This window comes from Ranitomeya variabilis, chromosome 1, assembly GCF_051348905.1.
Source record: "Ranitomeya variabilis isolate aRanVar5 chromosome 1, aRanVar5.hap1, whole genome shotgun sequence".
NCBI lineage: Eukaryota > Metazoa > Chordata > Amphibia > Anura > Dendrobatidae > Ranitomeya > Ranitomeya variabilis.
This window is the reverse complement of record NC_135232.1, coordinates 549,671,956-549,816,134: the sequence shown is the minus strand read 5'-3', so window position 1 is coordinate 549,816,134 and position 144,179 is coordinate 549,671,956. Positions and strand designations below refer to the sequence as shown.

The 144,179-nt window shown below is 47.6% G+C and overlaps 1 protein-coding gene across 5 annotated transcripts; it reads right to left on the bottom strand.

Annotated features, from left to right (window-relative positions):
* Nucleotides 1–44,378: 44,378 nt before the first annotated feature.
* LOC143767310 (unconventional myosin-Ie-like) lies at nt 44,379–133,865 on the bottom strand. 5 transcript variants are annotated; one of them, XM_077255553.1, is made up of 28 exons: nt 133,615–133,865; nt 87,973–88,110; nt 71,727–71,816; nt 70,774–70,868; nt 69,950–70,037; nt 69,780–69,869; nt 68,996–69,127; nt 68,782–68,916; nt 68,570–68,702; nt 68,285–68,481; nt 67,609–67,689; nt 67,366–67,452; nt 67,210–67,296; nt 66,927–67,094; nt 66,646–66,731; nt 66,477–66,558; nt 51,005–51,111; nt 50,831–50,929; nt 50,606–50,750; nt 50,416–50,530; nt 50,169–50,338; nt 49,943–50,088; nt 49,714–49,860; nt 49,459–49,616; nt 49,328–49,393; nt 49,059–49,248; nt 48,574–48,755; nt 44,379–44,601 (listed from the first exon to the last, which is right to left on the bottom strand). In XM_077255553.1, exons 1-28 carry the CDS (start codon nt 133,615–133,617, stop codon nt 44,525–44,527), a joined length of 3,294 nt encoding a protein of 1,097 aa, XP_077111668.1. In that variant the 5' UTR covers nt 133,618–133,865; the 3' UTR covers nt 44,379–44,524. The 5 variants fall into 5 exon arrangements, with proteins under 5 accessions (XP_077111668.1, XP_077111675.1, XP_077111682.1 ...); XM_077255560.1 differs by having other exon boundaries at nt 68,570–68,648; nt 133,615–133,752; XM_077255567.1 differs by lacking the exon at nt 133,615–133,865 and adding an exon at nt 94,269–94,303.
* Nucleotides 133,866–144,179: the final 10,314 nt, after the last annotated feature.

The following is a 144,179-nucleotide window of genomic DNA, read 5'->3' as shown; positions in this document are numbered from 1 at the left end:
TGCCCGGGCTAAGCCTTGCTGTTCCCGCGCTAGTGGGTTGCTTTTGCCTTTGCCTGTCCCTGAGAGGCCCTGGACGCATATTTCCATGGATTTTATTTCGGATCTTCCTGTGTCCCAGAGGATGTCTGTTATCTGGGTTGTTTGTGACCAGTTCTCTAAAATGGTCCATTTGGTACCTTTGCCTAAATTGCCTTCCTCCTCTGATTTGGTTCCATTGTTTTTTCAGCATGTGGTTCATTTGCATGGCATTCCGGAAAATATTGTGTCTGACAGAGGTTCCCAGTTTGTTTCCAGGTTTTGGCGGGCCTTTTGTGCTAGGATGGGCATTAATTTGTCTTTTTCTTCGGCGTTCCATCCTCAGACAAATGGCCAAACTGAGCGAACTAATCAAACCTTGGAAACCTATTTGAGATGCTTTGTGTCTGCTGATCAGGATGATTGGGTGGCTTTCTTGCCGTTGGCCGAGTTTGCCCTTAATAATCGGGTCAGTTCGGCTACTTTGGTTTCGCCTTTTTTTTGTAATTTTGGTTTCCATCCTCGTTTTTCTTCAGGGCAGGTTGAGCCTTCTGATTGTCCTGGTGTAGATTCTGTGATGGACAGGTTGCAGCAGATTTGGACTCATGTGGTAGACAATTTGACGTTGTCTCAGGAAAAGGCTCAGCATTTTGCTAACCGCCGTCGGTGTGTTGGTCCTCGGCTTCATGTGGGGGATTTAGTCTGGTTATCTTCTCGTCATGTTCCTATGAAGGTTTCTTCCCCTAAGTTCAAGCCTCGGTTTATTGGTCCTTATAAGATTTCTGAGATTATCAATCCAGTGTCTTTTCGTTTGGCCCTTCCAGCCTCTTTTGCCATCCACAATGTTTTCCATAGATCTTTGTTGCGGAGATATGTGGTACCCGTTGTTCCCTCTGTTGATCCTCCTGCCCCGGTGTTGGTTGAGGGGGAGTTGGAATATGTGGTTGAGAAAATTTTGGATTCTCGTTTTTCGAGGCGGAGGCTTCAGTATCTTGTTAAGTGGAAAGGTTATGGCCAGGAGGATAATTCTTGGGTGGTTGCCTCCGATGTCCATGCTGCCGATTTGGTTCGTGCTTTTCACTTGGCTCGTCCTGATCGGCCTGGGGGCTCTGGTGAGGGTTCGGTGACCCCTCCTCAAGGGGGGGGGGGGGGTACTGTTGTGAATTCCGCTCTTGGGCTCCCTCCGGTGGTTGTAAGTAGCACTTTTGTGAATTCTGCTCTTGGGCTCCCTCCTGTGGTTTTGAGTGGTATAGCTGCTTCTTGGATTTAGCATCAGCAGCTGCTTCCACTGATTGTCTTTCTGGCTCGGCTATTTTAGTCTGGCCTTATCCCTCAATCAATGCCAGTTGTCAATTGTTCCTGCTTGGAGCCACTGCTCTTTTGGATTTCCCTGACACTCTGTCCAGTTCAGCAAAGATAAGTCCTTGCTTGTCCTTTTGCAGTCCACTTGTTGTGGACTTTATTGTTCAGCACATTCTATGTTTTGCTCATTTGTCCAGCTTATCAGTATGGATCTATTCAGCTAAGCTGGAAGCTCTGGGCTGCAGATTTTGCCCTCCACACCTTTAGTCAGGTGTGGAGATTTTTGCATATCTCTGCGGTGGACTCTTTCTAGTTTTTTATTACTGACCGCACAGTGTTCTTTCCTGTACTATCTATCTAGCTAGAAGTGGCCTCCTTTGCTAAATCTTGTTTCATACTACGTATGTCATTTCCTTCTCCTCTCACAGTCAATATTTGTGGGGGGCTGTCCTATCCTTTGGGGATCTTCTCTGAGGCAAGATAGCTTTCCTATTTCTACCTTTAGGGGTAGCTAGTTCTCTGGCTGTGACGAGGTGTCCAGGGAGTGACAGGAACATCCCACGGCTACTGCTAGTGTTGTGTTAAGATCAGGAACTGCGGTCTGTATAGTTACCACCTGCTCAGAGCTAGTCGCATGTCGCTCCTAAATTACCAGTCCATAACAGAGTACCTCTTTCAGTACCACCCCGTGTTTCGGGAGGTCCACTTTGTATTGGCTGGAGTCTGAATGAAGGACGCTGGCTGGAATTCCTTGATAACATGTGAGCATATAAAAGCTGACTGCTTCTCCACGTATTTCCAGTCTCACAACACTTTATTCACAGACCACAGAATATATGTAACAACAGATACAGAGGGCAGGTCCATTCAAAAGCGGCAGGCCAGACATACATTACAATAGCCGCAGGGGGCCGGAGCCTGCTGATATTTACTGTGGGAATTACAAAGGTGGGGGAGGTCAGAAGGGGGATATCTTGTCTCCTCTGCCCAGGGGCGCAGCCTGTATCTCACATGGAACCTATTATATATACAAATAACTGCATAACATATTCTGGGTGCGGGGGGGTTCTGTAACACCCCGGAATAATCTCTTCAGGGGCTACCAGTTCGTGTCAGATGAGGGTTCGTTCAGCCCCGGTGTCCTTGAGGCCTTGTGCGACATGGCCCCCTAAGGTGACGTGCTGCACGTTGTCACAGCCCCTCCCAACTGTCCGACCCACCAAAAGAACTGCTGCATTAGGCCCTGGGGCCTTGGCTGGGGGCTTCCTCTGCTTCTCTGGACAGTGGGCACTGATATGACCAGTCCGTTTGCAGGAAAAACAGTGGTGAAGGTCGGAGGTAGATCTGGTGCTGTTGACAACGGGGACAGGGCCTCTGGTGAGTTGGCTGGCAGGAGTACTGGTGTTGGTTGCAGGCTTACCCCCTCTCCAGCTGGCGGTGACTGGCTTCCGCACTTCCGCTTTATGGTTAGCCTCATAGGCGTCAGCAATCTGTGATGCTTCAGCCTCATTTTTGGGCTCTCTGTCCATCACGAACTGTCACACCTCAGCTGAGGAAAGATGTAAGAACTGGTCTTTGACCATCAGGTCCCACAGCTGTGCAAAGGTGGTCACTGACAGTCCTTGGGTCCACTAGTCAAAGTGGATCCCGAGTCCATGCGCCACGATGCTGTAGCTGTCGTGTGGGCCACGTTGGAGGTTCTGGAACTTTGTACAGTAAACCTCAGGTGTAAGCTGGTACTTTGTTATCAGGGCCTGATTGATGGCCTCATAGTCTTCATCTTGGTCTGGCAGGAGAGAAGCAAATGCCTCTAGAGCTTTGCCTTTTAGCCCTGGGGTCAGGTATCAGGCCCATTGGTTCCCAGGCAGCCAGTGCTGTCTGCAGTCTTTCTCAAATGCCCGCAGAAAACTGTCCTCATCCTTTTCCATCAAAGGAAAGTGCTCTGGCCGGGGTTTAGGGAGTTGAGCGCTGTTGGGCTCGCCGCTGGACTGGGACAACCTCGGCCCCTGGAGTCGGACTAACTCCAGCTGGTACTGCCGCTCCACTTGCCGCTCGGCTCGCTCTTGGTATTGCTGGATCAGCTGCAGACGTCCATCACGGTCGTCGGTGGGGAGTTGTTCCAAGGCCGCATGCAGGTGGGGTACAATCCGCCCTGGTTGCTAGTAGGGCCGGCATTCAGTGGTTGGACCTCTGCCGCAGCCCCTTTTTCGCTTGGGCCGGCTTCTGCATCCGCTGGGCTCTGAGCGATTTCTCATTGTGCCAGAGTCGCGACCAGTTGGCTTTTGTTTTTGCCCGTGGGGTCAATCTGCATCAACCCGCAAAGGGCAATAAGAGTATCCTTGTTAGGGCTCATACTCACATGCGAGAAATTCGGATGAGTCTCGATCTAACGTTGCTACGCAGCCCCACGCTCCGATCCGAGTGCTGGGTGCAGTGCCGGGTATTGACGTGCAAGACTCATCCGAGTTTCTCACATGTGAGAATGAGCCCTAATGCTGCTTGTACCAGCCTTCTCCTTTTGCAGCCATCATTGCCAAATACAAGATAGGATAGACAAACAAAGAGAAAGGGAGGGGGTAATTGCAAGTACACACGGTATCGTCTCAGGATTAGTAAACACTGAGCTTTTTCTCCAAAACATTTTGCACCCTCAGGAACTGTGCAAGCTTTTTGTGAAAGGAATGATTGCTCAAACCCGATCATTAATGCTCTATTATCCCACTGCTGCTACCAATATGTCATGGTTCACGGGGAGGATACCCTTATCTACCCAACCACTCACACCAATTTGTCATGAACCTGGGTTATTTGGTTGCCCCTGGTTCCTTTCTGAAGAGGATTTATCCATATCCCACTTCCCAGTTCTGGTTTGGAACTTGCAGCTCTCTGGCACCCCCTTGCCCTCAGGTCAGACAGGGTGCTGCACCTAGGAAAATTAGGCGCCAGAAAGGCTGCCTTACTAAGTACTGGCTAATGGGCACACTGCAGCGAGCGCGATATAACTACTCCCACTCAGGCGTAACAATAATTATCCATCACTACAAAGCCTCCCAAACGCACAGGACAAATCTGCTGTCACCAGCTCCGATTTCTTAATTAATAACGGGTCTGGAGTCCACCCAAATTAGTAGCGTAATTCACTTCAGAGGATGTGACAGTACGTTATAGAGCAAGGAGAGACAAAGCTAGTAATTTTATATATTTTACTACAAAAAGGTAGGCAGTGCTTACAGAAGTATAAAAAGATATTATAAAAGTAGACAAGTATCGAATGTACAGTACAATTACAAATAAAATGGGATTAAAGTTGAGAAACACAGTGCCTTATGTAATTTCATCTCATGGCAGACCATGTGCTGTGGGAGATGGGCATACATCAGAATGCATCAGAGCTTCTGTATGCTCTCTTCCTGGGCAAAGACTGACTCACAACTCAGCAGGGTTAAGATATGCCCTCTGGTCATGACATCACTGAGTGGGCTGAGTTATGAAATGCACTCCTCTTTTGTCAGAGGGATTCAGAGTTATGGAACTTTCATATCCACTGTAGCTCCAGGATGCCACCTTGTATAGCGATGACGGAATTATCATTGATCTTGTTTTGCGACTAGCATTCTATTGAGACCAAACATGACCTGGCTAGGCACATCGAGTAAACAGTAATTCGTTTCTCGGATACCAAGGGTACAGGAAATTGGACCGCGTACTGGGTGATGGCCCGGCCGATGCACATACCAAATATATAATTTCCATATCTCTGTCACTAATTCGAGCCACGTGATGCCTTACTATTAAGGTTGTACATGAGCAAAAGAGCACACGTTTTTCAGACAAAGGATTTCTGCACACTCCTGCATTCGAGAGGGAGGGGGGACAGATTCCCACACTGGAGGTTCAAGTTACAGCTGTATTCAGTGGGGAGGGAGTGGCTTGCAGGCCAAGAGAGAAGAAGAGCTTCCTAGGCAGAGTGAAGAGGAGGGGTCAGAAAAGCCCACAGCATGTGTCTGTGTTCAGCTTTAAGGGATGTAGCAGAGCTCAGTGTGATCATAGACAATCAAATACCTCATGTTCCTGACATTGCATCTGTACAGAATTGTAGAAATATCGTGCCTGCACAGAAATGTAGAAATATCACGCCTCGACAGAAACGTAGAAATATCACGCTTGTGCTAAAATGTAGAAATATCGCACCTGCAGGCAAACATAGAAATAACGCACTTGTGCTGAAATGTAGAAACATCGCTCCTTTGCTGAAATGTAGAAATATCACGGCTGTGCTGAAATGTAGAAATATCGCGCGTGTGCTGAAATGTAGAAATATTGTGCCTGTGCTGAAATGTAGAAATATTGCGTGTGCAGAAATATCGTGCTTGCACAGAAATGTAGAAATATCGCGCTTGTGCTGAAATGTAGAAATATCGCGCCTGCAGACAAAGAGAGAAATATCGCGCTTGTGCTGAAATGTAGAAATATTGCGCCTGTGCTGAAATGTAGAAATATCGCGCCAGTGTTGAAATGTAGAAATATCGCGCTTGTGCTGAAATGTAGAAATATCGCGCTTGTGCTGAAATGTAGAAACATGGCGCCTGTGCAGAAATGTAGAAATGTCGCGCCTGTGCAGAAACGTAGAAATATCAAGACTGTGCTGAAATGTAGAAATATTGCGCATGTGCAGAAATATCGCGCATGTGCAGAAATATCGCGCCTGTGCAGAAATGTAGAAATATTACCCCTGTGTTGAACTGTAGAAATATCGCGCCTGCACAGAAACATAGAAATATCACGCCTCTGCAGAAATGTAGAAATATCACGCCTGCACAGAAACGTAGAAATATCCTGCCTTTGCTGAAATGTAGAAATATTGCGCCTGTGCTGAAATGTAGAAATATCACGCCTGTGCTGAAATGTAGAAATATCGCGCCTGCACAGAAACATAGAAATATCACGCCTCTGCAGAAGTATAGAAATATCACGCCTGCACAGAAACGTAGAAATATCGCGCCTGTTCTGAAATGTAGAAATATCGCGCATGTGCAGAAATATCGCGCCTGTGCAGAAATGTAGAAATATTACCCCTGTGTTGAACTGTAGAAATATCACGCCTGCACAGAAACGTAGAAATATCCTGCCTTTGCTGAAATGTAGAAATATCGTGCCTGTGCTGAAATGTAGAAATATCGCGCCTGTGCTGAAATGTAGAAATATCACGCCTGTGCTGAAATGTAGAAATATCGTGCCTGCACAGAAACATAGAAATATCACGCCTCTGCAGAAATATAGAAATATCACGCCTGCACAGAAACGTAGAAATATCGCGCCTGTTCTGAAATGTAGAAATATCGCGCATGTGCTGAAATATTGTGCCTGCACAGAAATATAGAAATATCACGCCTGTGCAGAAATGTAGAAATATCCCGCCTGTGCAGAAATATCACGCCTGTGAAGAAATGTAGAAATATCACGCCTGTACTGAAATGTAGAAATATAGCGCCTGCACAGAAATGTAGAAATATCACGGTTCACCGGGAGGATATCTTTGTCATCCCCACCACTCACACCAATTTGTCGTGAACCGGGGTTGTTTAGTTGCTCCTGGTTCTTTCTGAAGGGGATTTATCTATATCCCAATTCCCAGCTCCAGGTTGAAACTTGCAGCTCTCTGGCGCCCCCCTTACCCTCAGGTCAGACCGGGTACTGCACCTAGGATAATTAGTCGCCAGAAAGGCTGCCTTCTGTGCACTGGGTATTGGGCACGCTGCAGCGAGGGCGATATAATTACTCCCACTCAGGCGGGAACAATAATTATTAACGCCGCCAGTTGCTACAAAGACTCCCAACCACACAAGACAAATTCTTCTGCCACCACCTCCGATTTCTTAATTATTAACGGGTCCGGAGCCAACCCAGATTAGTAGTGTAATTCACCTCAGAGGACGTGACCATACATTATAGAGCAAAGAGAGACAAGCTATTAATTTTATATTTTACTCCTAAAAAGGTAGGCAGTGTTTACAGAGGTATAGAAAGATATTATAAAGAAGACAAATATCATATGTACAATACAATTACAAATAAAATGGATTAAGGTTGAAAAAACACTTACATTTCGTTATGTCATATCATCTGATGGCTGACCGTCTGCTGTGGAGGAGTGGTCACATCTAGATGCATAGCATGCATCTGTATAGCAGCTAGACCCCAGACAAAGACCCGTGAAGACTGCTGCTTCACTTACTTATTTCCTAGCCTAAAACCCAGGCACTCCCCCTGTGGTGACCTCACTTAGAAGCTGAAACCTCCCCTTTACTTAGTGTTATGGTAACTATTTTTATTCCTAGCTTGCTGTATGAATCTTGTATACGGAAGATACAATGATCAGGATGTGCCGCACATCAGGCCGATTCTTTTAAGTGTAAACACGATGTAATTACATGTCCCGCTTACGGAGAAACCCACCCTTTGCACTCGTTGGGTTTAGCTTCTAGCGATTTCAGGGTGTTAAAGATCCCTCGATGGATATCCGGAATATATAATTCTTATATCTCTAGCCCTGATCAGTGCCAATAGACATACCCTTAAAAGAACAATAGAATCTCATGCTTTCTGTACTAGTTCTATCAAGTACCAGTTGGGAAGGGGGTCAATGAGGCGTGTAGGGAGACCTGCTTGCAGCTCAAAGTCGTAAAAATTCTTCAGCGGAGTTGGCAGCTAGTCTCACATTACCACCATATAGCAGGGGGGGGAGGGAGAAAGAGTGGCTTAGAATTCCAGCCTTGTGCTGGCAGGCACAGGAAACTGCAGCTGAGAGCTCTGTATGTGTAATTGAGTAATCAGAACTTCTATTTCCTGACAATCGCGCCTGTGCAGAAATGTAGAAATATCACACCTGTGCTGCAATGTAGAAATAACGCGTCTGCACAGAAATGTAGAAATATTGCGTCAGCACAAAAATTTTGAAATATCGCTCCTGCACAGAAAGGTAGAAATATCACGCCTGCGCAGAAATATCGCGCCTCTGCAGAAATGTAGAAATATCGCGCCTGCCCAGAAATGTAGAGCGCAGAAATGTAGAAATATCGCGCTTGTGCAGAAATATTGCGTATGTGCAGAAATATTGCTCCTGTACAGAAATGTAGAAATATCACGCCTGTGCTGAAATGTAGAAATAATGCGCCTGCACAGAAATATAGAAATATCACGCCTATGCTGAGTTATAGAAATATCGTGCCTCAACAGAAACGTATGAAAAAAAAATCGCCCGAGCTGAAATGTAGAAATATCGCACCTGCGCAGCAATATCACACCTGCATAGAAATGTAGAAATATCGCGCCTGCACAGAAATGTAGGAATATTGCGCCTGTGGAGAAATGTAGAAATATTGTGCCTGCACAGTGTTACGCCCACAGGGCGTGGGGAAATATAGTGGGCTCACTAGACCACTGATGGAGCAGTGGTAGCTGTATACCTGGTACACAAGAGACAGGAGAATGTGCTTCAAAAAGCATAGGTACTTATTTAAATGAAGCTAAAACAAACAGAAAGAGGTGCCTGTGAGAAGAACCCTCTGGACCACAACACTGAACCATGTAGTGGAGCACCGGGCAAGGTGTACCCCTATACAGGGATTCCCCTGTCGCAACACCAGATGGCCTAAATGCCGCAGTACCCGGACCAGAGGGACAATCCGTACAGACCGTATAAACAAGATGGTGGAATTCAGGCTCTATCAGTGAAGAGAATCCTGGAAGCTCTGTGAAGTTTCGGAAAGGCTGATCCAGCCGGCAGCCATATCTGGGTGGTTCAGTGAGGAGCAGCTTAGCCAGCCTGGAGTGGAAACCGGAGAGTCCAGAAGGATCCAGAATAGAGAACTGCCAGCGGAGGATACTGAAGAGACAGAGGGATTAGCAAACCAAAAGTATTAAACTACACTTTGCAGAGCAGAGCACAGCACAGCAGCGTGTGGCCTGAGCAGAAGGCCACAAACGATGGAATGAACACATTGCCCAGGCACCTCCCTTAAGGGGAGGGTGCTTTTTATGCGCATAGCATCATAACACAGACAGCCCTAATAGCGAACAGGTGTCCTGCTGTTTCAAGTATGTGCAGGATGCGGGGCGTGGCTCTTAAGAGCATTTCCAGGAGACCTGCCAAGAGGATGCAGGTTCTTAGCAGAGAAAGAAGCCGCTGATCGTCTGGAGCCACGGACAAGGTGAGTAAGGCTGTGTGATAGGCGCCTGTCTCCCTGCACAGCGGAGACTGGACCTGCGGCTGAGGGCATGACAGTACCCCCCCTTACGCCCCCCCTTCTTCAAACCTGTCAGGAACCTTCTAAGAAGAACTGGGGCATTAATGTTCTCCTCAGGCTCCCAAGGATCTCTCTTCAGGGCCGTATCCCTTCCAGTCAACCAGAAAGAGTGACCTGCCCCCTCTTTTCTTCATGGCCAGGATGTCCTTCACTTCATAAACATCCTCGGAACTGACAGGAGAAGGAAAATTACCTGGATCCTGGGTGAAGCGGCTGAGAACAACTGGTTTCAGCAGGGATACATGGAAAGAGTTATGGGTCCGTAAGGAGGCAGGCAATTTCAAACGATAGCACACATCGTTGATTCGGTGGAGTATTTCAAAAGGACCGATGAAACGAGGAGCCAGCTTATAAGAAGGGACTTTAAGTCGGATGTGCCTGGAAGACAGCCATACCTTATCTCCGGGATGGAAATGTGGGGGATCCAGACGTCTCTTATCCGCATGTTCCTTGGTTCGAACCGATGCCTGCTCCAGCGAGGTCCTCGTCTCAGTCCAGACTTTTGTGAAGTCCTTGGCCAGGGACTCAGATGCAGGATTGCCGGAACCAAGAGGCAGTGGAATCGGGATCTTAGGATGCTGTCCATAAACAATAAAAAAAAGGGGAGTTAGAGGAGGACTCACCAACATGATTATTGTAGGAAAACTCAGCCCATGGCAGCAGGTCGACCCAGTCGCTGTGGTGACTATTCACGAAGTGTCGCAGATAGTTGGTGAGGACTTGATTCACTCTCTCCACTTGGCCATTAGATTGTGGGTGATAGGCCGAGGAGAAGTCCAGGGTGACATCCAACAGTTTACAGAGGGACAGCCAGAATCGGGAAATGAATTGGACTCCTCTGTCGGAAACAATGTGGAGTGGAAGTCCGTGAAGACGGAGGACATGCTGATTGAAGAACTCTGCGAGTTTAGGAGCGAAAGGAAAACCAGACAGTGGAGTGAAATGTCCCATCTTGGAGAACCGGTCTACAACAACCCAGATTACTGTACAACCAGATGATGCTGGTAGATCTGTGATGAAATCCATGGCAATTTGTTGCCAGGGAGCAGACGGAATCGGGAGTGGAAGGAGGTGACCGGCTGCCAGTTTCTTGGGTGTTTTATTATGAGCACAGGAGGGACAGGCTGCAACAAAGTTCAGAACATCTTGGTGCAAGGTGGGCCACCAGTAGTGTCGAGAAATTAGTTGTAAAGTCTTCTTTTGACCAGCGTGTCCGGCAAGCTTAGAAGAATGACCCCAGCGTAGAACTCGCTTCTTGTCTCTTTCAGTTACAAGGGTCTTACCGGGAGGGAGCTGCAACAGGCTGACTGGAGCCACCGTGATCATCTTGGACGGTTCAATGATATGCTGAAGCTCCTCTTCAAGGTCGTCTGACACGAAGGACCTGGAAAGCGCATCGGCTTTGATATTCTTCTCTGCAGGACGGAAATGGAGAGAGAAATTGAACCGAGCAAAGAATAATGACTAACAAGCCTGGCGAGGATTGAGCCTTTGAGCAGACTGAAGATAGGACAGATTCTTATGATCAGTGTAAATGATGACTGGATGAACTGCGTCTTCAAGCAGATATCGCCATTCCTCTAAGGCTAGCTTAATTGCCAGTAACTCTATCACCAATTGAGTAGTTACTTTCACAGGGTGAAAATGCCTTGGAGAAGAAACCACAGGTCACCATCTTACCGGTAGGCAGTTTTTGTGTGAGGACTGCTCCGGCTCCGGAAGACGAGGCGTCCACTTCAAGGAAAAACTGTTTGTTGATCATAGGCCGATGAAGAGCTGGTGCGGTTGAGAAGGCTTGTTTGAGGGAGGCGAAAGCTGATTCGGCCTCAGCTGTTATGATCTAGTGGTTTAGGAGCAACATGGGACATGCTCTGGAGGAGGTGGTACCTGTACTGACTGCAGTTCCTGAGCTAAACACAACACTAGAAGTAGCTGTGGGATGTTCGCAGAATGAAACCACGATGTAGCAAAGGAGGCCAGTCTAGCTAGATAAATAGAACAGGAAAGAATACTGTGTGGTCAGTATTAAAAACTAGAAAAATCCACCACAGAGTTTACAAAAATCTCCACACCTGACTTAAGGTGTGGAGGGTAAATCTGCTTCCCAGAGCTTCCAGCTTAACTGAATAAATCCATACTGACAAGCTGGACTAGAAAAAACATAGAAAGTGCAGAAAGATTAAGTCCACAACAAGTGGACTGCAAAAGAACAAAGCAAGAACTTATCTTTGCTGAACTGGTCAGAATATCAGGGAAATCCAAGCAGAGATGTGAATCCAACCAGGAACCATTGACAACTGGCACAGGCTGAAGGATAGAACCAGGCTAAATAGCCGAGCCAGAAAGACAATCAGTGGAAGCAGCTGCTGACTACTAAATCCAAGGAGCAGCAGTACCACTTAAAACCACCGGAGGGAGCCCAAGAGCAGAACTCGCAAAAGTGCCACTTACAACCACCGGAGGGAGCCCAAGAGCGGAATTCACAACAGTACCCCCCCCTTGAGGAGGGGTCACCGAACCCTCACCAGAGCCCCCAGGCCGAGCCAAGTGAAAAGCACGAACCAAATCGGCGGCATGGACATCGGAGGCAACAACCCAAGAATTATCCTCCTGGCCAAAACCCTTCCACTTGACAAGATACTGAAGCCTCCGCCTCGAAAAACGAGAATCCAAAATTTTCACCACATATTCCAACTCCCCATCAACCAACACCGGGGCAGGAGGATCAACAGAGGGAACAACGGGCACCACATATCTCCGCAACAAAGATCTATGGAAAACATTATGGATGGCAAAAGAGGCTGGAAGGGCAAAACGAAAAGATACCGGATTGATAATCTCAGAAATCTTATAAGGACCAATAAACCGAGGCTTGAACTTAGGGGAAGAAACCTTCATAGGAACATGACGAGAAGATAACCAGACTAAATCCCCCACCCGAAGCCGGGGACCAACACACCGACGGCGGTTAGCAAAACGTTGAGCCTTTTCCTGAGACAACGTCAAATTGTCTACCACATGAGTCCAAATCTGCTGTAACCTGTCCATAACAGAATCCACACCAGGACAATCAGACGGCTCAACCTGCCCCGAAGAAAAACGAGGATGAAACCCAAAATTACAAAAGAAAGGCAAAACCAAAGTAGCCGGACTAGCCCAATTATTAAGGGCAAACTCGGCCAACGGCAAGAAAGCCACCCAATCATCCTGGTCAGCAGACACAAAGCATCTCAAATAGGTTTCCAAGGTCTGATTAGTTCGCTCAGTTTGGCCATTTGTCTGAGGATGAAATGCCGAAGAAAAAGACAAATCAATGCCTATCCTAGCACAAAAGGCCTGCCAAAACCTAGAAACAAACTGGGACCCTCTGTCAGACAAAATATTCTTCGGAATGCCATGCAAATTAACCACATGCTAAAAAAACAATGGAACCAAGTCAGAGGAGGAAGGCAATTTAGGCAAAGGTACCAAATGGACCATTTTAGAGAACCGGTCACAAACCACCCAGATAACAGACATCTTCTGGGAAACAGGAAGATCCGAAATAAAATCCATGGAAATATGCGTCCAGGGCCTCTCAGGGACCGGCAAAGGCAAAAGCAACCCACTAGCGTGGGAACAGCAAGGCTTGGCCCGGGCACAAGTCCCACAGGACTGCACAAAAGAACGCACATCCCGCGACAAGGAAGGCCACCAAAAGGACCTAGCAACCAAATCTCTGGTACCAAAAATCCCAGGATGACCAGCCAACACCGAACAATGAACCTCAGAAATTACCTTACTTGTCCATCTATCAGGAACAAACAGCTTCCCCACAGGACAGCGGTCAGGTTTATCAGCCTGAAATTCCTGAAGCACCCGCCGTAAATCAGGGGAGATGGCAGAAAGAATCACCCCTTCCTTAAGAATGCCAACCGGCTCAAGGACTCCAGGAGAATCAGGCAAAAAACTCCTAGAGAGGGCATCAGCCTTAACATTCTTAGATCCCGGAAGATATGAGACCACAAAATCAAAACGGGAGAAAACAGGGACCATCGAGCCTGTCTAGGGTTCAGCAGCTTGGCCGACTCGAGGTAAATCAGATTCTTATGATCGGTCAAGACCACAACGCGGTGCTTGGCTCCCTCAAGCCAATGTCGCCACTCCTCAAATGCCAACTTCATGGCCAACAACTCCCGATTGCCGACATCATAATTGCGCTCCGCAGGCGAAAACTTTCTGGAAAAAAAGGCACACGGTTTCATCAAAGAACCATCAGAACTCCTCTGAGACAAAACGGCCCCTGCCCCAATCTCAGAAGCATCAACCTCAACCTGAAAAGGAAGAGAAACATCCGGCTGACGCAACACAGGGGCAGAAGTAAATCGGCGTTTAAGCTCCTGAAAGGCCTCAACAGCCGCAGAGGACCAATTCGTCACATCAGCGCCTTTCTTCGTCAAATCGGTCAGGGGCTTAACCACACTGGAAAAGTTGGCAATGAAACGGCGATAAAAATTAGCAAAGCCCAAAAATTTCTGAAGACTCTTCACAGATGTGGGTTGAATCCAGTCATGAATGGCTTGGACCTTAACAGGATCCATTTCTATAGATGAGGGAGAAAAAATAAAACCCAAAAAAGAGACCTTCTGAACTCCAAATAGGCACTTAGACCCCTTCACAAATAAAGCATTATCACGAAGGATCTGGAATACCATCCTGACCTGCTTCACATGAGACTCCCAATCATTGGAAAAAATCAAAATATCATCCAAATACACCAGCAAGAATTTATCAAGATAATTGCGGAAAATATCATGCATGAAGGACTGAAATACAGAAGGAGCATTAGAGAGCCCGAAAGACATCACAAGGTATTCAAAATGGCCTTCGGGCGTATTAAATGCAGTTTTCCATTCGTCACCCTGTTTAATACGAACAAGATTATATGCCCCTCGAAGGTCAATCTTAGTAAACCAACTAGCCCCCTTAATCCGAGCAAACAAATCAGAAAGCAAAGGTAAAGGGTATTGGAATTTGACCGTGATCTTATTAAGAAGGCGATAATCAATACAGGGTCTCAAGGAGCCATCCTTCTTGGCAACAAAAAAGAATCCCGCTCCCAATGGTGACGAAGACGGCCGAATATGCCCCTTCTCTAAAGACTCCTTAACATAACTCCGCATGGCGGCATGCTCTGGCACAGACAGATTGAAAAGTCGGCCCTTAGGGAACTTACAGCCAGGAATCAAGTTAATAGCACAATCACAGTCCCTATGTGGAGGAAGGGAACTGGACTTGGGCTCATCAAATATATCCTGGAAATCCGACAAAAACTCAGGAACTTCAGAAGAGGGGGAAGAGGAAATTGACATCAAAGGAACGTCACTATGTACCCCTTGACAACCCCAACTAGTCACAGACATAGATTTCCAATCCAGCACAGGATTATATCCCTGTAACCATGGAAAACCCAGTACAACAACATCATGCAAATTATGCAACACCAGAAAACGGCAATCTTCCTGATGTGCTGGAGCCATGCACATGGTCAGCTGTGTCCAATACTGAGGTTTATCCTTGGCCAACGGTGTAGCATTAATGCCCCTCAAAGGAATAAGGCTCTGCAAAGGCTGCAAGGAAAAACCACAGCGCCTGGCGAATTCCAAGTCCATCAAGTTCAGGGCAGCGCCTGAATCCACAAATGCCATGACAGAAAAGGACGATAATGAGCAAATCAAGGTCACAGATAAGAGAAATTTAGGCTGTACAGTACTGATGGTAACAGACCTAGCGACCCTCTTAGTACGCTTAGGGCAATCAGAAATAACATGAGCAGAATCACCACAGTAAAAACACAGCCTAATCTGGTGTCTGAATCCCTGCCGTTCTGCTCTAGTCAAAATCTGACAGGCGCCGATCAATCTGAATGGCTAGAGACATAGATTCGCTCAAACCAACAGGCGTGGGGAACCCCACCATAACATCTTCAAGGGCTTCAGAAAGACCCTTTCTGAAAATTGCTGCCAGAGCCTCCTCATTCCATTTAGTGAGCACAGACCATTTTCTAAATTTCTGGCAGTATACTTCTGCCGCTTCCTGACCCTGACACAGGGCCAACAAGGTCTTTTCTGCATGATCCACAGAATTAGGTTCGTCATACAATAATCCGAGCGCTTGAAAAAATGCGTCTACATTAAGCAATGCCGGATCCCCTGATTCAAGGGAGAATGCCCAGTCCTGAGGGTCACCACGCAGCAGAGAGATGACAATTTTAACCTGCTGAATGGAATCACCAGAGGAACGGGGTTTCAAGGCAAAAAACAATTTACAGTTATTTTTAAAGTTCAAAAACTTGGATCTGTCCCTAAAAAACAAATCAGGGGTTGGAATTCTAGGCTCTAAAGCCGGAGTCTGGACAACATAATCTTGGATACTCTGTACTCTTGCAGCAAGTTGATCCACACGAGAAAACAAACCCTGAACATCCATGCCAGCGCCAAAATCCTGAACCACCCAGAGATTGAGAGGAAAAAAAAGACAAAACAGACTGCAGAAAAAAAATGGCTCAGAACGTCCTTTTCCTTCTTTTGAGATGCATTTAATTCATTTTTGGCCAGTTGTACTGTTATGAACTGGTGGTTTAGGAGCAACATGGGACGTGCTCTGGAGGAGGTGGTACCTATACTGACCGCAGTTCCTGAGCTAAACACAACACTAGAAGTAGCCGTGGGATGTTCCTGTCACTCCCTAGACACCTCGTCACAGCCGGAGGACTAACTACCCCTAAAGATAGAAACAGGAAAGCTATCTTGCCTCAGAGAAAATCCCCAAAGGATAGGACAGCCCCCCACAAATATTGACTGTGAGTGGAGAGGGAAATGACATACGCAGAATGAAACCAGGATGTAGCAAAGGAGGCCAGTCTAGCTAGATAAATAGAACAGGAAAGAATACTGTGCGGTCAGTATTAAAAACTAGAAAAATCCACCACAGAGTTTACAAAAATCTCCACACCTGACTTAAGGTGTGGAGGGTAAATCTGCTTCCCAGAGCTTCCAGCTTAACTGAATAAATCCATACTGACAAGCTGGACTAGAAAAAACATAGAAAGTGCAGAAAGATTAAGTCTACAACAAGTGGACTGCAAAAGAACAAAGCAAGGACTTATCTTTGCTGAACTGGTCAGAATATCAGGGAAATTGTTGTGAATTCCGTTCTCGGACTCCCTCCTGTGGTCATGAATGGTACTTTGGTTAGTTCTGCTCTTGGACTCCCTCTGGTGGCTTCGAGCGGAACTGCTGGTCACTGAGGTTGGCTTTATCAGCTGCTCTCGTTTATTGCTATGCTTGCTTCCCTATTTAACTCCACTTAGATCGTTACTTCATGCCAGCTGTCGTTGTTTCAGTATTGGTTCAGATCTCTCTTGGACTTCTCTGAGGACCTGTCTACTCCAGCAAAAGCTAAGTCTTTGCTAGTTCATTTGTTGTTACTGCTTCCTGAATATATTTCTTAGTACTGCTAATTTCTTGTCCAGCTTGCTATCATGATATTCCTTTGCTAGCTGGAAGCTCCGGGGGTGCAGAGTGGCACCTCCACACCGTGAGTCGGTGTGGGGAGTCTTTTTGCTTACTCTGCGTGGTTTTTTGTAGTCTTTTGTGCTGACCGCATAAGTTCCCTTTTCTATCCTCTGACTATTTAGTGAAATCTGGCCTCCTTTGCTAAAACCTGTTTCATTCCTGTGTTTGTGACTTTCCTCTTAACTCACAGTCAATATATGTGGGGGTCTGCCTTTACCTTTGGGGAATTTCTCTGAGGCAAGGTAAGGCTTCTATTTCTATCTTTAGGTGTAGTTAGCTCTTAGGCTGTGAAGAGGCGTCTAGGGAGAGTTGGGTACGCTCCACGGCTATTTCTAGTGTGTGTGATAGGAGTAGGGTTTGCAGTCAGAGTTCGCATCTCGGCTTCACGAAAATGGCCGCCGCGATAGCCATCTGCGCACGCGCGGATGCCCGCGGCCATTTTCCTGAAGCCGCGGCCAGCAGAGCGCCGCTTCTGCGCACGCGCGGCCAAAGCAAGATGGCCGCGCCCACCGACCACCAATGAAATAACGGACATCGCTGCTATTTTCACACCCCTGTGCAGGATTCGGGACCTTGGACATGCGCACACCACTACGCCACCAACGTAATGATGAGCCTGATCTGGGGGAGAAACAGCGCTGTGACCACGCCCATCCGACCTGACCAACTTGAGTGACAGGACAAAACGGCCACTTCACAAAGGTATTTCGGCAGCCTAACGGGGGTGTAAAGGCACCAAAAAGGCACTAATGTAAAGCCCAGCTCTGCCCCTGTTTCACACTATTTTTATCTAATCTTTAAAAAACGGGGTGATAGGTTCCCTTTAATCCGAGCAAACAAGTCTGACAATAGTGGCAAAGGATACTGAAATTTGACCGTGATTTTATTCAGAAGCCGATAGTCTATACAAGGTCTCAAAGACCCGTCTTTCTTGGCTACAAAAAAGAATCCCGCACCAAGAGGGGAAGAGGATGGACGAATATGTCCCTTCTCCAAAGACTCCTTTATATAAGAACGCATTTCGGCATGCTCAGGTACAGATAAATTAAATAATCGTCCCTTAGGAAATTTACTACCAGGAATCAAATCTATAGCGCAGTCACAGTCCCTATGAGGAGGAAGGGCACTGGACCTGGACTCACTGAATACATCCTGATAGTCCAACAAATACTCCGGAGCTTCAGAAGGAGTAGAAGAAGCAATAGACACCGACGGGGAATCGCAATGAATTCCCTGACAACCCCAACTTGACACAGACATTGCCTTCCAATCCAAAACTGGATTATGGGTCTGTAACCATGGCAGACCTAAAACGACCAAATCATGCATTTTATGCAGAACAAGAAAATGAATCACCTCCCGATGTTCAGGAGTCATACACATGGTCACTTGTGTCCAATACTGCGGTTTATTCTCCGCCAATGGCGTAGCATCAATTCCTCTAAGAGGAATAGGATTTTTCAAAGGCTCCAGGACAAAACCACAGCGCTTGGCAAACGACAAGTCCATAAGACTCAGGGCAGCACCTGAATCCACAAATGCCATAACAGGGTAGGAAGACAATGAGCAAATTAGAGTTACAGACAAAATAAACTTAGGATGCAAATTACCAATGGCGACAGGACTAACCATCTTTGTTAGGCGTTTAGAGTATGCTGAGATAACATGTGTAGAATCACCACAGTAAAAACACAACCCATTCTGACGTCTATGATTTTGTCGTTCAGTTCTAGTCTGAATTCTATCACATAGCATTGAGTCAGGTGTCCATTCAGACAACACTGCCAGAGGATTAGCAGATTTACGCTCCCGCAAACGCCGATCTATCTGAATGGCCAGAGCCATAGAATCACTCAGACTTGTAGGAATGGGAAAACCCACCATCACATTCTTAATGGCTTCAGAAAGGCCATTTCTGAAATTTGCGGCCAGAGCACACTCATTCCATTGAGTAAGAACGGACCATTTCCGAAATTTTTGGCAATACACTTCAGCCTCATCTTGGCCCTGAGAGATAGCCAGCAATGCTTTTTCTGCCTGAATTTCAAGATTGGGCTCCTCATAAAGCAATCCGAGCGCCAGAAAAAACGCATCAATATTTGCCAATGCCGGATCTCCTGGCGCCAATGAAAAAGCCCAATCCTGAGGGTCGCCACGCAAGAAAGAGATAACAATTTTAACTTGCTGAGCTGAGTCTCCAGACGAACGAGGTCTCAAAGAAAGAAACAATTTACAATTATTCCTAAAATTCCTAAATTTAGATCGATCTCCAGAGAACAGCTCAGGAATAGGTATCTTAGGCTCTGACATAGGACTACTAATAACAAAATCCTGAATGCCCTGCACTCGTGCAGCAAGCTGATCCACACTAGTAATCAGAGTCTGAACAAAAGAAGAAAAAAAACAACAAAAAAAAAACTCAGAACTTCTTTTCTTTTAATCCCGCTTCTGCAATGCAATAAATATTCATTTTTGGCCTGGAATACTGTTATGATCCTAGTGGTAGAGGATCTCAGAAGTTCCAGCTAAGTCCGCAAACACAAAAAACCAGCTCATAGGGAGGTGGTAACTTGGCTGACCGTATATCTAATCCTAGCACAACAACTAGAAGTAGCCGGGGAACGTACCTACGTTGATTCTAGACGTCTCGCACCAGCCGGAGAACTAACTAACCCTTTCAGAGAAAGTAAGACCTCACTTGCCTCAAGAGAAAGGACCCCAAAGTTATAATACAAGCCCCCAACAAATAATAACGGTGAGGTAAGAAGAAAAGACAAACGTAAGAATGAACTAGATTTAGCAAAGAGAGGCCCACTAATTAATAGCAGAAAATAGGAAGGAGACTTATACGGTCGGCAAAAACCCTACAAAAATATCCACGCTGAATATCCAAGAACCCCCGCACCGACTAACGGTGTGGGGGGAGAATATCAGCCCCCTAGAGCTTCCAGCAAAAATCAGGAATCACATTATGAACAAGCTGGAACAAAATAGAAGCAAAGCGAATAAACAAAAATAAGAAAGCAGGACTTAGCTTATCATGCAAAGAACAGGAGACCAGGAGTCAGGAGCAAACAGACATAGACTGACTACATCGATTCCAGGAACTAGACTGAGTTTCCAGGAAGTCTAAATAGGAACACCCAAGGCCTAACGAACCAGGTGGGTACCAACCTGGAGAAAGATGATCCAAGTGTAATACCGCTAGTGACCACAAGAGGGAGCCAAGAAATATAGTTCACAACAGTGGCCATTATAAAGTATAGAGAATCATGTGTGGCCATTATACAGTATGGAGCACTGTGTGGCCATTATACAATATGGAGCATCATGTGTGGCCATTATAAAGTATGGAGCACTGTGTGGCCATAATACAGCATGGAGCACTGCCTGGCCATTATACAGTATGGAGCACTGTGTGGCCATTATACAGCATGGAGCACTGTGTGGCCATTATACAGTATGGAGCACTGTGTGGCCATAATACAGTATTGAGCATCATGTGTGGCTATTATACAGTACTCGACTGTGGCCCGATTCTAACGCATCGGGTATTCTAGAATATGCATGTCCCCGTAGTATATGGACAATGATGATTCCAGAATTCGCGGCAGACTGTGTCCGTCGCTGATTGGTCGAGGCAACCTTTATGACATCATCGTCGCCATGGCAACCACATCACCCACCAGGCGGACGCGCTTCCACACAACTCTACCAGAGCTGCCCTATGGGAACTCGGCTCTTTCTCCTCTCCTCTACCTCTTTGGCATAAGTGAGGTTTTGATAAAGACCCGCTGGGGTCGAAACGTTACCCGAATTGAATAGTCCGCCACCCATTTACCTCCCAAAAAAAGCACCTGGTGATGTTTATTGTATATGTTAATAAAGAAACTACACAGTTTGCTGAACTTTCAACCAATTGAGTGCGGCTGATTTTTCCTATACTTGGACTATTTTTGTTCATGCCTGCACCAACCCAGTGACAGTGTGCACATCTTTTTCCTGAATGGCAACCATTATGACATCTACGTCGATACTGTGCCCGTCGTTGATTGGTCGAGGTGAATTCGCGGCAGACTGTGCCCGTCGCTGAATGGTCGAGGCAACCTTTATGACATCATCGTCACCATGCTGTGCCCGTCGCTGATTTGTCGAGGCCTGGCGGCCTCGACCAATCAGAGACGCGGGATTTCCAGGACAAACAGACAGATGGAAAAACCCTTAGACAATTATATATATAGATGGAGCACTGTGTGGCCATTATACAGTATGGAGCATTATATGGGGACATTATACAGTATTGAGCATTGTGTGGCCATTATACAGTATGGAGCATCATATGGGGCCATTATATAGTATTGAGCATTGTGTGGCCATTATACAGTATCGAGCACTGTGTGGCCATTATACAGTATGGAGCATCTTGTGGGGCCATTATACAATATGGAGCACTGTGTGGACATACAGGACGGAGCATCATGTGTGGCCATTATACAATATGGAGCACTGTGTGGTCATCATACAGTACGAAGCATCATGTGTGGCCATTATACAGTATGGAGCATCATGTGTGGCCATTATACAGTATGGAGCACCGTGTGGTCATTATACAATATGGAGCATCATGTGGGGCCATTATACAGTATGGAGTACTGTGTGGCCAGTATACAGTATGGAGCACTGTGTGGCCATTATACAATATGGAGCACTGTGTGGCCATTATACAGTATGGAGCACTGTGTGGCCATTATACAGCAGGAGCACTGTGTGGCCATTATACAGTATGGAGCATCATATGGGGCCATTATATAGTATTGAGCATTGTGTGGCCATTATACAATATCGAGCACTGTGTGGCCATTATACAGTATGGAGCATCATGTGGGGCCATTATACAATATGGAGCACTGTGTGGCCATTATACAGTATGGAGCATCATGTGTGGCCATTATACAGTATGGAGCACTGTGTGGTCATTATACAGTATGAAGCATCATGTGGGGCCATTATACAGTATGGAGTACTGTGCGGCCATTATACAATATGGAGAACTGTGTGGCCATTATACAGTATGGAGCACTGTGTGGCCATTATACAGCATGGAGCACTGTGTGGCCATTATACAGTATGGAGCACTGTGTGGCCATTATACAGCATGGAGCACTGTGTGGCCATTATACAGTATGGAGCACTGTGTGGCCATTATACAGTATTGTGCATCATGTGTGGCCATTATACAGTATGGAGCACTGTGTGGCCATTATACAATAATGAGCATCATGTGTGGCCATTTTATGGTATTGAGCATCATGTGTGGCAATTATATAGTATGGAGCACTGTGTGGCCAATTATACAGTATTGAGCATCATGTGTGGCTATTATACAGTATGGAGCATCATATGGGGCCATTACAGTATTGAGCTTTGTGTGGCCATTATACAGTATGGAGCATCATGTGGGGCCATTATACAGTATGGAGCACTGTATGGCCATTATACAGTATGGAGCATCATGTGGGGCTATTATACAATATGGAGCACTGTGTGGTCATCATACAGTATGGAGCATCATGTGTGCCATTATATACTATTGAGCACTTTGTGGCCATTATACAATATGGAGCATCATGTGGGGTCATTATATAGTACTGAGCACTGTGTGGCCATTATACAGTATTGAGCATCATGTGTGGTCATTATACAGTATGGAGCACTGTGTGGTCATTATGCAGTATGGAGCATCATGTGGGGCCAGTATACAGTATGGAGCACTGTGTGGTCATTATGCAGTATGGAGCATCATGTGGGGCCAGTATACAGTATGGAGCACTGTGTGGCCATTATACAGTATGGAGCACTGTGTGGCCATTATACAGTATGGAGCAATCCAGTGCACCCTTTTAGTTATAGGCACAGTATATATGTGTATCCTTTATATACTACAGCAGTTATGGAGTGTAGCCAATAGATAGTGGTATTGTCTGAGGCGCATGCAGAGATCGCAGACCTGGGCTACATTGCAATGTGCAGGATCTGCGAGGCAGCAGTGTGGACAGCGACAGGTGATGAAATCTTTGCCTGCATTGTAAGCAGAGCTGCTGGGACACATCTACAGCCCTGACTGTACATTGGCATCATTATGTGAGCCATTATACAGTATGGAGCATTGTGTGGCCATTATACAGTATGGAGCATCATGTGTCAGTGGCCATTATACTGTACACAGCATCATATGGGGCCATTATACAGTATGGAGCACTGTGTGGCCATTATACTGTATGGAGCACTGTGTGGCCATTATACAGCATGGAGCACTGTGTGGCCATTATACAGTATGGAGCACTGTATGGCCATTATTCAGTATGGAGCATCATGTGTGGCCATTATACAGTATGGAGCACTGTGTGGCCAATATACAGTGTTGAGCATATGTGGCCATTATACAGTATTGAGCATCATGTGTGGCCATTATACAGTATGGAGCACTGTGTGGCCATTATACAGTATGGAGCTTTGTGTGACCATTATACAGTATTGAGCATCATGTGGGGCCATTATACAGTATGGAGCACTGTGACCATTATACAGTATTGAGCATCATTTACATTACAGTGTGGAGCACTGTATGGCCATATTTTTTTCTGTTTATACTTATTGTTTATGAAAAAGTGTGATCAGCAGTGCTTAATGGGTGTGGTTGGGGCGTGGATATGGGTGTGTCTACTTGTGAAATGGTTGTGGTCAGGGGCGTGGCCTAATTTTTTTCACGGCATGCACTGCGCTGCGCGCCACTACCCTTCTCCCTCTTTTCCTTCTTCAAAAGTAGGGAGGTATGGTTGTCCCTTGGCGATGGCCCGGGTGTTTATAGATTGGGGTGCTGGGAGCAGGGTGAAGGAAATGGGGTTGATCGAAAACTTGCCCACCAATGTTTTATTGGGAACTGATTTGGGGAGGATGGTTGCATATTATGTCCCTGACTCCCCTCCCCAATCTAATGCTGATGATAGCGATGGGAAATTGCATGTGTTACCCGACAATGCTTTACCGTTTAATGATTTACCTGATAACCATTTTTCTGAAAATGCCAAGGGTAATACTGATGATGCTGATGATGAAAATGTGCATGTTTTACCTGCTAACCATTTATTCCCTAACGATGTGTCTACAGGTGCAGGAGTGCTCAGCCACGTCACTCTACGACATGAAATGGATGAGAAATGGATGGTGCAAGCGATGGTGTTAAGGGAAATGGGGAGATGCATGGGAACTGTGAGGAAGGTGATGCTGTGCAACTGACCAGTGCCACAGAAGAAGGTAACTGCCCCATATGTAGCCTTGCTTCTAAGGTGATGGGGGTGGATGGGGGTAGTACCCATAGCAGTGCCGGCTGATGGGTCTGTGGAAATCCCCAGGGAGAGAGCCGTCAGAGTGCCCGGAACGCAGATAACATTCTGCCTTCTGGACTCTCCTCAGTGACAGGGTAACTGAACCAGAGATGGACCCAGAGGGTTCCCGTGGGGAAGGGACCCTGACGTTGCTTCTGGCTGCCAGGAGTTCCAAGCTGCTCTGCGCACCGATGCGAGCCTGGAGAATTTGAGACACTTCGCCAAGACGCCCACCTCCGTGACTGATAAAGAGAGGGTGTTCTGCTAATGAGGGAGGATATACCGGGAGACAGTTCCCAGTCAATTCCAAAAGGGGTGGTTGAGGGAAAGACAGCTTGTCGTCCCGTACCAATTCAGGGTTGAGATGTTGCGGATTGCCCATGAGATTCCACTCGCTGGACACTTGGGGATCAGCAAAACTAAGGCCCGGCTGTGTCAACACTTCTATTGGCCCAACATGGGGCAGATGTGACAAACTACTGCCGCTCCTGTATCACCTGCCAAAGAGTGGGGAAGGCAGGGCCTGCTCTTAAGGCTCCCCTGATCCCTTTGCCAGTGATAGAGGAGCCTTTCCAGAGGATCGTAGTGGACATTGTGGGCCCGCTGGCCATCCCCAGCAGCTCTGGAAAGCGATACGTCCTCACTGTGGTAGACTGCGCTACCCGGTACCCAGAGGCAGTTGCTCTGTCCTCAACTAGGGCGGATAAGGTGGTGGATGCACTGTTGGCCATCTTGTCACGGGTAGGATTTTCCAAGGAGATGCTTACTGATCAAGGGACCCAATTCATATCTCGCCTAATGGAGACTCTCTGTAAAATAATGCAGGTGAAGCATCTGGTATTGAGTGCGTATCACCCACAGGCCAATGGCTTGTGTGAGCGCTTCAAGAGTACCCTCAAACAGATGCTACGCATGCTGGTCGAGACCCAAGGATGCGACTGGGAGCGGTATCTCCCACACCTGCTATTCGCTTACAGAGAGGTTTCACAGGCCTCTATGGGGTTCTCCCCTTTCGAGCTCCTGTACGGCAGGCGAGTCCGGGGACCCCTTGGGTTGGTAAGGGAATCCTGGGAAGAGGAGCCGAACCCTTCTGAAGTGTCCATAGTGGAGTATGTCATGCACTTCCGTGACAAAATGCAGACATTAAAGCAGTTAGTGCATGACAACATGACGCAGGCTCAAGCTGACGAGAAGCACGAGAACGACCAGAACGCCCGGGAGATGACCTACCAGGTGGGTCAAAGGGTGTGGGTGCTGGTCCCCGTATCAAAGGATAAGCTTCAGGCAGCCTGGGAAGGCCCGTACGTCGTCCACCAACAGCTCAATCCAGTTACCTACGTGGTCACGCTTGACCACGCTCGGGGTAGGCAAAAGGCCTTTCATGTCAATATGATGAAGGCTCATCACGACCGTGAAGCCTATGTCCTACCAGTTTGCAGCCTGCCCGAAGACGGGGAGGAAGACCCCCTTCCTGGACATGCTGGCTCACGCCAAGGCCGGTGGATCCATCGAGGACCTGGAAGTAAGAACCTTGTTAACTGAACCCCAGCGGTCGCAGCTGCAAACCAGGCTGGAACCCTTCTGGGCCGTGTTCTCCAACCAACCTGGAAGGACTGAGTTAGCGGTCCACGAGGTGGACACTGGGAATCATGCCCCACTACTGCGAACACCCTATCGGATCTCCGACGAGGAGCAGCAGGTTATGCGCCAGGAGATCGATGAAATGCTACAACTGGGGGTGATTCAACGGTCCAAAAGCGCATGTGCCTCACCTGTAGTCCTCGTGCCAAAGAAGGATCGGACCACCCGATGCTGCATGGACTACAGGGGTTCAACCCCATCACAGCCTCTGACGCGCACCCAATGCCGCGCATCAAGGAGCTGCTTGAGCGGTTAGCTGGTGCCAAATAATCTGTCCATAATGGATTTGAGTCGGGGATACTGGCAGATTTCCCTGTGCTCTGAGGCGCAGAAGTCTGCCTTTATCACCCTCTTTGGACTGTATGAGTCCACGGTCATGCCCTTCAGCATGAAAAATGCCCCTGCCACTTTCCAGCACATGGTCAACCACCTGCTTCAGGGACTGGAGAAGTACGCGGTGGCGTACCTGGATGACATTGCCATCTTTAGTCTCTCCTGGGGGGAACACCTGCATCATCTCCTGGAGGTGCTCAGGCGAATTCACCAAGCAGGCCTGACCATCAAGCTGGTAAAGTGCCAGATGGGCATGAGAGGTCCACTACCTGAGGCACCAGGTAGGCAGGGGCTCCATGAGGTCAGAACCTGGAAAAGTGGATGTGATCGCGTCCTGGTCTACCCAGTGGCTTTCAGGGCTTTGAGAACAGCCCTGTGCAACCCTCCTGTGTTGAAAGCAGTCGACAGCAGTCGACCATTCCTGGTGCAGACCGACGCCAGCAAGTTTGACCTCGGTGCTGTGCTCAGCCAGGTCAACTCGGGGAACCAAGAGCACCCGTGTTGTACCTGAGCTGGAAGCTTCTGCTGAGCGAAGTGGCCTATTCTACCATCGAGAAGTAGTGCCTGGCCATGGTCTGGTCCCTGCAACGTTTGCAACCCTACCTGTATGGTCGCACCTTCACTGTGGCAACCGACCACAACCCTCTGCGATGGCTACAATCCGTGTCTGGGACCAGCGGAAGGTTGCTATGCTGGAGCCTTGCCTTCCAACAGTACGACTTTACCATGAAACACAAAAAGGGCAGCGAGCATGGCAATGTAGATGGGTTTTCCCTCCAGGGCGAAGCTGCTGAGGTGCGCATGGAGGAGTACCGAGAGGTCCTGCCTCTGTAGCTCAATCCAAAAGGGGAGGTGTCATAATAATGTAAAAATGCCATGTTCTGAGTAATTTTCTAGAAGGTTCCATGGTTCCAGACACGCTGCAGATTCTACCCTCTTTTTCCCCCCACAGCAGCACCTAACAGCTATGCCTCTCTGCTTGTCAGCATGGTGAAATTCTAAGCCAGTGTTCCCCCCTCCCTCAGGAATGTTTTTGTTTGCAGCCATGCATCTTCTAAGTTGTGTGAAAATTATTCATGATGAATAATTCGACCTCAGGTGGTGACAGAGATATGAAAGTTATATATTTGGGATGTGTGACAATAGGGCTACACGCCTATGCGTTTTCTAAGCGCAGCGCCTAGCAAGGACGAAGAGACAGATTGCTGCTTAATGAGGGCTCATAGCCAAGACGTGTTTGTACTTAAATTAACCCCCAGGTCTTGCTGAGCATAGTGATAACTTTATCTTTCTTCTACGAAGTTCATATGCCAAGATGTGTGTAGAAATGGCTTTTCCTAATTTTAAGAAAGGGGAGTATTCAGCCTCTGAGTGAGGTCACCACAGGGGGAGTGCTTTGGTTTTGGGCACAGGGATAAGTGAGTGAGACCTCTGTCTTCAGTAGTCTTTGTCCAAGGAACGAGCTGAGAGTCACAACTGTCAGGCACAGGGACATATGCCCTCCCCCACACCACATGGTCCGGTATGAAATGATATGAAAGAACTGTAAGTCAATTTTCTACTTTAATCCCTTTTTATATTTATCATTCTGTACATATGTAATTGTCTCATTTTATCTTTTTATACTGTTGTAAACTGCCTACCTTTTGAAGTAAAATATATAAAATTACTAGCTTCGTTTCTCCTTGCTGTATAACGTACTGTCACGTCCTCTGAAGTGAATTACGCTACTAATTGGGTTGGCTCTGGAGTCATTATTAACTAAGAAATTGGAGCAGGTGGCAGCGAATTTGTCCTGCGCCTTTGGGAAACCTGGTAGCGACGGACGGCATTGATAATCATTGTTCCCGCCTGAGTGGGAGTAGTTATATCGCCCTCGCTGCAGTGTGCCCATTAGCCAGTACATAGTAAGGCAGCCTTTCTAGCGACTAATTATCCTAGGTGTAGTACCCTGTCTTACCTGAGGGTAAGGGAGGCACCAGAGAGATACAAGTTCCAAAGCGGTCCTGGGAAGTGTGATATAGATAAATCCCCTTTAGAAAAGAACCGGGGCAACCAAACAACCCCGGTTCATGATATATTGGTGTCAGAGGTGGGGATGATAAAAATATCCTCCCTGTGATCCGTGACAACTGGTGTCAGGAAATATGACGTATTTGATTCTATATTATCATGCACACGAAGCTCTGCTACATCCATTAGGTCTGTGTAAGACACTTTTCAGCTGTGGTTCCCCCCACAGCCCCTCCTTGTCACTGCCTAGATAGCTCTCCTTCCCAGTCTGTGTAATTCTAAACCACTCATCCCCCCTCCCTCAAGAATGGGCTGGTTAGCAGAAAACCCGTTCTTTAATGCAGCCATGTCCTTCCATTTGTGTATGAGAGTTATTCAACAGGGAATAACTCAACCCCAATTAGTGAGAGATAGAAAAGTTTTCTGAACGTTCACAGATAGATCTATAACCCAATGAAATATCTAGGATCCAAACACAACGAAATCCAAGGAATGGATTTCTCCATAAGCAGGTCATGTATCCACTTCGTGTTTATACTTAAATGAACCCCTATGTCATGCTGAGCATGATAATTTTGTCTTTCTTCTTCGAGGTTCACCCTAAGAGATATGGGTAATAGAGTATTGCATAAAGGTACCTTCACACGAAACGACATCGCTAGCGATCCGTGACATTGCAGCGTCCTCGCTAGCGATATCGTTGTGTTTGACACGCAGCAGCGATCAGAATCCTGCTGTGATGTTGCTGGTCGCTGAATAAAGTCCAGAACTTTATTTGGTCGTCCGATCGCTGTGTATCGTTGTGTTTGAAAGCAAAAGCAACGATACCAGCGATGTTTTACACTGGTAACCAGGGTAAACATCGGGTTACCAAGCGCAGGGCCGCGCTTAGTAACCCGATGTTTACCCTGGTTACCAGCGTAAAAGTAAAAAAAACAAACAGTACATGCTCACCTGCGCGTCCCCCAGCGTCTGCTTCCTGACACTTACTGAGCGCCGGCCCAAAAGTGAAAGCACAGCGGTGACGTCACCGCTGTGCTGTTAGGGCCGGAGCTCAGTCAGTGTCAGGAAGCAGACGCTGGGGGACGCGCAGGTGAGCATGTACTGTTTGTTTTTTTTTACTTTTACGCTGGTAACCAGGGTAAACATCGGGTTACTAAGCGCGGCCCTGCGCTTAGCAACCCGATGTTTACCCTGGTTACCCGGGGACCTCGGCATCGTTGGTCGCTGGAGAGCGGTCTGTGTGACAGCTCTCCAGCGATCAAACAGCGACGCTGCAGCGATCGGCATCGTTGTCGCTATCGCTGCAGCGTCGCTTCGTGTGAAGGTACCTTAACAGTTAAGAAAGGGGAGTTCCCCAACCACCCAGTGAGGTCAGCACAGTGGAAGTGCCTTAAGTTTGAGCCCAGGTATAAAACTCGAGGTGGGATGAGACGGGAGGTCATTAGTCTGCCCAGGAAAAGAGCTAACAGCAGCTCTGCTAGCTGCTCTGATGCATTTTGATGTCACCCTTCCCCCAAGCCACATGGCCAGCTATGAGAGACCTGTAAGAACTTTTCCATCTTTATTCCATTTTATTTTGTAATCCTTCTGTACATACTATAATTGTCTCATCTTGAAATATCGTTTTTATACCTTTTGTAAACACATTTCTTTTTGGAGTAAAAGTTATATGTACTAGCTTCGGTTTTCCTTGCTCTAAAATGTACCTCCAACGTCCTCTGAAGTAAATTACACTGATTGGGTTGGCTCCTGACCCCCTATTAATCATAGGAATAAGAGCTGGTGGCAGCAGAGCATACTGAGCTTGCTGGGTATAGCTGGCAGTGACAGAAAAAGGCTTATAAGAGTATTGCCTGGCTGCAGCGGGGAATAGGTATATAGTCCTCACTGCAGCGTGCCCAATAGCCAGTACATAGCAGGCAGCCTTTCTGGCGACTAATTATCCTAGGTGCAGTTCCCTGACTGACCTGAGGGTAAGGAGGGTGCCAGAGAGCTGCAAGTTCCAAACTAGAACTGGGAAATAAATCCCTGAAGAAAGAACTGGGACAACCAAACACCCCCCGGTGTTAATCAAAAATATCCCCCCTGTGATTCCTGACATCTGGTTCAAGGTCGGACTGGCCTGGCGGGGTGCCGGGGAAATCCCTGGTGGGTCCTTGCAGAAGAGGGGAGGTAGGAAAAAAAGAGAAATGAAACAAAAAATAGGTCGCGGGCCCTTTACATGCGCGCGCGCGCGCACGCAGCTGGACAGCAGTGACACACAGAACAGTGACCAGGGAGCAGGAGAGTAGCCGGGGTCACACGCCTGGCAGAATCACAGCTACCAGACACGACCGCAGCAGCATCTGCTAAAAGTGAAATCACTCTCTGCGCCCTGCACTGCTGCTTCCGGGTATAGAAGAAGTACTTCAATAAAGCATGTACCGGACTAGAGACAAGCTAAGGTAGGGTACTAAAACCTCTAATGTTTGTGTATGTTTACATGAATTTTTACGCATTTGCCTGTATGTTTATGCCTGTATGTATGGCATATATGTGTATGTATATGCCTGTAAGTTTGCTTGGTATATGTATGTGCCCACCGGGAAGTATTGGATACGACCAGGGTGTAAGTGCCGCCTCCCCACAGGTAGAGCGGGATGTATAGGATACGACTAGAGTGCAAGGGATGTCTCCCCACAGGTGTAGCGGGATGTATAGTTGCCGCGGTATACAATACAACCAGGGTGTAAGGGACATCTCACAGGTGGAGAGGGATGTATAGTAGCAGCGGTGCATGATACAACCAGGATGTAAGAGACGTCTCCTCACAGGTGGAGTGGGATGTATAGTAGCGGCGGTGTATAACACAGCCAGGGTGTAAGGGATGTCTCCTAACTGGTGGAGCGGGATGTAGAGTAGCCGCAGTGTGTGATACAACCAGGTTGTAAGGGACGTCTCCTCACAGGAGGAGAAGGATGTATAGTTGTCGCGGTGTATGATACAACCAGAGTGTAAGCGACATCTCCCCACAAGTGGAGCGGGATTTATAGGATACTGTAAGCTAACATGAGAGCTGGGGGATACGGATATCCCCCCGCCGTCACCAATCTTACACAGTCACAGCTCTCTGGTGCCCCCTTTACCCTCAGGTCAGTCAGGGAATTACACCCAGGATATGTTGTCATCTGAGAGGCTGCCCTGTTACGTATTGGTTATCAGGGCACTCTGCAGTGAGTGCAGGATATATATATGTCCAGTCCCAGGCAGGGAATACATATATAAACCTCCGGTCCGTCACTGGCAGAATCCCCCAACACCAGTACTGTATGCTGCCACCAGTTCCTCGTTGGATATAAGCGCGATGCATTAACAAGCTTATATCGGGTCAGAAACAACCCCAGGCAGCATATAAGTAGTAGCCAGACTCACGGACGTGGGAAATCGGGTTTTGAGATAAAAGAGCAGCCCCAAATTAATTGATATTTTAATTGCCAAAATGCGCACTAGATAATACAAATATATACAAAGGAATATACAGATATTACAGCCAGATGTACAGTTAAAAGGTAAGGTACGGGTATGGGATTGCAGTTAGCTGTATGTTTAAAGTTATCGTTCCTCATAACATGTGAGCCCCAAGGAAGCGTTCGAGTCCACAGGTACTTTCTTAGGCCCCCTTCACACATCAATTTTTTTTACTATCAGTCATGATCCGACAAATTCTGAAAAAAACGGATCCGGCAACTGATGCCGCCGGATCCGTTTTTTTCTCATAGACTTGTATTAGCGACGGATGGCCTCACGTTTCATCCGTTGTTCGCTGAATCCGTCGAAAATTGTTTGTCCGGTGGCCGGAGACAACAGACAAAATAAAGTTTTTTGTGTACGTCAAAAAAACGGACAGCGACGATCCGGAGCCATCCGTTGTTTGCTCGAATGGAAGCCTATGGGCGCCGGATCCGTCAAATGACAGAATCCGGCGACGGATTCCGTTTCTTTTTAACGGAGCATGCTCAGATTTTTTTAGAATCCGAAAAAAAGGGAATACACTGGCGCTCGGAAAGTGGATAATAAGAAGGAGGAACGGGGAGTAAGGAATAGCTGCTGGTGATAAAACAGGGTCTGTGCGTACCCTGTAAGCTTAAAAACAAAAAGAAGACGATAGTATAACACCTGCGCTAGCGTATAGAAGCTAAATGATCCCCCAAGAATAATAATAGGCAAATAGAGGGCTTTCAATGATTGTAAATGAGTACTTACTAGATTACAAGGCAGTAACCGTAGCTGCAGATCTTGCATGTACTGGGAGTCCGATTTACCGCTGCAGGGTGGTGAAATCACTGACAGTCCGGTTCACCGCTGCGCGATGGCAAGAACAAGGAACTAGACTCACTCCACGTGAGTCTGGTAAGAGGACGCGGGAATCAGATGGAAGCTGCCAGCTCCTAGCGTGCCCCGGCCGGAAGCGACGCTGAAGCGGTGGCGGCGTTGAGAAGGGGCGTAGCAACAGTGTGACGTCACAGCTAGTGGGCGGGCGCGTATGTGGATAATCCACATACGCGCCCGCCCACTAGCTGTGACGTCACACTGTTGCTACGCCCCTTCTCAACGCCGCCACCGCTTCAGCGTCGCTTCCGGCCGGGGCACGCTAGGAGCTGGCAGCTTCCATCTGATTCCCGCGTCCTCTTACCAGACTCACGTGGAGTGAGTCTAGTTCCTTGTTCTTGCCATCGCGCAGCGGTGAACCGGACTGTCAGTGATTTCACCACCCTGCAGCGGTAAATCGGACTCCCAGTACATGCAAGATCTGCAGCTACGGTTACTGCCTTGTAATCTAGTAAGTACTCATTTACAATCATTGAAAGCCCTCTATTTGCCTATTATTATTCTTGGGGGATCATTTAGCTTCTATACGCTAGCGCAGGTGTTATACTATCGTCTTCTTTTTGTTTTTTTAGAATCCAATTAGCCAGCTCAGCTAGTCGGATCCGGCGAAACAAATGGATCAGTTGCATCAGTTTTTCACAATCTGCGACGGATCCGTTGAGCCAACAAATTGTGACTGATGGCAAAAAAATGATTGGTGAAAGGGGCCTTAGTTTCTGGTCCGTCTCCACGCATGACATGATGCGGCTTCCATGAATGATAAAGGTGTGTAGTTAGCTTTTAACCCCTAGCTCGCACAGTCCCATATTTCCCACCACCCCTCTGGGTTGGACTGAATTCTCCTCCCTTGACCTTTTAGCTGAAATAAATCCCCATACCTAGTGTAGAGATCAGATTGAAGAATCCATTTTGTCTTCCTCTACTCAGAGACGTATATGAAGAAACTTGAGCAAGGTAGACATATTTCCTTTTATGGACGCATTCCTTTGCCATATTGTAACCTGCATTCCAGTGAACGTTATCAGTAGAATACATACTCTTTGTTAGAGAATATGAGCCCTTGTACGCATGTCTGTAAATGCTTATCTCATTCCTATATAAACAGGAGGGGTGAGCCCAGTGAGTCAGAGGCGAGCTCCTGAGCGATCCCTGCATATGAATACACATCTCTTGTGCTGTGTGTTATTACTTGGATCTCTCTACATCAGAAAGCCGGGGACGGATGAGGACTCAACAATTCTGGCGCCTGAACAGGGACCTGAGATAAGAGTATTTGCTCGAGATTTACCTGCGGATACGGACAACGGAGATCTGGGATAATGGACGGCAAATGAACTGAAAAACCTGGCCAGGTAAGAGACATTATTAGTTCTCTTTTATCTGCCCTGTATTATCCGAAAGATCTCTATGAGCCGTGTCACGCTGGGTTAGTCTAGTAGTGAGTAGATACCTATAAAACTCGGGTTACCATATTGTATAGACTTATGAGTCCTGTCCCTGGCAGTGTGTGAACAGTGTGAAGGTTGTGGTATGTTGTGAAAGAAGAGCAAAAGTGCGTAGAAAAATAAGCCGAAATAGTTGGGGTATAAGCCTTATACACGGAAGTCAGCCTAACTGGGTCATGTGGTTGCGTTCTTCTTCTCCGCCCATGCTTGACTATTCATTAAGTGCTTAACCTCCTTCATTTCTGGATAAGGTTTGATAGAATGAGCCCAGGACGCGGGTCCATGAGCCTGGGACAAGTATGCTAACTGACACAGAAAGTTTTGTGATCTGTATGGTGTTGCTGGGTCTGTTTGTGTGCATAATAGCACTTAGGTACGTCCTGCATATTAGAAGAAACGGAGCAGACAAGCCCTTCAATATTTTAGCTCCCTAGGAGAGAAGGCAACGAGACATCACCATAGAGTAAGTGATTGTCCAAACGTCACCTAGGGTAGTCATAGCTAATATTGAAAAGAAAAATGGGAAATAAACAGACCAAAACTGTCTTAGGACAAGTGGAAGCAGCAGATATCATACAGGAAAGATGTGGAAAGATAGTCAGAAGACAGATTAGAAGGGTAAGAGGAAAATTGGGAATTTCAGAAGCACTTATGTTCAGTACAGAATGGGAAAGACTGAGTAAAGAACGAGGTGGAATTATCAAAGACAATGGGTGGGAAGAAATCATACATTGTATGATAGAGGTCTCAAAAACAGCTAAAGAGGAGAATTGGAAGTACGATCCAGATACTTCCAAATGGATCATGGGGAAGGGAAAAATGAAAATGTCCCCCGGACTTTTTCAGGAATTATTGACACACCTACAGCCCAATAGACCAGTGGCAGAAGGGGGTGCCTTACAGACAGAAGCATCAGGTACCCAGTTCACAGAGGCATTAATAATTTTCATGAGAGGAAAACAGAGGGAAAGGGGGTCTACAGGTGTGATTATGCAGAAATTTGGGCAAAGTATTGAAGAATATAGTCAAGAACTAGAAAATAGCTTTAGGGATGAAGGATTGGATTTGACTGATGCTTCAGTAAGGAGACTTTTTACAAAACAATTAATAGAGGGGCTAGATCCGAAAATCAGAGAAAAATTTAAATCCTCTACTCCAGATTGGAGAACAATTGAACAACCAAATATTGTGAAACAACGATGTTTAGGAATAGCCATGGATATGAGAGAGAATCATAAGCCTGTTAGAATAGCACAAGCTAATACAGGAGGAAGAGTGAGACACAATTTTCTTTGCCACTACTGTAAAAAGCCAGGTCATTTCCAAAGAGAGTGCAGGAAGAAGTTGGCAGATATAAAGTCAGGCAAATTTGTTCCCAGAAATAACCCTCCCCAAACGGACAACCAGCAGAAATCTACCATCATAGATGGTCCCATACCAGATTCAGATTGACTCGATGTGTTACAAACTTCCCTACCAGCTAGAAGACCTATGATACAGGTGAATGTGGGGGGGAGAGAGATTCCATTTTTGATAGATACAGGTGCAACTTCCTCAATTTTGAATCAAGATTTTCTTCCGAATCCGGAAGATATTTCAGAACAAACAACTTTTGCTGAGGGTTATGATGGGGTAATTCGAACACTGCCATATACTGTGCCCCTAGAGGTCTCATTAGGACCTAAATGTTTTGCATCCAGATTTTTGTATGCCAGAGGTGCCCCAACATGTCTGTTAGGAACTGATGTACTAAAGAAATTAGAAGCTAACATCAATTTTAGGGACGATGGCACAGTTATGTTGACTATCCCTGATGATGCAGAAACATTAGAACAATATGTCAGAATTCAGGCTTTTGAGGATTATACTGAAGAAAAAGAGTACAACACAGATCTAGACCTCTCAACGGTCCCAGAAACACTGTGGGCACAGGGTGACACTGATGTGGGATTATTGCATATCTCTCCTGTAAAACTATCTGTGCAACCAGGAACTGTTCTCCCACAGCTCAGACAATACCCTGTGAGTGCCCAGCAGGAATTAGCAATTATAAAACAGATAGAGGGATATAGAGAGAGAGGAGTTTTGGTAGAGATACAATCACCTGCTAACACTCCTCTGTATCCAGTCAAGAAGAGAACTCTTGATAAGGGTTCTATGCCCAAATATCGTATGGTACATGATCTAAGAGAAATAAACAAAGTTCTAGATCCAATCACCCCAGTTGTACCCAATCCTCATACGTTACTATCACAGATACCAGCCAGTTCTCAAGTGTTTACTGTAATAGATCTTTCAAATGCATTTTTCTCGGTTCCTTTACACCAAGATAGTTGGCATTTGTTTGCATTTACATTTAAGGGCAAACAGTTGGCGTGGACACGCCTTCCACAGGGAATGATACACTCCCCTACTCTTTATTCAAATGCCCTACAAACAGTTCTTCAAAGGTTTGAACCTGAATCACAGGTAGTAATTTTGCAGTATGTGGATGACCTACTACTTTGCTGCCCAGATCTAGAAACAGCAGAAAGGTCCACTGTGAGTTTACTATGTTTTCTAGAAAAAGAAGGGTGTAAAGTGAATAGACAAAAGCTACAAGTTTGTCAGATCAAAGTGGTCTTTCTAGGTCATTGCATTTCTCAAGGTAAAAAGCATCTTACACCTCAAAGAACTGAAGCAATAAGACAGATGAATGAGCCTAGAAATCATAAACAGCTACGAGCATTTTTAGGAATAGTGTCTCATTGTAGACAATGGATTATACATGCCAGTCAACTAATGCAACCACTGTATGACTGTGTAAAAAGTGAACCTTATTTGTTGACAAAAGAAGGTCAGATTTCGTTCCAACAATTAAAAGATGCCCTTGTTTCAGCTCCAGCGTTAGGGCTACCAGACTACACCAAACCATTTCAGCTTATGGCTGCAGAAGTTGATTCCCATGCTACAGGAGTTCTTACCCAGAAGCATGCAGGGAAACAAAGACCAATTGCATATCTTTCAGCAAGGTTAGATCCAGTAGCCAGGGCAGCGCCAACCTGTGTACGTGTGGTTGTTGCTGTCTCGCTATTGTTGGACAAAGCATCAGAAATTGTCCTAGAGCATCCACTCACAGTTCAAACTACGCATGATGTTTATGGGATATTAAACCAGGTCCAACCAAAACACATTTCCATGGCCAGACATTTGCGGCTACAGTGTTCTTTGCTGCTTCCCTCTACTATCACATTTGCAAGGCTTCAGACTCTCAATTTAGCTACATTGCTACCTCTCGAGTCTGAAGGGGGGAATAAGGACACTGATCCACACGCAAATTTTTTCCCTACAGACACACATGATTGTACAGAGCTCATTTTACAAGAGACGGTAGGCTTACCCAATGTATCCGAAACACCACTTCAAAATCCAGATTTAGAGCTGTTTATAGATGGTAGTAGGTTTGCAGATGACACAGGTAACTTCCATACAGGGTATGCAGTTGTGTCAGAATCTGAAACTCTCAAAGCAGAGCCACTTCCACCGAAACAGTCTGCACAAGAAGCAGAACTAACAGCATTGATTGAAGCGCTAAAAATAGCTGAGAATCAGACAGCTAATATATACACTGATTCTAGGTATGCATATGGTATTGTGTTTGATTTTGGAGTAATCTGGAGAGCTAGAGGTTATATGACAGCGTCAGGCCAACCTGTAAAACATGCTTCTTTGATCAAACAGATCTTAGAGGCTGCACAAGAAACAAAAGAAGTAGCAGTAATTAAGGTAGCTGCACATGTGAGACTCGACACTAGGGAATCTAGGGGAAATGATAGGGCTGATAAAGCAGCCAAGGCAGCAGCGGTCAAACCCTTACAGCAGGTTCATACTGTAAACCCCACAGAAAATACTGAAGATAGACTGAGACAAGCACAGGAAGATGCAGGAGAAGAGGAGAGGGACAGGTGGAAAAAGGAAGGGGCAGAAGAACAAGCAGGAATTTGGAAGAAAGATGGACTAATATGTCTACCTAGAGCCTGGTACCCGATTGTAGTTGGTGGACTGCACCACCCTACTCATGTGTCTGCAAATGCAATGACACTACTGGCAAAGCAAGTCTGGTTGGCTCCAGGTTTTGGCAACTACGCAAGAGACTATTGTGCAACATGCGCTATATGCCTGGCACATAATCCCGGACAGACAACAAAGACCCCTATGAAGCACCACGTCCGACCTCTCTATCCGTTTCAGCGATTACAAATAGACTTTATCCAGCTGCCAAAAAGTAATGGGTATGAGTATGTGTTGGTGTGTGTGGACATGTTCTCAGGGTGGCCAGAGGCCTATCCAGTTCGGAAGGCTTCAGCTAAAAACACTGCTGTAAAGCTAGTTGCCGAACTGATACCCCGTTACGGTCTCCCTGAAGTGATCGAGTCAGATAGGGGTACTCATTTCACTGGAGAAATATTTCAAAATGTACTGAAAATGTTGGGTGTTGAAAGTCAGTTACACACTCCGTATCATCCTCAAAGTTCTGGTAAGGTGGAACGCATGAATGGAACTTTAAAATTAAAAATACAGAAAGCCATGGCTGAAACAGGAAAGCCTTGGACAGAATGCCTTCCACTGGCCCTGTACTCAATACGCAATACCCCAAGGGGTAAGACTAAACTGTCTCCATATGAAATTTTGTTTGGTAGGACTGCCAATTTAGGATGTTATTTTCCACAACAACTTGTGTTAAATATTGAGTCATTGACTTCTTATGTGCAAAACCTCCAGAAACAATTAACTAAGGTGCATGCACAAGTTTTTGCTTCCCTTCCAGATCCTGACAACATTGAAGGAAGTCACAAGTTGGAACCAGGTGATCAAGTCTATGTAAAAAGACACACCAGAAAGGCTCTTGAACCAAGATTTGACGGACCCTTCCAAGTCCTGTTGACAACACCTACATCAGTCAAGCTTGAAGGAAAGGCATCATGGATACATGCAAGCCATTGCAAAAGAGCAGTATAAAACTCATAACATTGATGTTAATAGTATTAACCTCAACGGAGGCATGGGATAAACTGAATTCTCTAGCCCCTTTGAACAATAGATTCGTACAACATCATAGAAAATTAGTACATGACTTGTTAAATAATACACAACCCCTAGCAGATTGTTGGATCTGTACCCATTCACCAGTATCAGCCACAAGTATACCTTTTCTAGCAGTTCCCGTGTCAGTTGAAGAAATATTCGCTTGGCCTAATTGTTCAGACAACCTGGCCAACAACCAAATTGGTAATACTAGGCTGTGGAATACTACAATCGCCATACCAGTTGTGGGATGGGTAGAATTTCCTTGGTGGCAGGGTAATCTTACAGGAAGAATAGGCAACTTACAATATTTTGCATTCAGGGGAGGAAAATGGGTACCTAGAAATAAGACTGGATTAACTGATTTAGGACAGGTCCCCACTGAAAATCTACAGCTCAGTTTCAGTACAACCACCGACTCTTCTTATGCTTTCAAACCTACAATGTTGGAAAGGTACATACATAATAGAAAATGGGAACATTCTGCGTTGTTCCCCCAAGGTGATGCAAACAGTTGTACAAGCAAACCGGGGAACCTGGTTTGTAATGAATCCGATGAGTATATCAGAGGAATGCCTTTATGTGGGAATCCCGCAGCCGGGTACTGTAGCCCCTTGGGACAAAAACCCTCTTGGTGTATGCTTCAGAATGTATCTAGATTTGTGGATTTGGCTCACAGATTGGTATTGCAGCACTCAGCACTATGGGATCTGCCTGAAGGTACATTTTGGATATGCGGAGAAGGAGCATATAAATGGCTTCCCGTAGGTATAAGGGGTACTTGTACATTAGGACGCCTAACCCCGGCTACTTTCATAATTTCGAATAAACAAGTGAATATGCAAGCCGTGCCCAAGCACACACTGTATAAAAGAGCTGCAGATAACTCACCACGTCCCTCAGGGAGACCACACATAGTGCAAATGGGTATAGCCAATAAAATTGTCAGTTCTATTTTTATTTACCCTATGTTAACACAAATGTGGGATAAATTAGTTAGAGCCACGGATTATCTAGATGATCAGATCTGGGATATATTGGATATATTAAACACTAGTATAGCTGTACAGAATCAGCTCATAATAGTCGTCAACCAACATACTCTGGTATTGGATTACCTAACTGCCTCACAAGGAGGTATGTGTCAAATCATCGGACCCACCTGCTGTCATTATATAGACCCGAATAGTACTATGAGTATGACATTTAAATTAAAGGACGTACAACGACTCAGAGATCAGTATGACAAAGATAATGACCAGAATAAGGATAGCTGGTGGTCAGATACCTTTTCTTTTCTTAACCCAGCCAACTGGTTCAGAGGAATCGGTGGGTGGGTTGCTGGGATTATGTAGAGCATAATACATATAGTTATGATTATTGTAGTTATATACGTACTATTCCAGATTGTGCTCAAGAGTATCTCAGTATGCACAGATAAACTTTGTGTAATAGATGCAAGAGTATAAAGTTTTGTTTTTTTTTTTCTTTCTCCTTTATTCTTATGTTATCCTCTAGTGATTCTAATTAATATTACTGTACTAATTTTTGTTTTTATATTTTAGTATACTTATTGCAAAACAAAGAAAAGGTTGTGAGAGTTAAACGGAAGAATTGATAGTAGATTTGATTCTCTTATTAATAATATAAGTGTGTGTATGTGTAATACCAAAAATAAAGGCTTTGTCTTTGGCCCTGTGGTAATCTAAAATATGGATATGTTAAAGGGGGATTTGTGATAGATTATAAAAGAAATATGTCAAAGGGGGGAATTGTAGAGATCAGATTGAAGAATCCATTTTGTCTTCCTCTACTCAGAGACGTATATGAAGAAACTTGAGCAAGGTAGACATATTTCCTTTTATGGACGCATTCCTTTGCCATATTGTAACCTGCATTCCAGTGAACGTTATCAGTAGAATACATACTCTTTGTTAGAGAATATGAGCCCTTGTACGCATGTCTGTAAATGCTTATCTCATTCCTATATAAACAGGAGGGGTGAGCCCAGTGAGTCAGAGGCGAGCTCCTGAGCGATCCCTGCATATGAATACACATCTCTTGTGCTGTGTGTTATTACTTGGATCTCTCTACATCAGAAAGCCGGGGACGGATGAGGACTCAACACTAGGATGGGTCATAAGTTCCTAGTGGGAGGTCCAAACGGGAATACTGAAGTCTCAACGGGTTCGTTGGGGCTGGACCGGTATGGAGAGCCCAAACTTGGGTTGGCTAAGTGCTTCTGGAGAGCCAGTATCGATAACTCGGTATAAGGGACAGCTAGAGAAAGATGAGACACAGGTGAGTGTGCCGAGGGCTCCCAGGAATCTGGATGTACATTGGACTTAACCCTGAGATACATTGTACTCCCATAATTCATCTCTAGGTATTGGTGCCCAAGTGTCTACGCTTTCCCTTGATAGATGATTGATGTTGGCTGCCTTGCAGAGAAGAGAGCAGGGTTCCCAGCTCTGCTCCTTCATTAACACGTGGCCTCTAATTCTCTGGCCATATGGCAAAGTTCTGTTCTTTTGGGAACTTGTGAGATCTCTGGATAATCTATGGGGTCTGAATTAATAAATCCAAAATGGAGTCTATCTCATCCCTCACAGATACGACAAGAGTGTAACCGACGTCTCCCCGCAGGTGGAGCGAGATGTATAGGATATGACCAGTGTGTAAGGCTTCGCTGCGATGTATCGATGGATGTCTTAAAAATAGTGGAAGACGGATGAATTTGAAGAGAGAGGAGAGAGAAGAGAGAAGAGAGAAGAGAGAAGAGAGAAGAGAGAAGAGAGAAGAGAGAAGAGAGAAGAGAGAGAGAGAGAGAGAGAGAGAGAGAGAGAGAGAGAGAGAGAGAGAGAGAGACACATTTTCCCCTGACTAGAAAATTCCAGGCATGCTCGGAATTGAAAAATGAGATACGTCACTGGATTCCTGTTTTTGACGGTCAGCGACGGATCCTGCCTGCATAGGCTACCGTTATAGCAGACAACAGGCAGCGCAGGACCTGTCGCTGAGTGATTTTCCGACGTGCAGAAAAAACGTTCCTCTGAACATTTTCTTCGCCCGACGGGCAGCAATTTTCCGACGGATCCAGTGCACGACGGATGAAACGGATGGCCATCCGTCACAGTCCGTCGCTAATACAAGTCTATGGAAAAAAACAGGATCCTGTTTTTTCAAAAATCGACGGATTTCGACAGGAGCTAAAAGACAGAAGTGTGAAAGAGGCCTAAGCGAGGTCTCCTTGCAGGTGGAGCGGGATGTATAGGAAACGACCAGGGTGTAAGGGACGTCTACCCGCAGGTAGAGCGGGATGTATAGGAAACGACCACTGTGTAAGGGACGTCTACCCGCAGGTAGAGCGGGATGTATAGCATACGATCAGGGTGTAAGGGGTGTCTCCTCACAGGTGGAGCAGGATGCGGAGTAACCGCAGTGTATGATACAACCAGGGTGTAAGCGACGTCTCCCCATAGGTGGAGCGGCATGTATAGGATACGACCAGTGGGTAAGCGATGTATCCCCTAAGGTGGAGTGAGATGTATAGGATACTAAACAGGGTGTAAGCAACGTCTCCCCACAAGTAGTGCAGGACGTATAGGTAACGACTAGGGGGTAAGCGACGTCTCCCCACAGGTGGAGCGCGATGTATAGGATACGACCAGAGTGTAAGGGAAGTCTCCCCACAGGTGGAGCGGATTGTAAAGTAGCCGCGGTATATGATGCAATCAGGGGTGTAAGGGACGTCTCCTTACAGGTGGAGCAGGATGTATAGTAGCCGGAGTGTATGATACAACAGGGTGTAAAGGACGTCTCCCCACAGGTGGAGCGGGATGTATAGGATACGACCAGGGTTTAAGCAACATCTCCCCGCAGGTGGAGCGGGATGTATAGGATATGACCAGGGTTTAAGGGACGTCTCCCCACAGGTGGAGCAGGATGTATAGGATACGACCAGGGTGTAAGCGACGTCTCCCCGTAGGTGGAGCGAGATGTATAGGATACGACCAGAGTGTAAGTGACGTCTCCCCACAGGTGGAGCTGGATGAATAGGATGCGACCAGGGTGTAAGCAACGTCACCCCACAGGTCACACGTAGAGCAGGATGTATAGGATATGACCAGAGTGTAAGCGATGTCTCCTCACAGGTGGAGTGTTTGTATAGGATATGACCAGGTTGTAAGCGACGTCTCCTCACAGGTGGAGCGGGATGTATAGGACACGACCAGGGTGCAAAGGAGATTTCCCCACAGGTGGAGCTGGATGTATAGGAGCTGCGGTGTAGTGTATGATACAACCAAGGGGTAAGGGATGTCTCCTCACAGGTGGAGTGTTTGTATAGGATATGACCAGGTTGTAAGCGACGTCTCCTCACAGGTGGAGCGGGATGTATAGGACAGGACCAGGGTGCAAAGGACATTTCCCCACAGGTGGAGCTGGATGTATAGGAGCTGCGGTGTAGTGTATGATACAACCAAGGGGTAAGGGATGTCTCCTCACAGGTGGAGTGTTTGTATAGGATATGACCAGGTTGTAAGCGACGTCTCCTCACAGGTGGAGCGGGATGTATAGGACAGGACCAGTGTGCAAAGGACATTTCCCCACAGGTGGAGCTGGATGTATAGGAGCTGCGGTGTAGTGTATGATACAACCAAAGGGTAAGGGATGTCTCCTCACAGGTGGAGCTGGATGCATAGAAGCAGTGGTGCAGTGTATGATACAACCAGGGTGTAAGCGACGTCTCATCACAGGTGGAGCTGGATGTATACGAGCTGCGATGTATAATACAACCAGGGTGTAAGGGACATCTCCTCACCGGTGGAACGAGATGTATAGTAGCGGCGGTGTATAATACAACCAGAGTGTAAGCGACGTCTCCCTGCAGGTGGAGTGGGATGTATAGTAGCAGCGGTGTACTATATGATACAACCATACTGACTCTCGCGGCTGAGGGAACATTTATTGGCTATTCAATAAATAGGAGAACTCACCCCAGCACAAATATAAAAATCATTTATAAAAAGACAGTGGCGGCAGCCAGGACCAACTGGCAGATAAACGCTTTGTTCTACATGGCAGCACCGGGGTCAGATTTTGTCCACGTAATTTCCTGGAAACAGCCCTTCGCGGCCTCGTATTCTGCCCTGCCACCAGCCGGAGGGATCTGCAGCAGTGAAGAAAAAATCAGTGTAAGCAGGAGCCAAGTAGACAGGAAGCCGATGGTGGAGACTGAAGAGTCACATACTGCCCTGTACCTGCAGCTATGCTGCCTGTAGAGATGGGTACTGGACAGCGCACTGCCCCGCACTGAGCGGGTCCATTCCACTCTTCATGCATGTCCTACTTTCTGCAGATTGCACATGGACAGTCTACAGGAAGCCATCCAAGATGGAATACTTAGGTTTTACATTGTGATGTACCAATGGCGAAAAAGAAAGTTCTGACACTTTTACCTACCGCATATACTTGAGCCAGAGTATAAGCCAAGGCATCCAATTATGCCACGAAAAACTGGGTAAACTTATTGACTTGAGCATAAGCCGGGTATGCACGGCTCCCCGTCCCTGTATAAACGGCTCCTTATCCCCCATCCTTGTATGCATTGCTCCTTATCCTCTACCCTTGTATGCATAGCTCCTCATCCCCTATCCTTGTATGCATAGCTCCTTATCCCCTACCCTTGTATGCATAGCTCCTCATCCCCTATCCTTGTATCCATGGCTCCTTATCCCCTATCCTTGTATGCATAGCTCCTTATCCCCTATCCTTGTATGCATGGCTCCTTATCCCCGTCCTTGTATGCATGGCTCCTCATCCCCTATCCTTGTACGCATGGCTCCTCATCCCCTATCCTTGTACGCATGGCTCCTCATCCCCTATCCTTGTATGTATGGTTTCTATAAAAAACAAAACACATCCTACTTACCTTTCTGCGCGCCACCGCTGCATCTCGTTCCGGCGCCAGCAGCTCTTCCTGCCTAGCAATCACGTGGCCTCGCTCATTAAGGTAGCGAATATTCACTCCACTCCTATGGGAGTGGAGAGGTGTGAATATTCATTACCTTAACCCCTTCATGACCCAGCCTATTTTGACCTTAATGATCTGGACATTTTTTGCAATTCTGACCAGAGTCCCTTTATGAGGTAATAACTCAGGAACGCTTCAACAGATCCTAGCGATTCTGAGACTGTTTTTTCATGACATATTGGGCTTCATGATAGTGGTAAATTTAGGTCGATAATTTTTGCGTTTATTTGTGAGAAAAATCGGAAATTTGGCAAAAATTTAGAAAATTTCGCAATTTAAAATTTTTTAATTTTTAGTTTGTTAAACCAGAGAGTTATGTGACGCAAACAGTTAATAAATAACATTTCCCACATATCTACTTTACATCAGCACAATTTTGGGGAAAAACATTTTTTTTTAGGAAGTTATAAGGGTTCAAAATTTATCATCAATTTCTAATTTTTCCAGCAAAATTTACAAAACCATTTTTTTTAGTGACCACATCAAATTTGAAGTCCCTTTGAGGGGCCTATATGACAGAAAACACCCAAAAGTGACACCATTCAAAAAACTGCACCCCTCAAGCTACTCAAAACTACATTCAAGAAGATTATTAACCCTTCAAGTGCTTCACAGGAACTAAAGCAACGTTGAAGGAAAAAATGGACATTTTAATTTTTCCAACAAAAATGTTCTTTTAGCCTCAATTTTTTCATTTTCACATGGGCAACAGGATAAAATGGATCCTAAAATTTGTTGGGCTATTTCTCCTGAGTACACCAATATCTCATATGTGGTCATAAACCACTGTTTGGGCACACGGCAAGGCTCAGAAGGGAAGGAGCGCCATTTCACTTTTTGAATGGAAAATTAGCTCCAATTGTTAGCGGACACCATGTCGAGTATGGAGAGCCCCTGTGTGCCTAAACACTGAATCTCCCCCACAAGTGACCCCATTTTGGAAACTACACCCCCAAGGAAGTTATCTAGATGTGTGGTGAGAACTTTGAACCCACAGGTGTTTCAATAAAGTGACCCCATTTAGGAAACTAGATCCCCCCCAAGGAACTTATAAAGATGCATAGTGAGCACTCTGAACCCCCAGGTGCTTCACAAATTGATCCGTAAAAATGAAAAAGTACTTTTTGTGAAAAAAAAAAAAAAAAAATTTTTTAGCCTCAATTTTTTTATTTTCACATGGGCAACAGGATAAAATGGATCCTGAAATTTGTTGGGCAACTTCTCCTGAATACAGAGATACATCATATGTGGGGGTAAACCACTGTTTGGGTGCACAGCAGGGCTCGGAAGGGAAGGAGCGCCATTTGACTTTCTGAATGGAAAATTAGCTCCAATAGTTAGTGGACACCATGTCGCGTATGGAGAGCCCCTGTTTACCTAAACAGTGGAAACCCCCCACAAGTGACTCCATTTTGGAAACTACACCCCCAAGGAAGTTATCTAGATGTGTGGTGAGAACTTTGAACCCACAGGTGTTTCAATAAAGTTTATAGCGCCCAGGCGTGAAAATAAAAAAATCATATTTTTTCCCCAAAAATGAACTTTTAGTCCCCAATTTTTTTTCCAAGGGTAACAGGAGAAATTGGACCCCAAAAGTTGATGTCCAATTTTTCCTGAGTACGCTGATACCCCATATGTGGGAGAAAACTACTGTTTGGGCACACGTCAAGGCTTGGAAAGGAAGTAGTGACGTTTTGGAATGTAGACTTTGATGGAATGGTCTGCGGGCGTCATGTCGCGTTTGGAGAGCCCCTGATGTGCCTAAACAGTGGAAACCCCCAAATTATAACTCCAACCCTAACCCCAACACATCCCTAAGCCTAATTCCAACCCTAACCACAAACCTAACCCCAACACACCCCTAAGCCTAACCCCAACCCTAACTTTAGCCCCAACCCTAACTTTAGCCCCAACCCTAACTTTAGCCCAACCCTAACTTTAGCCCAACCCTAACTTTAGCCGAACCCGAACTTTAGCCCAACTCACTAAAGGTCGGGTGACATTTCAGTTAACCCATTCACCCGACCTGCAGGAACGCGATCCCCCCATGACGCCACATAGGCATCACAGGTCGAATTGGCACAGACTTTCACGACGCGTACGTGGCGTCACAGGTCGGGAAGGGGTTAATGAGCGGGGCCACGTGATCACTCAGCCAGAAGAACTGCTGGCGTTGGAACGAACGAGATGCAGCCAGGGCACGCAGGAAGGTAAATAGGATGTGTGCTGGAAGCCAGCGGCTGCGGCTGTAACTGAGCGCGCTATAAGAGAAATGAATATTCACTGCTAGCGCAGTGAATATTAATTTCTCTTTAGCAGTAGGCACAGTTACAGCCGCAGGCTTCTGCCTCCTGTCACCCGTTGCTCCGCCGCCTTTCTGGGACAATGTATCATGTATAAGCTGAGGGGGGCTTTTTCAGCACAAATAAATGTGCTGAAAAACTCGGCTTATACACGAGTATATACGGTATTTCATTTTTCCCAGACTAGTGAGGGAAAAAAAAAAATTATACAAAATAGATATAAAACATAGGGAAAGCGGATGTGTGGTGGTAAGTCCGTTTCCAAGAAACACCAGCCAGCGTGAGGACATGGTATAGCAGGGGTCTCCAACCTGTAGCTCGGGAGCCACATGTGGCTCGCGGTCCCATGAATTGTGGCTCATGGCTGCCAGCTTGGTGCATTAGCTCCAGGTTTAGCAAACAGGTCTGAAGAGCATATCTCAAAATGATGAAGATTGTGAGCAGCTCTGCACAGAAGAGCAGATTTGGATACACATATGTTTAGAGATAATTTAACTATGGTAATTTGGGGACGGGATGATACTACCTATCAGAAGAGACACTTGAAGCCGGATGCGACAATGTGTTGGGAGAATATTGAATGGGTGTATTGTGGGAACACCTGGATCTTGGTATACTGCTTCCGGGTGATTTATGTGGAAAAGCTTTCGTTATCATTATACCAGTAATGGGGTCTTTGGTTGCCATAACTGTGAGGTGAGTGGGAGCTGGATGTGGCTTGCAACCCTCTCTCAGAGCTAAATGTGGCTCTCAAGGTCAGAAAGGTTGGGGATCACTGTGGTATAGGATCTGCGGTGACAACTACCTTCTCGGACAATGTCCAAGACGTCGTTCGCATTGAAGCTCAGCTCATCCGTGTCCTGTGCGTCGTAGGCGTAGAGTGCGCGGCAGCGAGGAAGTTGAGGCTGGGGCTTAGGTTTAGGTGCTGGCTTGGCTCTTCCACCACCCGGCACCGGCTTCACTTCTTTGGAAAGCCGCCTGCAGACCCTAGGAGACAACACTTGGGTTATATCATATTTCTGGACCAGTGAATGGGATTTTCAGATTTAGAGAAGAGGAATAGTGCGACTTTTTCATGGCGGTGGGGTGCTGTTAAAGTGGAGAAAAAGGAACATCTTTCTTCCAAGTCCATGATGATCTAGAGGTATTCCTAGGGTCATCATGTGCACAACGTAGAGGTCTCCAGTGGTGTAAGTCTAGGTCTAGACAGCTGGAGCAGATCCTTTCAAACAGGGACCTCAGATCTGTTATCAGCATCATTACTCTTCTCACCCCTTCCCACATCCTCACCCTGCCACTCCCTCATCAGGGACATTCATGAAGCCCAAGTCAATGTTTGCGGGTGGAGCCTTGGCCCTCGGGCTAGCCCCCTGTCTGGGTAGACTTGGCTGATCCATACTGCTCTGTCGGGAGGTGAAGGACATTCGTTGTGTCAGCCGGGGACGGGACTTCTTGTTGCTTCCATTGGATGACGGAGCTTCTAGGAACCAAAACACCAGACAAGCTGACATTTCTGTAAAGAATAGAGGCCATTGGCCCCATCTAAAAGTCACACTCACCGCACCCTGTAGCTCTGCCCCGACCATCAAAATACTGGCTTTTTCGGTTGTCCTTCCGTGTCGGTCCTGCAAAGAAGAGGAGCAGTTATTCGTTGTGCCGTCCATAACCCATGAATCCAGCTCTTACTTACTAGAATTTGCAGGTAAACCAGGGCCGATGCTGACAACCATTGCCTTTCCTGATGCCTTTAGGACGGCCATGTCGCCCATTCCTGGCTGAAACTGCAGCTGTCGAGAGCCAGCAGCCCCCCAGGGAGTCCACCCTTCTTTCTTTACCTTAAACTCCAGCCTAGAAGGGAAAAACGTGTTTCTCCATCCTCAGGGACAAACACCTCTATATGGCAAGTCAGAGAGAATCGTCCTTACCGCCCTCCGCACCCACTTACTGATTGCTGAATCGCAGCTGCAGCTTCTTCTGCGTCCTCTCCTCGTACCTTTTATAGAGAAGGCTGAGAAACTCCGTCTTGAAGACGCTCTCCAGGACGCTGTCGTACTGTGCCTCGTGAATCACCAGGAAGTCATCCTGCAGCTGACTGTGGAGAGCGTGGATGATGATGGGGAGGATCAGAACCAGACCAGAGCCACCTTCTTCACACGCAGTTCAGCTTTCCTTACCTTAATGATACAGACAGGATATCCTTCAGCTCAATCTTCCGCTTCAGTACCTCTTTGATTTGCCCCTTCTCTGGTCCTTGCTTCACTTTCTCTCGACCAATCAGGTACAGGAATTTGGGGGTCAGCACCAGGTCTCGCTTCAGGGTCTACATCACATGTCTATGATTAGTGACAGGAGCACAAGCTTTGGCCGGGACACCCCGAGCCTACAGGAATGGTTCCTTACCTTAAAACGTCGATCAAACTTCACTACTGTGTCTGCAAAATCAATCCTCTCTCTGCGCCCCACAAACTGGCGCAGCTCCGGCAAGCCATCCATGCCAATGTAATCCCCCACAAAGTTCCTGTTGATGCTGTTCCTGCGCCGTTCCTTCTTGTTCAGGACGATGGAGGAAGCTGGTGACAGATAGGCTGTGGATATGACTGCCGGCAGGCAGATTGCCATCTCTTGGTCACATCACCCCACCACCTACCTTCCGCTCTCATACGGATGTATTTGCGCACAGCGGTATGCTTGCGCCAGGCTTTCTGAATAACGCGGGCAAAACTGTCGTACTTCCTCTCCCTCATTTCTTCCAACAAGAAGAGCTAAATCCACAAGAAAACTGTGATATAACTTTGTTACACACAGACTTATCAATATAATACCCTTCCTACACTTACAGATTCAGGAGCTTTGATGAACACTTTGCTTTTGCCCAGCTGGTACTGATCAGAGTCCATGTTGACCGACTGCAGCAAATGGAGGACCCCTTTCTTCTGGTCTCCTCTCCATTCTGGCCATGTCTCCCGTGTCAGTATGGCATAGCTACAGATACATTGGCCATTAGACCTCGGGGTCCAGAGAATGCACCCCAAAAAACATGCACACAATGTACTGCTATATACCGAGTAAGAAACTTCTGGAAGGCTCTACGATATGCATACCCTGCACGTCGCACACGGATGTTTTCCCGCAAGCCTAAATATTCCACCTGATGCTTCACCCTGGATGAGGAAACAGAATGAGTCAGATCTCTCTTCACCCATTGGGCTCAGGTTAACTCCCTCCTCCCCAGCTACCTGCTGTCCTCCCAGTCACGCGATTTCTTCGTCTCATTGGGCTTGATGCAGCGTATGTAGTGAGGGGTGCATTTCATCAACGCCTGCACCAAATCATTGGCTTGTTTCTTAGAGGAAATGAAATACCAAGTTCACGGTCAACAGAAAGACATAGCATAGAGTACCTCCACAGAGCAGAAACCTGGAGCTTAATATAGAGACCTCGACCAATAAATACGAAGCCTTACACACAGACCCCAATCAAAAATCATGGAGCTGTTCACAGAAACCCCAGCCAAGAATCACGGAGCCATTTACAGAAACCCCGACCAAGAAACAAGGAGCCTTAACAAGAGACCTTGACCACGAAACACAAAGCCTTACACAGAGACCCCAACCAAGAATTATGGAGCCGTTCACAGAAACCCCGGCAAAATATTACAGAGCTTTTAACAGAGACCCCAACCAAGAAACATGGCATCTCCTACCAAAAAACACATCCTTCCGCAGCGTCCCCAACGAAGAAACACTGAGCCTTACACAGAGACGTCGACCAAGAAACATGGAGCCTTACACAGTGAACCCAACAAAGAGATACTGAGCTGTACACAAAAACCTTGGCCAAAAATCACGGAACTTTTTACAGAGACCTTAACCAGGGAACCTCTACCAAAAAACACAGTGCATTTTCCCACGGTCCAGAGTTCAGAGCAGTTCAGGCTTTAAGTGTGCACAGCTTCAGTGACGTCACCGCTAGTCACTGAAGCTCCACTCTCAGCAGCTCATTCACCAGTGGTTTTTAGGCGGGACGGTTGCATCTTTGCACCGTCCAGGTTGAACACTGTATAACCCCCAGATATGAATTACTGCATGGAACACAACGACGGACAGGTATGGGTATATTGTTGGTTTATTATTTTACTTTTATTACAGGAGATCAAGGGCGTCGGGGAATTAGGTGTGGCAGTAAGTATGATTTACTTTAGAACATTAAAAGAGTATGTGTCTTTTTTTCAATTAAAGGATTTTTTACTGGGTGTCTGTGTTTTCTTAACTATTTGACTATGGAGTTAGTAATGGGGGGCATCTTATTGACCCTTCTGTATTACTAACCTCCGGGCTTGATGTCACAAAGGTGACATCAACCCCCACAACTATTACCCCACTTGCTACAGGGCTAGTGGGAAGAGCGAGGCTAAGTGCCAGAATTGGCGCATCTTAGAGATGCGCCTGAGTGCTGATGTTTTTAGCCAGGGGGGGGAAGCCAATACCCATGGCCCCTTCGTAGGCTGTTAATATCAGCCCGCAGCTGTCTGCATAGCCTTTGCTGGTTATTAATTCTAGGGGAACCCCACGTCATTTTTGGGGGGCCTCCCCTATTTTAGTAGCCAGTAAAGGCTAAGTATACAGCTGTGAGCTGATATTAATAGCTTTCCTTCCAGGAAATAAACATTTGCCCCCAGTCGCTGGCTTTCCCTCTACCGGTTGAGAAAATTGCTCGGGAGCCCATACCCTTTTTCCGTAAGTCATTTTCACACACACTCTAATTGTATTTGTAACTGACATCTATATATCTACCTATTCTATATGTATTTACTGTATGTAATGCTATCTCTTCTATCCTGTCGGCTCCTACAGTGATTTTACAGAAGCCGGCAGATTAATTACTGGCTTTTCTTCTATCGATCTTTCTGTGCAATATAATTACATATATATACTGTTTATGTGTGTGTTACTGCCATGTGCATTCATATGTATTCTATGTGTATATTTCTATTCTATTCTAACCGGTCACTCTGTGGTTATACTGTACGCAGCAGATCATTTGCCAGCTTTTAATCTATCTACTGCATCTGTCTAATATATGTGTGTGTTTTGAAGAATATTTTGTTTTAAAACAATGTGTAAATGACAGAGAACTGCTATATGTAAAAGCTCATGTTAAAATCGCATTGCATATGGATTTCATACGGATACATAGTTGCGAGGAAATCGCATCATCACATTGCAAACGGATTACACACAGATGACCATACGGAGAACACTCGTGCGACTCTCGGCCGAGAGAATCAGACCGATTTTTAATACGTTAAGTGTGACGCCGGCCTTACACAGAGATCCTAACCAAGAATCACAAAGCCTTACACAGAGACCCTAACCAAGAATCACAAAGCCTTACACAGAGACCCCAACCAAGAAACACTGAGCCTTAAGGTACCTTCACATTAAGCGACGCTGCAGCGATAGCGACAACGATGCCGATCGCTGCAGCGTCGCTGTTTGAACGCTGGAGAGCTGTCACACAGACCGCTCTCCAGCGACCAACGATGCCGAGGTCCCTGGGTAACCAGGGTAAACATCGGGTTACTAAGCGCAGGGCCACGCTTAGTAACCCGATGTTTACCCTGGTTACCAGCGTAAAATGTAAAAAAACCAAACAGTACATACTTACATTCGCGTCCCCCGGCGTCCGCTTCCTGCACTGACTGAGCGCCGGCCCTAACAGCAGAGTGGTGACATCACCGCTGTGCTGTACTTTCACTTTACGGCGCTCAGTCAGTGTGGGAAGCGGACGCCGGGGGACGCGAAGGTGAGTATGTACTGTTTGTTTTTTTTACATTTTACGCTGGTAACCAGGGTAAACATCGGGTTACTAAGCGCAGCCCTGCGCTTAGTAACCCGATGTTTACCCTGGTTACCAGTGTAAAACATCGCTGGTATCGTTGCTTTTGGTGTCAAACACGACGATACACGCCGGTCTGACGACCAAATAAAGTTCTGAACTTTGTTCAACGACCAGCGATATCACAGCGGGATCCTGATCGCTGCTGCGCATCAAACTAAACGATATCGCTATCCAGGACGCTGCAACGTCACGGATCGCTAGCGATATCGTTTAGTGTGAAGGTACCTTTACACAGAGACCCCAACCAAGAAACACTGAGCGCTACACAGAGACCCCAACCAAGAAACACTGAGCCTTTGCTTGGGAGATTTCAGCAGAAGATTGGGACGTGGAAGAAGCTGTTCCTGTTGGTTGCGGGTATAGTTAATTTGATTAAAATGATACTCATGCCTCAACTCCTCTACATGCTACGATATGGTTGGCATAAAATAAATTTTATAGAATTAACTCTCTTTTTAGGGATCTGATTTGGAAGAGTGGACGGGCACGCATTAAACTGGAACATCTGCAAAGACCGAAAGACGAGGGAGGCTTAGCAGTCCCTTATCCATGGATTTATTATGTAGCATCCCAATGCCAGCATATGGTGGGCTGGGGAGAATCTATACAAAATACATCAGCTGGGATACTCACTGAATATATGGTGGGGAAGGGTCCATTGTTAGCCAGTTTAGAGGCAGGTAGGTTTTAACTGAATCCGGCTTTGCTCAGTGGACAATTTCACAAACTCCCCTCTCCCGTTCTCGGACCACAACCTTCTTTCATTCTCTATCAAAGAACTGCCATCCTGCTCAGGTCACCCCCACTTTCCACATTTATAGAAACATCCAGGCCATTAACACCCAGAAACGTATGAAGAACTTGCAGTCCTCATTGGCCCCTATCTCCTCCATCTCATGTCCTGATTCTGCACTGAAGCATTACACTGAAACCCTGCAAAGTGTCCTCGATGAAATTGCACCTCCTATACATAGAACAACTCGGCACAGACGGCGACAACCGTGGCACACGCTGCAAACACGTTTCCTGCAGCGGTGCTCCAGGTGCGCCGAAAGTCTGTGGAGAAAATCTAATCGACCCAAAGATTTCATCCATTATAAGTTCATGCTTAAAACATACAACTCTGCCCTTCACCTCTCCAAACAAACCTATTTTAACACCATCATCACCTCACTGTCCAATAACCCTAAACGTCTCTGACACTTTTCATTCCCTACTCAACCCAAGAGTGCAGGCCCCAACCACGGATCTCCGCGCTGACGATCTGGCCAATTACTTCAAAGAAAAAATGTACCACATCCGACAGGAAATTATCTCCCAATCCCTTCATACCATGCACTGTCCTCCCTCCCCCACTGCATCTAGTTCACTCTCTGACTTTGAACCAGTTACAGAAGAAGAAGTAATCAGGCTCCTTCCATCTTCTCGCCTGACCACTTGCACCAGTGACCTCATTCCGTCATATCTCCTCCAGTCCCTTTCCCCGGCTGTTACCTCTCACCTAACAAAAATATTCAACCTTTCTCTCTCTTCCGGTATCTTTCCCTCCTCATTTAAGCATGCCATCATACATCCATTACTTAAAAAACCATCCCTCGATCAAAACTGTGCCGCTAATTATAGACCTGTCTCTAATCTTCCCTTCATCTCTAAACTCCTCGAATGCCTGGTCCACTCCCGTCTTATCCGCTATCTCTCAGATAACTCTCTTCGCGACCCTCTTCAATCTGGTTTCCGCTCTTTACACTCTACTGAAACTGCCCTCACTAAAGTCTCTAATAATCTACTAACGGCTAAATCTAATGGTCACTACTCCATGTTAATTCTCTTGGATCTCTCCACAGCATTCGATACTGTGGATCATCGGCTCCTCCTCACTATGCTACACTCCATCGGCCTCAAGGACACCGTTCTCTCCTGGTTTTCCTCCTATCTCTCTCAACACTCCTTCACTGTATCTTTTGCTGGTTCCTCCTCTCACCTTCCCCTTACTGTTGGGGTTCCTCAAGGATCAGTCCTAGGCCCCCTCCTCTTCTCTTTGCATACTGCCCCTATTGGACAAACAATCAGTAGATTTGGGTTCCAGTACCATCTGTAGGCTGATGACACCCAATTATACACTTCTCCTGATATCACTCCTGCCTTTTTAGAAAACACCAGTGATTGTCTTACCGCTGTCTCTAACATCATGTCCTCCCTCTATCTGAAAATGAACCTGTCAAAAACTGACCTCCTCGTGTTCTCTCCCTCTACTAACCTACCTTTGCCTGACATTGCCATCTCCGTGCATGGTTCCACCATTACTCCCAAGCAACATGCCCGCTGCCTTGGGGTCATACTTGATTCTGAGCTTTCATTCACCCCTCACATTCGATCACTGGCTCACTCTTCTTATCTGCATCTCAAAAACATTTCTAGAATTCGCCCTTTTCTTACTTTCGACTCTGCAAAAACTCTTACTGTTTCACTAATTCTTTCTCGTCTGGACTATTGTAACTCTCTACTAATCGGCCTCCCTCTTACCAAACTCTCCCAGCTCCAATCTGTCCTGAATGCTGCTGCCAGGATCATATTCCTCACCAACCGTTACACCGATGCCTCTACCTTGTGCCAGTCATTAGACTGGTTACCCATCCACTCCAGAATCCAGTAAACAACTATTACCCTCATCCACAAAGCACTCCATGGCTCAGCACCACCCTACATCTCCTCCCTGGTCTCAGTCTACCACCCTACCCGTGCTCTCCGTTCTGCTAATGACCTGAGGTTAGCATCCTCAATAATCAGAACCTCCCACTCCCATCTCCAAGACTTTTCATGTGCTTCGCCAATTCTTTAGAATGCACTACCCAGGTTAATACGATTAATCCCCAATCCCCACAGTTTTAAGCGTGCCCTAAAAACGCATTTGTTCACACTGGCCTACCGCCTCAATGCATTAACCTAACTCTCCCTGTGTGGCCCATTCAAAAAACTTATACCATAATCAGGTTCCTCGCATCATGTTCTCATACACTTTATGCAGTTAATAGCCCTCTGTGTCTGTACGGTTACATATTTAGGCTGGTAACTGGTTCATGCAGCTTTACATGAACACCCGATCCTTACACTATGGCTGGTCCGAACAATGAAAGCAATTGTTACCATCCACCTCTCATGTCTCCCCTTTATTCAGTCGCCATGACAGCACCGAGAGAGGGGATCCGCCCTTCGGGGACAGGAAACCTACAGATATAAAAGGGCGGTACCTTTCTCCTGCATCAGTTGGTTTCCTGTCTCTGACAGGGGATCCCTTCAGATAAACCTTATGAAGAAAGGTGAAGACTGAAGATTGACCCAGGCCCGGCAGGCCGGTTCAGGAGGCGGAGGTTACCTTCCTCGGTCTGTCCGGTGTGCTGGAGGTGCCACACCACAGAGGCCTGTGGGGGCAGGCAGCAGCAGGAGAAAGCAGCCTTCAGGGGGAGCGCTTGCTTTAGGTGATCCATTGCCATGTGTACGAGCCTATGGGGGAGGGGCCTCCCAGGGCCATGCGGAGTATGTACCGGGCAGATCACCAGGATTGGCCCTGCTGACCCTGTCCAGGGGAGGTACCTTGTGAGGAAGCCGGCTACATAAGGAATCTGTTTGGGCTGCCATGTTCTTCTCGGCCATCTTGTAATATGGAGTCTCATGAGCAAGAAGCGCTGCAGCACTCTCCAGAGCAGCAGTGTCAAGAGAAGCCCCAAGCAGCGGTTACCCAGCAGCGGTCTAGTGGCAGTAGTCGCCCTGGAGGAGATCGAACCAGTCAAAAGTCTAAGCCTGGCAAGTCCTCAAGCCGTAGGGATGAATCACCGGCTGAGAAGGATCCCCCACAGACTACGGTACCATTCATTACTATACCATGGGTAAGTGATCTTCGAGAAAGTTCACTTGGTGATATGTTGTCTCCCCTTATGTTCCCTCTCTCCTTATCTATCAGGGGAAAAAATGGTCCATTAAAACTAAACATAGGGAATGTGCTGAATGTGGGGTTCCCCTTCCAGACGGCCACGCTAAGAAGCTATGCAGACCATGTATTGAGAGTTTGATAGCGGAGGAGACACCAGACTTTGCCATCAGCCTAAGACAAATGGTCAGACAGGAGGTCAGGGGTTCGGTGAAATCCCTGTCTCAGGATAGAGGAGTTAAAGGAAGAGAGCCCAGGTCCCCCATTTCAATTGACGAGAGTGACTCAGGGGAGCTAAGATCAGACTCTCTCCATTCATCCTCATCTTCTTCAGAAGGCGAATCCGGCCATTCTTGTTTTTATCGGTACAGGATAAAATGTTTAAAGGACTAGACCGGAAAGCTTGTAAGTGTTTTCCTGTGGTTGACAAGATAAGCTCCCTTATTACACGGGAATGGAAAAAACCTGAAAGAAAAGGTTCTCTTCCGCCATCCTTTAAAAGAAAGTATCCATTTGAGGAGGCAGCATCTTCTGCATGGGATAAGGCCCCAAAACTCGATGCGGCTGTGGCTAAGGCTTCCAAAAAAGCCTCCCTACCATTTGAAGATTTGGGGATTTTAGGGTATGTGCACATGTCCGGATTTCTTGCAGAAATTTCCTGAAGAAAACCGGAAATTTTCTGCAAGAAATCCGCATTTTTTTTTTTTGCGTTTTTTTCGCTTTTTTTAGCATTCTGCAAGCGTAATTAGCTTGCAGAATGCTAAAGTTTTCCAAGCGATCTGTAGCATCGCTTGGAAAACTGACTGACAGGTTGGTCACACTTGTCAAACATAGCGTTTGACAAGTGTGACCATCTTTTTACTATAGATGCTGCCTATGCAGCATCTATAGTAAAAGATAGAATGTTTAAAAATAATAAAAAAAATAAAAAAAATGGTTATACTCACCTGCAGGTGTCCGTTCCTATAGATGCCGGTGTGGTTCAGGACCTTCCATGACGTCGCGGTCACGTGAGCGGTCACATGACCGGTCTCGACCAATCACAAGACTGCGACGTCATCGCAGGTCCTTCACCGCACACCAGCTATAGAAACCGAAGCGGCAGCATGCAGCGGAGAGGCGGGAAGACATCGAAGGTGAGTATATGACTTTTTTATTTTAATTCTTTTTTTTTGACCAATTATATGGTGCCCAGTCCGTGGAGGAGAGTCTTCTCTCCTCCACCCTGGGTACCAACCGCACATAATCTGCTTACTTCCCGCATGGTGTGCACAGCCCCGTGCGGGAAGTAAGCAGATCAATGCACTCCTAGGTGTGCGGAATCCCCTGCAATTCCGCATTTTAATGGACATGTTGCTTTTTTTTCCACGATGCGATTTTTTCGTGGAAAAAAAGGCTACATTTGCACAAAAAATGCGGAATACACTGAAAATAATGGGAGGCATATGTTAGCGTTTTTTTCGCGTTTTTATCACGTTTTTATGGCGAAAAAACGCGAAAAAAACGCGAAAAATACTGAACGTGTGCACATGGCCTTAAAGGACTCGCTAGATAGAAGGGCTGATGTGTTTCTTAAAGGAGCCTGGGAAACATCAGCAGGAGCTCTCAGACCTTCAATCGCAGCCACTTGTACAGCACGATCTCTAATGATATGGCTAGACCACTTAGAGGACCAACTTAAAGACAAGGTTCCTAGAGATGAAATCTTATCCTCTCTTCCCATAATCCAGGGAGCAGTGGCTTACCTTTCTGATGCTTCAGCAGATTCCGTAAAACTAGCAGCCAGGTCAGCTGCACTTTCCAATGCTGCCCGTAGAGCCATATGGCTGAAATGTTGGCCGGGGGATATGCAGGCCAGATCAAAGCTGTGCAGCATTCCATGTGAAGGGGGAGATCTATTTGGCTCAGTTCTGGATGAACTACTGGAAAAAGCAGGCGATAGTAAAAAACGGTTCCCTTACTTAGGAAGACCTCCATACAGACGGGATAGTAATAGAAGGTGGTTCGATCGTAGAAGGTCTACTAGCGATAGAACCAGATATGATGCCAATAGGAGGAAAGGTAGAGGTTTTATGTTCAACTACTACAATAGAAAACCACAATGACTGCCGGACCAGGTGGGAGGCAGGCTCTTGGCCTTCTACCTGGCCTGGTTAAACATTTCTAATAGCCCATGGGTCCTACGCATTATTAAGACAGGGCTAAAATTTGATTTTCAGAGGATACCTCAGACTAAGTTTCTTTTAACGCCCATCCGTTCTTCACCTACAGAACAACGGGCGCTGGAATCTGAGGACCAGGAACTTCAACAAAAGGGTATATTGATTAATGTTCCTGAAGCACAAAGAGGTAAGGTGTTTTACTCCCCCCTCTTCTTGATTAAAAAGCCAGATAGTTCCTTTCGTACTATTATTAACCTGAAAGGTCTAAATAAATTCTTACTGGTCCACTCGTTCAAGATGGAGTCTGTTAAAACAGCAATAAGGCTACTGTTTAACAATTGTTTTATGGTAGTCTTAAGGTACCGTCACACTAAACGATATCGCTAGCGATCCGTGACGTTGCAGCGTCCTGGATAGCGATATCGTTGCGTTTGACACGCAGCAGCGATCAGGATCCTGCTGTGATATCGCTGGTCGTTGATTAAAGTTCAGAACTTTATTTGGTCGTCAGATCGCCGTGTATCGTTGTGTTTGACAGCAAAAGCAACGATACCAGCGATATTTTACACTGGTAACCAGGGTAAATATCGGGTTACTAAGCGCAGGGCCGCGCTTAGTAACCCGATGTTTACCCTGGTTACCAGTGTAAAATGTAAAAAAAACAAACAGTACATACTCACCCTCTGATGTCTATCACACGTCCCTCGCCGTCCGCTTCCTGCACTGACTGTGAGCTCCGGCCGGCCGCAAAGTGAAAGTACAGCACAGCGGTGACATCACCGTTCTGCTGCTAGGGCCGGCGCTCAGTCAGTGCAGGAAGCGGACGCCGGGGGACGCGAAGGTGAGTATGTAGTGTTTGTTTTTTTACATTTTACACTGGTAACCAGGGTAAACATCGGGTTACTAAGCGCGGCCCTGCGCTTAGCAACCCGATGTTTACCCTGGTTACCCGGGGACCTCGGCATCGTTGGTTGCTGGAGAGCGGTCTGTGTGACAGCTCCCCAGCGACCAAACAGCCACGCTGCAGCGATCGGCATCGTTGTCTGTATCGCTGCAGCGTCGCTTAGTGTGACGGTACCCTTAGATCTTAAAGAATATATTATCATGTCCCTATACACACAGATCACCAACAGTTTTTAAGAGTAGCAGTTTCACTGAGCGGCACTGTAGAACACTTCCAGTTCAGAGCACTCCCCTTTGGAGTTGTGGTTGCTCCCCGCGTTTTCACTAAAATAATGGTGGAGGTCATGGCGCATCTACATGAACAAGATGTTCTAGTGGTTCCATAACTGGATGACTTATTGATTTTGTAGGACACTCAGAATCACACTGCTCGGCCCAACTGGGGAGAGTAATATCAGCCTTACAAAGATTGGGGTGGATTATTAATTTTAAAAAGTCACGATTACAACCCACAAGAGTACAGGAATTCTTGGGTCTCATCATAGACTCCAGATTGCAGGAATGCCGCCTACCAGAGACAAAGGTGGACAATATTCGGCGGCAGATGCTCAGGGTGGTTAATAATCCGACAGTCACACTAAGGAGGGCAATGTCACTGTTAGGCTCACTCACGTCATGCATCCCGGCGGTCCTTTGGACCCAGTACCACACTAGAACCCTACAGTGGGATGTACTGTGCAATGCTAGTCATCTAGAGGGCCACCTTGAGAGTAGATTTTCCTTGTCCGCCTCTTCTATACAATCCTTACGTTGGTGGTTGCACCTACAAAACCTGCGGACAGGGGTTCCCTGGATAAACCATATATCCCGAGTGATAACTACGGATGCTAGCCCCAGGGGTTGGGGAGCACACATGGGTGATATGTGGGTCCAGGGGATTTGGACACAATCCGAACAAACCCTATCGTCCAACCTTGAAGAGTTATTAGCGGTAGAACGAGCTCTAAGTAATTTCCTTATGTCCCTACAGGGCCAACACGTCAGGCTATTTTCAGACAACCAGGTAACTGTAGCTTACATTAACCATCAAGGGGGAACTCGGTCCAGATCATCAATGGAAGTGGCGGATCGTATCTTTTAGATAGCCGAGGTTCATCTACTGTCACTCACATCTCTTCACATAAAAGGAAAACACAACATCTTGGCCGATTACTTAAGTCACAACAGACTCGGACAAGGAGATTGGGTCCTGAATCAGGCTGTCTTCAATCAGATAAGGCTTTTATGGGGGTACCCAGACATAGACCTCTTCGCCAACAAAGAAAACAGAAAGATACATCGATTCTGCTGCTTAGATCCCAGAGAAATCCCGTATGCAGTGGACGCCCCCCTAATTCCATGGCATTTCAATCTAGCCTATGCCTTTCCCCCATTGAACTTAATCCCGATAGTTCTCAGGAAGATAAGGGAAGACAAAGCTCAGGTAATCTTAATAGCACCATTCTGGCCCAAGAGACCATGGTTCCCCTGGCTGAGAAAAATGTCTGTTTCTCAACCCTGGATTCTTCCGGAGCGTCCAGACCTCCTTTCCCAAGGTCCGATTCTCCATCCACGAGTGTCCAATTTACATCTGGCGGCGTGGAATTTGAAAGGTCGTTACTGAGGGAGAGGGGGTTTTCTCAGGAACTTGCTAATACCTTGCTAAAAAGCAGGAAGGCTTCTACAACAAATATTTATGTTAGAATCTGGAAAAGATTTTTGACAGTCTCAGGATTGAGGATTAGTCAAAAAGCCTGTATTAGTAAAATTTTGGAATTCCTACAAAAGGGTTTAGAGATGGGACTAGCTACAAGCACTCTTAGAGTACAAGTATCAGCTCTAGGACCACTATACAATTGCAATTTAGCTAGCAATTACTGGGTTGCTAGATTCATCAAGGCAGCAGATAGGTCAAGACCCATTGTCAAACAAAAACTAGCTCCGTGGGATCTAAACCTGGTACTTACAGCTTTAACTGAAGCCCCCCTTTGAACGTATTGTATCTGCTCCGATAAAAGTCCTGTTCTTTAAAACAGCCCTTTTAGTTGCCCTCACATCGGCAAGGAGGGTTAATGATTTGCAGGCCCTCTCTAGACAGCCTCTATACATTCAGTTTAGAGAAGATAGAGTGGTGTTAAAAACAGATCAGATCCTCTTTACCTTCCAAAGGTAGCGACAAAGTTCCACAGACTACAGGAGATAGTTCTCCCCTCTTTTTGTCCTAATCCCTCTAATCAAAAGGAAATCAAACTTCATTCGTTAGATGTAAAAAGATGCCTGCTCAGATATATTTCAGTTACAGACTCGTGGAAGAAAGATAATTCCTTATTTGTATCCTTTAAGGGAGTTAGGAAAAGACTTAGAGTGTCCAAAAACACCTTAGGCAGATGGAGTAGAGAAGGGATTTCTTTAAGCTTATTCTGCAGGTGGCATGGAAATTCAGGAAGGTATAAGAGCTCACTCCACTCGAGCCATGGCAACATCCTGGGAGAGAGGTCGGAGGTATGAATTGAGGACAATTGATAAGGGGCGGCCACATGGTCATCTCCGTCTACTTTCTTTAAGTATTATAGACTACATCTGGGTGTTTCCTCTGATCTCACATTTGGAGGCTGCCGTCACACTAGCAGTATTTGGTCAGTATTTTACATCAGTATTTGTAAGCCAAAACCAGGAGTGGGTGATAAATGCAGAAGTGGTTCATATGTTTCTATTATACTTTTCCTCTATTTGTTCCACTCCTGGTTTTGGCTTACAAATACTGATGTAAAATACTGACCAAATACTGCTAGTGTGACGGCAGCCGGAAGAAGGGAGCTGGAGACAGTAGTCCCTCCCTAAGACTCTTTTCTCTGTAATTCTCTCGTTGGTGCTGTCATGGCGACTGAATAAATACTCAAGCTACTTACTGGTAGCTGTGTTTTCCAGGAGCCCATGACAGCACCCATATATTCCCTCCCTTGCTTTCTTGTATGGCCTAACACCTTTTTGTTTCTTTGGAGCCTTAAGTTACTCACATGGGTGAAGTGTAAAAGTTATTTATGTGCTACTAACCAAGGAGGTCCTCTCATGCTCTGTAATCCAACTGATGCGGGAGAGAGGTACCGCCCTTTTATGTCTGTAGGTTTCCTGTCCCTGAAGGACGGATCCCCTCTCTCGTTGGTGCTGTCATGGGCTCCTGAAAAACACCGCTACCGGTAAGTAGCTTGAGTATTTTTCCTCATAGTTTGTAAGCTTGCGAGAAGGGCCCTCACTCCTCTTGGTATCTATTTTGAACTGTGATTATTGTTATGCTGTAATGTCTACTGTCTGTACAAATCCCCTCTATAATTTGTAAAGCACTGCGGAATATGTTGGCGCTATATAAATAAAATTATTATTATTATTATTATTATTAATCCTAAAAAATCTCCAACTTAAGTTATGATGGGGAATATCTGCAGAAAATCAAGCAGTGGAGAGATAAAACGGAGTTTACGCGTTACGCGCCGATCTGCTTTGACCCTAGAATGGTGGAGCTGATGTGATTGAGAGGGTTTGGTCAGTGGAGGCATATAGGCATTTGATTTGTGTCGCAGGTGCTTGATGGTGGCGTACTAAAGACAATTGAAATGCTCAGGAAGGAGCTCCATTTGAACCAGAATTTATTTTTCCAGTATCTGCAGCTGTCACGCTTTTAATAAGCAGATTGATGTGTCACGTGTGGTTAGGCAGTCGGTTTATTGAATCTCATAGGACCTCAGAGGAACACGAGGGGGTTCATTACATTAGTGTGCAGGGGTCTGCTGGAAACATTCTTACTGCGACACACGTTAGCCATGAGAGAGAAATGGGTGGCAGACCTGGGTTCAATTTCGGAGTCTCAGTGGGAATCCATATTGCAGTATATCCATATGGGAATCCATATTGCAGTAGGTGTCTATGAGTGAGGCCAGAAGGGTGTCGCAGCTGTACATAGAATTTAGTTTATGGAATGTACAGGACTCTAGTGTGGATGATGAAGGTAGGACTGAGAGGGGACTCAAAATGCCTAAGATGTTCTGATGGTGACGGGGCGATCTTTTACATGTGATGTGTTCGTGTCCTCGCCTTCAGCCTTTCTTGGTGAACATACTTAACTTGAATCAGGAGGTGATGGGGGTGAATATTCCACGTACTCTGCTGACTTGCGTACTGGGATGTGTGGAAGATATTTCTATGGATGAATGAGGAGGCTGGCTATAGCCAGGTTTTTATATGTTGCTAGGAAGTTTATTGCGGTGCATTGGCTGGATGAAAAACTGCCAGTTAAACAAGAATTTGTGAACAGAATAAACTTTATTATCTTAATGTAAAGAAATATATATATTAAGAGAGGTCAATATACGCAATTTGAAAATGTGTGGGGTGGATGGATGGACTATCCGGGTGTGGCTTCTGCTGAACTACTGCAGAATAGGATGGGTGCCGCCTAATTGCTTTTGATACAATTTTATTTTGTAAAGTGAGGTAATGTAAAGTTATCTACAAACGTGCTAAGCTGTGAGGTACATTGTTGAAAATAAAGTTTATTTGGTTGGGGTATGGGTGTGGGATAGGGGGAAGCGGGGGGTCATGGGATATTGATTAAGGCTGTTAATGAAAAAACTGAACTAGAAAATCTATATCATTCTGGAACTTGTATTGAACTGTTTTATAATTTGGATTTTTCCAATAAAAACTATTTGATTTTAAAAAAAGAAACACAGCCTTACAAAGAGACCCAAACCCTCACACAGAGACCTCAACCAAGAAACAAGGAGCCTTTCCAAGAGACCTTGACCAAGAAACACAAAGCCTTACATAGAGATTCCAACCAAAAATCATGGAGCCGTGCACAGAAACCCCGGCCAAGAATCACAGAGCTTTTTACAAGAAACCAAGAAACATGAAGTACCCTAACAAATACCACAGATCTTTACACAGAGACCCCAACAAAGAAACCATACAAAGAGACCTCGGCCAAGAATCACAGAACCTTACACAAAGATTCTGGCTAAGAATCATGGAGCCTTTTACAGATACCCCCCCAACCAAGAAACACGTGCGGGGTCAGTCACAGAAACCCAGCGAAAAATCATGGAGCCTTTTACAGAGATCCCAAAGAAAAACACAGTGACCCCTACAAAAAAAACAAATTCTTACACAGCGACCCAAACCAACACACACTTGAGTCTTACACAAAGGCTCCAACCAAGAAACACGGAGCCTTATACAGAAACGCCAACCAAGAAACATAGAGTCATGCCCAGAGACCCTAACCAAGAATCATGAAGCCTTACACGGAGACACCAACCAAGAAACACGGAGCCGTACCTGAGACCCTGACCAATAATCATGGAGCCTTACACGGAGACACCAACCAAGAAACACGGAGCTGTACCTGAGACCCTGACCAATAATCACGGAGCCTTACACGGAGACGCCAACCAAGAAACACAGAGCCGAGCCCCGAGATCCTGACCAAAAATCACGGAGCCTTACACAGAGATGCCAACCAAGAAACACAAAACCATGCCCCAAGACCCTGACCAAAAATCACAGAGCCTTACACAGAAATGCCAACCAAGAAGCACAGAGCTGTGCCCTGAGACTCTGACCAAAATTCACGGAGCCCTACACAAAGAAACATGTAAATTTAGAGACCCCAAGAAAGAACATGGATCCCATGTGATTTCCATAGACAGAGGAGAGGGGCTGGGCTTCTAGGACACTTAATTACGGGGGACTCAGCCTCATAGAGTAATGAACAGAGATCACCTTTATCTTGCTACTGGCTGTGGTTGGGCGTCCTTTCTTATCAGCATTGAGATTTTCAGGGAAGCAATCTTTGATAAAAGGTCTGAACGACACAAAACACGATGAGATTATCCGCAATGTCACCGAACTACATGGTGGGGACTAGTGCGGGCTGGCAACTGCCACTCACATCTCACTGCTTTGCATCAGTTCTATGAGGTCGGTGAATAACACATCTCTATTCCGCTCACAAAATCCTTCTGCCGTGTAGGAGACCTAAGCGGGAATGATCACACAAGGGTTAATCATATAGGGTATATTCCCATTTACTCAGTGCATGCTTGCAACCAAAGTTGGGGCCACAGACCAGTTGACAGGTTCACTCCACCCAATGACAATGCTGAGTGCTCTCCAACCAATGACACCTAGGTCTGTATACGGTGTTCTCACATCCAACATGTGGCTCCTCACCTTCCCTGCATAGTGATGGACAATAAATCCTTTATTCCAGCTGTTAAAGTGCTCATGGCTCCCAATAGCTGCCTGGAGCTTCTGCAGCAGTGTCTGGTCGGCGCCCTCGCCCTTTGCATGCATCGTGGCACAGACGTCGTCCAAAACGCTCATAATTCCCGGAGGACTCTGGGGAAACAGATGGTAAACCAGTGTCCCCCAGAACCAGCAGGTCATGTTTCAGCCTCACCCCTCAGGTCCTGGTGGACATATTACCTTTAGGACAAGGAGCCGTGGGACTCACCAGTTTGTTCTCGATCAGATCACACACAATCTTGTTGTTAAAATATTCGATTGGATTCCAGTGGATCCCCTCCTGCACATACTCTTCCTGAAAGAAAAGAGAAGTGGCTCAGGAGGACCCCACCAGTGGGATGGCTTCCCCGGACGGAACCCTCACCTGCTCCGCCTTCAGTGTCAGCTCAATGAAGATTTGCTGAAGTTTCTCATTCACAAAATTAATACAGAATTGTTCAAAGCCGTTTTTCTGAGGAAGAGAGAAAAAGTAAAATACCTGCGTCCATCACCCCCTGTAAATAGACATGACTGTCAAACAACTCCCCCTGAGATGATGCCGAAAGCCCCTTATACATAGCTGAAGCCCCCAATACCCCGTATACACAAGGACTAGGTGCCCCCATACCTGGAATATCTCGAACCCATAAATATCTAGAACCCCGATGTTATATTCCTCAACATCCTTCCGCATGGCTTTATTGACGGCCTGAAAGAGACGAGGCAGGATATAATCCATATATAGTACAGTGTATAATACATACTCACACACTGTGCAAAAGTTTTAGGCAGGTGTGGAAAACACTGTAGCACTGGGTGAGGAACAGCCAAGCTCTATTACAAAGGAGAGGTTGTAGAAGACTGTTTCTGTCCCAGGTAGTTATACTGCATCATCATATGTCCCTGGCAAAGACACACTAAGAAATAGGCAACGACGAAGACTGTAGACGCAGTGATAAGCCGAGGAAACTTAGTGCAGCAGATGAAAATCACATCATGTTCCTTCCCTATGGAATCGAAAAATGGCCAGCAGTGCCATAAGCTCAGAACTGGCAGCGACCAGCTACATCCGTCTACTGTTCGTGGAAGAATTGTGGCCACAAACCAAGCATGACACATGGAAACAAGGACTCGGCTATGCCAGAACACACCTGGGAGGCAGACAGAGGACTAAACGTGGTGTCCGATTGGCCCCAAATGTATTCTGCAGCCGGACAACGACATAATATATGATACAGTATGGCAGCCAGTTATGGGAGCAGATTGGGGAGATATCTGATGAAGGTCTGATCACCTTTTCTTACCTCCACCAGGTAGTCAAAGAGCCGGGTGTACAGAGCTTTGGAGAGGGCGTCACGTGAAAAACACGCCTGCTCCACGTTGAGAGTCACATCGATCACCTCAGATTTCCCCCCCCATTTACTGTCCATTTTGCGGCTGGTCAACTTCTCCTTTAAGCGAGATTGGTCGATGCCGAGAAGGAACGCAGGAAAGGCCAGGACTGCAGGACATAAGGGAAGGGCTAATGGGCGGAGCCTTAATCAATGCACCCCACAATATGTGTCCCCCAAACCGTTCCCGGCACTCACAGTCCTCACTCTCCACCATGGCGTAGTTGCCGCTTTCTCGAAAACTGATATTCCCCAGGTGCAGGATCCCTGCGACAATCTGCAAAACAGAGGCTTGCGCTTCATGGGAGAGTCCAACCACGTCCATGGCCGCCTGTGGGGTGAGGGTGGATGATGACAATGATGGGGCTGGTAGTGGCACCTACTACTGGTAGCAGTCACTCTCCACCCACCATGGTCTCTGTGAATTCTGTCTTGTCGCTGACGTCCTCCACCTTGTAGACTGCAGACTGGTTGAGATAGAAGTAATAATCGGGGGCGGTGACCCCCAGGTTCTCCCTGTCCTCAGCACTGGCCCCCTCCAACAGCTGCAGACAAGTAGAGGGATGTCAGCTGTGGGGGTCCACGGTTTAACCTGGCCCCTCGGATGGGTGCCGCAGCTCTCACCTGGTAGAAGATGTGGAAGTTCCTCTCCACCGTATTCTGGCTGACCACACGAGACTTCTCCAGGAGGAAGTTAGAAATCTTCCCCCCATCCGGCTCCCCCCCGCGACTGAACTGGATCTCAAAGTACTTACCCTGGAGGACGGAAGGAAAGGGAAGAGGTGTACTGCAGAGTATTACACCACCAGACTGTAGAGGATTACACCACCAGACTGCAGAGCATCGTTCCTGCCAATAGTGATCTATGCTGCAGAGGAGTACACCACCAGATGTCCACAGAGCATAACTCCTGTCATAGTGATCTATTCTGCAGAGTATTACACCACCAGAGGTCTGCAGAGCATCGCTCCTGCCATAGTGATCTACGATGCTGAGGATTACACCACCAGAGGTCCGCAGAGCATCGCTCCAGCCATAGTGATCTATTCGGCAGAGTATTACACCACCAGAGGCCTGCAGAGCATCGCTCCTTCCATAGTGATCTATAATGCAGAGGATTACACCACCAGAGGTCCGCAGAGCATCGCTCCTGCCATAGTGATCTATTCTGCAGAGTATTACACCACCAAACTGCAGAGCATCGCTCCTGCCATAGTGATCTATGCCGCAGAGGATTACACTACCAGACATCAGAGCATCGCTCCCACCATAGTGATCTATGCTGCAGAGTATTACACCACCAGACCAGCAGAGCATTGCTCATGCCATAGTGATCTATGCTGCCGAGTATTACACCACCAGACCCGCAGAGCATTGCTCCTGGCAGATACAGTGACTGTACACTCACAAATCTGCTGGAGTTGTTGTTACGGACGGTCTTGGCATTCCCAAACGCTTCCAGTAATGGGTTTGACTTGAGGATAATGTCCTTCACATGCTGTAAGAAAAGAGAAGTGATAAAGAGGAGGCCATCCCCCACCTCTACAGTGATGGCCAGACATGGGATTTCTCCACTACCTGGACCCTTGGCCCTCCGCCGGACACTTTGGAGACGTAGCCCATAATATACTTTGCTGCGACAGTTTTACCGGCTCCGCTCTCCCCGCTGCGGAAAACAAGAAATAGATGAATCAGCAGAATCACAATGTCCCCTGGTGCTAGTGGCGCATGGGGTCCAGGGGAGCTGGCGCAGGTGGAGCGCCGGGGCCGGGGGGAGGTGGCGCAGGTGGAGCGCGGGGGCCGGGGGAGGTGGAGCAGGTGGAGCATAGGGGCTGGTGCAGGCGAGGTACGGAGGCACCCAGAAGTGGGGCAGGTGGGGTAACACAGACGCCCAGTAGTGGGGTAGGCAGGATACGGAGGCGCCCAGTAGTGGGGCAGGAAGGAGAAGGAGGCGCCCAGTCGTGGGGCAGGCGGTGTACGCAGGTGCCCAGTAGTGGGGCAGGCAGTGTACGCAAGCGCCCAGTAGGCAGTGTACGCAAGCGCCCAGTAGTGGGGCAGGTGGTGTACGAAGGCACCTAGTAGTGGGGCAAGCAAGGTACGGAGGTGCCCAGTAGTGGGGCAAGCGGGGTATGCAGGCGCCCAGTAGTAGGGCAGGTGGGGTACGCAAGCGCCCAGTAGTGGGGCAAGCGGGGTACGCAGGCGCCCAGTAGAAGGGGCAGGCGGGGTACGGAGGCTCCCAGTAGTGGGGCAGGCGGGATACGGAGGCGCCCAGTGGTGGGGCAGGTGCGGTACGGGGGCTCCTTAGTGGTGCAGGCTGGGTACAGAGTTCAGTAGTGGTACTGGTGGTGTACAGGGGCCCACTACAGGTGGGCCCCGATAATGATGTGGTCTGATGTCCGCACCTGATGATCACGCACTGGTTCTCGCCATCGATCAGCATGTTCCGGTACATTGTGTCTGCCAGAGCGTAGATGTGGGGGGGATTTTCATACTGAGCCTGCAGAGGTCCAAACAATGAGTTACCAGAGGTGCACAGTCACTGTTCTTGTGCACACAGAGGTCAGTATGGCGTCACATGCCCTACAGGAGGGAATTATTGGAGCATTATGTCTAGGATCACGATCTGTGGAATCCACCATGTGTCAGTGATACCGCCACATGCACGAGGCATCCCACGAGTCATACTCTGAACATGACATCAGCTGCAGTACCTGATGCTGGCCACTGGGAGACAGCAGAGAGCACAAGAAAACAACTTTGGAAAGTTGCACAGCAGTTTGTCACATGGTCATTAGCCAGACAGTAGCAGCTAAGGCTGTACACCAGGTGCGGGGAACTTCAGGTGGCCACCGGGCTGTATACCAGAGTCGGGGAACCTCAGGCGGCCGCCGGGCTGCACACCAGGGGTGGGGAACCTCAGGTGGCCACTGGGCCTTTAGTTTCTTCTTGGTCTGTTAGCACTGGAACGCAGTGTTCACTACTGAACGCCAAGGCACATGCAATGAAAGATAGTGTCAAGACGTGCTTTGTGGGTTGATTTATATGGCGCCCAAAGGATGGTATAAATAGCTAAATTGCCCTTGACAGAAAAAAGCTTCCCCACCCAGACTGTACCCAAAGGTATTCAAGTCAAGTAACTTACACCCATAAGTCTCTGACAACGGATCTCACCAAGACCCAACTCACGCCATGTAGCCTCATCAGTCATCGTGAGCCTTGTCGAGGACGGCGACCGATACAGGGCCGCCAAGGATGGTGACCGATTCAAGGCTGCTAAGGATGGAGACCGATACAGGGCCGCAGAGTACAACAACAGACAGATACAGGGCCGCCAATCATACAATATACTACTCACCGCTCCCTGGTACATCTCAATCTCCTTTTCTGTGAAATATGGCAGCTGCTTAAAAGGGTTAACAGAGATCAGTACCGGCCCAATGTATGTCTTAAAGGGTTAAGAAAGCCACATACACCCAAGAGGCTACTAATACATACCCAAAAACAGACACATTTTAATGAAGTTAATCGACCTCTCTCCTTCGTGTATGGTGACAGTTGTCCCCTGGTGTTATCCCCCTCCCCCCCTCCATGTATGATGACAGTCGTCCTCCAGTGTTATCCACTCCTCCTCCTCTGATGTTATTACAAAAACACACTGAGTACAGAGACAGTCGTCCTCCGGTGTTACACCCCCTCCCCTCTGTGTATGGTGACAAGTTGTTCTCCAGAGTGATACCCACCCCTTCCTCTGTGTATGGTGACAGTTGTCCTCCACTATTATCCCACCTGTGTTATGGTGAGAGTTGTACTACAGTGTTATCCTTTTCTGTGTACAGTGACTGTCATACTCCTGTGCCTCTTCCCACCCCACTTCTTCTGTATACAATGACAGTCGTCCTCCGGTGTTTCCCGCCCCTCTTCTACTGTGTAAGGCAACAGTTGTCCTCCGATGTTATTCCCCCGCCCCTCTGTATACGGTAAGAGTAATTGTCCGGTGTTATCCCTCAACTATCTCAACTATGTACAGTGACAGTCATTCACCTAATTGCTGATTGTGGCCATTTGGTGCCTGATGGTAGCAGTCATTTCATTTCATATATATTTAGTCTGGTTGGGATAGCGCATGCGCGCGGGGTCGCGCGTGCAACAGATATTAAGTGCAACAGGATCTAGTGCTTGGCAGTTAGACAATTTTAGTTGGAAAGTCAGGAGACAGGTAAGCTGCATAAGTTTTCCAAACAATCATGCTTCTTGCTCAGTCATACTACATTATGCATTTATCATATCAATCTGCTTATTTGTTTTTACTTCTGCTTTTTCACAACTCGCCTGCCCTTTAACACATTCTGTGCACTCTCTCCAAATCCACCCCTCCCTTCTCCCATGTATAACTCTGAGGCTCTACTGACATTTCTTACCCACTCCAAACCATCAAATACCTCCATGCAGCACTCAAAACGTTCATGCAAATCATCCCACCACCTGCTCTTTCTGCTTTTTTCTCATTTTACTAGTTGCAGGCGATATCTCCCCCAACCCTGGGCCTCCCTCCACCAGCATACATTACTCTCCTCCAGCTGCATATAGAAACCCTGATAATCTTATTAACATTCAGTGCATGCCTTCTCCTATCGCTTTCCACTGTGCTCTCTGGAATGCACGGTCTGTGTGTAACAAACTAACTTACATTCATGATTTCTTCCTAATTCCCTTAACCTTCTGGCTATTACAGAAACCTGGATCCAGCATTCAGACACCACCGCCGCTGACGCTCTCTCGTTTGGTGGGCTGAAATTTTCATACCGCCAGACCTGAGAATAGACATGGTGGAGGTGTTGGTTTGCTCCTTTCATCACAATGTGCTTTCCAGGTCATCCCTCCGGTTACCTCACTTACATTTCCTTCCTTCGAAGTCCACGCCGTCAGAATCTTTAAGCCCTTCTCCTTGCGAGTGGCTGTTGTTTAGACCACTTTGCCACCTGGCTTACTCACTTTCTATCCTGTGACATCCCTGCCCTCATCATGGTAGACTTTAACATCCCCATCAATGATCCCCTCTCCCAATCTGCCTCTCATCTTCTTTCTCCAACTTCTTAATTCGGTCTCTCACAGTTTACTAATTCTCCTACGCATGAGGATGGGAATACTCTGGACCTGGTTTTCTCCCATCCCGGCTCGCTGCACGACTTTACTAACTCCTCTCTCCCGCTCTCGGACCACAACCTTCTTTCCTTCTCTGTCAAGAATTGTCTCCCCACCCGGGACACCCCCACTTACCACACTTATCGGAATACACGTACCATTAATACCCAGCAGCTTATGGACAATCTCCACACATCTTTAGCCCCCATCTCCTCCCTCTTCTGTCCAGACTTAGCATTGTTACACTTCAATAATACAAAGAATGCCCTAGATGAAGCAGCACCTTCCACACGCAGAAAGACCCAACACGGACAACGGCAGCCCTGGCACACTATGCAAACACACTTTCTTCAGCGTTGCTCAAGGTGTGCAGAGCGGCAGTGGAGAAAATCTCTCTTAGCAGAAGACTTCATCAACTATAAGTTCATGCTCAAAACCTATAACTCTGCCCTTCATCTGGCCAAACAATCCTACTTCACCACCCTCATCACCTCACTATTCAACAACCCAAAACGACTTTTTGAAACCTTAAACTACCTCCTGAAACCTAAAGTACAGGCCCCCGTCACCAATCTCAGCGGTGAGGATCTGGCCACTTATTTCCTAGAAAAAAATCAACCACATCCATCAGGATATCTCAGCCCAATCTCCTCAGTGCCTGGATCCCCTTCCCTGCCGCACCTCAAGCTCACTAGACATCTTTGGGCCTGTTTCAGAAGTTTCCAAGCTCCTCCCTTCTGCTCGACCTACAACCTGCAACAGTGACCCCATTCCTTCACATCTCCTGCAGTCTCGCTCACCAGTGGTCACCACTCACCTGACTAAAATATGTAACCTCTCTCTTTCTTCAGGTATCTTTCCCTCCTCATTTAAACATGCAATTATAACCCCTTTACTTAAAAAACCACCCATGGACCAGAACTGCACTGCTAACTACAGACCTAACCTTTCCTTCATCTCTAAACTCCTGGAGCGCCTCGTCCACTCACGTCTAATCCGCTATCTCTCGGATAATTCTCTTCTCGACCCCTTACAATCTGGTTTCCGCTTGTTACACTTCACTGAAACTGCCCTCACTAAAGTCTCTAATGATCTAATAACAGCTAAATCCAAAGGTCATTGCTCCCTGCTGATTCTCCTGGATCTCTCCGCAGCATTCTACACTGTGGATCTAAAGCTCCTCCTCACTATGCTCTGCTCTATAGGCCTCAAGGACACAGCTCTCTCCTGGTTCTCCTCCTATCTCTGACCGCTCCTTCACTATCTTTTGCCGGCTCCTCTTCCTCTCCTCGTCCCCTTACTATCGGGGTTCCGCAGGGCTCAGTCCTAGGCCCCCTCCTCTTCTCTCTATACACTGCCCCTATTGGACAAACAATCAGCAGATTTGGGTTCCAGTACCATCTCTATGCTGACGACAGCCAATTATACACTTCTTCCCCTGACATCACCCCTACCCTAATTCAAAATACCAAGGATTGTCTGTCTGCTGTCTCTAACATCATGTCCTCCCTCTATCTGAAACTAAATCTCTCCAAAACGGAACTACTTGTGTTTCTCCCTTCTACTAATGTTTCTGCCTTCTACTAACCTCACTCTACCCAACATCAAAATTACCCTGGAGGGTTCAACCATAACTCCCAAGCAGCATGCCCGCTGTCTTGGGGTCATATTCGACACCGAACTTTCCTTTGCTCCCTATATCCGATCACTCACTCGCTCCTGTCACCTGCATCTTAAAAACATCTCCAGAATCCGACCTTTTCTCACCTTTGAAACTGCTAAGACTCTTACTATCGCTCTTATTCATTCTTGTCTGGACTACTGCAACTCTCTTCTGATCGGTCTCCCTCTTACCAAACTTTCTCCTCTCCAATCCATCTTGAATGCGGCAGCCAGGGTCATATTTCTGTCCAGCAGCTTCACCGATGCCTCCATCTTGTGCCAGTCATTACACTGGCTACCCATTCGCTACAGGGTCCAGTATAAACTCAACTCTCTCACCCACAAAGCTCTCCACAGTTCTGCACCGCCTTATATCTCCTCTCTCATCTCTGTCTATCGCCCTACGCGTGCCCTCCGTTCTAAAAATGACCTAAGACTAACATCCACCATAATCCGAACCTCGCACCTCCGTCTCCAAGACTTCTCTCGTTCTGTGCCAGCTCTCTGGAATGCACTTCCCCAGATGATCAGACTGATACCTAGCCCCGACCTATTCAAGCGTGCTTTAAAAACTCATCTCTTCAAGCAAGCCTACCACATCAACTACTCAAAGTAAACTAACTTTGCCCTGTTTCCTCCTTCCAAACATTATTCTGAATCTGCACCCTACTATTCATCTGTCTCCAACACCCTCCATGCACATGATTACTGCACTTGATACTTGACTATTGCACTTAAACACATGGGCTGATGACCGGATCATGCAGCTTTATATGAAAATCCCTTTTTATTATAATTGCCAGACCTGAAATAACAAGCACTTTTCACCTATTGTGTTCCCCCATTGCCTTGTAGATTGTAGGCTTGAGAGCAGGGACCTCACTCCAAATGTCACTGTTTAAATTGTCTTAACTTGTATTGAATTTATTGTCTGTACATGTCCCCGCTTAATTGTAAAGTGCTGCAGAATATGTTGGTGCTATATAAATAAAAACGGTAATTAGTTCTTACCGGTAATTGTATTTCCAGGAATCCACCTGACAGCACCATTGGAGGACGTCCTTCTTACCCTCAGTGGGACAGGAACCACAAGCAGTTAAAAGGACCCTTCCCACTCCACCCACCAGTGATTTTCTAAGTACCACATCTGGATGGATGCAAAAAGAGAGTTTATTTACAATTACACACCAATGTTACATCACATTAGTCAGTAGTATAAGCTTGCAGTGGGAGGGAACTAGTAGTGCTGTCAGGTGGATTCCTGGAAATACAATTACCGGTAAGAACTAATTACCATTTTCCAGTCCACCACCTGACAGCACCATTGGAGAAATACCAAAGGATGTTTAACTAGGGTGGGACTACTGCATGTAAAACTTTTCTATCAAAAGCTAACTGGTCTGATACGACATCTAATTTATAGTGTCTAGCAAAGGTAGAAAGACTAGTCCAAGTCGCCGCCCTACAGATTTGCTCAGCTGAGGCACCCCCCTTCTCTGCCCATGATGTAGAAATAGCTCGTGTTGAGTGGGCCCTAAAGGCCCCGTCTCACATAGCGAGATCGCTAGCGAGATCGCTGCTGAGTCACAAGTTTTGTGACACAACAGCGACCTCAGTAGCGATCTCGCTATGTGTGACACGTACCAGCGATCAGGCCCCTGCTGCGAGATCGCTGGTCGTGTCGGAGTGGCCTGGACCTTTTTTTGGTCGTTGAGGTCCCGCTGACATCGCTGAATCGGTGTGTGTGACACCGATCCAGCGATGTCTTCACTGGTAACCAGGGTAAACATCGGGTTACTAAGCGCAGGGCCGCGCTTAGTAACCCGATGTTTACCCTGGTTACCAAAAAAAACAAACACTACATACTCACCATCTGTTGCCCGTCAGGTCCCTTGGCGTCTGCTTCCTGCTCTGACTGCCGCCGTAAAGTGAGAGCACAGCAGTGACGTCACCGCTGCGCTCTGCTCTCACTGTACGGCGGCACACAGTCAGAGCGGGAAGCAGACGCCAAGGGACCTGACGGGCAACAGATGGTGAGTATGTACTGTTTGTTTTTTTTGGTAACCAGGGTAAACATCGGGTTACTAAGCGCGGCCCTGCGCTTAGTAATCCGATGTTTACCCTGGTTACCCGGGTGCTGCAGGGGGACTTCGGCATCGTTGAAGACAGTTTCAACGATGCCGAAGTCGTTCCCCTGATCGTTGGTCGCTGGAGAGAGCTGTCTGTGTGACAGCTCCCCAGCGACCACACAGCGACAAAACAGCGACGCTGCAGCGATCAGCATCGTTGTCTGTATCGCTGCAGCGTCGCTGTGTGAGACGGGGCCTTAAGAGTATCCGGGGGATATTTCCCTTGGTCTGTATATGCTAGGCTAATCATGTTTTTAATCCACCTAGCAATGGTTGATTTTGCTGCTTTACAACCCCTATTTGGACCACCGTATTGTATAAATAAGTTAGTGTCCTGTCTCCAGCTTTCTGTCGCCCCCAGGTATTTTAGAACAGTCTCCCTAACGTCAAGGTTATGGTAGACCCCCTCTTTTGCGTTTTTAGGGTGTTGGCAGAAAGAAGGAAGGATTATCTCCTGATTTATATTGGTAGAGGATACTACCTTGGGGAGGAAAGCTGGGTTAGGTTTGAAGACTATTCTGTTGTCAAAGATTTGAAGATATGGATTCTGGATAGAAAGAGCCTGCATCTCCCCCAGCCTTTTAGCCGATGTGATGGCAATTAGGAAGGCAGTCTTAAAGGAGAGATTGGCTATGTCCATATCTTCCGACAGTAAGTAAGGGTACTGTCACACAGTCACACTTTGATCGCTACGACGGTACGATTCGTGACGTTCTAGCGATATCCATACGATATCGCAGTGTCTGACACGCAGCAGCGATCAGGGATCCTGCTGAGAATCGTACGTCGTAGCAGATCGTATGGAACTTTCTTTCGTCGCTTGATCACCCGCTGACATCGCTGGATCGTTGTGTGTGACAGCGATCCAGCGATGTGTTCGCTTGTAACCAGGGTAAACATCGGGTAACTAAGCGCAGGGCCGCGCTTAGTAACCCGATGTTTACCGTGGTTACCAGCGTAAATGTAAAAAAAAAAAACAGTACATACTTACATTCCGGTGTCTGTCCTCGGCGTCTCAGCTTCTCTGCACTGTGAGCGCCTGCCGGCTGGAAAGCGAGCACAGCGGTGACGTCTGACGTCACCGCTCTGCTTTCCGGCCGCTGTGCTTACACAGTGGAGAGAAGCAGAACGCCGGGGGACAGACACCGGAATGTAAGTATGTACTGTTTGTTTTTTTTTACGTTTACGCTGGTAACCAGGGTAAACATCGGGTTACTAAGCGCGGCCCTGCGCTTAGTAACCCGATGTTTACCCTGGTTACCCGGGGACTTCGGCATCGCTCCAGCTCCGTGATTGCAACGTGTGACCGCAGTCTACGACGCTGGAGCGATAATCATACGATCGCTGCGACGTCACGGATCGTGCCGTCGTAGCGATCAAAATGGCACTGTGTGATGGTACCCTAAGGGGTTTTACACAAAGTGTTAAGGACCAGGTTTAGGTCCCAAGGAGGAGTTGATTTCCTCACAAGTGGCCTCATTCTCTTCGTGGCCCTGGAAAATCTCGCTATCCAGGGATGGGAGGCTAGTGATGTATCAAAAAAGACACTAAAGGGTACCGCTACACAAAACGATTTACCAACGATCACGACCGTGCTTAGTAACCCGATGTTTACCCTGGTTACCATCGTAAATGTAAAAAAAAAAAAAAAAAACGTACATACTCACATTCCAGTGTCCGTCAGGTCCCTAGCCGTCTGCTTCCCGCACTGACTGAGTTCCGGCCGTAAAGTGAAAGCAGAGCACAGCTGTGACGTCACCGCTGTGCTCTGCTTTTACTTTCCGGCCGGCAGTCAGTCAGTGCGGGAAGCAGACGGCTAGGGACCTGACGGACACCGGAATGTGAGTATGTACGGTTTGTTTTTTTTTACATTTACGATGGTAACCAGGGTAAACATCGGCTTACTAAGCGTGGCCCTGCGCTTAGTAACCCGATGTTTACCCTGGTTACAAGCGAACGCATCGCTGGATCAGAGTCACACACACCGATCCAGCGATGACAGAGGGAGATCCAGCGACGAAATAAAGTTCCAAACGATCTGCTACGACGTACGATTCTCAGCAGGGTCCCTGATCGCTGCTGCGTGTCAGACACAGCGATATCGTATGGATATCGCTGGAACGTCACGGATCATACCGTCGTAGCGACAAAAGTGCCACTGTGAGACGGTACCCTAAGTGCTGCAATCTGTACTTTTAGAGTACTAGGCCGAAGGCCCTTGTCAAATCCGAGTTGCAGGAAATCGAGGATTCTGTGGATATCTGGTTTCGAAGTATCCACAGGACCTTCTCCCAGAAAGGAACAAAACCGCTTCCAGATCTTGTTGTAAATCGCTGAAGTCACCGGCTTTCTGCTTGCCTGGAGTGTGGTAATGACATCTTCTGACAGGCCTCTGGATCTTAGGGTCTGCCGTTCAGGATCCAAGCAGATAGGTGAAGAGAGTCTGGATTCTTGTGGAACACCGGACCCTGAAGTAGAAGGTCCTGTCTGTTCGGTAGTAAGCCTGGTTCCTCTGTTGACATCTTGGATAGTAGAGAAAACCAGCTTCTTTTCGGCCAAAAAGGAACCACCAGGATTACGGTTGCTCTCTCGTCTCATATCTTCCTGAGTGTCTTCGGTATCAGAGGAAGAGGTGGAAATGCGTACAGGAGACCTTCTCCCCAATACTGAGACAAGGCGTCTACTCCTGTGGCTCCATCTAGAGGATTCAGAGAGAAAAATGCTCTGGTCTTTGTGTTCGACCTGGTGGCAAAGAGGTCCACCTGAGGTGTTCCCCATTTCTGGCATAGACTGCTGAATACTTCCGGGTTCAGTTCCCATTCTCCGGGATGTACCGACTTTCGGCTCAGGAAATCTGCTACCTGATTCTTGGCGCCTTCCAGATGAACTGCCGAGATGGATTTGACAGATCTTTCTGCCCACCTGAAAATCCGGTCTGCTAAGTGTTGCAGTGGTGGATGTCTCGGACCTCCCTGGTGTCTCAGAAATGCCACTGCTGTGACATTGTCGGACAGTATTCTCATGTGTCTGCCTCGGACCAATGACTGGGCCTGGCACAACACTTTCCAGATCGCATACAGCTCCCTGAAATTTGACGATCTTGCGGCAATCTGAGGAGTCCATTCTCCCTGGTAGTATGTTCTTCCTATATGACCGCCCCATCCGTATTGACTGGCGTCTGTGGTAACCGTAACACAGGGATCGAGTATCCATGGAACTCCCTCTCTCAAGTTTCCCGGTGTGGTCTACCAGGTTAGGGATCTTTTTACAGATGGAGACACAACCATCTTCCTGTCTAGGGAACTCTTCAATCAGATAAGTAACCAATTGTATAAGAAAACAATACTGTCAAGCACAATTTATATTAAATCCTCCCAAAAATGTGTGCAAGAAAAGACAATAAATATCGATCAAAATTAATTATTTATTTAATAGAATAATATAAAAAATATATATATAATATAACAGCTGATAGAAGCAGATATATAAATATTTCTATGGTATGGGAACATACAGAAATTTCCAATCTTTACATTAGTACCAAAAACCAGGTATTACAAAAAATATACATATATATAAAAGTTTAGCACCTATAACTCAAAAATCTATTGCGACCACACAATGCAAAAATAATTAATGCTAAATCCCAGAGCCATGTATATCCTAGAATGCATACTAAAAAACTTTATAATAATTGTGCAAATCACAAAAAAGTGCAATAATGTGCATAGCAGCAAACTAAATATACAAGGGTTATAGTGTAACCACAAAAAAAGTGCCAAAGTGCAGTGATAAACCAGGTGTGTGCATAAAAAACTAGTTATGCACTCCAGGACTTTACATATATCCTGACAGAGCTGACAAACCCATAAAGGTGCAGCAGTGCCAAAGGCTGAATATAAATAGTGTGCAATACAGCAAAGAAGCCGATAAAAGTGTCTTAGTGCTAGATAAAAGGGCAAAACCTGGCAAAATATATTATTTAAGAAAGATAATCAAAGTTCCCACATACCACGCTGCTCCTGGATCCCTACGTACGTTTCGGCGTTTAGCCTTCTTCCGGGGGGAACTCTGTTTCCTGTTCCAGGATCCTAGGACTTCTGTTTAACTCCCGCGAGTGGAATTGGCTCCATTTCACACAGGGTATGCATGCTGTCGTGAAGCCGAGTATCCTCATTGCCTCTCTTATGGAGGGGGTACTTCTTCTGAACTGATGAATGTGCCTGATCAAGGCCTCTTGCCTGTCTTCTGGTAAAAAAGATGTTCTTAGATTGGAATCCAACATCACCCCAAAAAATTTTATTCTGGAATTTGGGACCAGGCAGGACTTCTTCCAGTTCACAATCCACCCCAGCTCCTGTAGGATGGAAAGAGTGAAAGTGCAGTCTATTTTGAGGAGTTTCTGTGATTTCGCCATTATCAGGAAGTCGTCCAGATATGGTACTATGGTCACATTCTGGTTTCTTAGATAGGCCACAACTTCTGACATCAGTTTGGTAAAAATCCTGGGCGCTGAAGCAAGCCCGAAGGGGAGACATCTGAACTGGAAGTGATGTACTATCCCCTTGTTCATTATGGCAAATCTCAGGAATTTTTGGTAGGAGATGTGTATCGGGACATGATAGTATGCGTTGCTTAGGTCTAGGATACACATTACCATGTCCTTGTCTATCAGAGGCGTCGTGGACTTTATGGATTCCATCCTGAATCTTTTGTACCGGACCCATTTGTTTAATGGTTTTACATTTTTGGTCGTCCGGGAGTCCCCGGATGGTTTCTTTATTGAAAACAAATCGGAATAATGGCCTTTGCCTCTTTCTAAGGGTACCGTCACACATTGAAATTTTCATCGCTGCGACGGCACGATTCGTGACGTCGCAGCGTCGTATGATCATCGCTCCAGCGTCGTAGACTGCGGTCACACTTTGCAATCACGGCGCTGGAGCGATGCCGAAGTCCCCGGGTAACCAGGGTAAACATCGGGTAACTAAGCGCAGGGCTGCGCTTAGTAACCCGATGTTTACCCTGGTTACCAGCGTAAACGTAAAAAAACAAACAGTACATACTCACCCGTCGGTGTCCTTCAGGTCCCTTGCCGTCTGCTTCCTGCTCTGAGTGCAGCCGTACACTGAGAGCAGAGCGCAGCACCACTGCGCTCTGCTCTCACTTTCCGGCCGGCACTCAGAGCAGGAAGCAGACGGCAAGGGACCTGAAGGACACCGACGGGTGAGTATGTACGGTTTGTTTTTTTACGTTTACGCTTGTAACCAGGGTAAACATCGGGTTACTAAGCGCGGCCCTGCGCTTAGTTACCCGATGTTTACCCTGGTTACAAGCGAAGACATCGCTGGATCGCTGTCACACACAACGATCCAGCGATGTCAGCGGGTGATCAAGCGACGAAAGAAAGTTCCAAACGATCTGCTACGACGTACGATTCTCAGCAGGGTGTCTGATCGCAGTAGCGTGTCAGACACAGCGATATCGTAACGATATCGCTAGAACGTCACGAATCGTAACGTCGTAGCGATGGAAATTTCAATGTGTGACGGTACCCTTAGATGGGAACTGGAACAATCGCCTCTAAATCCAACAGCTCCTGGATGTTTGTCCACATGGAGGAGTCGGAGACTGGGCAGGGTCGGGTTACTACAAATCTTTCTGGGGGACTGCTGGAGAACTCTAATTTGTATCCCTGCGGAATCACCTGTAGAATCCAAGGATTCTGGGACACCTTCTGCCAACCCCCTAGAAATTTTTGTAATCGACCTCCCACTTTGATGTCATTTATTTGACTTTGGTGTACCTGCACTTGGGAAGATGGAGTCTCTACCCTTTCCACCCTTGGGATAAGACCACCTCCCAGTCTTCCCTTTCCCCCTGTAGTCTGTCCTCTGACTAGGTCGGGACCTACAAAAGGGCTGATACTTTTTGGTATTCTCCTCAGGGAATCCCTTCTTTTTATCTGAGGCTTTTTCTAAGATATCGTCTAGAATAGGCCCAAATACTTTATTCCCTGAGAATGGGATTCCACACAATTTATTTTTTGACTGGAGATCCCCCGACCAGGTTTTTAGCCATATGGCTCTTCTGCCCGCGTTGGACAAAGATTCGCTTCTAGCCGCGAAACGTACAGATTCGGCAGAAGCGTCCGCCATAAAGCCTGTTGCGAGTTTGAGCAACGGCAGGGATTTAAGGATAACCTCTCTGGAAGTCTTGGCTTTGAGATTATCCTCTAAATCGTCAATCCATAAATGCCTTGACCGGGCTACGGATGTTGCCGCTATATTGGCCCGTATTATTGCTGCGGAGGACTCCCAAGTTCTCCTTAGCAAACCGTCCGCTTTACGATCCATAGGATCCTTTAATGCGGAAGAGTCCTCAAATGGGATTGAGGCCTTCTTCGCCACTTTTGCTAGTGGAACATCGATCTTGGGAACTTCATCCCACACTTTAATGTCCTCTGGATTGTAGGGCAGACAAAGTCTAAAATCCCTGGGAATCACCAGTTTCTTCTCCGCTTCCTGCCACTCTTCCAGGATCATGGAACGGATGTGGTTGTTGACGGGGAAGACTTTTGTCACCTGGGCATGTAATCCGCCAAACATCTCGTCCTGGATCGAGGTCTCCTCTGGCGTATCCTGTAGCTGCATGGTGTTACGCACAGCATAAAAAAGCTCATCTGTGTCTGCTGCAGAGAAGAGATATCTCTTCCCTCTGCCCAAAGATCCGTCTCTTTCTTCCTGGTCAGAATCCTCCGAAACCTCACCCTTGGAAGAGGGGCTAGACTCCCTTGGCCTCTTCCGTGAAGTCTGCGGTTCTGACTGAGTTGCCTAGGAAAGATTCAAGCTTGAGATAGAAGCCTGAACCTCCTGTCGAATCATGGTCCTCATACTGGATAGTAGCGTCGTCTGCTCATCACCCACAATTTTGGATGTGCACGATTTGCACAAAGGTTTCCGCCAATTTTCCGGAAACTTAGTGGCACATATCGGGCATTTATTTTTCCCCGATTTTTTCCTTTCGGCTCTGGGGATGGGAGGCTCAGCCTAGGATAAATAGAGATATGTGTGGGGTACGTAAGTAGGGAAGCAGGGGGAGGGGTGAGCTTTGTGGTATGGCTTTTACATAGCCCACTCACGTGCCCCTGAAGTTGGTCAGTCCCCTCAGGTCTGGCAGTCTCCTCCATAGTGCAGATAACAACCTGAACGTATAGCCGAGTGCTCCTTTGTCAGGATGGCCGGCGGCATACAGACCCCCCTAGTGAGTTTATATAGGTTACCTGGTTGATCCTGCCCTCCTTACCGCCGCTGCGGTGACCGCGCTGTGCCCCTCACCGAGGCCGGCGCTGCTGCCGGCGCCATCCTCCACGCTGGCCGTGACCGGAAGTGACGCGGCCGTCGCGACCGAAGTGACGCGGCCGCTGGACCCGGAAGCGGCCGCCTGGAAGTGGTCGCTGGAGAAGCTGCGGCCGCATGCTGGAGCCGGCCGCTGCTGGAAGCGGTCACCGCACTCACCCCCCGGCAGACAGGCACCCGGACCGAGAGCCCCCACGAGGAGGAAGTGGACCCGACCCCAGGAGCAGCGCTACACTGGGGAGGCTGAGGGACCCCCCATAGCAGGTATCAGCCGCAGATATCTTGTGGCGGGGAAGGGAAAGGCTGGGCCCCCCGATCCCCACCATCTGCACAGCACCGTCGGAGGACATGCTTGCCGTTCCTATCTGCAGTGGGACAGGAAAAACACTGGTGGGTGGAGTGGGGAGGGTCCTTTTAACTGCTTGTGGTTCCTGTCCCACTGAGGGTAAGAAGGATGTCCTCCAATGGTGCTGTCAGGTGGTGGACTGGAAAAATTATTATTATTCACCGATGTTATCCCACGTCCCGTCTGTGCATGGTGACAGTCCTCCTCCGAAGTTATTACACTGTGTACGGAGACAGTAGTCCTCTGGTGTTATACCCCCGCCCCTCTGTGTACAATGAAAGTCATCCTCCAGTGTTATCGCCCTGCCTATCTGTGTATGGTGACAGTCGTCCTCCGGTGTTACCCCCCCGTCCCTCTGTATACAGTAACAGTCCTCCGGTGTTAAACCGTCAACTATGTACAGTGACAGTCATTCGCCGATGTTATCCCGCGTCCCGTCTGTGTATGGTGACAGTCCTCCGACGATGTTATTACACATACATACACTTTATAAGGAGACAGTCGTCCTCCGGTGTTATACCCCTGATCCTCTGTGTATGGTGACAGTTGTACTAGGGTGTTATCCCTTCGCCCCTCCGTGTATGGCGAGTCATCCTCTGGTGTTATTCCCCAACCCTTCTGTGTATGGTGCCAGACATCCTTGGGCATTATCCCCCTGCCCCTCTGTGTACGGTGACAGTGGTCCTAGGGCGTTATCCACCTACCCCACTGTATACGGTGACAGTCGTCTTAGGGCGTTATCCCCCGACCCTCTGTGTATGGAGACAGTTGTCCTCCAGTGCTATCCCCTGCCCCTCTGTGTATGGTGACAGTAGTCCTCCGGTGTTATCCCCCCACCCCTTTGCATACGGTGACAGTAGTCCTCTGGTGCTATCCCCTAACCCTTCTGTGCATGGCGTCAGTCATCCTAGGGCGTTATCCTGCTGTCCCTCTGTGTACGGCGACAGTCGTCCTAGGGCGTTATCCCCCCTCTCTGTGTATGGAGACAGTCGTCATCCAGTGTTGTCCCCCTGCCCTTTTGTGTATGGTGACAGTCCTCTGGTGCTATCTCCTCGCCCCTCTGTGTATGGTGACAGTCGTTCTCTGGTGCCATCCCCTTGCTCCTGTGACAGTTGTAATAGGGCGATATCCCCCAGCCTCTCTGTGTACGGTGACAGCTGTCCTCCAGTGTTATTCCCCTGCCGTTCTGTGTACGGTGCCAGTCATCCTGAGCGCTATCCCCACGCCCCTCTGTGTACGGTGCCAGTCATCATAGGGCGTTATCCCCCTGCCCCTCTGTGGACGGTGACAGTCGTCCTCTGAGGTTATCCCCCCCGTCCCTCTTTGCCTGATGTAAGTCATCGTAGGGTGCTATCCTGCTAGTCATCCTGAGTGTTATCCCCCACCAATCTGTGTATGGTGCCAGTCATCCTAGGGTGTTATTTCTCTGCCTCTCTGTGTATGGTGCCAGTCATCATAGGAAGTTATCCCCCCGCCTCTGTGTACGGTGATAGTCAGTCTAGGGCGTTATCCTCCACCCCTCTGTGTATGGAGACAGTTGTCCTCCAGTGTTATCCCCCCAGACCCTTTGTGTATGGTGACAGTAGTCCTCCGGTGCTATCTCCTCGCCCTTCTGTGTATGGTGTCAGTCATCCTAGGGCGTTATCCTGCCGACCCTCTGTGTACGGTGACAGTCGTCCTAGGGCGTTATCCCCCCAACCCTCTGTGTATGGAGACAGTTGTCCTCCAGTGCTATCCCCTGCCCCTCTGTGTATGGTGACAGTAGTCTTATGGTGCTATCCCCCCGCCCCTCTGTGTACGATGACAGTCGTCCTCCAGTGTGTTATCCCCCCGCCCCTTTGTGGATGGTGACAGTCGTCCTCCAGCATTATCCCCCGCCCCTCTGTGTACGATGACAGTCGTCCTCTGGTGTTATCCCCCCGCCCCTCTGTGCATGGTGTCAGTCATCCTAGGGTGTTATCCTGCTAGTCATCCTGAGCGTTATCACCCTGCCCATCTGTGTACGGTGCCAGTCATCCTAGGGCATTATCCCCCCACCCCTCTTTGTAAGGAGACCTTTGTCCTCCAGTGTTATCCCTCCGCCCATTTGTGTGTGGTGACAGTAGTCCTCCGATGTCATCCCTTCTGTGTATGGTGATAGTTGTCCTCTGATGTTATCCTCCCGCTCCTCTGTGTATGGAGACAGTAGTCCTCTGATGCTATCCTCTCGCCCTTCTGTGTACGCTGTCAGTCATCCTACGGCGTTATTCCGCCAGTCATCCTAGGGTATTATCCCGCCGCCCATCTGTGCACGGTGTCAGTCATCCTAGGGTGTTGTCCCGCGCCCTCAGTGTACAGTGACAATCATCCGTCCTAGGGCGTTATCCCCCCGCCCCTCTGTGTATGGTGACAGTAGTCCTCCAGTGTTATCCCCCCGCCCTCCCTCTTGTGTATGTTGACAGTAGTCCTATGGTGCTATCCCCTTGTCCCTCTGTGTATGGTGACAGTCATCATAGGGTGTTATCCTCCCGCCACACTGTGTATGGTGACAGTAGTCCTGCAGTGTTATCCCCCCGCCCCTTTGTGTACGCTGACAGTAGTCCTTCGGTGTTATCTCCCCACCCCTTTGTGTACGGTGACAGTTGTCTTCCAGTTATACCCCCGCCCTCCCTCTTGTGTATGGTGACAGTAGTCCTCCAGTGCTATCCCTTCACCCCTCTGTGTATGGTGACAGTTGTCCTCCAGTGTTATCCCCCTGCCCTCCCTCTTGTGCATTGGGACAGTAGTCCCCCGGTGCTATCCCCCCAGCTCCTCTGTGTACAGTGTACTAGGTCATTATCCCCCACCTCTCTGTGTATGGTGATAGTCGTAGTCTAGTGTTATTCCCCCGCCCTCCTGTGTATGGTCACAGTCATCCTAGGGTGTTATCCTGCCACCCCTCTATGCACGGTGATATTAGTCCTCTGGTACAGTAGAGAAAGATACGAAGATGAAGTCATCCATGTAGCGTTTCTTCAGGTTGTCCACAATGGCTTCCTCTGAGATTTTGGACAGAAGAACCATATCATCCACCCCACTCTGCCGCACATTCTGTGTCTGCCAGTGGTACCGCTCCTTGCTCCCCTGTAGATGATAGAAAGGGAAAATTAGGTGGTCACATGGCTGTATTTGTCCACTGACCCCAAAAATTAGAGGGTGTACCATGAAAAAGAGGCACACAACAGGAGAGACTTAGATAGATCACCCATGTGACCAGCCCACTGAAGAAACTGTTTGGAGAGATCACACACAGTGTGATCAGTGTGTACAGTGAGATAACAAATGGATTATACTCCCCAGATGAAGCTATTGTTGTAGCATGTACAAATATCAGCTGCAGCCGATCCACAGGTCAGCTATTGACATACGAGATAGATGAAGGAGTTAAAGTGGATATGGTCTGCGCTGCAGATATATAGTAAATCCAAAAGATACCGTATTTCATATAAAGAATGGTGGTTTATTCAACGCGTTTCAAAGTCTTAAGGTACCTTCACACGAAACGACTTTGTAACGATATCGCTAGCGATCCGTGACGTTGCAGCGTCCTGGATAGCGATATCGTTTAGTTTGACACGCAGCAGCGATCAGGATCCTGCTGTGATGTCGCTGGTCGCTGAATAAAGTTCAGAACTTTATTTGGTCGTCCGATCGCTGTGTATCGTTGTGTTTGACAGCAAAAGCAACGATACCAGCGATATTTTACACTGGTAACCAGGGTAAACATCGGGTTACTAAGCGCAGGGCCGCGCTTAGTAACCCAATGTTTACCCTGGTTACCAGCGTAAAATGTAAAAAAAACAAACAGTACATACTTACATGCGTCCCCCGGCGTCCGCTTCCCACACTGACTGAGCGCCGCAAAGTGAAAGTGAAAGCACAGCGGTGACGTCACCGCTGTGCCCTGCTATTGCCGGCACTCAGTCAGTCAGTCAGTGCAGGAAGCGGACGCCGGGGGACGCGAATGTAAGTATGTACTGTTTGTTTTTTTTACATTTTACGCTGGTAACCAGGGTAAACATCGGGTTACTAAGCGCGGCCCTGCGCTTAGCAACCCGATGTTTACCCTGGTTACCCGGGGACCTCGGCATCGTTGGTCGCTGGAGAGCGGTCTGTGTGACAGCTTTCCAGCGATCAAACAGCGACGCTGCAGCGATCGGCATCGTTGTCGCTATCGCTGCAGCGTCGTTTCGTGTGAAGGTACCTTTAGTGACATCTTCTTGTGTGGTATTTCCTGATGAAGAAGTCTTTGAAGACTTAAGGTACCTTCACATTAAGCGACGCTGCAGCGATAGCGACAACGATGCCGATCGCTGCAGCGTCGCTGTTTGATCGCTGGAGAGCTGTCACACAGACCGCTCTCCAGCGACCAACGATGCCGAGGCCCCCGGGTAACCAGGGTAAACATCGGGTTGCTAAGCGCAGGGCCGCGCTTAGTAACCCGATGTTTACCCTGGTTACCAGCGTAAAATGTAAAAAAAACAAATAGTACATACTCACCTTCGCGTCCCCCGGCGTCCGCTTCCTGCACTGACTGAGCGCCGGCCCTAACAGCAGAGCAGTGACGTCACCGCTGTGCTGTACTTTCACTTTACGGCGCTCAGTCAGTGTGGGAAGCGGACGCCGGGGGATGCGAAGGTGAGTATGTACTGTTTGTTTTTTTTACATTTTACCCTGGTAACCAGGGTAAACATCGGGTTACTAAGCGCGGCCCTGCGCTTAGTAACCCGATGTTTACCCTGGTTACCAGTGTAAAACATCGCTGGTATCGTTGCTTTTGGTGTCAAACACGACGATACACGCCGGTCTGATGACCAAATAAAGTTCTGAACTTTGTTCAACGACCAGCGATATCACAGCAGGATCCTGATCGCTGCTGCGTGTCAAACTAAACGATATCGCTAGCCAGGACGCTGCAACGTCACGGATCGCTAGCGATATCGTTTAGTGTGAAGGTACCTTAAGTCTAAGACTTTGAAACGCGTTGAATAAACCACCATTCTTTATATGAAATATCTTTTGAATTTACTATATATCTGAAGCGAGGACCATATCCACATTAACCCCTTCATCTATGTGACCAGCCCATGCAGACAACGAACACACAAACCCGTGTCACTGGCCCACACTGACAACTAACACACACCCGTGTGACTGGCCCACGCAGACAATGAACACACACACTTGTGTCACAGGACCACACTGACAACGAACACACACAACCCCATGTGACCGGTCTATTCTGACAACTAACACACACACATACACCTGTGTCACAGGTCCACACTGACAAGTAACACACACCCCTGTAACCGGCCCATGCAGACAACGAATGCACACACACACCCCCATGTGACCGGTCTACGCTGACAACTAACACACACCCGTGTGACCGGGCCACGCTGACAACTAACATACACACCCGTGTGACCGGGCCACCGTGACAACACACCCATGTGACCGTGCCATGCTGACAACTAACATACACACCCGTGTGACCGGTCTACACTGACAACTAACACACACACACACACCCGTGTGACCGGTGTACTCTGACAACTAACACACACCCATGTGCAGGGCCGGACTGGGACTAAAATTCAGCCCTGGCATTTGAAGTCACACAGGCCCACTTGTCACATGGTGACTGTATAATATCTTTGTACACTTGTAGGCTACAAGAAGTGAGGGGAGTGTAACACGACTATATAACATATAATTACAGCTGTATCCAGCATTACAGCTCAACCCCCATAGAATGTAATGCAGCCAGCCCCCATAGAATGTAATACAGCCAGCCCCCATAGACTATAATACAGCACAGCCCCATAGAATGTAATGCTGCACAGCCCCCATAGAATGTAATACAGCACAGCCCCCATAGAATGTAATACATCCAGCCCCCATAGACTATAATACAGCACAGCCCCATAGAATGTAATGCTGCACAGCCCCCATAGAATGTAATGCAGCACAGCCCCCATAGAATGTAATGCAGCACAGCCCCCATAGAATGTAATGCAGCACAGCCCCCATAGAATGTAATGCAGCACAGCCCCCATAGAATGTAATGCAGCACAGCCCCCATAGAATGTAATGCAGCACAGCCCCATAGAATGTAATGCAGCACAGCCCCCATAGAATGTAATGCAGCACAGCCCCATAGAATGTAATACAGCCAGCCCCCATAGAATGTAATACAGCACAGCCCCCATAGAATGTAATGCAGCACAGCCCCCATAGAATGTAATGCAGCACAGCCCCCATAGAATGTAATGCAGCACAGCCCCCATAAAATGTAATACAGCCAGCCCCCATAGAATGTAATACAGCCAGCCCCCATAGACTATAATACAGCACAGCCCCATAGAATGTAATGCTGCACAGCCCCCATAGAATGTAATGCAGCACAGCCCCCATAGAAAGTAATGCAGCACAGCCCCCATAGAAAGTAATGCAGCACAGCCCCATAGAATGTAATGCAGCCTGCCCCCATAGAATGTAATGCAGCACAGCCCCCATAGAATGTAATGCAGCACAGCCCCCATGGAATGTAATGCAGCCAGCCACCATAGAATGTAATGCAGCCAGCCACCATACAATATAATGCAGCACAGCCCCATAGAATGTAATGCAGCACAGCCCCCATACAATATAATGCAGCACAGCCCCATAGAATGGAATGCAGCACAGCCCCATAGAATATAATGCAGCACAGGCCCATAGAATGGAATGCAGCACAAGCCCATAGAATATAATGCAGCACAGGCCCATAGAATGGAATGCAGCACAGGCCCATAGAATGTAATACAGCCAGCCCCCATAGAATGTAATACAGCACAGCCCCCATAGAATGTAATGCAGCACAGCCCCCATAGAATGTAATGCAGCACAGCCCCCATAGAATACAATGCAGCACAGGCCCATAGAATACAATGCAGCACAGGCCCATAGAATACAATGCAGCACAGGCCCATAGAATATAATGCAGCACAGGCCCATAGAATGGAATGCAGCACAGGCCCATAGAATGGAATGCAGCACAGGCCCATAGAATACAATGCAGCACAGGCCCATAGAATATAATGCAGCACAGGCCCATAGAATGGAATGCAGCACAGCCCCATAGAATATAATGCAGCACAGCCCCATAGAATATAATGCAGCACAGGCCCATAGAATATAATGCAGCACAGGCCCATAGAATATAATGCAGCACAGTCCCATAGAATGGAATGCAGCACAGCCCCATAGAATATAATGCAGCAGAGGCCCATAGAATGGAATGCAGCCAGCCCCATAGAATATAATACAGCAGAGGCCCATAGAATGGAATGCAGCCAGCCCCATAGAATATAATGCAGCACAGGCCCATAGAATGGAATGCAGCACAGCCCCATAGAATATAATGCAGCAGAGGCCCATAGAATGGAATGCAGCCAGCCCCATAGAATATAATACAGCAGAGGCCCATAGAATGGAATGCAGCCAGCCCCATAGAATATAATGCAGCACAGGCCCATAGAATGGAATGCAGCACAGCCCCATAGAATATAATGCAGCAGAGGCCCATAGAATGGAATGCAGCCAGCACCATAGAATATAATGCAGCAGAGGCCCATAGAATGGAATGCAGCCAGCCCCATAGAATATAATGCAGCAGAGGCCCATAGAATGGAATGCAGCCAGCCCCATAGAATATAATGCAGCAGAGGCCCATAGAATGGAATGCAGCCAGCCCCATAGAATATAATGCAGCACAGGCCCATAGAATGGAATGCAGCACAGCCCCATAGAATATAATGCAGCAGAGGCCCATAGAATGGAATGCAGCCAGCCCCATAGAATATAATGCAGCAGAGGCCCATAGAATGGAATGCAGCCAGCCCCATAGAATATAATGCAGCAGAGGCCCATAGAATGGAATGCAGCCAGCCCCATAGAATATAATGCAGCAGAGGCCCATAGAATGGAATGCAGCCAGCCCCATAAAATATAATGCAGCACAGGCCCATAGAATGGAATGCAGCCAGCCCCATAGAATATAATGCAGCAGAGGCCCATAGAATGGAATGCAGCCAGCCCCATAGAATATAATGCAGCAGAGGCCCATAGAATGGAATGCAGCACAGGCCCATAGAATGGAATGCAGCACAGGCCCATAGAATACAATGCAGCACAGGCCCATAGAATATAATGCAGCACAGGCCCATAGAATGGAATGCAGCCAGCCCCATAGAATATAATGCAGCAGAGGCCCATAGAATGGAATGCAGCCAGCCCCATAGAATATAATGCAGCACAGGCCCATAGAATGGAATGCAGCACAGCCCCATAGAATATAATGCAGCACAGGCCCATAGAATGGAATGCAGCACAGCCCCATAGAATATAATGCAGCAGAGGCCCATAGAATGGAATGCAGCCAGCCCCATAGAATATAATGCAGCACAGGCCCATAGAATGGAATGCAGCACAGGCCCATAGAATGTAATACAGCCAGCCCCCATAGAATGTAATACAGCACAGCCCCCATAGAATGTAATGCAGCACAGCCCCCATAGAATGTAATGCAGCACAGCCCCCATAGAATACAATGCAGCACAGGCCCATAGAATACAATGCAGCACAGGCCCATAGAATACAATGCAGCACAGGCCCATAGAATATAATGCAGCACAGGCCCATAGAATGGAATGCAGCACAGGCCCATAGAATGGAATGCAGCACAGGCCCATAGAATGGAATGCAGCACAGGCCCATAGAATATAATGCAGCACAGGCCCATAGAATGGAATGCAGCACAGCCCCATAGAATATAATGCAGCACAGCCCCATAGAATATAATGCAGCACAGGCCCATAGAATATAATGCAGCACAGGCCCATAGAATGGAATGCAGCACAGCCCCATAGAATAGAATGCAGCACAGCCCCATAGAATATAATACAGCAGAGGCCCATAGAATGGAATGCAGCACAGCCCCATAGAATATAATGCAGCACAGGCCCATAGAATATAATGCAGCACAGGCTCGAGCGGGCCACTACTGCCACCGGCCCTTCTGGCATTTGCCAGAACTGCCCGATGGCCAGTCCGGCCCTGCCCATGTGACTGGCCCACGCTGACAACTAACACACACACACTAGCGTGACCAGCCCACGCAGACAATGTACACAAACTTGTGTCACAGGTACACAGACAACACACACATGACCGTCCCACACTGATGATTCACTCACATGCGAGACCAGTCCACGCTGACGTGTGAGATCGAGGGGCAGGTTATACACAAGGTCACGTGTGATGTGCACAGTTATCTGCAGAAGAATGTAGCGGCAGCCTCACCCTGCCTGCGAAGTGCAGGTCTGAGCGGATCGAGCAGGGTTACAAGGCTAGGAATGTGCCTGAGCGTGGGTGGAGCCTCAGGGTAGCGGGCGGGAGACATGCACTTTGACCAGGTGTCTCAGCATAAAAAGAATGACTCTTCTCATAGGACTAACTGGCTGCAGAGACTCCTGTGACAAACCCCTAATACTGGGTCCCCATAAACCATATACATCCGCCATGTGCCCCCCCAGAGGGTGAAGGAAGATCCTGGGGCAACATCACAATAAGCCGACGAGCAGCAAAAGCCACGATCACTGGACACTGGCGCCTGATCACCGCCGTGTGCACAGCAATCAACTGACAACCAGACATCACATACTGGTTGTCAGGAGAACAGGTGAACAGCTGACAACATGCGGCCCATACAAGGACCGTATAATTGGACGGCAGGCACTGTGTATGGGCCGATTAGTCCATGAGCCGGGCCAGATATCGGTACCACCCGGAGTGACTAATTTTCTTTGGTATTTTTAGGTAGATGCATGTCTGTAGTTTATTTTTTGATATGATAGCCCTTACATATACGTAGCTTATTAACCCCTTCAGCCCTAGGCCTATTTGTACCCAAGTGCCTAAGCCAATCTGACCTGTGCCACTTCATGGGCTAATAACTTTGGAACGCTTTCACCTATCCAAGCCATTCTGAGATTGTTTTCTCGTGACATATTGTACTTCACGTCAGTGCTAAATGGGAGTCAATATATTTTACCTTTCTATATAAAAAAATGCTAAATATTCGGAAATTTTGGAAAAATCGGCAATTTTTTAACTTTGAAATTCTCTGCTTTTTACAAAAATACTGATACCCCCCATAATAGTTATTAATTTACACTCCCCACATGTTTACTTCATATTGGCATCATTTTGAAAATGAAACCTTATTGTTTTACGACGTAATAGGGCTTATAGTTTTATGCGCAATTTTTCACATTTACAGCAAAACCCACTTTTCAAAGGACCAAGTCACTTCTGAAGTCACTTTAAGGGGCTTACATAACAGAAACCACCCATAAATTACCCCATTTTGCAAACTACACCCCTCAAGCTGTTCAAAACTCATTTTTAAAAACTGTTAACCCTTTAGGTGTTCCACAGGAATTTTAGCAGAATGAAGGCGAAATTTCAAAATTTCATTTTTTTTCCAGATATTACATTGTAATCCAATTTTACCTGCAACCTAGCAAGGGTTAACGGCAAACCCAAACTTGGTTACCCTAATTCTGCAGTTTATAGAAACACCCCACATGTACTCGTAAACTAAAGTATGGGCACACAGCACAGCTCAACACGGAAGGAGCGCTATGTGGTTTTTGGGTGGCGGATTCACTGGAAGAAATCTAGGGGGCCATGTCACATTTGAAGGCTGCCTGAGGTACCCCCACAGTGGAAACCCCAAAAAGTGACCCTATTTTGGAAACTACACCCCCAAGGAATCTTTTAGGGGGTATAGTGACCACTTTGACCCAACCAGTGTTTCACAGTAGTTGGAAACACTTGGTTGAGAAAATGGAAAAAGTGCATTTTTTACATGAAGGTGTCATTTTAGGCTCATTTAGGCTCAAGGTGGCTTTTCGGTCCAGATCGGTAGCAAGAATCCTTTTGGACGAATTCCTGTGGACCAGACCATTGAAGAGACAATCAACAAAGACACCCAGACACCAGGGGGCACAAAAGGCTTCAGCCTCAAAGTTGGAGCTGTTTCCAGGTTCTACCTGACATCAGAGTACCGCAGTATGTACTTGAGGCAGCTGAGGGCCCTGGTAGGCCAACAATATACTGACTTCAGCCATTCAGACCTACAGGTGTCTAGGATTAGAAGAGATGAAGCCGATGTCCAATCTTTCGTTCAACTGCTGGAGACAGGTTGGGTGAACCCCTTCAACAAAGAGCATAATGGTGAACTTATCAGTTTGTCAACAGCGACTGTAGCACCACCAGATGTAGCCAAAGACCTTCAAGGGGCATACAGTATAGGAGAGGATGCATATCAAACATTCAAGGATGAGCGTTTGGGTACCGATAAGCCAACTACATTGTTTCATGACAAGATGACGAAGAACAAACTTAAAACGTTCTCTAACATCCAAATGAAGACACGCAGACAAGGTCTTGGCAAGGAGGTAATTTTGAAGGCTGACAGAAACCTATTTGGCCAGATGATACTTGTAGCTGAGAACAGAAAGCTACAAATGAGTGATGTCTTGACTCATCCCCTGGGTCCATTGCCATGGGCACTTGCCAATGGTGATGGGTCTATCCGCAAGACCAACAAGGCTGCCCTCGCAAGGGAGTTGGAGAGGAATGCTCGTCCTGCAGAAGTGATCCCCGAGCCCTCTGCAACCATCATTGATGGGATGAGCCTGGTTCAGAAACTGAAGGGAAACAATGCAACATTTGGCCAGCTAGCAGGCACAGCAATGAGTCGCGCTATCCATGAGGGTGCTAAGAGCAAGCGCATTGATATTGTCTTTGACGTCTACAAGGAGACATCCATCAAAGATACAGAAAGAGTCAACAGATATGAAGGCACAGGGATCCATTTCAAGAACATTCAACATGGGCACAACATCCAGCAGTGGAAAAAGCTTCTAAGTAGTTCCTCCAACAAGGCAAGTCTCATAAAGTTTCTGGTAGAAGAATGGAAGGCGAAACACCACAGGGAGAAGCTTGAGGAGAAGGAGCTGTATGTCACATGTGAGCAGCTCTGCTTTAAGATCACCAAAGAACAGTGGGAAGAGGCTGCTGACCTTAAGTCAAATCAAGAAGAAGCAGACACACGCCTCCTTCTCCATGCTCTTCATGCAGCAGAATCTGGTTACAAGTCGGTCATCATCACTTCGGAGGATACTGATGTCATGGTCCTGTGTCTGGGCATGTGCCACAAAATCCCATCCCACCTGTTCCAGAAATGCGGTACACAGAACCGGACAAGATTCCTGGATATCACCACTCTGAGCCGAACATTGGGAGGCAGCGTATGTGATTCATTGATTGGTATGCATGCATTTACAGGCTGTGACACCGTCAGTGCATTCGCTGGCCGTGGGAAGATGACGACACTCAAGCAGTTGAAGATGAACAAGACATACCAGGATGCCTTTCAGGAAGTTGGTCGTTCATGGGAAGTGTCTACCGAACTTTTTGAGAAGTTACAGGAAATCACCTGCCACATGTACCTGCCAACTACCCAAACAACTGAGGTAAACAGGCTCCGTTATCAGCTGTTCTGTGCCAGACGTGGAGTGGTAGAGTCAAGTCAACTCCCTCCTTGCCAGGACTGCCTTTTCATGCATGCACTGCGTGCAAACTACCAGGCTGCGATCTGGAGGAGAAGTCTGCAGAGCCAGCCATGGGTTGCAAACCCAACAGACTGCGGTTGGATGATAGATAACGACGGAAAGCTTGTTGTCAAGTGGATGCAAGGGGCACCAGCACCAGAAGCTATTATACAGCTACTGTCCTGCAAGTGTGTGCGGTCATGTGAACTTCCTCAGTGTACTTGCCTCAGCAATGGCCTGAAGTGCACAGACATGTGCAGATTACAGACATGCCAGAACAAGGGTACTGAAGACGAGCCAGTAGAACAACAGTCAGATTCAGAGTCCGATGTTGAAGATATTATGGAGTAACATATATATATATATATATATATATATATATATATATATATATATATATATATATATATATATATATATATATATATATATATATGCACATGACATGTTCAGTGTGTATTTACATAACTTGGATTAAATTTTGTTACAAATACTACATCTAGTCACTCCGGGTGGTACCGATATCGTCATATTTGGTTCTTGGCTCATGCTAAAATTCCTGTGGAACACCTAAAGGGTTAACAGTTTTTAAAAATGAGTTTTGAACAGCTTGAGGGGTGTAGTTTGCAAAATGGGGTAATTTATGGGTGGTTTCTGTTATGTAAGCCCCTTAAAGTGACTTCAGAAGTGACTTGGTCCTTTGAAAAGTGGGTTTTGCTGTAAATGTGAAAAATTGCGCATAAAACTATAAGCCCTATTACGTCGTAAAACAATAAGGTTTCATTTTCAAAATGATGCCAATATGAAGTAAACATGTGGGGAGTGTAAATTAATAACTATTATGGGGGGTATCAGTATTTTTGTAAAAAGCAGAGAATTTCAAAGTTAAAAAATTGCCGATTTTTCCAAAATTTCCGAATATTTAGCATTTTTTTATATAGAAAGGTAAAATATATTGACTCCCATTTAGCACTGACGTGAAGTACAATATGTCACGAGAAAACAATCTCAGAATGGCTTGGATAGGTGAAAGCGTTCCAAAGTTATTAGCCCATGAAGTGGCACAGGTCAGATTGGCTTAGGCACTTGGGTACAAATAGGCCTAGGGCTGAAGGGGTTAATAAGCTACGTATATGTAAGGGCTATCATATCAAAAAATAAACTACAGACATGCATCTACCTAAAAATACCAAAGAGAATTAGTCACTCCGCTTGGTACCGATATCGTCAAATTTGGTTCTTGGCTCATGGACTAGATGTAAAAGGGCATCCAGTATCCGACCACACGGGTGTACTCAATATCAACAGGCACAGGTGTACTCAACGCCAACAGGTCCCAATGTACCGATCACACGGACTGTAACCAACCCAGAGGAGCCGCACCGATCTACCACCCCTCACCGGGAGCACTACTGCACCCAGCAACTGCACACGCTGCACTGCATCACACAGGATGGGATTAGATACATGGCTCAGCAGTCAGTATCACACAGGATAGGATTAGATACACGGCTCAGCAGTCAGTATCACACAGGATAGGATTAGATACACGGCTCAGCAGTCAGTATCACACAGGATATGATTAGATACACGCTCAGCAGACAGTATCACACAGGAGAGGATTAGATACACGACTCCAGACAGCATCACGCCTAGGTCAGTCAGGGAACTGCACCCAGGATAAGTAGTCGCCGGAGAGGCTGCCCTGTTACGTACTGGTTATCGAGGCACTCTGCAGTGAGGGCGGTATATATATCGCCAGTCCCAGGGTGGGAATACATATATAAACCTCCGGTCCATCACTGCCAGGATCCCCCAATAACACCAGGATGGTATGCTGCCACCAGTTCCTTGTTATATATAAACCCCGTCCATTAACAAGCTTATATCAGGTCAGAAACCAACCCCAGGCAGCGTATAAGTAGTAGCCGGACTCCCGGACGTGGGAAATCGGGTTTCGAGATAAAAGAGAAGCCCAAAATTAATTGATATTTTAATTGCCGAAAGGCGGACAAGATAACATAAATATATACAAAGTAATATACAGGTATTGTAGATAGAAGTACAGATAAATTTAGGGTACAGGAATGGGATTGCAGTTAGCTGTATGTATCACGCTACAGTTTCTTATAACTTGTGGATGAAGGGAAGCTCTCATATATACAGGCACCTTCTTAGTCTCTGGTCCGTCTCCACACGTAACGTGACGCACCTTCCATGGCAGAACAATGACAATGGCTAAATGTGTGTAGCCAACGTTTAACCCTTAGCGCACCCCCTCCCAAATTTGCCACCGCCCCTCTGGGATGGACTGATATCTCCTCCCTTGACCTCCTAGCTGAAATAATTCCTAATATCTAGGATGTGTCAGTGTCACGGATCATGGGGAGGATACCTTTATCATCCCCACCACTCACACCAATGTGTCGTAAACCGGGGTTCTTTGGCTGCCCCTGGTTCTTTCTGAAGGGGATTTATCTATATCCCACTTCCCAGTTCCGGTTTGGAACTTGCAGCTCTCTGGCGCCCCCCCCCCCCCCCTTACCCTCAGGTCAGACTATGTACTGCACCTAGGATAATTAGTCGCCAGAAAGGCTGCCTTACTTTGTACTGGCTAATGGGCACACTTCAGCGAGGGCAATATAACTACTTTCACTCAGGCGGGAACAATAATTATCAATGCCACCGGTCCCTACAAAGCCTCCGATTTCTTAATTATTAACGGGTCCGGAGCCAACCCAGATGATTAGTAGCGTAATTCACTTCAGAGGACAGGACCGTACGTTACAGAGAAAGGAGACACAGCTAGTAATTTTATATTTTTCTCCAAAAAAGGTAGGCAGTGTTTACAGAAGTATAAAAATATATTATAAAGAAGACAAGTATCGTATGTACAGTACAATTACAAATAATATGGGATTAAAGTTGAAAAACCACTTACATTTTGTTATGTCATTTCATCTCATGACTGACCATGTGCTGTGGGGGAAGGGAGAGCATATATCCAGATGCATCATTCCTCTGTATAGCAGCTAGACCCCAGACAAAAGACCCACTCACAACGCAGCAGGGTTAAGATATGCCCTCTCGTCGTGACATCACTGAGTGGGCTGAGTTATGAAATGCACTCCTCTTTTTTTAGAGTTATGATAAACCATTTTTGACATAGCTCGCTGTATGAACCTCGTATACGGATGACACAATGACCAGGAGGTGCACGTCGGGAGGATTCTTTTAAGTGTAAACAAGGCATAGTTACACGACCTGCTTACAGAGAAACTCCCTGTGTGTAACCAGCTGAGGGGGTTGTGGTCCGTCTCCACGGTGAAGTGGCGCCCATACAGGAAGGGCTGCAGATGCTGCAGGGCCCATTCAGCTGCTAGGCATTCCTTTTCCATTGTGGAGTAGGCCAGCTCCCTCGGCAATAGCTTCCTGTTCGGGTACAAGACGGGATGTTCCTGGCCCGTTGAGATATTCTGACTGAGCACAGCACCGAGGCCAAAGTCACTGGCGTCGGTCTGCACTACAAACGGCCATTCAAAGTCGGCAGCTTGTAGCACTGGAAAGCTAGAGAAGGTGGTTTTGAGTGCCTGGAAAGCTGTCTCGAAGGGGACTGTCCAGTCAACTGCAGTCCGTCAGGGGCTTTGCCAAGGTACTATAGTGTGGGATGAACCTCCTACAGTACCCGCGGGCTCCAGGAAGGACATCACCTGCTTCTTGGTCCTGGAGGTGAGCCATTATGCTATAGCATCCACTCTCCCAGGTTCTGGCTTCAGAACCCAACCCCCCCCATTTTGCATTTTTCCGGTTTGATAGTCAAACCTACCCGTTGGATCCGCTTAAGCACCTGCGCCAGATACTCTAGGTGATCCTCCCAGGGGGGACTGAAGATGGCAATATCATCCAGGTATGCGGCCACGTACCCTTCAAGTTCCTTGAGCAATGTATTGACCATCCAAAAGGGGCAGGGGCATTCTTCATGCCGAACCGCATCACTGTGGACTCGTACAGTCCAAACGGGGTAATAAAAGCAGGGGAATCTGCCAATATCCCCGGCTCAAATCCATGATGGTCGGGAACTTAGCCCCGGCCAACTGGTCGAGCAGGTCATCGATGCGTGGTATGGGGAATGCATCGGGGACCGTCACAGCATTGAGCCCCCTGTAGTCCACGCAGAACCGGGTTGTTCGGTCCTTTTTGGGGACATGGGCTATAAGCAAAGCTCCTGCGCTGCTGAACACTTGCATCAACCCCAGATTTAGCATTTCATCAATCTCTTGGCGCATGTGCTGCTGCACCTCGAGAGAGACCCGATATGCTGAACGCCAGATCGGGGGTGATTCCCGGTGGTCACGTTATGGAAGGCTGTCTTGGTCCTTCCGGGCAGGCTGCTGTACATTTCCCAGAAGGGGTGTAGGGTGACCCACAGCTGGTTGCCAACCTTCACATCCTCAATGGATCCACCCACCTTGGCCTGGGTGAGGAGATCCAGGAGGGTTTCTGCCTCTCCTTCCTCGGGAATGTTGCACACTGGGAGAGCGCAGGCCTCCCGCTCATGATGGGCCTTCATCATGTTCACGTGGAAGGCCTTTCTCCTTCCATGGACGTGGTCCAGGGTGATAAGGTATGCGATGGCGTTGAGCTGCTGGTGCACATGGTATGGGCCCTCCCAGGCTGCCTGAAGTTTGCTCGGTGGTATGGGGAGCAGTACCCACAGCTTTTGACCCACCTGGTAGGGCCTCTCACAAGCATTCTGGTCGTACCAGCACTTCTGGTCAGTCTAGGCTTGGGCCATATTGTCATGCACCAGCCGCGTCAAGGCCATCCCCTTGTCCTGGAAGCACACAACATACTCTATGACTAACACTCCAGGGGTGGCCGAGTCCCCTTCCCATGCCTCTTTCACCAGAGCCAGGGGACCCCGCACACTTCACCCATACAGGAGATCAGAGGGGAGAACCCCATTGAGGCCTGTGGAACCTCCCGGTAGGCAAATATCGCTCCCAATCTCACCCGTGGGAGTCGACCAACATCTTAAGCATCTGCTTCAAGGTGCCATTGAACCGCTCGCACAGGCCATTAGTCTGTGGGTGGTACGGGCTGGCCACCAGATGTTGCACATGTATTTGCTTACTCCATCAGCTGCAACATGAACTGGATCCCTTGGTCGGTGAGCGTTTCCTGGGAAAAATCTCCAGTAAGGCTGTAGCCACCTTGTCGGCCTGAATGGACGACAAAGCTTCGGCTTCCGGGTAGCATAATCTACTACCGTCAGTATGAAGCATTTCCTGGAGCATCTGGGAATGGACAGCGGACCAATAGATCCACATCTACCCTCTTGAAAGGCTCCAGATACCAGTGGGACTTTAGGCACGGCCCCGCCATCCCCACCCTCTGACAGGTGTCACACAAACGGCAGTAGGAAGCCACATCGGCCCCCATTTTAGGCCAGTAGAAATACTGGGCTAGCCTGGCCTTGGTTTTAGAGATCCCTAGGAGTCTGGCCATTGGAATCTTATGTGCGATCTGCAACAATTCCGAAATGACCGTATAGGGTACCACTGTCGGTCCCTGGGCCACACCTCCGGTGAACCCTGCTGGACCGTTACGCAGTACAGTCGTCCTTGATCCCAGACCACCCGCTCGCAGTCTGACTCCATGGGAGGCTGTGCCGCCTGCTCCTTTAGAGCTTTCAGGCCATCATCAGCTTCTAACGCCGCCTGAAATCCCTGAATAGACGTGGCCAGAACAGATGAAACTGTCACTCTCTTCCGGCAGTTCTTCGGGACCTGTCTCCTGGCCTCCGTTTTACTTGGCAACCACTTGGTTGGAGGTGGGGAAGTCGCCGGCCTTCCTTGAGGTTACTTGGGCTCTGGCGCTCCCACTCCTGGAGACAGCGGCCACGACCACTGCAACCATGGGTAGTGCCCACTTCCCCTCGGCTCCTGACCAAGTCGCCAGGTCAGGCAGACTAACCTGGCCTCCTAACATCCCGGATGTGGGAACTCCTGCCCAGGCGCCTTACCTGGTGGCTCCACGTCTCCTGTGACACCCCCACTCCCCAGGGCAGTGATGGGCAACCTTTTGAGTTTGGTGTGTCAAAATTTGCCAAAAAAAAAAAAAGAGCATAACTCGGGTGGCGTGTCAATTCGAGAAAAAAAACAACATAATTTTGCGATATTTATAGTTTAAATGACAAAAATGTATAATTGTAATATATAACTGTATTTAATAAACCAAAAACTAATTATTTAACTTACCTGCTTAGTGACTTATTTGTTCATCCAGATGGCTTCTTTTGCTGGTCTTGATATTTAACTTGTGTTAAACTTCCTTTACTTAACCTTGTTTTTTTATTTTTTTGGGTTCTCCATCAGAGGTGCAGTGACAGAAGATAGAATTATAGATAGCCTGTTAGCCCTGCAAGCAATTAGGGATTAACTAGCCTGACCACAAGATGGCACATGTAACTGTCTTTTAGGAAAGGGCAGGGTTAACAAGCTGGAATAGGTGAAAGGAAAGGATACACAACAGTAAGGGTATGTGCACACGTCAGGATTTCTTGCAGAAATTTCCTGAAGAAAACCGAAAAATGTTTAGAATTGAGAGTCCTCAGTGGTTGATACCTTTTAATGGCTAACTGAAAAGATGGTAACAAATTGCAAGCTTTCGAGACTACATACGTCTCTTCATCAGGCAAAGACTAAAACAAATTCTGAAGAATCACATATTTATGAACAACATAGTATAGGAAAAAAAAAAGGGAGAGGGGAAAAAAAACCATGGATAAGCCAGGTGACATGAAGCAGAATTACCATGGGTGATAAACAGTTACGTCCATAAATATTGGGCCAATTCTTAGATAAGGATTGTTTTATTGTCCTTAGGGTCTGGTTCTAATCTGTGATTAGGGTCTGATTCTGTTGTGATGACCCCACATGGTCTGATGGGCAAGTTCATTAGTTGATGTAAAAAGACATAAATCCGTGTGACACATTCATTCCTGCATTTAGAGTGTCAAAGGCCGTCATCAGTTTATATTCCCAGACTCTTCTGTCTTTCTGCGATTTGAAGTTACCCTTTAATACAAGTAATTTCATGTCCATAATGTTATGATTTGGGAGACAGAAATGTATTGCCACAGGTATATCCATTCTTTTTTCTTTTATTGTATGGCGATGAGAGTTCATCCTTGTTCTCAGTTTCTGCCCTGTCTCCCCCACATACAGACCCCCAGTTGGACATTTAGTACATATTATTAAGTACACCACATTAGAAGTGACGCAGCTGAATGTACCTGGGATCTTGTAGTCCTGATGTGAATTGGGGATCTTTATCTTGTCCTTGGTCATTATAAATGGACAGGTTTTACATTTTTTCTGGTTGCAAGGAAAGGTACCTGCAGCTGTTGGAGAGGACAGGGAGCTCTTGACAATGATGCTTTTTAGATTTGGGGGCTGCCTAAAACACAGTAGTGGGGGGTCTGGAAAAATTGCTTGTAGTCGGGCATCTTTTTGCAGTAAAGGTTGTAATTTCCATGCAGCTCCCCTTAGCGCCTCCAGATTTGGATTGTAGGTAACTACTAGAGGTACCCGGTTATTTTCTTCTTTAGTTTTGTAACGTAGCAGGTGATTCCTTGATATTCTGGTGGCTCTTGTGATCTGATTTTCAATTGTTCTTGGATGGTAGCCCTGATTCAAAAAGGTCCTTCTGAGGCGACCCAGGTGTTCATCTCTATCCATTCGGAAATTTTCTGCAAGAAATCCGCATTTTTTTTTTTTTGCGTTTTTTTTCGCGTTTTTTTTTTTAGCATTTTGCAAGCGTAATTAGCTTGCAGAATGCTAAAGTTTTCCAAGTGATCTGTAGCATCGCTTGGAAAACTGATTGACAGGTTGGTCACACTTTTGTCAAACATAGTGTTTGACAAGTGTGACCAACTTTTTACTATAGATGCAGCCTATGCAGCATCAACAGTAAAAGATAGAATGTTTAAAAATACTAAAAATAAAAAAATAAAAAAATGGTTATACTCACCTGCAGACAGCCGATCTCAGGGGCTTCCGTTCCTATAGATGGTGTGTGTGTGCAGGACCTTCAATGACGTCGAGGTCACGTGACCGCGACGTCATTGCGGTCATGTGACCGCGACGTCATCGCAGGTCCTTCACACACACCATCTATAGGAACGGAAGAGGCAGCATGCGCCGATGAGAGGCGGGAAGACTCCGGGGCCATCAGAAGGTGAGTATATGACTTTTTTATTTTAGTTCTTTTTTTTTTACCAATTATATGGTGCCCAGTCCATGGAGGAGGGTCTCCTCTCCTCCACCCTGCGTACCAACCGCACATGATCTGCTTACTTTCCGCATGGTGGGCACAGCCACATGCGGAAAGTAAGCAGATCAATGCTTTCCCAGGTGTGCGGAATCCCCGCAATTCCGCAAATTTAATGAACATGTTGCTCTTTTTTCCGCGATGCGATTTTTTTCGCGGAAAAAAATGCAACATTTGCACAAGAAATGCGGAATACACTGAAAATAATGGGATGCATATGTAAGTGGTTTTTTTGCGTTTTTATCGCGTTTTTATAGCGGAAAAACGCGAAAAATACTGAATGTGTGCACATGGCCTAATAGTGGTGAAATGGAGTCTGCACTATGCTGCAAGATGGTGTTCACTGTCACCCCCTCCAGCCGTTATAAACTAAAAGAGCCACCTTGTGCAGCAGTAAGTGCTGCATTCTAACAAGGTGACTCTTTTAGTTTTAGGTGCATGTATTACCAAAATAGAGGGTTTTACATTTTCGCCAAAATACCTTTCTTTAGCCAGGGAGGCAGGTCCTCACCCCCCTGCTTGTAACGCCACATTGCCGTCACTCAAATGTTCAGGGGTGCCGGGCACTGCGCCTGTGCGGCCACCCTGCTTGTGAATCCCAGCCCCGCACTCTGCATAATGCATAACACACTGCGGGGCTGGGATTACCAAGGTGGGTGGCCGCACTCGCCGCACAGGCGCAGTCTGCAAGCCTGGCTGTGACGTCAGACGGCCAGAGCTCTCTGCGCCTGCACCAAACAGCGATACACAGCGCAGGCGCCAGTTTTCATGGGTAAACAGCGCTGAGGGGGCGGTGCCTGGCACCCCTGAACATTTGAGTGACGGCAATGTGGCGTTACAAGCAGGGGGGTGAGGACCTGCCTCCCTGGCTAAAGAAAGGTATTTTGGCGAAAATATAAAACCCTTTATTTTGGTAATACATGCACCTAAAACTAAAAGAGCCACCTTGTTAGAATGCAGCATTACTGCTGCACAAGGTGGCTCTTTTAGTTTATAATGGCTGGAGGGGGTGACAGTGGCCCTTTAAGTAGATTAAGATGGCTGCCGCTATTTCTAATGGTGGGAAACAACACCCATAGCACAGACCCTCGCCTCTACCAGCCACCTCATCACTTATCTCAGTAATGATGGTCAATTAGAAATCCACGACACCCCAGAACAGGATTGGATGATGGTTGCTGTCAATGGAGATCACAGGGCCTCCAGAGATGAGTCCCCCGCAGCATTCCGCTGCTCCCTGCTCCGCCAGCGGAAGTGAGGTCAAAGATCTCTTAACGGAAGTCCCAGAACTAGATGCTCTGTGCCGGAGTTCTGTTGTTTTGGCCTACAGACCTCCGGCACAGAATATCTACACTACAGCCAATGTTTTATCCTCGGCTAGAGATGGGCGGTTAGGGTTCGGCTACCAGAACAGTACCTGAACCCTATTCACTTGAATGGGGGCCTGAACATCCAGTGTTTGCCACATTGTCATGTGCATGACAGTGCGGCAAACACCACTTCTGATTGGTGGTGAAATCATGCCTGCCGGTCAGAGAGCCGCGGTTCACACACTGTGAAAAGACTGCGTGAGCGCTCAGCTGTGATCAGAGGTATAAAATTTACCTCCAGTCACTGGTGTCAGCGGATGGGACAACTGCTCCCATCATCCGACGCCTGCTGCCACTAATAACAGTGAGAGCAGGAGCGGCAGATGAGAGTATTCATCAGCCGCTCCTGCACTGTAAAGCTGGTTATCAAGAATAGAAGGATCCCCATGCTGTTTTTTAATTATTTAAATAATTTTAAAAAACGTTGTGGGGTCCCTTCTTTTTCGACAGCCAGCTTTGCTAAAGCAGACTGCTGGGGGCTGGTATTCTCAGGCTGCGGGATGCTATTTTTAGACTGGGGGGTCAATATCCATGGTCCCTTACCAGCCTGAGAATACCTGCCCCGAGCGGTCAGTCTTAGCCAGGCTGGTTGTCAAAAATGGGGGGGACCCCACGCTGTTTTTAAAATTATTTAAATAATTTAAAAAAAATAATAAAATAAAAAAACAGCGTGGGTACATAAATTGTAAGAATTAGAGAAGATCTGACAAATAGAGTTTTACAGTACTTTGAATATTAGACAGTGTATTATAACTATAACCAAGCCCCCCCCCCCCCTCCTCAGGCACACATCCACACCTTCATAGCATAATATCAAATCAAGCCCAACAGGAGTTCTGAGGCCCATTTGCTATCTCATGTACCAGTCTGTAAGCTGGAAGCAACCATGAATAGCCTGGCGCATAGATAATGTCTGGGTATTAATAAAAAGACCATGTAAGGAAAAAACGTTCAGTGTATTTTTCTTTATGCAATATGGACTCTATCCAATCCATCTTAAGAGATAGGCTATCTTCGTAGTAATTAAGCTCAAAGAGGGAGTATTACCCTGTGCCCATAAATGAAGGATACTATTATGGTTGGCTGTCGCCCAGACAAATAGAATACGGCGCTGCTGAACAGAAAGACTCACCAACTAATCTTGTGGGAGAATATTGAATATGGCTGTCACCGATCCCACCGCGCTGCCACCAATTGTCACGTACCTGCTCTTAGCACGCTACTTGGGGTCGCGCCTGCAAGGGTTAATCTATCTCCCCTCTCTCAGTCCAGCATTCATCCTCTGTCCTATGCTGTAATGGGAGCATAAATCACACCGACCCAGGCCACACACCCGCTCATACACGCTGCCACCACTCACCGAACACACGGGTGATGAGTCCCGTAAATATTACTACTACTGTTTGCCAATCATAAGGATCAAACACTTTAAGGCTATGGATTATTTAGAACATACAAGGTTCAACTTGTTAAAGTTTTATGCTTTAATACAAAAAGGTACAGTGCTTACAATAAAGAAAAAGGTATAAAAATATGGTAATAAAAAGACATACAAATATGAAAAACAGTTATAAAAATAAACAGGAGAAAACTTACAGAAATAGCTAACTTTGCAGTCTGCTTTCTGCTCCCTGAGGGGTGAATGGATGGACTGGATCACATCAGCTTGGCTGCCCTCAATCTAATTTAAAAACGTATGTGCACACATTGCGGAATGTTGTGCGGATTTTTCCGCACTGATTTTGGTAAATCAGCAGCGGATTTCCTGCAGAATTACCGCGTTTTTTCTGCGGTTTTTGTGCGGATTCCACCTGCGGTTTTACGTCTGCGGATTCCTATTGAGAAGGTGTAAACCGCTGTGGAATCCGCACAAAGAACTGACATGCTGCAGAATAAACAACGCAGCGTTTTCGCACGTTTTTTTCTGCAGCATGTGCACTGCGGATTTTGTTTGTTTTCCATAGGTTTACATGGTACTGTAAACTCATGGAAAACTGCTGCGAATCCACAGCGGCCAATCCGCTGCGGATCCACAGCAAAATCTGCAGCGTGTGCACATGCCCATAGAGTTATTCTAGAGGTCAAATTTCTAGACCAGACTCTCAGGTTAATATTATACTTGCTTGTTTTTGATTGGACCACGACCGCTCCCCCAATGAATATATTATTTTCCTCTGAACACTCTAATATATTCATCGGGTCGTGGTCCACAGGTTCTCACAGATAGATAGTGTCAGGCTGTAATTGGCAACTCTCTTCAAAAGAGCTAGAAGGTGTGAAATGTTTTCCCTTCTTCCTGGTTCCCAGCACGACCCCTTGGTGAGATTGGACACAGTAGACTACCTTCTCAAGATACATATGTTGTTGTGAGACCTGCAGTTTCAGGACAGATGTTAAACTACTGCTGGTTACACATATAAACCTATACATATTTCACTACACACATATATACCTATACATATTTCAATACAATGGCCCACTCCGGAGAAAATTAAACAGATACACCAAAGGTATTTGTGAACTGTTGCAAGAGTGTATCCTAGACCTCCCTTATTTTTGGACAGCCCATAGACAATGAAAAATATCATCAGGAGAATGTAAGTATTTAAGGTACCGTCACACTGAGCAACTTTCCAACGAGAACGACAGCGATCCGTGACGTTGCAGCGTCCTGGATAGCGATCTCGTTGTGTTTGACACGCAGCAGCGATCTGGATCCCGCTGTGATATCGTTGGTCGGAGCTAGAAGTCCAGAACTTTATTTCGTCGCTGGATCACCCGCTGTCATCGCTGGATCGGTGTGCGTGACACCGATCCAGCGATGTGTTCGCTTGTAACCAGGGTAAACATCGGGTTACTAAGCGCAGGGCTGCGCTTAGTAACCCGATGTTTACCCTGGTTACCATTGTAAATGTAAAAAAAAAAAAACCAGTACATACTCACCTTCTGATGTCTGTCACGTCCCTCGCCGTCAGCTTCCCGCACTGACTGTGAGCGCCGGCCGTAAAAGTAAAAGCAGAGCACAGCGGTGACGTCACCGCTGTGCTGTGCTTTACGGCCGGCACTGAAACAGTAGTAACCCGATGTTTACCCTGGTTACCCGGGGACTTCGGCATCATTGGTTGCTGGAGAGCTGTCTGTGTGACAGCTCTCCAGCGACCACACAACGACTTACCAACGATCACGGCCAGGTCGTATCGCTGGTAGTGATCGTTGGTAAATCGTTTAGTGTAACGGTACCTTTAGAGCAGGAAAATTCCCTGAGGGGGACATTTTAGATTTAACCCCTTTCTGACATCTGACGTACTATCCCGTCGAGGTGGGGTGGGCCCGTATGACCACCGACGGGATAGTACGCCATACGCGATCGGCCGCGCTCACGGGGGGAGCGCGGCCGATCGCGGCCAGCTGTCAGCTGCCTATCGCAGCTGACATCTGGCACTATGTGCCAGGAGCGGTCACGGACCGCCCCCGGCACATTAACCCCCGATCAAACATGATCGCGGTGTACCGGCGGTATAGGGAAGCATCGCGCAGGGAGGGGGCTCCCTGCGGGCTTCCCTGAGACCCCCGCAGCAACGCGATGTGATCGCGTTGCTCCGAGGGTCTCCTACCTCCCTCCTCGCCGTCCCGGATCCAAGATGGCCGCGGCATCCGGGTCCTGCAGGGAGGGAGGTGGCTTACCGAGTGCCTGCTCAGAGCAGGCGCTGGTAAGCTTGCTGCACTCTAAGTGAGATCGGTGATCTGCACACTGTCAGATCACCGATCTGTAATGTCCCCCCCTGGGACAAAGTAAAAAAAAAAATTTTCCACATGTGTAAAAAAATAAATAAAAAATAAATTCCTAAATAAAGAAAAAAAAAAAATAATTATTCCCATAAATACATTTCTTTATCTAAATAAAAAAAACAAAACAATAAAAGTACACATATTTAGTATCGCCGCGTCCGTAACGACCCAACCTATAAAACTGCCCCACTAGTTAACCCCTTCAGTAAACACCGTAAGGAAAAAAAAAAAAAACGAGGCAAAAAACGCTTTATTACCATACCGCCGAACAAAAAGTGGAATAACACGCGATCAAAAAGACAGATATAAATAACCATGGTACCGCTGAAAACGTCATCTTGTCCCGCAAAAAACGAGCCACCATACAGCATCATCAGCAAAAAAAGAAAAAAGTTATAGTCCTGAGAATAAAGCGATACCAAAATAATTTTTTTTTCTATAAAATAGCTTTTATCGTATAAAAGCACCAAAACATAAAAAAATGATATAAATGAGGTATCGCTGTAATCGTACTGACCCGAAGAATAAAACTGCTTTATCAATTTTACCAAACGCGGAACGGTATAAACGCCTCCCCCAAAAGAAATTCATGAATAGCTGGTTTTTGATCATTCTGCCTCACAAAAATCGGAATAAAAAGTGATCAAAAAATGTCATGTGCCCGAAAATGTTACCAATAAAAACGTCAACTCGTCCCACAAAAAACAAGACCTCACATGACTCTGTGGACTCAAATATGGAAAAATTATAGCTCTCAAAATGTGGTAACGCAAAAAATATTTTTTGCAATAAAAAGCGTCTTTCAGTGTGTGACGGCTGCCAATCATAAAAATCCGCTAACTAACCCGCTATAAAAGTAAATCAAACCCCCCTTCATCATCCCCTTAGTTAGGGAAAAATAAAAAAATTTAAAAAATGTATTTATTTCCATTTTCCCATTAGGGTTAGGGCTAGGGCTAGGGTTATTGCTAGGGTTAGGGTTAGGGCTAGGGTTATTGCTAGGGTTAGGGTTATTGCTAGGGTTAGGGCTATTGCTAGGGTTAGGGTTAGGGTTAGGGTTGGGGCTAGGGTTAAGGCTACAGTTAGGATTGGGGCTAAAGTTAGGGTTAGGGTTTGGATTACATTTACGGTTGAGAATAGGGTTGGGATTAGGGTTACCGTTGGGATTAGGGTAAGGGGTGTGTTTGGATTAGGGTTTCAGTTATAATTGGGGGGTTTCCACTGTTTAGGCACATCAGGGGCTCTCCAAACAGGACATGGCATCCGATCTCAATTCCAGACAATTCTGCGTTGAAAAAGTAAAACAGTGCTCCTTCCCTTCAGAGCTCTCCCGTGTGCCCAAACAGGGGTTTCCCCCAACATATGGGGTATCGGCGTACTCAGGACAAATTGGACAACATCTTTTGGGGTCCAATTTCTCCTGTTACCCTTGGGAAAATACAAAACTGGGGGCTAAAAAATCATTTTTGTGAAAAAAATAATAATTTTTATTTTCACGGCTCTGCGTTATAAACTGTAGTGAAACACTTGGGGGTTCAAAGTTCTCACAACACACCTAGATAAGTTCCTTGGGAGGTCTAGTTTCCAATTTGGGGTCACTTGTGGGGGGTTTCTACTGTTTGGGTACATCAGGGGCTCTGCAAATGCAACGTGACGCCTGCAGACCAATCCATTTAAGTCTGCATTCCAAATGGCGCTCCTTCCCTTCCGAGCTCTGCCATGTGCCCAAACAGTGGTTTACCCCCACATATGGGGTATCAGCGTACACAGGACAAATTGGACAACAACTTTTGGGGTCCAATTTAGCCTGTTACCCTTGTGAAAATACAAAACTGGGGGCTAAAAAATAATTTTTGTGAAAAAAAAAGAGGAATTTTTATTTTCACGGCTCTGCGTTATAAACTGTAGTGAAACACTTGGGGGTTCAAAGCTCTCAAAACACATCTAGATAAGTTCCTTAGGGGGTCTACTTTCCAAAATGGTGTCACTTGTGGGGGGTTTCAATGTTTAGGCACATCAGGGGCTCTCCAAATGCAACATGGCGTCCCATGTCAATTCCAGTCAATTTTGCATTGAAAAGTCAAATGGCGCTCCTTTCCTTCCGAGCTCTGCCATGCGCCCAAACAGTGGTTTACCCCCACATATGGGGTATCAGCGTACTCAGGACAAATTGTACAACAACTTTTGGGGTCCATTTTCTCCTGTTACCCTTGGTAAAATAAAACAAATTGGAGCTGAAATAAATTTTGTGTGAAAAAAAGTTAAATGTTCATTTTTATTTAAACATTCCAAAAATTCCTGTGAAACACCTGAAGGGTTAATAAATTTCTTGAATGTGGTTTTGAGCAACTTGAGGGGTGCAGTTTTTAGAATGGTGTCACACTTGGGTATTTTCTGTCATATAGACCCCTCAAAATGACTTCAAATGAGATGTGGTCCCTAAAAAAAATGGTGCTGTAAAAATTAGAAATTTCTGGTCAACTTTTAACCCTTAAACTCCCTAACAAAAAAAAATTTGGTTCCAAAATTGTGCTGATGTAAAGTAGACATGTGGGAAATGTTACTTATTAAGTATTTTGCGTGACATATGTCTGTGATTTAAGGGCATAAAAATTCAAAAATTGCGAAATTTTCAAAATTTTCGCCAAATATCCGTTTTTTTCACAAATAAACGCAAGTTATATCAAAGAAATTTTACCACTATCATGAAGTACAATATGTCACGAGAAAACAATGTCAGAATCGCCAAGATCCGTTGAAGCGTTCCAGAGTTATAACCTCATAAAGGGACAGTGGTCAGAATTGTAAAAATTGGCCTGGTCATTAACGTGCAAACCATCCTTGGGGGGTGAAGGGGTTAATCTCTGGAGAGATATATGTTCTATGGAATATCATGAGAGTCATGGTTGTGTAACTATCATACAGTAACACAGAGTTAATATGTACTGTGGCTTTCAAGAGGTCTTTTACCTGACAGTCGGTTAGTTGCGATACCCACCTCCCCAGGCCTGGTGAAGCATCTGACCACTGTATGGAAGGTTTCAGTGACTTATAAATAAAACTCAAAGAATAATTCCCAGAGACGGCTTTAATGGAGATTAAGTTTAGAGGGTGCACTCCGACGTCATCCGGTACCGAGCCTATATAATGTCTAACTTGAGTAATAGTAAAGTTATCTCCTGCCAGGATTGGGTATTTAGAGACGGTGTCTTCCAAAGTAAGAGGATATTGATTGCCCGCAAACATGTGACAAACCAGTCTCCATCCATTATTCCCAAGCACGCGATAGATGGGAGGTGGCCTGCCCTGTAGAAAGGAGGGACTGCCTCGGAAGGGAAGAAACAGCGAGATATGGGGGTCAAGCCCACTAATTTGTCTAGCATGGCGCCATCCCAAGATTAGTGACCACAGTAGGGGGTTATCCCTAACCTCCACTGGGACCTCGGCTTGTCAAAGGTCTACACATTACCTCATCTATTGGAGTATTAGTGAAGCGGGTGAAGGCATAGATCCAGTCCAGGGGGAAAACAGATGCTATACTATTAGTATTTTTAAGCTGCAACAAACTAATTCTAGAGCCCCAATTTGAGCCCGAAATAAATTGACGGAAGACTTTTGTTAAGCCTGTCATCAGCTTTAGATAGTAGAATCCAGTAGCGTCTGTAACTGAAAAATTATTTTAGGTGAAAGAGTTCATTTTAATCAGATGGGCCTTGCCCGCAAAGGATAGTTTAAGAGATTTCCAGGATTGTATTTCCTGTATAACCGTAGAAATAAGGGGGTCGAACATCTATATATATATATGAGGCATCATGATTACTCGCTAATCCCGCCCCCTGCACAGTAGCTCTGCCCCCCACATTATTATTATTATTATTTATTGTTATAGCGCCATTTATTCCATGGCGCTTTACAAGTGAGGAGGGGTATACATAATAAAAACAAGTACAATAATCTTGAACAATACAAGTCATAACTGGTACAGGAGGAGTGAGGACCCTGCCCGCGAGGGCTCACAATCTACAAGGGATGGGTGAGAATACAGTAGGTGAGGATAGAGCTGATCGTGCAGCGGTTGGTCGATCGGTGGTTACTGCAGGTTGTAGGCTTGTCGGAAGAGGTGGGTCGCTACACACAATCCCGCCCCCACCACATTAACACACACAATCCCGCCCTCCCACATTACCACACATAATCCCGCCCCCACCACATTACCACACATAATCCCGCCCCCCACCACGTTACCGCACACAATCCCGCCCCCACGACATTACCACAAACAATCCCGCCCCCACGACATTACCACACACAATCCCGCCCCCACCACATTACCACACACAATCCCGCCCCCACCACATTACCACACACAATCTCGCCCCCACCACATTACCACACAATCCCGCCCCCCCCACCATATTACCACACATAATCCCGCCCCCCCACATTACCACACTAGGCTCCATCCCCACACATTACCACACGAGTCTCCGTACCCACACATTACCATACGAGGCTCCGTCCTCACACATTACCACACAAGGCTCCATCCCCACACATTACCATACGAGGCTCCGTCCTCACACATTACCACACAAGGCTCCATCCCCACACATTACCATACGAGGCTCTGTCCCTACACATTACCACACGAGGCTCTGTCTCCACACATTACCACACGAGTCTCCGTACCCACACATTACCATACGAGGCTCCGTCCTCACACATTACCACAAGAGGCTCTGTCCCCACACATTACCGTACGAGGCTCCGTCCTCACACATTACCATACGAGGCTCCGTCCTCACACATTACCACAAGAGGCTCTGTCCCCACACATTACCGTACGAGGCTCCGTCCTCACACATTACCACACAAGGCTCCATCCCCACACATTACCATACGAGGCTCTGTCCCTACACATTACCACACGAGGCTCTGTCTCCACACATTACCACACGAGTCTCCGTACCCACACATTACCATACGAGGCTCCGTCCTCACACATTACCACACAAGGCTCCATCCCCACACATTACCATACGAGGCTCTGTCCCTCCACATTACCACACGAGGCTCCATCCCCACACATTACCACACGAGTCTCTGTACCCACACTGTTGTGTATCCGCTTTTTGGGCTCCCCTGGTGGTTGCTGGTGGTACTGGTGACTTGTTTGCACTTTGCTTCTTCTGTTCACCTGCTTCCATCAGTGTTTGGGAGTTTCCTATTTAGCCTTGCTCTCCAGTCATTTCCTTGCCGGTCATCATTGTAACCAGAGCCTTCGGTTGCATGTTCCTGCTACTAGTCTGCTGATCAGCTAAGTGGACTTTGTCCTTTTGTTTTGTACCTTTTGTCCAGTTTGCAGTTTTTGTGATTCTCTGTAGCTGGAAGCTCTTGCGGGCTGAAATTGCCACTCCTGTGTCATGAGTTGACACAGGAGTCTTAAAGTAATTTCAGGATGGTTTTTTGAAAGGGTTTTCAGTTGACCGTGAAGTCCTCTTTTGTATCCTTCTGCTATCTAGAAAGTGGACCTCTCTTTGCTAAATCTACTTTCATACTGTGTATGTCTTTTCCTCTTAATTCACCGTTATTACATGTGGGGGGCTGCTATCATCTTTTGGGGTATTTCCCTAGAGGTAAGCCAGGTCTGTTTCTTCCTCTACCAGGCGTAGTTAGTCCTCCGGCTGGCGCGTGGCATATAGGAAGCCGTAGGTATGCTCCCTGGCTACTGTTAGTTGTGTGGTAGATTTAGCTCACGGTCAACTCGAGTTTCCATCACCCGAGAGCTCGTTCGTTACTTATGTGTTTTTTACGTTCCCTTGCCATTGGGAACCATGACAGTATGACCGGCCAACAAAGTGTTAATTGTTTGGGCTGAAGCAGGAGAAAAAGAAGTGTTGAAGGGAAATTTTTTTTTTTTCTTTCCCTCAGAGTTTTGCTGCCTAGCCCTTAATTGCTGTCTAGCTGCTTCTTACCTCCTCTTAACCCTTGAATGGCTCTGACCTTAGCTGTTTAACATGGATGTCCAGAGTTTGGCTGCAGGTTTAAATAATCTTGCTACGAAGGTTCAAAATTTACAAGATTTTGTTATACATGCTCCTATTTCTGAACCTAAAATCCCTACACCAGAGGTGTTTTCCGGAGATAGATCTCGGTTTTTGAATTTCAAATATAATTGTAAATTATTCCTTTCTCTCAGACCTCACTCCTCAGGAGATCCTGTCCAGCAGGTTAAGATTGTAATCTCTTTGCTGCGAGGTGACCCTCAAAATTGGGCATTTTCATTGGCACCAGGGGATCCTGCGTTGCTCAATGTGGATGCGTTTTTCCTGGCTTTAGGGTTGCTTTATGAGGAACCTAATTTGGAGATTCAAGCTGAAAAAGCTTTGATAGCCCTATCTCAAGGGCAAGATGAAGCGGAGATATACTGCCAAAAATTTTGTAGGTGGTCTGTGCTTACTCAGTGGAATGAGTGCGCCTTAGCGGCAAATTTCAGAGAGGGCCTTTCTGATGCCGTTAAAGATGTTATGGTCGGGTTCCCTGCGCCTACAGGTCTGAATGAGTCCATGACAATGGCAATTCAGATTGATCGGCGTTTGCGGGAGTGCAAACCCGTGCACCATTTGGCGGTATCTTCTGAAGAGACGCCAGAGAAAATGCAATGTGACAGAGTTATGTCCAGAAGCGAGCGGCAGAATTATAGGCGTAAAAATGGGTTATGCTTCTATTGTGGTGATTCTGCTCATGTTATATCGGCATGCTCTAAGCGTACTAGGAAGGTTGACAAGTCCATTTCAATTGGCACTTTACAGTCCAAATTTATTTTGTCTGTAACCTTGATTTGTTCATTATCAGTTATTACCGTGGATGCCTATGTGGACTCGGGCGCCGCTCTGAGTCTTATGGACTGGTCCTTTGCCAGGCGCTGTGGGTTTGATTTAGAGCCTCTGGAAGTCCCTATACCTCTGAAGGGTATTGATTCTACACCTTTGGCTTGTAATAAACCACAGTTCTGGACGCAAGTGACTATGCGTATGACTCCAGACCATCAGGAGGTGATTCGCTTCCTTGTGTTGTACAATTTACATGATGTTTTGGTGCTTGGATTACCATGGTTACAGTCTCATAACCCAGTCCTTGACTGGAAGGCTATGTCTGTGTTAAGCTGGGGATGTCGGGGGGCTCATGGGGACACTCCTATGGTGTCCATTTCGTCATCTATTCCATCTGAGATTCCGGCATTTTTGTCTGATTATCGTGATATTTTTGAAGAGCCTAAGATTGGTTCACTCCCTCCTCACAGGGATTGTGATTGCGCCATAGATCTGATTCCTGGCAGTAAATTTCCAAAGGGTCGTTTGTTTAACCTATCTGTACCTGAACATGCTGCTATGCGCGAGTATATTAAGGAGTCCCTGGAAAAGGGACATATTCGTCCTTCTTCATCACCTTTAGGAGCCGGTTTTTTCTTTGTCTCTAAAAAGGATGGCTCTCTGAGGCCTTGTATTGATTATCGTCTCCTGAATAAAATTACAGTCAAATATCAGTATCCGTTGCCTTTGCTGACTGATTTGTTTGCTCGCATAAGGGGGGCTAAGTGGTTCTCTAAGATTGATCTTCGTGGGGCGTATAATTTGGTGCGAATTAAGCAGGGGGATGAGTGGAAGACCGCATTTAATACGCCTGAGGGCCATTTTGAGTATTTGGTAATGCCTTTCGGCCTTTCTAATGCACCTTCTGTCTTTCAGTCCTTAATGCATGATATTTTCCGGGAATATTTGGATAAATTTATGATTGTGTACTTGGATGATATTTTGATTTTTTCTGATGACTGGGAGTCTCATGTTCAGCAGGTCAGGAGGGTTTTTCAGGTTTTGCGGGAGAATTCTTTGTGTGTAAAGGGTTCAAAAAATTTCATTTTTGGGGTATATTTTTTCCCCTTCTTCTATTGAGATGGACCCTGTCAAGGTTCGGGCTATTTACAACTGGACGCAGCCTACTTCTCTTAAGAGTCTCCAGAAATTCTTGGGCTTTGCTAATTTTTATCGTCGATTTATAGCTGGTTTTTCTGGCGTTGCTAAACCTCTGACGGATTTGACTAAAAAGGGTGCTGATGTTGCCAATTGGTCCCCTGCTGCCGTGGAGGCCTTTCGGGAGCTTAAGCGCCGCTTTTTGTCTGCCCCTGTGTTGCGCCAGCCTGATGTTTCTCTTCCCTTTCAGGTTGAGGTCGATGCTTCCGAGATCGGAGCGGGGGCGGTTTTGTCGCAGAAAAGTTCCGACTGCTCAGTGATGAGACCTTGTGCGTTCTTTTCGCGAAAATTTTCGGCCGCCGAGCGAAACTATGATGTTGGTAATCGGGAGCTTTTGGCCATGAAGTGGGCATTTGAGGAGTGGCGTCATTGGCTTGAGGGTGCCAGACATCAGATGGTAGTTTTGACTGATCACAAGAATTTAATTTATTTGGAGTCTGCCAGGCGCCTGAATCCTAGACAGGCACGTTGGTCGTTGTTCTTTTCCCGGTTTAATTTTGTGGTCTCGTACTTACTGGGTTCTAGGAATGTGAAAGCAGATGCTCTTTCTAGGAGTTTTGAGCCTGACTCTCCTGGGAATTCTGAACCTGCTGGTGTCCTTAAGGATGGAGTGGTTTTGTCTGCTGTCTCTCCAGATTTGCGACGTGCTTTGCAAGAATTTCAGGCGGATAGACCTGATCGTTGTCCGTCTGGTAGACTGTTTGTTCCTGACGAGTGGACCACTAGAGTCATCTCGGAAGTTCATTCTTCTACTCTGGCAGGTAATCCGGGAATTTTTGGCACCAGAGATTTGGTGGCTAGATCCTTCTGGTGGCCTTCCCTGTCTCGAGATGTGCGTGTTTTTGTGCAGTCTTGCGATGTGTGTGCTCGGGCCAAGCCTTGTTGTTCTAGGGCTAGTGGGTTGTTGTTGCCCTTGCCTATTCCGAAGAGGCCTTGGACGCACATCTCGATGGACTTTATCTCGGATCTCCCTGTTTCTCAGAAGATGTCTGTCATCTGGGTGGTGTGTGACCGTTTTTCTAAAATGGTTCATTTGGTGCCATTGCCTAAGTTGCCTTCCTCATCTGAGTTGGTCCCTCTGTTTTTTCAAAATGTGGTTCGCTTGCATGGTATTCCGGAAAACATCGTTTGACAGGGGTACCCAGTTCGTGTCTAGATTTTGGCGGGCAGTCTGTGCCAGGTTGGGCATTGATTTGTCCTTTTCGTCTGCATTCCATCCTCAGACCAATGGCCAGACGGAGCGAACTAATCAAACTTTGGAGACTTATTTGAGGTGTTTTGTGTCTGTGGATCAGGATGATTGGGTTGCCTTTCTGCCGTTGGCGGAGTTTGCTCTTAATAATCGGGCTAGTTCTGCCACTTTGGTTTCTCCTTTCTTTTGCAATTCAGGGTTTCATCCGCGTTTTTCATCTGGTCAGGTTGAATCTTCGGATTGTCCTGGAGTGGATGCGGTGGTGGATCGGTTGCATCGGATTTGGGGACAAGTGGTGGATAATTTGGAATTGTCCCAGGAGAGGACTCAGCAGTTTGCTAACCGTCGTCGTCGTGTTGGTCCCCACCTTCACGTTGGGGACTTGGTGTGGTTGTCTTCCCGTTTTGTCCCTATGAGGGTTTCTTCTCCCAAATTTAAGCCTCGGTTCATCGGTCCTTATAGGATTTTGGAGATTCTTAACCCTGTTTCCTTTCGTTTGGACCTCCCGGCATCTTTCGCTATCCATAATGTGTTCCATCGGTCGTTGTTGCGGAGATATGAGGTACCGGTGGTTCCTTCTACTGAACCTCCTGCTCCTGTGCTGGTGGAGGGTGAATTGGAGTACGTCGTGGAGAAGATCTTGGACTCCCGTATTTCCAGACGGAGACTTCAATATCTGGTTAAATGGAAAGGCTATGGTCAGGAAGATAATTCTTGGGTAACTGCCTCTGATGTTCATGCCTCGGATTTGGTTCGTGCCTTTCATAGGGCTCATCCAGATCACCCTGGCGGTTCTTGTGAGGGTTTGGTGCCCCCTCCTTAAGGGGAGGGTACTGTTGTGTATCCGCTTTTTGGGCTCCCCTGGTGGTTGCTGGTGGTACTGGTGACTTGTTTGCACTTTGCTTCTTCTGTTCACCTGCTTCCATCAGTGTTTGGGAGTTTCCTATTTAGCCTTGCTCTCCAGTCATTTCCTTGCCGGTCATCATTGTAACCAGAGCCTTCGGTTGCATGTTCCTGCTACTAGTCTGCTGATCAGCTAAGTGGACTTTGTCCTTTTGTTTTGTACCTTTTGTCCAGTTTGCAGTTTTTGTGATTCTCTGTAGCTGGAAGCTCTTGCGGGCTGAAATTGCCACTCCTGTGTCATGAGTTGACACAGGAGTCTTAAAGTAATTTCAGGATGGTTTTTTGAAAGGGTTTTCAGTTGACCGTGAAGTCCTCTTTTGTATCCTTCTGCTATCTAGAAAGTGGACCTCTCTTTGCTAAATCTACTTTCATACTGTGTATGTCTTTTCCTCTTAATTCACCGTTATTACATGTGGGGGGCTGCTATCATCTTTTGGGGTATTTCCCTAGAGGTAAGCCAGGTCTGTTCCTTCCTCTACCAGGCGTAGTTAGCCCTCCGGCTGGCGCGTGGCATATAGGAAGCCGTAGGTATGCTCCCTGGCTACTGTTAGTTGTGTGGTAGATTTAGCTCACGGTTAACTCGAGTTTCCATCACCCGAGAGCTCGTTCGTTACTTATGTGTTTTTTACGTTCCCTTGCCATTGGGAACCATGACACCACACATTACCATACGAGGCTCCGTCCTCACACATTACCACAAGAGGCTCTGTCCCCACACATTACCGTACGAGGCTCCGTCCTCACACATTACCACACAAGGCTCCATCCCCACACATTACCATACGAGGCTCTGTCCCTCCACATTACCACACGAGGCTCCGTCCTCACACATTACCATACGAGGCTCCGTCCCCACACATTACCACACAATCCAGTTTGCTTTTGGTTTTACACTGTGAATAAAATGTATTAGTATTATTCTGATTTTTAATTATTATTACTGTTATTAACTTCATTTTAAGTTAATTTACCACCTGCTTAAGTGCTATTGAATGTTGTCATTATTTACTTTAGTTTAATCACTAGCAGCGTTAATTGGATAGCAATGAGCATGCAGAGCGTTAGCTGGTTTGAAACAGCTAGTTCAGTTTAAAAATGTCATGGGGGTTTGGGGGCAGGTAGGCCCGAAGATAACGCAAGGAATCTCTCCTCCACTGAAAGGGGAAAGGGAACGTCCACCGTTTCTGAGCAGCTTTGAAGATCGCCAAAGCATGAGAGTTATCATAATTTATGCGAAATCCTGAAACTGCTCCAAAACTCATTAAAGGCATCCCTTATAGAAGGGATTCCTTAGGATTGGCTATGAGTAAAATATCATCAGCAAATGTCAATGTTTTAAGTGTATGGTGGCCGATCTCAATTCAATACCCCCAAAGGAAGGGATCATCTCCAGGTACCTCCGCAAAGGGTCCAGGGCAATATTAAATAACAGGGGACATCCCTGCCTCGTAGATCCCTCTATTCATGATAACCAACCCTTGCAGCCCCCAGCTGTGAGTTTTGCATGCCTGGTTATCAAAAATAGGGGGGGAGCCCATGCAGGTTTTTTTTTCTAAATTATTTATTTACAGCGCAGGAGCGGCTCATCAATACTCCCATCATCCGCTCCTGCTCTCACTCTTATTAGCGGCTGCAGATGTCGGATGATGGGAGCAGTTGTCTTATTAGCTGATACCAATGGCCGGAGGTAAACTTTATACTGTTGATGTTCACCCATCTCTATCCTCGGCTACTGCACCTGGCCATGCAGGAGCCGAGGATGAAATGTCCTTCTCGGCATGCGGCCCCATACTTCTCTGTATGCAGCCGCATGTCATCAAAAATGGCTACACGTGTCAGTGCTGACACACGTGTCATAGATTCGCTATCACGGCCCCAGGGTCTGTTCCTCTTCCTGCAGCAGTTCTGAACTCAGCAGTCTGGACTTATCTAGGGGCCCTGCATTTCCCACGGTAGCACCTCCTTCCAACTCTGAACCTCCCCTGGCAGCTCCATGCCCTGTCTCTCACACTAGAGGACAATAGATCCCAGCACACTGGCTGATCACACCTGAGGGCATCTTCACACCTCTGTCCTGTCACAGCTGCTGTCCCTGTGCATGTAGTGTCAGTGTATGAGAGAGTGTCAGATTTTGTTTCCCCCTCCACAGCAGGAGGCACATTCAATACATCAACATCAAGGTCATTAGCAGTGGAAATTTCAAGACAATCTATGGGAGCCGAACTTGGGGGTTCTGTGGCCACATACTGGGACACTAGCCGCCCTAGATCGGTCCCAAGTAAAACATTGGCGGGAATATTTGCCGATATCCCCACCTGCAGTATTCCCCTCCCAGCGACCCAGTCCAAATACACCTTGGCAAGGGGCAGTGCCGGTTCGACGCCTTCAATCCCAGAGACGGAAAGAGTTTTTCCAGGTACCAAATCCTGAGGAGACACCTTAGGCTGTACAAGGGTCATCTCAGCGTCTGTGTCCCGCAGTCCCATGACCGCTGCCCAGCCGATGGTGACAGGTTGGTAGTTGTCAAGGGACCTACCACCACCGCCTCCCACACACAAAACAGTGGACAGTTTCTGGGACGGGACTTATGGTGCTGGGGACACATGGCGTTAACCCCTTCACCCCTGGAGCTTTTTAAGTTTTTTCGTTTTCGGTTTTTGCTCCCCTCCTTCCCAGAGCCATAACTTTTTTATTTTTCCATCAATATGGCCATGTGAGGGCTTATTTTTTGCGGGACAAGTTGTACTTTTGAACGATACCATTGGTTTTACCATGCCGTGTAACAGAAAACGGGAAAAAAATTCTAAGTGTGATGAAATTGCAAAAAAAGTGCAATCTCACACTTGTTTTTTGTTTGGCTTTTTTGCTAGGTTCACCAAATGCTAAAACTAACCTGCCATTATGATTCTCCAGGTCATTTCGAGTTCATAGACACCTAACATGTCTAGGTTATTTTTTATCTAAGTGGTGAAAAAAAATTCCAAACTTTGCTAAAAAAAAAAAAAAAAAAAATTGCGCGATTTTCCGATACCCGTAGCATCTCCAATTTTCGTGATCTGGGGTCTGGTAAGGGCTTATTTTTTGTGTGCCAAGCTGGCGTTTTTATTGATACAAGTTTGGTGCAGATACGTTTTTTTGATCGCACGTTATTACATTTTAATGCAATGTCACGGCGACCAAAAAAACTTAATTTTGGCGTTTTGATTTTTTTCTCGCTACGCCATTTAGCGATCAGGTTAATCCTTTGTTTTTATTGATAGATCAGGTGATTCTGAACGCGGCAATCCCAAATATGTGTAGGTTTTTTTTATTGTTTTATTTTGATTGGGGCGAAAGGGGGGTGATTTGAACTTTTATATTTTTTTTATATTTTTAAACACTTTTTTTTTTTTATTTTGGCATGCTTCAATAGCCTCCATAGGAGGCTAGAAGCATGCACTACACGATCGCCTCTGCTACATAGAGGTGAAGTACAGATCACCTCTATGTAGTAGAAATGGTGGTGTACTTTGAGCGCCGACCACAGGGTGGCGCTCAAAGCAATCGGCCATCAACAACCATAGAGGTCTCAAGAAGACCTCTGGTTGTTATGGCAGTGCACCGCTGACCCCCGATCATGTGACGGGGGTCAGCGGCACGAGCACTTCCGGCCACGCGGCCGGGAGCGCTAGTTAAATGCCGCTGCCAGCGCTTGACGGCAGCATTTAACTAGTTAATGGGCGCGGGCGGATCGCGATTCCGCTCGCGCTCATTGCGCGCACGTCAGCTGTACAAAACAGCTGACATGTCGCGGCTTTGAGGTGGGTTCACCGCCGGAGCCCACCTCAAAGCGGGGGATCTGCCAGCTGATGTACTATTCCGTCAGCTGGCAGAAAGGGGTTAAAGTGTCCTGGTTGGTTGTAATGAGGACATCGGCGGGGTTGCACCTCTGACCTGGAGGATTGGTATAACTCCCTCTCCAGGTGCTGCTGGTGGCCATCTTGGCCTCAGGTGCCCTATTGTTGGCGTATTCATCCGCCATGGCGGCTGTAGCAGAGGCTTCCTATGGTTACCAGTCACAGAGGAACTGCTGGAGGTCCTCCGGGCATTTCCACAAAAACTGCTCAGTTGTGATGAGCTCCTACAGCTGCTGGATGGTGGCGAGCTCCAGTCCTGTGGTTCATTGGTCCACTGCTCTCAGTAAGGCCCGCATGTGATCAGCCCAGCTGTCTGCAGGACCCCGCTGCATTCTCAGGAGCTTCTTCTGGTAGGTCTCAGGGGTCAAACTGAACTGCCAGACCAAAGCCTGCTTGATGTCCTCATAGCTCAGGCTGGTCTCGCTGGCAGGTAGCCAAAGATTTCCAGGGCACTTACCCCTGAGGCGAGGGGTTCAGAACAGGACCCACTGATCCTCAGGCAGATGGTACTGATGGCAAGTTTTTTCAAATGCCAGTAAGAAAGTATCCAAGACCCCTCCTTGGTCCGGCAGAGGAAAGTCCTCTGCCCATAGCTTTGGGATCCGGATCTCACGGGACTCGCAACAGGCTGGGGTCTGCAGCTGAAGCATTTGCTGCTGGTGTTTGCGCTCCCGCTAACATTCCTCGCGCTCATGCTGACATTCTGCCATGAGAGTACTGTAGGTTGTCCACGGCCTGGAGACTGGCCATAGCCACTTGCAGGAGGACATGCGATCCTGCTTGACTGGGGTGGGCAGGTGAGGGGCTTTCCACTGCAGGACTGAGCACGGGTGGCAGGCTCCTTGGGGAGCCTTGGCTGGACTCCCCATCGCCTTTAAAGGGACTCTGTCACCTGAATTTGGAGGGAACAATTTTCAGTCATATGGGCGGGGTTTTCGGGTGTTTGATTCACCCTTTTCTTACCCGCTGGCTGCATGCTGGCTGCAATATTGGATTGAAGTTCATTCTCTGTCCTCCGTAGTACATGCCTGCACAAGGCAATCTTGCCTTACGCAGGCGTGTACTATGGAGGACAGAGAATGAACTTCAATCCAATATTGCAGCCAGCATGCAGCTAGCGGGTAAGGAAAGGGTGAATCAAACACCCGAAAACCCCACCCCTATGGCTGAGAATTGTTCCCTCCAAATTCAGGTGACAGAGTCTCTTTAACAACACAATCGTCCACCTCCTCTCCATCGACTATAGCATTGACCATTTCCTGGGTTCTGGCCCTGGTGCCTCTGGCCATCCTTGCACTCTTTGGTTACTGACAGAGATGTGACCCGTGTATCCACGCACCTTATATTATTTGCACTCTGACAGTCTAGTCCTAGGCTGATCTCAAGACTCCAGCAGCAAAAGCTACCGCTGGTAGTCCTTAGTGTCTGGGAGTAGGGGTCCCACACATACTTATCTCGATCCGAACCGCTGTGCCACCACTTTTAAGGAAACACGAGAGAGCTGGGGAATACGGACATCCCCCCGCCGTCACCAATCTGTGACTGAGCTTACACAGTCGCAGCTCTCTGGCACCTTAATTACCCGCAGGTCAATCAGGGAACTGCACCCAGGATAAGTAGTTGCCGGAGAGGCTGCCCTGTTACTTACTGGTTATCGGGGCACTCTGCAGTGAGGGCGGTATATGCAGTATATCGCCAGTCCCAAGCCGGGAAAATATTATATATATATATATATAAATCTCCGGTCCGTCACTGCCAGGATCCCTCAATAACACCAGGATGGTATGCTGCCACCAGTTCCTCGTTAGATATGAGCGTGGCCTGTTACCAAGCCTATATCGGGTCAGAAACCAACTCCAGGTAGCGTATAAGTACTAGCCGGACTCACGGACGTGGGAAATCGGGTTTCGAGATAAAAGAGCAGCCCCAAATTAATTGATATTTTAATTGCCGAAAGGTGCACTAGATACTACAAGTATAAAAGGAAAAAGTTAGGGTACAGGGATGGGATTGCAGTTAGCTGTATGTGTCACGTTACCGTTTCTTATAACTTGTGGATGAAGGGAAGCTCTCATATCCACAGGCACCACGTCTCAGCAGGCAGTTTCACACAGGAGATGATTAGAAACACGGCTCAGCAGACAGTATCACACAGGACAGAATTAGATACAGGTCACACTATGGCAGTTCTCATTGGTTTGTGTATAAAGTTGTCTGTTCCTGCATCTCAGGCCATTCCTCCTGGAAGTCTATCACCCCCTGTAGATGCCCCCTACACCCAGAGGAAGCAACAGCGGAAGGAAAGCCAACATCACAACCAGAAGAGGGAAGATCAATGATGATGGGGCTTATAGTACCAAAAACCTGCAGCCTCCACACCCCATTCCCCCATCATACATATCACTCACTACACACAGGACCCCGCCCCCCCCACCATACACATCATTACACACCGGACCACCCCCTCATACACATCACTACACAACGGATCCCCTCCCCCTTATGCACATCACTGCACACCAAACACCCCCCCCCCCCATACACATTCACTACACACCGGATCCCACCCCATGCACATCACTGCACACCAAACAACCCCCCCATACACATCACTACACACCGGACCACCCCTTCATACACATCACTACACACCGGACACCCCCCCCCATACACATCACTACACACAGGACACCCCTCATACACATCACTACACACTGGATCCCTCTCTCATGCACATCACTACACACCGGATCCCCAGTCATTCACACCAAACACCCCCCCCATACATCACTACACACCGGATCCCCCCCATGCACATCACTACACACCGAATCCCCCCCCCAATGCACGTCACTACACACCAAACATACCCCCCATACAAATCACTACACACCGGATTCCCCCCTCCATGCACATCACTACACACCGGATCCCCCCTCTCATGCGCATCACTGCACACCAAACACCCCCCATACACATCACTACACACCGGACCACCCCCTCATACACATCACTACACACCGGACACCCCTCCATACACATCACTACACACAGGACACCCCTCATACACATCACTACACACTGGATCCCTCTCTCACGCACATCACTACACACCGGATCCCCCCATCATTCACACCAAACACCCCCCCATACACATCACTACACACCGGATCCCCCCCCCCTCATGCTCATCACTACACACCGAAACCCCCCAATGCACGTCACTACACACCAAACATACCCCCCATACAAATCACTACACACAGGATTCCCCCCTCCATGCACATGACTACACATAGGATTCCCCCCTCCATGCACATCACTACACACCGGATTCCCCCCCTCATGCACATCACTACACACCGGATTCCCCCCATACACATCACTACACACCGGATTCCCCCCCTCATGCACATCACTACACATCGGATTCCCCCCATACACATCACTACACACCGGATTCCCCCCCTCATGCACATCACTACACACCGGATTCCCCCCATACACATCACTACACATCGGACCCCCCCATACACATCACAACACACCGATTCCCCACCCTCATACACATCACTGCACACCGGATTCCCCCCTTCATGCACATGACTACACACCAAACAGCCCCCCATACAAACCGGACCCTCCCCTCATGCACATCACTACACACCGGATTCCCCCCTTCATGGACATCACTACTACACACCGGATTGCCCCCTCCATGCGCATCACTACACACCGGATTGCCCCCTCCATGCGCATCACTACACACCGGCTTCCCCCCTTCATGCACATCACTACACACCGAATTCCCCCCTTCATGCACATCACTACACACCGGATTCCCCCATACACATCACAACACACCGATTCCCCACCCTCATACACATCACTGCACACCAAACACGCCCCCCATACACATCACTACACACCGGATTCCCCCCTTCATGCACATGACTACACACCAAACAGCCCCCCATACAAACCGGACCCTCCCCTCATGCACATCACTACACACCGGATTCCCCCCTTCATGGACATCACTACTACACACCGGATCCCCCCCCCTCATGCACATCACTGCACACCAAACAACCCCCCATACACACCGGATCCTCTCCTTATGAACATCACTACACACCGGATTGCCCCCCTCCATGCGCATCACTACACACCGGATTGCCCCCTCCATGCGCATCACTACACACCGGATTGCCCCCTCCATGCGCATCACTACACACCGGATTGCCCCCTCCATGCGCATCACTACACACCGGCTTCCCCCCTTCATGGACATCACTACACACCGGATTTCCCCCTTCATGCGCATCACTACACACCGGATTCCCCCCTTCATGCCCATCACTACACACCGGATTCCCCCCTTCATGCACATCACTACACACCGGATTCCCCCCTTCATGCACATCACTACACACCGGATTCCCCCCTTCATGCCCATCACTACACACCGGATTCCCCCCTTCATGCACATCACTACACACCGGATTCCCCCCTTCATGCACATCACTACACACCGAATTCCCCCCTTCATGCACATCACTACACACCGAATTCCCCCCTTCATGCACATCACTACACACCGGATTCCCCCTTCATGCACATCACTACACACCAAATTCCCCCCTTCATGCACATCACTACACACCAAATTCCCCCCTTCATGCGCATCACTACACACCGGACACCCCCCCCCCCCCAATACACATCACTACACACCGAATTCCCCCCTTCATGGACATCACTACACACCGGATTCCGCCCTTCATGCGAATCACTACACACCGGCTTCCCCCCTTCATGCGCATCACTACACACCGGCTTCCCCCCTTCATGGACATCACTACACACCGGATTTCCCCCTTCATGCGCATCACTACACACCGGATTCCCCCCTTCATGCGCATCACTACACACCGGATTCCCCCCTTCATGCGCATCACTACACACCGGATTCCCCCCTTCATGCGCATCACTACACACCGGATTCCCCCCTTCATGCGCATCACTACACACCGGATTCCCCCCTTCATGCGCATCACTACACACCGGATTCCCCCCTTCATGCGCATCACTACACACCGGATTCCCCCCTTCATGCGCATCACTACACACCGGATTCCCCCCTTCATGCGCATCACTACACACCGGATTCCCCCCTTCATGCGCATCACTACACACCGGATTCCCCCCTTCATGCGCATCACTACACACCGGATTCCCCCCTTCATGCGCATCACTACACACCGGATTCCTCCCTTCATGCACATCACTACACACCGAATTCCCCCCTTCATGCACATCACTACACACCAAATTCCCCCCTTCATGCACATCACTACACACCGGACACCCCCCTCTCATACACATCACTACACACCAAATTCCCCCCTTCATGCACATCACTACACACCAAATTCCCCCCTTCATGCACATCACTACACACCAAATTCCCCTTCATGCACATCACTACACACCAAATTCCCCCCTTCATGCACATCACTACACACCGAATTCCCCCCTTCATGCACATTACTACACACCGGATTCCCCCCTTCTTGCACATCACTACACACCGGATTCCCCCCTTCATGCACATCACTACACACCGGATTCCCCCCTTCATGCACATCACTACACACCAAATTCCCCTTCATGCACATCACTACACACCAAATTCCCCCCTTCATGCACATTACTACACACCGGATTCCCCCCTTCTTGCACATCACTACACACCGGATTCCCCCCTTCATGCACATCACTACACACCGGATTCCCCCCTTCATGCACATCACTACACACCAAACAACCCCCCCCCCCCATACACATCACTACACACCGAATTCCCCCCTTCATGCACATCACTACACACCGGATTCCCCCCTTCATGCACATCACTACACACCAAACAACCCCCCCCCCCCCCCCCATACACATCACTACACACCGAATTCCCCCCTTCATGCACATTACTACACACCGGATTCCCCCCTTCTTGCACATCACTACACACCGGATTCCCCCATTCATGCACATTACTACTTACCGGATTCCCCCCTTCATGCACATCACTACACACCAAACAACCCCCCCCCCCCCCCCCATACACATCACTACACACCGGATTCCCCCCCTACACATCACTACACACCGAAGACCCGTCACCAGGGCCGGACTGGCCATAGGGCAGTTCTGGCAAATGCCAGAAGGGCCGGTGGCAGTAGTGGGCCGCTCGAGTGTGCCGCTGTCGGCACACTCCCCACGCTGTCGCGGCACACTCCTGGCCCCGCATTCAACTATACCGGCGTCATAGACGCCGGTACAGTTGAATGCAATGATGGAGGAGAGAGCGTCCGCTGACGCCCCCTCTCCCATCATTCCCCGCTCTGCCTGCCGCTGACACTGCGGGTGCGCGATGACGTCATATCATCGCGCACCTGCTGTGTGACCGGGCGGGCAGACTGTGACTGCTGAGACCGGAGCCAGAGCAGCGCGGGACACAAGGAGAGAGGTGAGTAGAGTGTTTGTTTGTTTTTTACCAATGAGTGATGACTGGATTGTGGAGCTATTGGGGGGGGGGGGGCTGCCTGCCTGCATTACTTTCTATGGGGGCTGCCTGCCTGCATTACTTTCTATGGGGGCTGCCTGCCTGCATTACTTTCTATGGGGGCTGCCTGCCTGCATTACTTTCTATGGGGGCTGCCTGCCTGCATTACTTTCTATGGGGGCTGCCTGCCTGCATTACATTCTATGGGGGCTGCCTGCCTGCATTACATTCTATGGGGGCTGCCTGCCTGCATTACTTTCTATGGGGGCTGCCTGCCTGCATTACTTTCTATGGGGGCTGCCTGCCTGCATTACTTTCTATGGGGGCTGCCTGCCTGCATTACATTCTATGGGGGCTGCCTGCCTGCATTACATTCTATGGTGTCTGCCTGCATTACATTCTATGGGGGCTGGCTGCATTCCATTCCATGGGCCTGTGCTGCATTATATTCTATGGGGCTGGCTGCATTCCATTCCATGGGCCTGTGCTGCATTATATTCTATGGGGCTGGCTGCATTCCATTCTATGGGCCTGTGCTGCATTATATTCTATGGGGCTGTGCTGCATTACATTCTATGGGGCTGTGCTGCATTACATTCTATGGGGCTGTGCTGCATTACATTCTATGGGGCTGTGCTGCATTACATTCTATGGGGGCTGCCTGCATTACATTCTATGGGGGCTGTGCTGCATTACATTCTATGGGGGCTGCCTGCATTACATTCTATGGGGGCTGCCTGCATTACATTCTATGGGGGCTGCCTGCATTACATTCTATGGGAGCTGCGCTGCATTATATTGTATGGTGGCTGCCTGCATTACATTCTATGGGGGCTGGCTGCATTCCATTCCATGGGCCTGTACTGCATTATATTCTATGGGGATGGCTGCATTCCATTCCATGGGCCTGTGCTGCATTATATTCTATGGGCCTGTGCTGCATTATATTCTATGGGGCTGGCTGCATTACATTGTATGGTGGCTGTGCTGCATTATATTGTATGGGGCTGTGCTGCATTATATTCTATGGGGCTGTGCTGCATTATATTCTATGGGGCTGTGCTGCATTATATTCTATGGGGCTGTGCTGCATTATATTCTATGGGGCTGTGCTGTATTACATTCTATGGGGCTGTGCTGCATTTAATTCTATGGGGCTGGCTGCATTACATTCTGTGGGGGCTGTGCTGCATTACATTCTATGGGGCTGGCTGCATTACATTCTATGGGGGCTGTGCTGCATTACATTCTATGGGGACTGTGCTGCATTAAATTTTATGGGGCTGTTCTGTATTACATTCTATGGGGCTGTGCTGTATTACATTCTATGGGGGCTGGCTGTATTACATTCTATGGGGCTGTGCTGTATTACATTCTATGGGGGCTGTGCTGTATTACATTCTATGGGGGCTGTGCTGTATTACATTCTACGGGGGCTGTGCTGTATTATAGTCTATGGGGGCTGTGCTGTATTACATTCTATGGGGACTGAGCTGTAATGCTGGATACAGCTGTAATTATATGTTATATAGTCGTGTTACACTCCCCTCACTTCTTGTAGCCTACAAGTGTACAAAGATATTATACAGTCACCATGCGACAAGTGGGCCTGTGTGACTTCAAATGCCAGGGCTGAATTTTAGTCCCAGTCCGGCCCTGCCCGTCACTGTATGTTAGATCCTCATTAAACATCACGCGTGTACTAGAAGCACTACAACTCCCAGAACGTAGCTGTTACACTATTGATACTTTATACAGTCTAGCAATGATATCACTGCATGTGGCACAGAGGTACTACACTACCCAGCATGTCTGAAGTCCATAACAGCAGTTCTCACCATGGTTGCCTCAGGACGCCGTCTACTCCGGGGCGTCACTACCTCATTCTGTGTCCCGCTCCTCGGTCCGGAGGTCTCTTATCTCTGCTCCGGGGTCTTCTGCTCCCGGTTACATGTGCCTGGGCGGTGTCAGGTACAGGTGAGCTCTACGCTGGGTGAGGCCGCGACAGCGACTCCTGGCGGACAGGAGCGGGACTACAGGGCCACAACCTCTGTACAAGGACAGACTGGTGGAGGGGGGCTTCTGCACCATGGACAGCCAGCAGGGAGCACCTTTTGATGCTGTTCGAAGTTCTTTTCAGGCAGCAGCACTTTTGCCGGCCTCTGGGAGTTTGTTTTGCCCACATCAGTTGCCACCACAACTGAAGGAGTCGACTCACGACAAGAGCCTCATATACCTCAGAGATGGAGCTGAGGTAAGTGCTCCAAAGTGGCCGAAGTTGGTGTAACCCCTGTTTTGTTGAAAGGAATTTCATGAGGGGAGAAAAGTGCCAGGGAACAGTATGGAGGGGAGGGGAGAGTGAGGGGAAAGTATGGAGGTGAGGGGTCAGTATGGAGGGGTGGGGAGAAATGTGAGGGGAGAGTATGGAAGGGGAAGGGAGGGGTGAGTGTGAGGGGACAGTATGGAGGGAAGGTGGGAGTGCGAGGGGACAGTATGGAAGGGAGTGTGAGGGGACAGTATGGAGGGAAGGGGGGAGTGTGAGGTGACAGTGGGGAGGGAGGGGGCAGTGAGGGGATGGTATGGAAGGGAGGGGGGAAATGTGAGGGGACAGTATGGAAGGGAGGGGTGAGTGTGAGGGGACAGTATGGAGGGAAGGGGGAGTGTGAGGGGACAGTATGGAAGGGAGGGGTGAGTGTGCGGGGACAGTATGGAGGGAAGGGGGAGTGTGAGGGGACAATATGGAGGGGAGGGGAAGTGTGAGGGGACAGTATGGAGGGGAGGGGGTATGTGAGGGAACAGTATGGAGGGAAGGGGGAGTGTGAGGGGACAGTATGGAGGGGAGGGGGACTGTGATGGGACAGTATGGAGGGGAGGGGCGAGTGAGGGGACAGAATGGAGGCAGGGCTGGTTTTAGACAAAGTGGGGCCCTGGGCAAAAGTTTAAAGTGGGGCCCCAAATGCTCACATATTGCATCATCACACGGAAACATTTCTGTTGTATTTCTGCACGGAGTTCAGGCTGGTAAACGAACGTGATCGACAATATTGAAGTCTTTCGACGCTTGTTTCCCGGCCCCTTTAGGCTATGTGCCCTCGGTCAGTAATTGGCAGCGCTTTGGACGCAACACATGTCCGCTGCGTCCAAAGCGCTGCCGACTATTGAACACAGGTGAATCTGCATGTGTTAATTGAACCGTGCGGATTTACCACGTCCAATACATTGTACAGGTGAGATTTATCTCGTGGAGACTCACGTGTCCGCAAGATAAATAGACATGCTGCGGTCTGGAGAGACGTGCCGCATGTCCGTCTCCGCGGGTGATCTGTGCACGCATAGTGGGCATGGGATTTCTTGAAATCCCATCCACTAAGCTGTAACATCTGAACTCTGCACAAGTACACAGCATCCAACCCGCATCATTTACTGACCGTTTGCACCTACCCTTACTACGGCTGAGAAAGAATGATTGGACCTAACTGTAGTAAAATACACTCCCCATGGTCCTTGGTAGAGTATACTGCAGTCCCCTCATAGATCATAATGCAGCCCCCTTCAGAATATAATGTAGCCCCCTCAGAGTACAGTATAATGCAGCCCCACACACAGTTTAATTCAGCACCCCCACAAACACACAGTATAGTGCACTCCCCATACACACAGTATAGTGCAGCCCCTACAGAGTATAATGCATCCTGACCACATACATAGTATAGTGCATTCCCCCACACACAGTATAGTGCAGCAGACACACAACACAGTATAATGCAGCTCCCTCAGAGTATAATTCAGCCCCCAACAGTATAATGCAGCTCCCACACAGAGTATAATGCAGCAGACACACACACAACACAGTATAATGCAGCCCTCCTGCACAGTATAGTGCAGTCCCCACACACACATAGTGCAGCCCCCATACAGTATAATGCAGCAGACACACATAACAAAGTATAGTGCTGTCCCCCCACACACAGTATCATGCAGCAGACACACACACATAATACTTACCTCTCCGCCTTGCTCCCTCGCTGCTCTGGCTTCTGCAGAGCATCTCATCAGCTCCACTGCTGACACGCAGAGGCAGAGGGGGAGTGATGGGAGAGGTCACATGACGCTCTCTCCTCCATCACTGCTTTCAACTGTATCGGCATCATGCCGATAAGTTGAATTCGGAAGTGGCGCGGCGCCAGGTCCCTCTTACTGAGGGGCCCCATAGCAGTTGCGTGATATACCACTATTAGCGGCACACCATTGGCTGGAGGCCCCTGGTGTAGTAGGGGCCCTAGGCGGCTGCCTGGTCTGCCTGCCCCTAACGGCGGCCGTCCCTGTATCGAGAGGAGGAGGGGTGTGAGGGAATAGTATGGAGGGGAGGGCGGAGTGTGAGGGAACAGTATGGAGGGGAGGGGGGAGTGTGAAGGGACAGTATGGAGGGGAGGGGTGTGTGTGAAGGGACAGTATGGGGGGAAGGAGGAGTGAGGGGACAGTATGGAGGGGAGGGGGAGTGTGAAGGGACAGTATGGAGTGGAGGGGTGAGTGTGAGGGGACATTATGGAGGGGAAGGAGTGTCGGGACAGTATGGAGGGGAGGGTACAGTATGGAGGAAAGGGGGAGTGAGGGGACAGTATGGAGGGGAGTGAGGGGACAGTATGGAGGGGAGTGAGGGGACAGTATGGAGGGGAGGGGGGAGTGAGGGACAGTATGGAGGGGAGGTGGGATTGTGAGGGGACAGTATGGAGGGGAGGGGGAGTGTGAGGGGACATTATGGAGGGGAGTGTGAAGGGACAGTATGGAGCAGAGTGGGGAGTGTGAGGAGACAGTATGGATTGGAGGGAGTGTGAGGGAACAGTGTGGAGGGGAGGAGTGTGAGGGGACAGTATGGAGGGAAAGGTACAGTATGGAGGGAAGGGGGAGTGAGGGGACAGTATGGAGGAGTGGAGGTTAGTGAGGGGACAGTATGGAGGAGAGGGGATAGTGAGGGAACAGTATGGAGGGGAGGGGGTGTGTGAGGACAGTATGGAGAGAAGGGAGTGTAAGGGGACGATGGGGAATGGAGCTTGACAGGACAGTATGGGGGAATGGGACTGTGACGGGACAGTATGAAGTGTAATGGGACAATGTTGAGGGGAGGATGAGAGTGTGAGGGGTCAGTATGGAAGGGACGGAGTATGGGGAGTGTGAGCGATCAGTTTGGAGGGTATAGTTTGGGGAGGGGGAGTGTTGGGGTACAATATGGAGGGAGAGTGACGGTACATTATAGAGGGAAGGAGTGTAAAGTGTAAGTACATAGTGAGGAAGTGAGTGTGAGGACAGTATGGAGAGGTGTGAGTGTGAGGGGACAGTATGGGAGAGGTGGGTGACAGAGGAGACAATATGGAGACAATGTGTGAGTGGACAGTATGGAAGAAATTGGTGGGACAGTATAGAGGGACAATGTGTGAGGAGGGAGTGTAAGAGGACAGTGTGGGGGAGGGGGATTGTGAGGGGACAGTATGCAGGGGAGGGAAGGAGGAAGTGATGGGACAGTATGGGGGAGGGGGAGTGTGAAGGGACAGTATGGATGAGTGTGAGGGTACAGTATGGATGAGAGTGTGAGGGGACAGTATGGATCTAGGTTCACTAGCATTGGAGAAACAAGAGTAAAAAGAAACTGGCCAAAAAGGTAACATTAAATTGTATTTATTGAAAATTCATTATTCACCTAAAAACATCATATGTAGTATAAAGCATGTTATAAGCAGTGACTAAATCCAAAGTGCAACCAGTGCTCCAGGTTCACAGAACGGGATAATAATGTGTTAATTATTGCGGCAGCAAGTACTTATAACCTCTGCATATGTGCACTTAGTTCTGATGCATGACAATTAAAATAAATATTAAAGTGGCATAATGACACCAACCATCTCACGCATCATACGCTAATACCCCGCAATATGTAACATGTTAGTAGAAAGGTAAAGGGGTTAATTACCCATGAGTATCCGCAGTGGCCCGTCTGGATCCTAGATTCGTACCCCAACCCGCGTTTCGCGTTCGTGTATAACCGCTTCCTCAGGGGGCGTGATGATTTTTCAATAAATACAATTTAATGTTACCTTTTTGGCCAGTTTTTTTTTTACTCTTGTTTCTCCAATGCTAGTCATATGTTATTGAGTCGCCGTGTGCATTAATTTACTGACGTCTATGTTTATATGGATCTAGGTTCAGTATGGAGGGGTGGGTTTTGAGGGGGATCATTATGGAGGGGAGGAAGTGAGAGGGGACAGTATGGAGTGAAGGGAATGTAAGGGGACCGTATGGAGGAGAGGAGACAGTATGGAGGGGGAGAGGACAATATAGAGTGGGGGTAGTGTGAGCGAACAGTATGGGAAGAAGAGAGTGTGAGTGGACAGTATGGGGGAGGGGAGTGTGGGGGACAGTTTTAGGGGGAGTGTCGGGGAACTTAATGGAAGAAAGGGAGGCGGTATGGAGGGGAGGAAGTGTGATCGGATGGGAGGAAGTGGACAACATGGGGTGGGAGTTTTGGGGGCCAGTATGGAGGGGATAGTATTTAAAAGTTTTAAGGGACAATACTGGAGGGGGGGGAGTGTGAGGGGACAGTATGGTTGAGTGGTAAGGGAGTTTGAGGGGTCAGTAAGAAGAGTGTGAGGGGACAGCATTAGGGGGAGTGTGAGGGGACAGTATGGGGGGAGGGGAATGTGATGGGACATTACTAGTGGGGAGTGTTAGGGTTCAGTATCAAGGGGGCAATGTGAGGGGTCAGTATGAAGGTTAGGGTGTGTGAGGGATCATTATGGAGCAGGTAGGAGTGTGAAGGGACAGTATGGAGGGGTAGAGTGAAGGTACAGTATGGAAAGAAGGAAGTGTAAGGGTACAGTATGGGGGAGAGGACAGTATGAGAGGGAGAGAACGGGAGGGGTAGTGTCAAATAACTTTATGGAGGGGAGGGGGAGTGTAAGGGGACAGTATGGGTAAGGGCAAGTGTGAGGGGGCAGTATGGACGAGCGTGTGATGGTACAGTCTGAGTCAAGGTTCAGTATGGAGGGGAGGGTTGTGAGGGGTCATTATGGAGGGGAGGAAGTGTGAGGGGACAGTATGGAGGAAATAGGAGTGGGGGATAGTATTGAGGGGGAGAGGACAGTATGTAAGGGAGGGTGTGTGAGGGGTCATGGAGGGGATGGAGTGTGAGGGGACAGTAAGGGGAAGTGGTAGTTTTAGGGGACCTTATAAAGGGGAGGGGGGAGTTTTAGGGGACATTATGGAGAGGGTGGGGGAATTTGAGAGGACATTATGAAGGGGAGTAGTGTGAGGGGTTTATTTTGAAGGGGAGGGGGGAGTGTGAGTAGACAGAATGGAGGGGAGTGTGATGGGACTGTAAAGGGAGGAAATGTGAGGCTACATTATGGGGGAGGTGGCTTGTGAGGGAGGAAGGGGGTGAGGGGGTAGTAGGAAGGGGGACAATATGGTTGGGGGATAGTATGAGGGAGGGGGAGTGTTAGGGTACACAGTGGAGTGAGAGGAAATGTTAGTGGACATTAGGAGAGGGTGTGAGGGGTCAGCATGGAGGGAAGAATGGAGTGTTAGGGTACAGTATGGGGGGGAATGTTCAGTATGAAAGGGAAGGTGTGTGAGGGGTCATTGTGGAGGGGGAATGTGAGAGGACAGTATGGTGGAGGGGTCCAAATGGAGGGGAGGGTGTGTGAGGTAATTAATGAGGGGAGGGAGGTAGTGTGAGGGGACAGTATGGAGGAGGTAGGAACGTGAGGGGACAGTACGGAGAGGGGAGAGTGAGCATGTAGTATGGAAAGAAGAGAGTATAAGGGTACAGTATGGAAGGAAGGGTGTAGAGTGAGGGGAGAGTATGGAGGGGAGGGAGTGTAAAGGGACAGAATGGAGATGAGTGAGTGTAAGGGGGTAGTATGGAAGGGAGAAAGTTTGAGTGGATAGTATAGGGGAATGGGACTGTAAGGGCACAGTATAGTGTGTAATAGGACAATATTGATTGGAGGAAGAGTGTGAGGGGGTCAGTATGGATGGGATGGTATTATGTGGGAATGTGAGGGGACAGTATGAAGGGAGGAATGTGAGGGGGTACAGTATGATGGAGGGGTCAGTATGGAGGAGGTAGGAACGTGAGGGGACAGTGGTGCGATGTGTAAAGGGAGAGGACAGTATGGGGGAGTGTGAGTGAAGGAACAGTATGGGGGAATGGGACTGTATGGGGGAATGGGACTGTGAAGTGATAGTATGGAAGGTGGAGAGTGATCATACAGTATGGAAAGAAGGGAGTTTAAGGGGACATTATGGAAGGGAGGGAGCTTGACAAGACAGTATAAGGCAATGGGACTGTGACAGGACAGTATGGAATGTAATGGGTCAGTATTGAGGGGTTAGGAAGAGAGTGTGAGGGGTTAGTATGAATGGGACCTTATGGAAGGGGGGAGTGTACGGAGACAGTATAAAGAGGACAATATGGGAGTGTGAGGTCAGTTTGGAGGGTATAGTACGGGGAAGGGGAGTGTTGTGGTACAGTATGGAGGGAGGGAGAGTGATGGGACATTATAGAGGTAGAGAGTGTAAAGTGTCAGTACGGAGTGAGGAAGTGAGTGTGAGGGGACGGTATAGGAGAGGTGGGTGAGGAGACAGTATTGGGAGGGGTCAATGTGGGAGGGAGTATAAGAGGACAGTGTGAGGAGGGGGATTGTGAGTGGACAGTATGCAGGGGAGGGAAGGAGGGAGTGATGGGACAGTATGGGGGAGGGGTGAGTGTGAGGGGATAATATGGGGAAGGGTGAGTGTACGGGGACAGTATGGATGAGAATGTGAGTGGACAGTATGGGTCAAGGCTCGGTATGGAGGGGAGGGGTCAGTATGGAGCAGTTAGGAGGGTGGGTGGACAGTATGGAGGAGGTAAAAGCGTGAGGGAGTAGAATGGAACGGGAAGTGTGAGGGGACAGCATGGAGGAGAGGAGTACGGAGGGGAGAGAGGGGGATAGGACAGTATAGAGTGGGGGGAGTGTGAGCATTCAGTATGGGAAAGATAGATTGTGAGGTAACAGGAGAGAAGTGTCAGGGAACTGTAGGGAGAGCAGGGGTACAGTGTGAGGGGACAGTATGGATTGGAGGAAGTGTGAGCGGATAGTATGAAGTGGACAACATGGTGTGGGAGTGTTAAACCATGTTCACTCGTTGCGGATTTTACCGCGGATTCGCAGCGTTTTTGACACTGCGGATCAACAGCAGTTTCCCATGCGGTTTACAGTACCATGTAAACCTATGGAAAACCCAATCCGCTGTGCAAAAAAAGTGTGGAAACGCAGCGTTGTTTTTTCCGCAGCATGTCAATTCTTTGTGCGGATCTGCAGCGTTTCTGCACCCATTGACTTGCATTAAGTCGGGCACATCCGCAGCAAAACCGCAGATGTAAAACAGATCTGCGGTTTAGCTGCGGATGAAACGCTGCAGATCGGGAGGAGGGAGTGTGTGGGCGGTGACTGTGTGCATGTATGTGTGTGCGGGCGGGGTCTGCGGGCTGTTAGTGGGTCTGCCGGTGCATCTGCTGGCTGTCCGGGGGTCTGCGGGTCTGTGCGGAGGGTGGGTTCTTTGTGTGTGTGCGTGCAGGCATCATCCGATGGGACTACAAGTCCCATCGGGCTATGCCTGCTACAGTGACAGTGATTGACACATTAGCCGGATAATGGGACAGTAGGAGTCCCATCATCCGGCTAATGTGTTGAATGTAAAAAAAAACAAAACATAAACACATACAGTACATACAACATACAGAACATACAACAGAACATACAACAGTACATACAACATATGACATACAGTACATACAACATACTACAGTACATACAACAATACATACAACATATGACATACAGTACATACAACAGAACATACAACAGTACATAAAACATACAGTACATTCATACAGTACATACAACACATACATATGGACATACAGTACATACAACCTTCACCTTGATCCACGTAGCCATTGCTCACCTGTAAAAAATATTAAAATAATAAACAAACAATATACTCCCTGTGTCCGTAGATATCCAATTAATACGGGTGTCCCACGACGATCTTCCGTGGAGAGCAGCCACCTTCGCTGATGCGACCACTCTCCAGGGGCTCTGACGATACAATAACGGAAGGTATCCTTCCGCACTGTATCCCTCCGCCTCTGTGAAAAATAGTTCCTACTCTCACTTGTGGCACTGCTGTGTAGGAAAATTCCCACGCAGCTTTGCCATAAAGTGAGACCAATGAACTCAGGTAACCTCTTCAGTGATGCACTGCAGGAGCCATTGTCTCCTGTCAGTGTGTCACTGGAGACCTATAGAGCGGTGACATCATCCAATGTCACTGTTCTATAGGGGAGATCGTCGTGGGACACTCGTTATTAATTGGACTACGGTGGAAAGTGAGTATACGGTTGGTTTATTATTTTTAATTTTTTGAAGGCGATCGAGTATGGTAAGTATGGTGAAATTAAGAATATTAACCCCTTCCCGACATGTGACGGTATAGTACGTCACATGTCGGGACCCGCGCTTTGATGTGCGCTCCGGCGGTGAGCGCACATCAAAGCCGGGACATGTCAGCTGTTTTGAACAGCTGACATGTGCCCGCAATAGGCGCGAGCAGAATCGCGATCTGCGCGCGCCTATTAACTAGTTAAATGCCGCTGTCAAACGCAGACAGCGGCATTTAACTACCGCATCCGGCCGTGCGGCCGGATATGAGCGCATCGCCGACCCCCGTCACATGATCGGGGGTCGGCGATGCTCCTCCATTGTAACCATAGAGGTCCTTGAGACCTCTATGGTTACTGATTGCCGGTGGCTGTGAGCGCCCCCCTGTGATCGGCGCTCACAGCACACCTGCAAATCTGCTGTGTAGCAGCGATCTTATGATCACTGCTGCATAGCAGAGCCGATCGGGCTGTGCCTGCTTCTAGCCTCCCATGGAGGCTATAGAAGCATGGCAAAAGTAAAAAAAAAAAAGTTTTTAAAAATGTGAAAAAAATAAAAAAAATATAAAAGTTTAAATCACCCCCCTTTCGCCCCAATCAAAATAAATCAATTAAAAAAAAACCCAACCTACACATATTTGGTATCGCCGCGTTCAGAATCGCCCGATCTATCAATAAAAAAAAAGCATTAACCTGATCGCTAAATGGCGTAATGAGAAAAAAATTCGAAACGCCAGATTTACGTTTTTTTGGTCGCCACGACATTGCATTAAAATGCAATAACGGGCGATCAAAAGAACGTATCTGCACCAAAATGCTATCATTAAAAACGCCAGCTCGGCACGCAAAAAATAAGGACCCCAGATCACGAAAAATGGAGACGCTACGAGTATCGGAAAATGGCGCAATTTTGTTTTGTTTTGTTTTTTGCAAAGTTTGGAATTTTTTTTCACCACTTAGGTGAAAAATAACCTAGTCATGTTAGGTGTCTATGAACTCGTAGTGACCTGGAGAATCATAATGGCAGGTCAGTTTTAGCATTTAGGCTACGTTCACATTAGCGTTAAGCTAATGTGCGTCGGGTTTGCGTCGGCGACGCAGCGGCGACGCATGCGTCATGCGCCCCTATACTTAACATGGGGGACGCATGCGTTTTTTTTTTTGTTGCGTTGTGCGACACATGCGTCTTTTTTGCCGCAAGCGTCGGACCAAGAAAACGCAACAAGTTGCATTTTTCTTGCGTCCGATTTTCGGCATAAACCGACGCATGCGTCGCAAAACGCAGCGTTTTTGCGTGCGTTTTGACGCGTTTTTGCGTGCGTTGTGCGTTGCGTCGCCGACGCAGCGGCGCACAACGCTAGTGTGAACGTAGCCTTAGTGAACCTAGCAAAATAGGCAAGCAAAAAACAAGTGTGGGATTGCACTTTTTTTGCAATTTCACTGCACTTGGAATTTTTTTCCCGTTTTCTAGTACACGACATGCTAAAACCAATGATGTCGTTCAAAAGTACAACTCGTCCCGCAAAAAAATAAGCCCTCACATGGCCAAATTGACGGAAAAATAAAAAAGTTATGGCTCTGGGAAGGAGGGGAGCGAAAAACGAAAACGGAAAAACGGAAAAAGCTCCGGGGGTGAAGGGGTTAAAATACTTTTTTCTGGCTGTGTCTTTTTTTTTTTTTTTTTTTTTTTGTAACTCTTTCACTAATATAGGATTAGTAATGGATAGGCGTCTTATTGACTCCTCTCCATTATTAACCGGGCTTCATGTCACCTTACAATAGCAAGGTGACATTAACCCCTTATTACCCCATATCCCACCGCTACAGGGGAGTGGGAAGATTGCCGGAATTGGCGCATCCTACAGATGCGCCATTTCTGGGGTAGATACCCTATGCGTTAGAATCGGGCCACCATCTAGTATT

Excerpts from the sequence above, each read along its gene's own strand:
- LOC143767310 (XM_077255553.1), bottom strand. Across the intron at positions 50,751-50,830 it reads TTCCAGAAGTTTCTTACTCG|CTATGCCATACTGACACGGG; the intron begins GTATATAGCAGT and ends ATGTATCTGTAG. Across the intron at positions 50,089-50,168 it reads AGTTTGATCGACGTTTTAAG|ACCCTGAAGCGAGACCTGGT; the intron begins GTAAGGAACCAT and ends CATGTGATGTAG.